This window comes from Pithys albifrons, chromosome 1 (genome assembly GCF_047495875.1).
Source record: "Pithys albifrons albifrons isolate INPA30051 chromosome 1, PitAlb_v1, whole genome shotgun sequence".
Classification (NCBI taxonomy): Eukaryota; Metazoa; Chordata; class Aves; order Passeriformes; family Thamnophilidae; genus Pithys; species Pithys albifrons.
This window is the reverse complement of record NC_092458.1, coordinates 67,955,503-68,061,157: the sequence shown is the minus strand read 5'-3', so window position 1 is coordinate 68,061,157 and position 105,655 is coordinate 67,955,503. Positions and strand designations below refer to the sequence as shown.

Below are 105,655 nucleotides of genomic sequence, written 5' to 3'. Positions count from 1 at the left end.
GCTTTATCAGGCACGGAGTGAGCTGAGGCTGGGCACTGCAGAGCAAAGCCACACAATGCACACTTTGTGCTGGCAGGGTGCAATTTAATCCATATTTAGTTTTGGCATGAGTGATGGTAAAACCCACTTGCTCTTCACGTTACACATGAGCCATTTTGATTCTGTCCGATAAGGTAGTGCTTTCAATAGGATAAAAATAAGAGTGGGTGGATTTGCTAGGGAGCCTGCTGGTTTCCACATCAGCAGTGAATGATGGGATTAGAGGAAATGTTTTCTAATAGCATACTGATGAAGAGAATGGCAGATGGGGGCACACTGAGGCTTATAGCAACAATCACAGCTTCAGCAGCAGGGTCAGCTGAGTAAGACTGAGAGGTTTTTCCAATAATTTGATTTTCTAAATCCTTATCATAGTTGAAATTTTTTTCTTTTTTCTTTTTTCTTTTTTTTTTTTTGGCTGACCTGAAAAAGAGGGATTTGGCTTGTTCAAAAGGTTATAAATGACATTTTTCTAAAGCATTGGTGGAAAAGCAGACGAAAAAAAGAAGGCAGTTTTTAGAAAGTGCTTCCCCTGAGCCTCAAGTGTCTTTGTGGAGTTTTCTATTTCTTCTGCCCAGGTCCCAGTCTCAGTTTGGGGGTGGATAATTCACATGCTCTTTAGTATGCAAAAAATTCCCCTAAGCATAGAAACTAATATACTGAAATCTAGTTTGTAACCAGGAGCTTAAGCGGGGAGCACTGATTTAAAGCTTGGAAAAAAGTAAACCATTGGAATTCAAGAAATCATCTTGATTTGCCCCAGATCTATATCAGGCAGTTCATTGGAACAAGATGATAAACATATATAACTACAGAATCTATATGTGTGCATGAAAATATGTTCTACATTAGAATTAAATAATAAACCTTGCACATGACTTGAGGCAGGGCATTATCCAGGTCAGTCAGTATTTTTGTTCCTAAATCCTTAAACATGAGGAAATTACAGAACACTGAACCAGTTCAGATGACACCTGTACACTGTACAAGCATTTATTCTGCATGTGGCAGAATTTACAAAATGAATGGAGAACTTTAAAAAAAAATACCAAAGGCGCTGTTTCAATGTTTTTTAAATGCCTTTCAGCCCAAGAATCCAAGTGCCCATGACATTTCACAGGTCAATATGGAAGCCTTAGGAAAAAAAATACTCTGAAGACCTACAGCCAGTACTCTAGGGCTCCCTTCCAGGATTTTTAGAACTGCAGTTTCTTGCTCTTCAATAGCGCCATCATGGAATATTCACTGAGGGAATGCAACTTTTCCATCGGGGTTAGTAGCACCTGAAGGCCCTGCCTGGCCCCTCTGGAGAAGCTGAGTGTGCAGCAGCTGCCCGAACCCTTCTCAGCTGCTGGGGAGCTCAGCAGGATGTTTTGTGATGGGGACATTCTGTGCATGCACTTCCGTAAAAGGGATGTTCAAGAGAACAATATTGAATAAAACAGGAACAGTTGAGGTTATTATAAAAATAAGAATAATGAGAAAAGGATATCTCGCTTTTGCTGCACAAAATAAAAAGAAGAGCACAAAGGGCCACTACATTGCAAATCTTGTTTTAAAAGCCAAAGTAAAGGTCTAGTCTACAGCCATCTTACTTCTCTAACTTCATGTCCACTTAAACACACATAAACTCTGTACCTGTCCAATGCAAAATGAGGAAGATCTGGAACCAGCTGAACAGTGTTTACTGCACCAAATTTGTCCATGCGTTGCAGATGTGCTTTCCTGTATATTTATGTTGACTCCCGCAACATATGGTAGCTGAGTTTAACCTGAGGAAATTCAACAGCAAGTATCAGTTTGGCCATTTATTGTCCCTCTCTGTAAGAGAAAAGAGAAAGTTTTTGATCAGCCTGGTACTGTTGGATGTTGTTAGATATAATAATTGTTGTGTTCCTTTATCATAGCTTCAGCTTTATTAAACCTTATTCCTAAGGATGTTCAATAATTAAAGTTTAGGGGATACTGCACTTGTACAAGAATGAAAATTTCTTTCTGACTGAGATACTAAGACAGACCCATAATACTCCAGCAAATAACACTTGCAGTACATTTTGTCAAAATTCATCACAGTTTTTTTGATATTTTAAGACTACAAACAGTCGAAAATCCTTGATGGAAAAAATGTACATGCCATGACAAAATGCTGTGATAACTCACACAGGAGTGTTTTCTCCAGGAAGATTTGTGCAGCTAGTTTTCCTGTTAAACCCTCAATCAACTGAAATCCCCAATTTAAGTTCTATCTTTAAAAATACTTTAAACTTTGGAGGATTTATTGGTTACTCAAGGAGAACGAATCAATTTTTTATGGGCAAGAACTACCTCAAAGTTATTTTCATACACTGGTTTTTAACTGACAGAACAGATGGACTCTGGCAGAAGAAACTCTAAATCCTTTAGATTAAAAAATGCCTATTGTATTGATGGGTTGAAAAAAGCAAGCTCTGTGGTTTCAGCCCTCTCATTAGTCCAATGAGAGAGGCTATGAGTAGGGTTAGGTCTGCAGGGAAAAGCTCAAGAATGCTATAAATTACATCTTCTGTGGCTTTCAATAACAAATAGATAGCACTGGAGTTTACTCAAGGTGTTGGCAAGTGCTGTAGTAGGGATTCCTGAAAAATATCTGACTGCCAGACGATGTTTCTTCATACATGGAATGTCATTGAGGAGGTCTTGTTGCATTTACAGCCCAGATGCTTTCTTTTTCTAGAAAATAAATCTTTTTATTGCCTTTCTGCAGTAAGAGGACTGGGGGTAGCGAGGGAAGCAGCAACAGTTGCAGAAGCCAAGGCAGAACAGGGTGCAACACTGACTCGTCCAGCACTACAGCCTCTTACAGCTGCCTCCCCTCTGCACATCCCCCAGCTGTGCAGAGATTAGCTGTAAAAGTGCTTGGAAGCCTAGAAATCCCCACAGATGCAATATGGCACCTTCTGCAGATGTATCAGTGTTGGAACTGCAGTAGCTGAAAGAGGTAAAAAGACATTAGTATCATCTGTTAGCTGAGGGGGAGAACCAAAAATAACTGAAAGTTTTGGGCTCAAGGCCCCCTTGAATCTGCTTTCTAATGTTTGCTTGCATACTCTACATCCAGTTAAAGGTCTGTGGCTGCTGTGACTCCTCTGAAGACACTCCTGCAGTTATTACCTGATCTTAGGGAGCAGAAGTTGCCTTTCAGTTTGGCCTTGTTATACTCCATGCTGCAAGAGCTGGAAGGTTTAAATGCCTGACAATCTGTGTTCTTTTCCTAATTGCCTCATTTTTTGGACAAAAAAAAAGTGTATTCAGATTTTGGTTAACTTGTATTACTCACAAGCTACCCATAATAAGACTGATCTTATTTTCTTATGGAAAAGAAATACAGATATTCTAATGCCACCCAGAAGATGGCCCCTGGAACCAGCTGCTGATTTGTTCTGCTACCTGTGTCCCTTTCTGCTGTTCTGTCCCCTCACCTAGTAAGCAGGCCAGAAATAAAAAACCACAACCCTCTTTGACCAGAGCAACCCCAATCCATACCAGCAAGCCAGTCTTTGAAAATACGCTATGGATACTATCCATACTGCCTATGGATAGTACAAACAAAACAAAACACCCAACACACAAACAAAAAAAAAAAAAACAAAAACCAAAAAAAGACATAGGAGAAAAAAACTGCATGAAAAATTACAAATTATACTGGAAAATTGTTCAGCAAAATAGTGAAATTCCCATTTGTGTATTAAAAGCATAACCTTGGGCTGCATGGGAAGACAAATAGGAAAGAAAACTCTTCTGATCTTTAAAATTGCTCTGCCCCTCAAGCATACCAGGCATTTTATCTTCTTAGCCTTCATAAAAAATCCATTTTGTGAAGAAAACATCCTGCATTTACCCTTTATTCTTTACACAGGAGGATTTGCCCTCCCCAGTGTCAGAAATGGTAACATACAACCCTCACACTGAGGGCTCTTTCCACTCAGGAAAGGAATGTCTCTATCTCCTATTCCCTCTCCTCCTGTTTTATGGCTCTTTCCTCCTGTCTGCCTTATTTATCACTGCTACAATTTTCAAGTATGTTTGCCTTCTTTCCTCCAGGCCCATGATTCCCATTCTCCTGCCTCATCTACGTGGTCTGCTCCCCCATCCCCACTGGAAAACAGAATTGTGGGTTTAATTTCATGAACTTAGAAGATGTAACACAAGCCAATGGACTGAAAGTGAGAGAAGCAAAGGTAAACACCCACAGTGTGTGAATGCTGGCCCGCGCAGCACTGGGTAAAGCTTGCTCTGAGAAAGGCAGACAGTGTTACAAATTCAGAGCCAATCAACCCCAGACTTCAGTGGGTTGGATTCCTATCTCTGGACAGCTGCTTCCAAAATGGAAAATAATGGTTAACTGCTAATGGTGATTTTAAAGCACATGCCTTGATCAGAACTTTTGTGCAAGAATCCTCCATGAAAACTAAAGACAAGGAACTGGTCACAGCAGGAAGTGAGACAGAGCTATCCATGACAGAATGTAAAAATGGCTGATAACAGAACTTGCCCTAAAGGGCTGCAAATAAAATGTGTCCATTGCAAAGATTACAGGCAGGACAGCTGGGAAGTATGATGGTTTCAGCTGACTGGAAACACAAAGCTGCCCTCTTTTTTGTCCTGGAAAAGTCACATTCTTTTCCCTGAGATAATCTTACCACAAAATATTACAGCAAGCTAAATAATCCTTCACATCAGATCTACTTTGCACACCTGCTGTTCAACTCAATTTCCAAAATGGGTGAGTCAAAGCAGGTTGGGCTGACCCATAAGCAGAGGCGCAGGAGGTTGGTGGAATCAGCATCAACAGACAAAAGGAGTTACTGCAGGAAGGATGACACAGAATTAGTCTCCTGATTAGAACTGCTAATTATAAATCAGCTCAAATCACATCCAAGTTATTTGTTTATATTTGGTTCAACAGAAATTATTTTAACATTAGAGTTTTAAAACACTTGAAAAACTTAAGAACAGCGAGATGGAAGAGATGGAACAAAGAATCCGACCTAATTTGTGCTGAAATGGGCAAGAGTCCCCAGAGGCACAGGAAGGAGGCACCTCGGCAGGGAAACACCTACCCACTCCCTGCAGGCTTAATGACAACACCCCACTCCCATCTCAGATCCTCACCTCTTCAACCTCATCAGCTAATGCTGGTAAATGGATCAGAGGTAAATGACAGAATTTTTATATTATGCTGTTAAAATCTTTTCTTCATGGAAGAAAACTACAGGGCCCTAAAATGGGGGGTTTCAAGAGACCCTTCAGCTGCTAATCAGGGCTAGGTTCTGGCTGATCTGGTCCCTCTGCAGCTCCTCACCTGCCTCCAGCAAACACAGAAGCAATGCCCTGGCCATCCCGCACAGCAGCTCCTCTGTCTGTCCCTGCAGCAGGAGCAATTCTGCATTATATTGACATCTGTCCATCCCTTTGCCTTTGCAAAATGTTTTGTTGGTGTTTGCTCAGAGTCTTACAGTGGGTGAATGGCTTCTACACAAGAAACTCACACTGCAGTGAAATGTCCTGCCATACTGTGAAATGTGACCACAAAGGAACATTTGCACTTGGTCTGCTTGCTCTGGCTCCTTATTAGGTGATGGAGTGGGAAACTGGAAACTAGTTTGAATGAGTGAACCCTTTTCCTAGAACTGCTTGTGGACCTCCAGCAGCTGAAGAATATCTTCCAGTCTGCAATTAATTCATCAGTTTGTGGTATATGAAAACCCAGATTCAGAGCCAGCTGAAAAGGTTGCCACCACCATGCTGCAATTCTTCCAGTGCTGTTCTGGATGGATATTTTTTTCTAACAGCTTTTTTGGGGGAATCCCAGCTGAGGACCTATCATCTTTTTGAAACATCTGCAAAGTGGACACTGACATGCTCCTTCTGGCTGAGATGGCTCTATGCAAAGCCCTGAGTTCAAGTCAGGCTAAAGAAGTCCCTGCAATTACACTGCCCAGTGGAAAAGATGAAGAGTGCACCTGGAGGAGACCCAAGAAGAGAAGGTGAAGAATCTGTGATTGGCCTTGTAAAGTCCACTTTCTCCTTTAGATTGAGTGAGCAAAATTCAGAGTTGATGAGTAAAGGATGGCAAAGCTGCAGATAGAGCAGATGTAGATGTAAAAATTGGTGCAACAGGAATGATTTTGAAGTTAAGGGGCCCAGAATGATGTGTAAATCACATGAGCCTAGCCTCACCCCTGAATCTGGTGCAGTATCTGGAAGACTAATTCTCCATCTGTTTGCTTTCAACAGAGCTACAAGAACAAGAAGGCTTGGAACATTGCTGCAATGAGCAGTCTGTGGGGGCAGCACCTAAACGGCCTGGGCTGGAGCAAGGGCAGGTCACAATCTAGTTCTGACTTCTGCTAGAACAGGCCATGGGACTTTATGCTAGAGATCTGTCATCTTCTCTTTCTGAATTAGTGTCTGTGAGCACAGGGAGTACTAATTGGCAGAAGAGAAGTCACTTTTCTAATGAATCACAAAATCACACAGAGAATCACAGAATCACAGACTATTCTGAGTTGGAAGGGACCCACAAGGATCATTGAGTGCAACTCTTAAGTCAATGGCCCATACAGGGGATTGAACCCATGACCTTGGCATTATTACAACCAAGTTTTAACCAACTGAGCTAATCTCAGGGTCTAAGGCAGCATCGAAGGCTAAGGAAGGGCACATGTGCCAATCAAAATATGTTGAACCATGAAATGGAACTGTACAATGCTCCTGTTAACCGTCCTTGCATAGAAAAAACCCTCTGCAGCCCAGGTGACTGCAGTACCTATCCTGGGTGCAACCTGTAGATCCATGTGCCTCAGTCCTTTCTCCATTCTTTTCCTACCTACAGGTGTGGCTGCAAAATTGGGCCTCACCTCCTGCCCACGTGGGCCCAGCAGGGTCTGTGAATGGGACCCCCCAGTAGGGCTAAGCTGCTGCTTTCTGCTGTCACAAAACCAATCCCTTTATTCCCCACACAGCTCTATGGCATTTCTTCGCAGGCTGAATTAGCCTACTGGGAGTTGCACAATGGCTCAGCACAGCAGCTCCAGGCACCCTGAGGCAACCTGTGGCTGGAGATGGTGCTCTGCACTTGGGAGGATACAAGCATAGATCCTCCACAGACCGCAGTGAGGCAGAAAAGCAGTACCGGGGATGGTGCATGGTCCCTAGACAGCAGTGTGTCACACCAATTCTTCTCTTCCACTTTAATGAAACAAAAGTGAAGTCTCCGGTAGATCTGGACAAGGAGGGAGGCGTTCCAAACAGTGCAGAGAGCTGGTGTAGCCAGCGGCCAACTCAGTGCAGCACTGAGGGGTGGAAGCTGAGAGAAAGTGAAACAGGTTCGTCAGCAAAGCCAAAGGGGAAGAAAGAACAAGATGCAATGCAGGATATACAAAACCACTCAGAGATCAGCTAAAGAACGTAAACAGATCCTAGAAAAGAGTAAAATGTGTTTCATGCTAGCTAGGAACATATGCAGACAGTGACTGGGCTTTCTCTGTACAAACATTTCTGAAACCAGTTTTTAAGTAAGTCTCACTCAGGCATGCAGGTGATTTACATGTTTCCAGTCAAAATAAAAGATCTCAAGGTTTTCTTGGCTGGCTTCAGCAAGTTTTGATTCCCTTTTCAGAGCTTTCTGAATTCCTTTTTTAATGGACACAGCTGTGCCATACACATTTCAGTTCAAACTGACTTGTAAGAGCACATTCCCCTTCCCTGAATTCAGAAAGACAGCTGAGGGAGTGCACTTTAGTGCCTGCCTACAGTGAGCATCTTCATCATGACCACTATGGCTCCACTAGCACCCACTTGTTCTAATGGACCTTTAATTAGCTATTCCTTTGCTGGCTGATCCATCTAACTGGTCTATAGTGAACAGCTCAGACCTGTAACTGTAACTTAAATACTGTAAATTTCCAGCTGAGCCAGCCAACAAACTATTGTCATTTGGTATGTCATTGTTACAGTGAAGAGGGATGCTCACTTCAGCATCCTCTTCTAGGAGTCAGAGAAAAGGCAAACTAGACTCAGGCCAATGAGAAAAGCCATGGAAGACATAAACATGCTTGAGGCATTAATACTATGGCTGTGCTGCTGAGCAGCAAGAGAAGGCCTAGTTCCCACTGCACAGGAACTGAGTCAACCCCCCAGGTACAATCCTCTCACAGAAAATCCACCAATTATCAACAGCTTCATCCCTTCTGTGTCACCAATGCCTAGTTTCTTATGGACATCCTGAAGTCCCTCCAGAAGGGATGGCAATTCAGCAGCCCCACTGATAATGATCCTGAAAATGGAGCAAGATGTGAAGGCCACAGCTGATGCCAAGAACCCCCTGAAGAGTAAGAAAATACCACTTTGGCTGCCACAGGCTCTGCCAAGAGATGTTACGGGACAACTAATAGTCCCAAATGAGCTCAGGGCGTATTAACACCTACTCTTTTCCAAACAGTGGTCATGCTGGATCCAGCACTTCCTTCCACTGTGAGCTGGTTTATTCACATTTGAATAGCTTAGAGATTCATCTGTGGACAGTCATTTGTTGGCTGCCTCCACAGCTGAAACCGTATCTTCTCGATCTTGCTGGCAGGTGCCAGCAGCCTGTTGGCAGCGTGCTGGCTAACAGCCCTTGGACAAGCAATGTAGGCCTGCAGGAAAGTGATGCCTTCTTCAGGATTCAGGAAAGAGAAACTTGGATTAGTGACCTCATTTCATCACTTGAGTACATTGCCACTGTAGAAGTACTCCTAGACACATTGGTACTCATCTGCTGTGTGCCTTTTCTAACAGATGGGACTTGTCCTCTCCCTGTCTGTTCAGGGCTGGTCCCATGTGAACCACAGCATTCCTGCAGCCAACTGCAGCGAGCCAGGGTGCTCACCCAGGGTGCATCCGCAAAGCATGTCTGTAACCCTCCTTATTCCTTGCATTCTTCGTGTACTCAACAGCCTGGAAAAGGGAAGGGAAATAGGTAAGTAAAAGAAGGGAAGGGCAAGCAAATATTAAGACAAGGTTTGGGTTCATGAATCCTTTGGGACTGTCAACAAGTCACAGGGAGGTGCTATGGAAGCAGCTAAAACAATGAGGATGAGATGGCAGCTCTATCAACAGAGGAGCAAATGGTTACATACTTTGACTTCTAAAGATATAGTAGAGCTTATCACCTCGGGTAGTGTTTTCAAAATCCCACCTGCAGAACTGACTCAGGCATTGGCAGCTCTTTGAGCTCCCAAGTCACTCAAGCATGCCCAAGCATTTAACAAAAGGTAACAAGGGTCTCCTCTCAAGGTTCGTGGTCTAATTAATGACTCTCCTTGAACAAGAAACCTTCAGTGAGTTAATATCCTCTGCCTCAGTTGTCCCCATTCCCCAGCAGCTACTTAAGGGTGCTGGGAGCTCCCAAGGCTGGGAATGAGCACTAGGGAGACACTGCAGCAGCCTTGTTGCTGGCCAAGGTTAAACCAAGACAGTGATGTAGCAGATGAGCCACAGCAGCTCCAGGAGGGTGAAAGCACTGCTCAGGGCAGCCCACTCTCGGCTGGGGCAAGTCCCCAGCATTTCTGGAAATCAAATTACCAGTTAAAATGTCTTTATATTCTGTATGCTGTTTGTTTAAACATTTTAATAGCATTTACAGAGCAGTAATACTGAAGACAGAGGTTACAAACAGATGCACATCAGCTCTGCCAGAGACCTGCTTGCCCTTCTGTTGGTGTTTGTACAAATAGCAGTGTATAGGAGGGTGCAGTATTTATGGTAGAAAAAAGCAAATAAAATGTGGGAGAAGGAGTTGCCTGCAGAGACAGGGTTTGTCTCTCCCAGCATTAGCCTCACCAACAGAATGGCAGGGCTGGAGAGCAGCACCTCCAGTCCAGGTGCAAATCATCCTTAGGTTAAGTTAGTATAAATGGGGGTTATTTATCTGGAGAATTTCCTGCAACTGGGGTATGCCAAAGAACACACGTTCAAATCTAACAAAAAAAAACTAATCAAATACAGGTTTCAGGTCAGTGTAGGGTGGTGAGAACCAGCAGCTATATAAAAAAGATGGCTCAGATGATTTCTCATAGCAAGGACTTTTCTTCACTGTGCAGAAACCAACTTTTCCCCTACCCCATCATTTGCCCCAACATTTAGAGATAAAATAGAGTTATAGGATGTCAGCCAAACCACCCACTTCCACGTACATACTGTGACTGTTATTTCAGGTTTTGATAAATAAACTCTCCAACTGTGCTCACTTTTGACAAAACCTCTCAATCACAGAAGCCCCACACTCACTTTGGCCCTTAAACACTGTTTCAGAGGACCACAGCTAATGCATCATGCCCATGTGTGTCCCTTAGTTGACTGAGAGCACTGACGGATCTTCTGTCCACAGCTGAAGCACCAGATGGGCCTCTGGCCAAGGACACTGTGAGCTTAGATGGCCACCTTCCCAAGTCCAGAAGTTGATTAAAGGCACACAGCCTCACTTCTCCAGCCTAAAACCTCAGGTGAATAATAAAAGAGTAAGAGAAAAGCTCAAGGGTTCTGTTTGCTTAAAAGAGTCCTGCACTTCTGAATAGGTTACACTGCAGTGACCTGTTAGATTGGGTGCAGCAACCAGGGTGTGAAGTGTTTTCAGCGGCACAAAGGGTCCCAGCACAGAGAGAATGAGTTATAAAAAGAGTTCAGCTTTTTCTGACAACTTTAATTTGCAAAAGGTCTTTTTTTTTCCAATCAAACAGGTAAAGGCAGAGAATGCAACATGTGATGATAAACAAGCATGGATCAGGGAAGAATAAAAAAAACCAGAGTACAGCCAGCAAGGCACAGGTGTCAGACCAGCTAAACAGATACTTCTGACAGACCAAGGGAAAGGCATGGAAAACAGAATAGCTCACAAAGTAAGAAAATGAATGTCAAATTAGCTATTTTCCTGTAATCAGCCAGCCTACATCAGTTTTTCATGCACATTTGAGTGTCTGAAACCAAAGAAATAAGAAAATAAAAACTGATTTTCTCGGAAAACAGAGATTACAAACTGAATAAACTATTAAAACCACTTTGTCTTGGGAATTTGGCTAGAACACCAGATTGAATCAAAGATAACTAATTTGATTAAGTAGAACAAGTTATCTAAATCCCTATTTAGTGAAAACGACACCAGCAATTCAGCACTGTTATGCAAAAGACCTTCAATGTCAAATAGTTTCACTGAGAGCAATACTTGCAGACACATGGCACTTCTCCATGCATGAAGGCCACATTTATTGGGCAGACATCACAGCAAGACAACAAATTAAACTTACAGGAAAATAAGAAGAAAATTTGCCACAATGGTGAGGAATCGATCTGATGAGAACTTACCTGGTTGCTGTCTGCCAAGCTGGGTTCCGGACCCTAATGGCACTGCCTCTTTCTTGCAGAATGCAACATCTCCTCTTCGTGGGGTATTTCTTTCTCAATCTTCCTGTGACAGTACAGGGAGCACACACTGTGCAAATGTTAAGAGACAGTGAAGTTTCATTTCAACTCTCACTTGTAATGAGTGGGATTTACTCTGGCTAGCATGAATCATTTTGATAACACAGATAATTAGTTTTATAGAAGTTTTAGTGTGTTATAAAAGTTGCTCTATCACTTGTGTTCCCCCAGGGCTCTCCTATAAAATGATTCTTACAACTGTATTCTTCTTGGAAATGAACTGTAGACAACTGAGCACATCTGTATGTCAAGAGACGGATTGTAAGCCAAGACATTCAAGGCAATTTTGCTGCCCTTTTCATTTCTAAAATCCATGTGAAGAAGTGCAATCACTTCTGGACTCCAGCATTATCAGCTGTTCAAAGCTGAAGACACCCATTTTGTCCCAGGCTGCCACTAAGATGCCTCTGCACAGCTCATGCCCACAGATGTTGCAGCTCAGCTACCAGGAGCTGCAATACTGTCAAATTACCTGGGGGGAAAGTACTCAACAGGTATAAATAACATAGGTCTCTAATAACTTCATTTGAGCTACGGAAATTTATGCTGGATGACGATTTGTCTCTGTACAGAGACATGCAAGGTGAGTTAACTGAGGAAGAAAAGTAAGGCCGGTAGGAGCGTACAACCAGTGAACCCTTTTGATTTTATATGCATTTTTTTCTTTATTTTTTGAACACTGAAAGTAGGCTATAATTGAGCCTTGTGGCTACTTGTGAAGAGCACATTAATTAACAGAAACAACTGCCCCGTTAATCTGCTGTATGCTAGAGGATCTTGATGAGCCTGCCCAGCCCTTGGATTAAGGGCTGCTGCAAATATCAGCCAAATATTGACTTCTGACCATGCTCAAGGGACAAGCCAATATTCAAACACCTACTTGATAAATGTGCTGGTTTAAAGGTGAACCAGCAGGGGAAATGAACTCACCACGAGAGAGATTATAAGTCAGAGCTAAAATTTAATAATAATATTACAATAACAACACTGACACACAAGGGAAATTGCTTTCAACTCACGAAACCCCAACAGTATAACCCAGTGTCCTGGGGCACAAACCCAAGGGGGTTTGTTTGCCCTTGTGCTGAGACCCCTGTGGTTCCCCCAAGTCCAGAGCAAAAGGAAAAGAAAAACCTGTTGGTGCAGGCGAGGGCTGTGGTCTGGGCAAGAGCGGTGATCTCCTCCTGTCAAGGTCCTGCTGCTGCTCTGGATCCGACGAGAAGTTCCCAAGGTCTTCTTACCCACCACTTATGTACCCTCAGGGAGCACTCAGTCCCTCCCCCTAGGCGGGGACTCACACAATGGGTGATTAACTCTGGGAGCCAGGGGGTGTTGAGCTGTTGATGGCCCATTAGCAGCTCCGCCCCCTCAGGCTGGGTGTGAAGTGATAATGGCTCCCTGGGCAGCTGCTGCTAATGGCCCATTGACCTTGGGGAATGAATAGAGGGGGTAGAATACACAGCTTTGATCACCCCCACACAGGGTTAGCTGGTCCCTCCTGCTGAACTAGGACAATAAATTACTATTATTCATGAGGTGCAGCTGCCTGTAGTGTATACAAAGCTGCCGTCCCTTGGCCTGCAATGTAAAGCAGCTTGTCCATCCCGCCTTGGCCCAGCTTGGCAATGCATCCTTCACCTTCTCAGTGCGTCAGGCTCAGGGCATTTCCCTAGGGCCCAGCTCTCCCAACACTCGTGTCCCGCAGCACTGGGAATGCAGGTGAGAAATGCTGCTCGAGCACAATACAGGCTTCAAGCTGAGTGGACACATGCCAGTACCAGCTGTGGGCCAGGTGGGAAGAACCTGCCATACTGCCATTTTATTTTCCTCTGACGTGATCACAGCCCAAATCACCCCTCACCTCCACCTGCCCCCTTGGGTAATGCCCCACTGCAGCTGTAAAAGCAGGTGGAGGAGGGGGCATTTGGAGGTGTCTAAGGAGTGAAGTGAGAGGGCTGTAAGGAGTTAAGAGGGATAATGGGCAAAAGGCACTTCCTAAAATCCATGATGTCCTGAAGGTTAATTAAGAGCATCTTCTGCAACTGTTTTAAGACTGTACAACATGATGCTGTCAATGACACATGAACTCGGTCATACATGACAGGCAGCAAAAGCAAATGATGGTGGCATTTGACAATTGAAAAATGGTAAATTAAAAAATAAGTGTAGGGCTTCGAGGTGTTCTGAATTTAAACCAGGATTCCTGACACTCCTATTTCAGACATCTCTGTTCTCTCTCTCTAGTTACTGGAGCAACAATTGGCATGTGCAAGAGCTGGTTCATTCTCAGCCCATTTTGAAGATGTCTATCTCTTCTCACCAAGAGGGAAGCCAGCTGGAATGGCAAGCTTCAGCAACACACAAGTTTCCTTAGAGGCAACAGGCTCACTGGCAAGTGCTGGCAAGAGGAATCCCACTCCTTTTCCTCTGTGGTTTTAAATCTACACACCAGCAGAGCACCGACTGTCAGATCTGCACTGCCACTTTGCTTCTGGTTTAAGTAATTCCTCTTTAACAGATTTTTTGGATACTTTCTCCAAACAAGAAGCTGTAATGATTTCCTACAAGCGTGCAGCCCCAGAGAGCTGTGCCGCACCGTTTGAAGAGCAGCTGCTGAGGAGCAGCCACAGCAGACTTAAAAGTAAACAAATCTCAGCCCAGGGAAGATCAGAAGGGCCGACAGACAGTCCTACCGGTGCTGATTTATACTTCCTTATCTTTTATCTCCTTCCCTCTCTCCTCCCCAAGCACACTAGCTGTTCTCCCACGGTCCTTCTCCCAGGGAAATCCATGTGCTTGCTTTCTGCTGTCATGCATTTTCAATTCTCAAGTTCTTTAAGTCTTCTAATGTTAATGTAATACTCCCCTCTTGGTATACTGCAAACCTGCTGGGGTAAAGCACCAACTTGAACTTGTTCCCAACAGCACATAAATAAATCCCTGGCTCTGGGAGCAGAAAATCTCCAATACTTTGCCCACAAGCAATCTGATACAATATGTGCACAACGCCTGCCGCTGCACAACAAGCAGAGGAGATGCTTTGGCTAACACTGCTTTTCCAGGTGTCACAAACTCCCTAGAAATGAAGCCATGAGCAGGACAGTTACCCAATGAGTGCAGACATGCTACCCTCATGACAAAACCTTTTTCCAAGGACACTCTCTTCTCTCACAGCTTGTAAGACCAGAAAAATGGCTGTGCCCTGGTGTAACTATGGCTGCAGAGTTTCTCTGAATTTATACAAATTCAGGCATATTTTTCAGAAAACAGTCCAGTTTTGATGTACATTCCGAGCACTGATCAGTCAATCTCAGCACTGCCCTTCACGCGCATTCCAGTGTTGTCCCTGCTGTCAAAACATAAACTAAAAATTAAGGGCAACATTGTCTTATTTCAGCTACCAGCTCTTGTTAAAACACTTGTTTTCAGACCAGTGTTCAAACTTTAAAATTTGTGCTTCTGTATCATTATTAATTATTCTGTATCATTATTAATCTTCTGAAAATATATTTCCAGGTCATAAATATTGTTGTAATACAATAATCTATTCTCATTTTCGCCTTAGTGACATCTATAATACTAAGCTGTTACTTTAATAGATATTTTTTATTTTTGCATACTGATTGAAGTCTGACTCCTTGTACAAGCAGCTATTTAACATCTGTAGAAAAGATTTTATTAACATATCATATGAATTCTTCCATCTGGTGTTCCACTGAAGACAAAGCAGAAATACTTTTGAACGCCTCTGCCTTTTCTGTCACTGACAGTGCTGTAGCTTCCCTTCTAGACTTAGTACTGTAATTTCCATTTTAGACTCAGTGCTGTGGAAAGAAAACCCTCTTTTACTCTGCCTGAGGTTATTTTGCTTCTGTATCAACCCATTGTCACGACTGGTTTCTAACCTATATTCAATTCTTCCTTGCCTGATTTCCCTTCTCTTCCTGCCTTCTTAACTCCTGCCCTCTGCTCCTGTTATCTCCGTTGGTGTTTGGAGAACTCCATGGAGCACCAGCTGCATTTATGTCACCAGAAAGTAATTGTTACACAACATTTCAGTCTATCTTAAGTCAACCAGAAAAATAATCACACAGAACATGAAAAAAAGTGAATTCACACCTCAGACTACCCAATGTAATCCACATGTGCTTTTCTGATGCGTCATAATTATATGTTATTATTTCACGATTGCATAAGGGTATAATTTCTTCTGAAGTTGTCCACTACTTATTTTCTATAGCAGCTAAAATCCAAAACATAATAAAATTTCAGATTAAAAGCATGATGCTGAGTTACAATATTATAAACCAAACCTTTGGATAGCTGGTTCAGCAGCCCCAGTGGGAAAGTGTGGAATGCTGGAAAAGGATTACAGTGGCTTTTACATTTACAAAGAGTTACGCTGCTGGTCACAAGGGAGGTCTCACATTACTGAGAGTACACATATTTGCTGGAAAATAAGAGTCTCTCAAAAAGAAAAAAAAGAAAAAAAGAAAGGAAAAAGCATCAGACATTTGAACAGCTGGAAGCATTTTTAGAAACTACCAAAAAAAAAGGAGAAAAAAATTAGAATAATATTTCCCTTTCTGTAGTAAGCATCATAGTGGTGATATAATATGTTCTCAAGAGGCTTAATCATGTCTACTGTTCAATCCTCAAAGGTTATTTCATAAAACAAAAATTAGTGGCGTCAACAGAGTTTCTTCACAAAAAAACTGAAGCTGTCGTTCTACTTATTTTTCTACCAGTTCCCATCTTTGTCAGACGTCCCAAAAGCTATGAATCTCTGACAATAACCTACAATCCACCATGCTCTGGCAAAAGACAAGATTTGCTTTCTTTCTTTGTCTATATCTGATTTTGTATTAGGAAAATGTTGTTTGATGCTACTCTGACAAAACTTTAAAAAGACTGTTATTTACAAAAGGATCAAATGAGATGGTGAATTAAGGGAGCAATAGCAGCCATGGGCATAAAACAATGTGACTACTACATGTATTTTGATAAAGTATCTGCCCATGAGAACTAACATCACTTGAATTTCTTTCAAATTAAAATGAAGGGGCAATCTCTTAATTTTAAATGCTCTGCTTCTTCTGCAAATTATGATGCTTTATTTTTTTTACTGTAGTACTCTCAGTGCTGTGTCAGCACTAGGATTTCCTTTTGCTAAGTTCTTTTTGTCTCAACAAATCTTTCAACATGTGCCAACTCCAGAAAAACACAATTGTTAGTTTGTTCCAGGACAAAATCCAGGTGACAAACAACACAAGCCTCCCTTAGCAACACCCCTGAATTCCCTTTAAAATATACTTTCATTAAATACTCTACTAGGGATTGTTAAATTTACATTCATAAGCTATTGCATCCTTTACAGAACTTCTCATCTTAACAATGTGTTTTCACTGACACATAAATTTACATTTCGTTTTTGTGGGTTTTTTTAATCACTTAACTTACAGCAAAATACCCACCTAGTTTGTTAAGCAAAGCCATTCATTCCTTCCTCTTGGAGACCAGCTGCAGATACAGAAAGTAGTCAGTCAGCTGTACAAGCCAGAATCCTTGTTATGGTACATGTCTGAAAATATGCCCACTACTATTTAATCGAAATATTTCTTACCTAAAAATGTCTAAACCCAGTTCTAATAGAAAGACAGTGCTATTCATACAAGACAGTTTTCACTTTGCAAAAACAGGCAGTGAAAAAAACAGGGTAAAATATCAAACAATACCAAATAGCACAGATTCTGCTAAAAAAGAAAGGTAAATCATCCAATAAGCTCTCACTCTTATTTATTGCTTACCAAACATCCACTTTTTCTGCCTGAGTTTTTTTATCTTTATTCGTTACTTGCTTCTCTCCCAGTTATTTGCCCTCATCTCTCAACCTTTGTTTTCTTCCTCTCGCTTTTTTCACTGCATTTCTGCTAAGCAGGACATTTATGATACCATTTGTAACAACCTACAGAAGAACTCTAAATGACAAGGCCATTTCTAGAGAAAAATTCATCACTTCCCTTTTTTTTCAAAACACATTCAAATACCAGTTTATAATTTACTTAAAGGGAAAAAGAAAACCCTAGTTGATAACATTCCCTTTGTTCGTCACCAACTATATAATGTGCAACCCTAAACTGCTCCAGCCTTCTTTTTGAATTGTTTTGTACCCCTGCCCTCCTATGCTTTAAACAATTCCCCACACTTGTCCACTCGTCATTAAAAGGAAACTCCATGTGAACAAACATGCAGGAACCAGATTCAGGCCATATCTATGCAGCAACGTTGCCAACGTATTTTCAATAGCAATTGTTCTCTGCAACAGAATCATCACAATGCCTGCAGATCCATATTCACCAAATTGATATAACTTCATCCAGTCAAGCACTTAAAGTAAGATGGTAAAAACTACCCCACCACTACACCATGAAACAAACACATCCAGGTAACAGACAAAAGGACACAGGTAACAGGAGACTGCTCTTCAGAAAACAACTGCAGATGCCCAACACCAAAGCTCAGACGAAAATCTGCAGGAGATAAGCATAGGAAGCAAAAATCCAACTCTGATGGCTATTTTAAAACTACTAATTCAATAGCAAGATCAGTTTTATGGCACATTGTTAATTCCATTCCTCCCCTAACCATACTATTTTTACTTAAAAAAATGGCCAGATATGCACCCAATGGATCAACACAACCATAAAAGCATGGCTACCTTACATGTTATCCTTCACTAGGAAACATCTGTGGCTCAACCCAAGACAGGTACCTGTTTTACACCTTTGTCTCTCTTATGTGTGGCAATATATCTCCTTTCTCCTCACCCTAACATTTTCCACTGCAGAGCTGTATGGCTACAGGTTTTTCTCTCCCATCTTTTTGTTTCCTATCTCAAGTACAGTTTATAGTTTTCCACTTCATCTTTCTCTCCAGTTTCACCTCTGAGACAAACACAGTTTGCTTTTCTGCAATGCAAACTCCTTCAAGGAACACAGTTAAGCGAGGTTAAAGAAAATCCATGAGCAGGTGAGAAAGAACCATGTGACTAGTTCTGGGTCATGACACTCAACAGGTAAGCCCTAATACTGGATCAGTGTGTGTAGTAAAAGACCATTCATACAACTCCACTTCACCCTGAAGATGAGTTCAATTCCGAATACTCACATGTTCCAACAAGATCAAATTTTCTAACAGTACATGCTAGAGGATTTGTTCTCTCAAATTCCATGCTTACGCTCCTATGCAATGGAAAACCATCATCATCATAAATGAAACCAGGTGATTCAATGAAAATATTTATTACTGTTCCAACAACACGAACAATCAAACTTTTACAAGTGTTCACCAAAACGCAAAACCAGTCACAACAATATTTTATCCACAATTATGAAGACTTAACAGTCTTCTGCAAAAGAATTCAGTTCTGCTGAACATTTTTATGAGTCCATGATAAACGTTTCGAAGTCATGGTCTAAGTCTGAAACAAGGGCATCCACAAAATCTTCCACTGAAGGTGATTTCTGAAGCATACCTGCAAAAAAGCAAGACAGCAGACTCTTCACAAAAATACTATGACCCAGATAGCTTTGTCAATAATAACACTTACTGCTAACTAACTTTTAATGTGACTATATGACAGAAACGGGTATCATGTTTCTTTGTCAAGAAATAAGTGCAATTATAGTGCATAGGGATTATTTAATTTCTTCAAGCTACCTATTACACATTATCACAGAATTGACAGGTTTCAAGATTGTTAACTGATTTATATCATTACAATCTTGCTTAAGCAGGAAATTATATCCATTTTAAAGCTATGTAACCACAGACTCAGTCATTTCCAAATGACTGGAATAAATTAGTGATTGAGTAGCTATATAAATCCTTATCTGATAAGTCTCAACTCTGACTGAGCTAGAAAAAGGAATTATTTCCTCAGTGTTACACATCTAAGGAGCATTTAATTTAGTATTCCAAGTACAAATACCTCTGAAATTTTTGACAAGGCATGAAACATACTCTAACAAAAGCATTTTCAGTACACCGCAAATTTTAGTTTTGCTTTCTTACAGTACCAGGACTTACCTTTTAATAAGAATTTTAAATATTGTCTCTGTTAGCTGTAGCATTTGGATACAGGATAACAGACAGGGAAATCAGTAGTGAAGAATCATGCTCAAGTACTTTTTCAGGTAATTCTGTAATTGGAGCAGCTAAAAGTCTCACACCGCCCTCCCCAGAATCCCAGTTTTTGGAAAGTATGAGAATATATCCTTTAAATTATTTTCAGATGTTTCTTTGTACTTAACATTACATAATGTTGGTCTTTTCACTGTTATTAACATTTTCAAGATTATATATGGAAATCTACTGCCTAACTTGTACCAGAAAAAAAAAACAACCGTACAGCTGCCAAATAATGTAAAATTTAATCTTTGTGTTTCTTTGAAGCGATCTGTTCTGACAACTGCCAATGTAAATATAACCTTTCTGATCAGTGCACCTACTGAACATAATTTTATATTCTTTCACATCCTCAACAATATTTGCTTTTGGTGAAAATTATAATTGCGTGCTGCTGAAAGACCGTAATCTTTTACTAAAACACAATGACTCAAAACCCATCAGGAAACAGATCAGCTCAAAGTACATTTGTGTGAGGAACCAAAAACAGTTTTCTTGCTAAGACCTTACAGAATTCCATTTCAATCTGATTTAAACACGTGTTACAAGTGTCAACACTAACTGCCATGACCCACTAGATTAATGCTGAGCACTAAAATGAAAATAAATCTCATACTATATATAGGTTGACTGAAATGCTGTTAAATGAAGTTTGCATCAAGCTATTTTCGAAATGAAAGAGAACAGAGTATTTCCAAATACTTGCTAAACTTGTCATCTACTCTAATGTTAGAAAAATTGCTGTGGAATTACTTGTAGTTCACAATGAAAAATGACTTGCTATGTGCTGGGCTGAGAAACAGATGTGTACAGATACCCAGCCACTAATCTGATCTCCCCAGAGAGCCACAGCCTCTTGCAGACTCCCTCTCTCAGGTTCCAGTGGGCTGGCTGGGGGACATGCATATTTGCTCTCTTAACAGCCTTGGAAAAATTCCAGTTCAAACTCACATTTTCCTGCAGTTTTCACAGAAGTGGAGAGAATGCCATAGTAAGATGACATGGATGGCAGCCCACCTGAACAAGTACTGTCATGCATGACTACTGAAGCTTTGTCTTAGACTCAGCTGGAGCAGTCCAGTCCCTGCAGTGCAACTTGTTCTGCCTTTTCTGCCCTCATTTTGCCTCAGACATTTACATCCAAACTAACCAGCTCTGTTTCTTGAGACTGAAGAGTAGTAAGACCTTCATGGGTGCCACTCATCTGATCTTTTTCAGACGTCTACTTTATGATGGGTTGTGCCTATGAAGAACTTTTCCCTCTAGCTTAGAAAGGAAACCTGGATGACTAGCTCAGGTATAAAATCTCAAGTTGGTGAAATTATTCCTTCCATCAGACTTTTAAGATGTGGCTTTATAAAAGAACAATTATTCTATAAACAATATGCCTTTTTTCATCAGATATCAAAATGGAGAGATGACTATAATGCTGCATAGACAGTATATAAAGATGGCCACAAATAGACATAACCACCACTCCCCAAGCCCCACAATACACATATTCCCTTCCAATACCGACTTTATAAAAAAACACAGGCTGGATGATGTTTAGCCAATTCTTTGACATACTAAAAATTATTCTGCTAATTATCAATACATTGCAGAAGAAGAGCTAACAGTAAATGGTTAAGTGGAAGAGCAGAAACTGAAACTGGGATTATCTTCAAGTAGACTTAATTTCGCTCTTACATAAAAATGGAAAATCATAACAAAAGCATTCCAAGACTGGATATTACAAAAAAATAAATGAAATATCATTAACTACACTACAGTACACTTGCATGAATTTTAGTGCAGCTGAACACAGTCTTACCAAATCTCCCTCTAAACTTGTCACAAACTGTATTTATTTAGACTTCACATGGTCTGTTTTAAATATGTAGGACATTTCAAAATCATTCTGGCAATAGTTATGTTAAATGATCTCCTACCCAGTAGTTCCAATTTTTGATAACAAAACCAGATTTCAGATTTTTTGCATTAGTGGTCTGCTGCATTCCTGTTTTCCCATCACTGATATCAAAAGCAGACAACAGCAAACTTTGCTTTTGAAAGAATAGGATGAAGAGTAATTGAGGTCATTGCTGAAGAACTCCTACTGTAGTGAAATGATGATGCCCTTATGAAATAAATAACTACAGATTTTAGAGTAGACAACTCCAAAAGACACAGACACTGTGTTTTAACCTCTTAGTCTACCCAGATGTGTTAAAGAATGTCCATGTCTCCCTTTAAACTCCATTAAAATATATCAAAGCAAAATCAGCTTTGATATGTTGTAAGTACTCAGCACTTCAGTCTACATGATTTAGTAAGATGTCCACAAGGTCTGATGGTTGCAGTTTTAAAATTTAGGAGTGTATTTTAATACGTTCAGCCCCACTCCTATTTCAGCTCTGTCTCTCCCAAGCCTAAGGCAACTGCATAGCTTATCTTCTCTGCTTTGAAGTTTTCTTTCACATTACAGCACTGTGGTTAACCACACCCTTTTGAGAGATGGTTACTATAACCTACAATCACTGCAAATTGAGAGAAGAATAAAGCCTGTGGCAGAATTTGGCCTCTGCCCCTTTGGAACACTAATTATTTTGGGTCCGTGTAGTTTGACTTAATATATGTTGCCATTCACATCACCTTTTAGGATTTATGCATATTTCTTACACTTTCAAAGAGAGGTAGAATCATCATCTGAATATTTTTTCAGCCTCTTCAAACCATAATTATTCCATGAAATACAATTTGAGGCATGGAAAAACAAATTTTCAAACTGCATTGCAGCAAACGTGTGTTTATTTACACAGTCAGTTGGTTTGGTTACCATGTAGGCACACAGCTGGGTATGACTGTCTGCAATATAATAGGGCATTAACAAATCAAGAACACAATTTCACATGTAGTTTGCATGAGGACTTCTTCAGAAACCCAAAGGGCAATGTGACTGTGTCAAAACTGAGAAGAAGTGCACTCCAGGATATGGTTCATGCTCTCGCTTCCCAAACATCCAACCCAGTCTTTTCACACTACAATTCCCTTTCTCCTGTGCACCTGGGTTTCTTTCCAGTCAGGGAGTGCCAAGGGAGAGAGGGAGGGATGATGCACACCTGAATCTTGTTCAGACCTGAAACCAGCACACAACTGGACCTGGAAGGGACACCTGAGATACATAACTTTAAAGGAATTTGGAATCACTAGTGCCATGTCCTCGTAGGAAGGAGAAAATCTACAAAAGTCACATGGTCAACACAAAATGACAGAGGAATCATCAGAGGAGTCTTCTCAAACTGTATTTCCTCTCTAAGGCAAATTTTTTTAATCGCTCCTGCTATCCATATTTATGACTACTTCTGTATTTTAGTGATTATCAAAAGCGTAAGATAAATGGGGTCACTTTATGTTTAAAAAGGTTTCATAAAACCTTTATGGCTTTTTGTTATTTTTAAATGAAAACAAATGCCAAGAGAATCAAATCCAAACAACAACAAAAAAGTATATTGTGTTTCCTAATTAAAGACTAGTCCAAACAGGAACCTTTCCAGTAACTCCACTGGATGGCAGGTCAGATCCTTTATCTTTCCTAATCAGTACATCTATGGAATCATGTCAGAGAAAGATGAAAAGCTAGGGTCATATCCAAACACAAAAGAAAGACAATAGACAGCTTCTGAGATGAAAATCATAACAAAGAAACTGTACAAATGAAATGTGCTCATGAAGTTACCTGTTATCAAACACTCAATGAACATGGGTAACTTCAACAATGAGATACGGAAGCACTTCGAGGGTGAGGCTGCATATGTGCATTCAAGTCAGACATGTGCAAGCACATTTCTATATATAAAAAAATGCCTGAAATAACAACTCATAGAACTTTAGGGCTTTGAAATGTGGCACTAGTGAGCACAGAATCTGGACTGCTTCCCTGAGAAACTTTACAGTTTGATGGAATCTGTCTTTAATCAGGTATCTGTTTTGTCATTTCCTATGGGAGCACAGTTTTGCAACTGATGGAAACCAACAGGAGATGGAAAGCAAGTATTCTGGAACATCTGTAATGAAAACAACAAAAAAAGAAGCAAGAGAAGCTGATTGAACCTAAACAAATTAAGGAACAACTAATTATTCTTACTTTTCTCCTTAAATTCTTAATGTTTGTAATAAATACAGAGCAATTAAGTATAAATATATAGTAAGTTTTCCATCAGGTGCATTCTATGATTTAGCCTCAAATAATCCCAAACCAGCAATGAAATTATCTTGCCAAAACACCTGAGTCATCCTGATTCCATTCTTCAGGGAGCCATTGGTTGTTAAGTTTTGCACTGTGTACAAATGAACATCACAATATGCATGGACAAGTAACCTGCTGATGAATTCTGATTATTTTTATGATCTTGAATATCTTTTAAGATTCCTGTTTAAAGAAACACGGACTAGCAAAGTGAAATTCAGAATACAAAAGTGGCCAGGGAGATAATCTGAAGCACAGAAGATGTAGCCTTGATGGAAGAGGATCAGATCATGGAACACCTACGAAAACTGGACACCAGCAAGCCCACAGTCCCTGATGGGATATACCCATGAGTGCTAAGGGAGCTGGCACATGGCATTGCAAGGTGACTCTCAGTAACCTGCTATAACAGAAGTACAAAAAGACTGGAAAAAAAGCAAATGTCCCTCCTGTCTTCAGGAAGGGCAAGAAGGAGAACCCAGGGAACTACAGGCCAGTCAGTCCCTAGGAAGGTGGTGAACCGGCTAATTCTGGAAACAATTTTCAGGCTCATGAACAACAAAAAAAGTCATTAGGAACAGTCACCACGGATTCATCAAGGGCAAGTCATGCTTAACTAACTTTATAACCTACATAATGAAACAACTAGCCTGGTAGCCAGTTGAGGGGAGAGCAGTGCATATCATCATCTGCTTGGACTTCAGTGAGGCTTTTGACACTGTGTCCCATAAGATCCTCACTGAGAAGCTGTCAATGTATGGGCTGGAGGAGCAGACAGGGAGCTGGACTAAAAACCTGGCTGAATGGCAGGGCTCAGAGGGAGGTGATCAGTGGTACAAAGACTGGTTGGAGGCCAGTGACCAGTAGTGTACTCCAGGGATCAGTACTGGGTCCAGTCCTGTTTAACATCATTAATGGTTTGGATGATGGGGTCCTGCACCTGGGGAGGAACAAGCCCAGGCACCAGATTATGCTGGAGGATACCCAGCAAGAAAGCAGCGTTGCAGAAAGGTCCTGGGGTTCCTGGTGGACACCAAGCTGAACACAAGCCAGCAATGGGCCCTTGTCACAATGGCATCCTGGATGCACTACGAAGAGCACTGCCAGCAGGCTGAGGGAGGTGATCCTTCCACTCAGCACTGGTGAGGCTGTGACTGGAGTGCTGTGCCCAGTGCTGGGCTCCCCAGTACAAGAGACACCCACAGATGGGAGAGAATCAACAAAGTCTCACTGAGATGACTGTGGGCCTGGAGCATCTCTCCTATGAGAAAAGGCTGAAAGAGATGAGACTGTGTAGCCTGGAGATGAGACAGCTCAGAGATATCAATTCCTAAAGGGAGGATGCAAAGATCACAGAGCCAGGCTCTTCTCAGTGGTGCCCACTGACAGGACAGAGGCAAGGAGCATAAAGTGAAATACAAGGATTACCTCTTAGCATCAGGAAACACCGTTTTCCCCTGTGAGGATGAGCAAGCAGTAGCAAAGTTGCCCAGAGAGGCTGTCTCACTCCTTGGAGATCTTCAGAAGCCATCTGGACATGGTCCCGGACACACAGCTCTTAAGGACCCTACTTTAGCAGGTGGATTGGCCCAGGGGTCATTTCCAATCTCAATTATTCTGATTTTTTAATTCTGTTAAAACATCTTGAAAACTTCTGCCATTTTTTTTTACTCCCAGTCTGTGCTCTTACCATCAGTATTACTTGTGCTAATGCTGATACAGAGGAGTCTCTGCTCTCTGGTTCTCCTATTACATGTCAGCAAACACCCCAGCAGGCGCACCGGGTTTTTAAACATAAAATGTTTAAAATGTTTAAAAATGTTTAAACATTTTATGTTTAAACATAAAATGTTTAAAAACATTTTCTCTTTCTCTACCATGTGACTTACAATATAAGAATTAGATATACATGTAAAGGTGTACATTCCTGTCTTGAAACTACTTAATCCACAGTTTTGGGCTACACTTTTTCAAGGTTACAAACACAGACTCTTCAAGAACCGGAAAGAAAAGCAAGTTTGTAAAGTCATGCTGAATGAAAAGCAATCCTGTAGATTAGACATATAAACAGACAAATCTAAAGAATATATCATTTTGTAATATATAAGTCGAAAGAGAGCAGAGATTATCGCCTCAAATATAAGCAGATGGGTCAGAGAACTGGAATGTTCTAGTTATTAAACTGTGCCAATTTCATGATGAAGTACAGACACATTACTACTGTTTTCCTTATCTGCAGAAAAAAAGTCCCACAAGCTCCGGTCTACTGGAGTGGAGTGAATAGAGGCAAATGAACTCATGTTCATCTTTAATATTAAGAATTTCAGAAAAAAATTGAAAGATGTGTCATTAGATGAAGCACTTAGCAAGTGCTCATGTTAGAACAGTGACAGTAATGCAAAAATGGTTGAATTCTGCAACATTACAGAGGAAAGTCTTTATCTTGATCACACTGGTAGATCTGACATAAAGTCAGCATTTTCTCAAACTTGCCTCATTCTCCTGGCATTAATTTTTAATGTATGAAATACAGGTTTCTTGCTATTGGTAGGAGTGATTTTTAAAAGTTATTTTCCAGATTCAAAAGGTAAATGTGGTAGTGAGAGGAATAAGGAACTATGTTTTTTTATTAGTCTTGAGACCTCCGTTTCATGAGAATGTCTACTCGAAGTACTAATACAACCAAAGATATTTTGATGATCCTAAAATGATGTGGCCAAAACAAGTTCAGTTTTGTCTATACAAAATAACCAGAGATATTATGACTTCCACATATGGAAAAGTTACTAATTTATTGTATCCAAAAATGGTGTAATTTATCTTCCTTCAAGTATGTGACACTCATATTCTGAATTCTTTATATAACCTGGCAATACAAATCTTCACGTCACCTTGACTACCTGTGTGTATTTCATGTACCACAAGGAGTTCTACTGACCATGATATAAAGTTGATGACCAGTCCACTTTACTAAATAAAATAACAATTTTTCTTTCACAAACCCAATAAAAATCATAATTAAACTGAAAAGACTAAGTTGGGAAATGTAGTTAAATTATTTCTTCCTCAGGCAAGGGTTCTAATTTATTTCCTACCTTGAACCATCAGTATGGGCTCTTTTCCACCGCCGTGTGCCAGCATCTCTCTACGGTAACGCTCACCCATTGCCCTGGAGAAACACAGATGTTAGAGCCACCTGCAAACACAACTGGCCCAGCTTTCAGTCAGATTTGCTTCTAGGATCTCTACAGAGCTCAGAGACAGAGACCAAATGAAATTTTCGACCCTGAAACAATGACAGATTCCATGTTGACTCCTCAAATTCAAATTATATTTAAAATCATACTTTGAGTAACTGAACTAGACAAATTTTATACATATGAGCATGTGCTGGTGTCTGTAAAGGTTAATTTATGAACAACATTTCAGCCTTCATTGCTCCAAGGGGAAAGGTTGCTCTGTTACAATGTTCTGAGCATTCACCAAAGGTATAAGAACCCTTAAGATTTGTGATCTCGCAATTTTCTTTTTTAATTTCACAAAACAAAATTAGTAGGACAGCTATACTTAGCTCTGAAGTTGGTGACATGAAGCTTGTTTAATACCCACAGTTGCTTTGATTTCAATAGAAAATTACAAGTAATTAGGCATCTATGAAATTCCACCTCTCTCATTACACCTTAATAGGGATTTCAGTGCCTCCAAACGGACACACCTGTATTTTAAAACATCAATGTGAATTTTTGTGCACCAAAGAACATGTCCCAAAGTGTAAACATTTTATTTACATATATATATGTGTATATATATACACACACACACACACATATGCACGCCCATGCTTATTTTCTGTTTTCTAATCCTCTTAAAATAAATGCTAAAAAGTAATTTTCATCAAAAAAGCCCATCAATGTATATGACCCCATTTGTTTCACGTTTAGCAGAAGTTCCAACCAGTGTGACATTTCATTCTACTTGACGTTTTCTCTGTTTTTACCTATCAAATGGGTTCTGAGCAAAACACTGTTTCCACACCATGGACGCAACAGCCCTAGACATGAGGTAGGAGTAATATTTGGCACCGTAGCCCACGAGATGACTGAATCGCAGCTGCCAAGCCTGTAAGAAGAAACAAAAAACCAAAACCCAGAAGTTATCTTTTAAATTCTTTAAATTGTTCAGCATTTTCTTATGTATGATGGAAGACAGCTGATATTATCTGTGATTATAAATTACAAACAATTACAGAAAAAAAAGAAAAAAAAACAATGACCAGAAATTTTAGAATGAACAATCCTTTATCATAAGAAGCATTTTTCAGCTTAAATAATGTATATCCAATACACTGATCATCATGATTGAAATTATACATAAACAGGCAGAAGGGGAGAAAACCAAGCAGTAAAAAAAATTATTGGTATTTGATAATAGCTGTGTTGTTCTACTAGTCTTGAAAGAAAACCACAATTATCTTACTATAAGTAACATCATATTTTATAATTTCCCATCTGGGTAAGTACAGTGTCAAACTTGGTATAAATTTCTGTCACCAACAAAATGGTAATAGGGACTTGCATTTAATACTGCAAAAAGTACAGCGTTCCATGTGCCAAAAATCTCAGAGGTAGACAAATTACATCCACACACAATACCACCATTCACAGATTTGTTTGCACATTTTTAAATGCATATATATATATATATGTGTACAAGATTATAATCTGCAATTACACTGTTTTGATTTATGTATTGTTACTTGGCTTTATGACTCATTCCAGTGACAGCAGACTTCTTTTTTTAATGTTACTTGCTGTTGACTGTTTACTTATGTTTTCTTAGCAAAAAAAACCCCAGAAGTATGAGCCTTACTTTCACAGAAATGAAAATACCTTTTATTTCTTTATTTCCCTGACTTTAACAGAATAATTTAAATTGTGACAGACCTACAAAAGTCTTCTGGTCCAACCCTCGCTCAAAGCAAATCTTTGATGAGATTTCTCAGGGCTCTGTCTAAAGTCTCAGCATCTCCAGATGCTCACCTCCAGATTTCATCACTTCTCTGGTGTGATGTGAAAAGGCTGAAAAGATGTTGTTTCCTGACAGATTAGGACATATTTTTCAAAAGGAGAATGGATGATTGTGTAAATGAAGAAGTATGAAACTTACTCTGCCCTGTCAGCTGTGAGGAAACCAAAGAGGAGACAAAGTCAAAGCTTTTAACATTCTTGTGATATGATGGTTGTTAAGATTTTTGTAGATATTATAAAAAACAAAGTTTCAAGGAGGAACCAAAAGATAAACAATAAAGTAGCGTAACAGATGTTTTACATTTAAATCCATGGGCTGTGAGATGCTTGTGCTTATCCTACAGTCAACAGCTGAAATTCTGATGAAGCCAAACAAAAAAGTGAAAGGGCATTAGCAATTTTCCAGAGCCATTTATCTTTGACTGTGATTTTTTTATCACACTGTAATTAACAAACTCTTGATTTTTAACAGCTGAAATAAACTATGCTTCTTTATTCAAGAAAGTGCTGGTCATCATCTTATCCTCCCTTAGGCAAAAAGATCTATGTGTATGCTAAAAAAGGGACCAACTGAGAGGGTGGAAAAAGAAAGTATTTGGCTTTTAATCAGTCTTTTTTTCCTTAAAAGGTATTAAACAGCACTTTATAATTACTATAGATTACTGTGAACAGATGATGAGAAACAAGTTGCTGGCTCCCTTTTCTGAGCGACACCTACAAATAAAGTTCCCAAAGTCAGCTACAATTCAACCATCCAAAAACTACTTTTAACAAGATGGTTATCTCCACCCTAAGATGGGTGTCCGAAATGGATGGAATTTGCCATGGGTGAGCAATCAAGCCTGTACTGATGATTTACACAACTAGTTTAAAACAGGAGTGACAAGGTTAAATGAAATGAATAAAGGTCCTTCAATTTTCCTGTGGGTCTTGATGCATAGTGCAAAGACTTCAAAATTATTACCTTTTTTTCTTTGCTTTGAGTTAAGCATCAACTGTGCCATATCTCATTGCAATGCAGTATGTAAAAACATTCAGTTTGGATAGAGATTCTCCGGTTTGCTCTGAAAGGTTGCTGTGTTTGTACTTCATAGCTATGGATTTTCTAACTAGTCCCTTAATTATAACCATAATCACTACACTAAAAGCACATTATGAAACAGATCAGAGAGTCTATATTTTTAGAAGACTGAGCAGGAAAACAAGTTAGTTTATTTTACTGTATAGTTAAGTTTGCAAAGTTATGACTAGAAGTTTCAACTCTCTCTCAAGAATGCGGAAAGCTTTACTGATCAATTAGTTTCACATATTCAGAAATGTTTTTACGCTACAAAAATAATTTCTATGAGTTTGACATAGGGAAGACTATTTCTACCTCTCCCATCAGAAGAGAATTCTTTTGACACATCGCACAAGCTGTAACTGGGACAGTATGTCTTCCTCAGCAGCTTAGATCACATTGTATGTAATCTAATGCTCTTGTTCACATCAAATGCTCTTGCATTTCAAGGTTTGCACCTAAACCAGCTCATCTGCTCTTCCAGGTTGATCAACTATTCCATTCATTGGGTTTCTTGAAACTCTGTACCACAAGTAAGCAAGGAGAAAAGAAGAACTTTGCAGCAACCGGTCCAGGACCAAAAGCTTGATTTCAGAGTCTGCACCTAAACCAGGTCTCCATACCCTCTGTTCAAATTTGTTTAACCCTGTCTTTGCTACTAAGCTTTACTAACAAACTTCACGTTGTTTTCTTTCAAAAGAGAAAAGGAAAGTATATAGAAAGACCAAAGGAAGATACTGTTCACCTCACTCCCTGCATTTGGGGAGGCTTTCAAACATGATGAAGTTGAGATCTTGAAAATTGATTCAGAACAGGACAATATGCAAAAAAAGAAACAAAAATGGAGGATGACTCAATCCACCTTAAGATAGGTAAGCTATAGATGGCTCAATTTCTTCATTGGAATGATGCCTTAAAATCTAGGTTATATAGATTTTAAGTATAACTCTTTTAGCACTTTTAGTAGCACTTTAGCTAAGTACCTTTGTATTAGATTCCTGAATAGTTGTTTACTGTCCCTTATCAAGGATTCCAACTGACAAAGATTGTAGCAAGGTAAAGAACATTTTATCTGTATAAAATGTTCTCAGAATAAGACATAACAGGCACAAGACTCTCTTGATATAAGAAAGTCTAAACTACCAAAGAAGGCCCAGAATCGTTGAAAATGGTCCAAGCAGGACACACAGAGTTGAAGACTTATGTGGGAGGAAGATATGGGGTCTTGATTCCACCAGCTCAAATCTGGGAGGCATGGCTGTGGAAGGACCTGGGGGACAGACAATTTTCAGGCTGGGTGTATCTCCATGAGGTGATAATATTTAGATATTATAATTAGATGATACTGTAAGTTCGTAAAACGGGGGGGGGGGGGGGGTGTGCGTATGCGTGCATATGCCATCTTCATGCACCTAAGATGTCTTACTGGTTTTTCACCTTTATATACTAACATTGTCCAGATAATTATTTCTTTGATTTTAGGCAACAGATTATTAAGGAACATACTTTTAGATAGCTCAAGTTATAAAAGATGACAAGCATTCTTCAAGACATACAGCAACTATGACTGCTTTCCTACTGCAAACCACAGTGAAGGAAATCTGGTAACAAACACTGCTATTCCCTACTAAAGTTTGAAGCCCATATCTGATTTCACTTTTTTTAACCAGTACAGACTTTCCCCAGTCTAGAGCATGAATAACTCTAGCATGTCATCATTTCCTGTCATTACTTTTGTCCCACTCCTCACACAAAGTTTTGATCAGGGACTCCCAATCTTCAGTATTTCACTATTACCCAGTATCTATTACATTACTCACGTACATTTTCTGATCTCATGCTGTCCTAACAACTAACTTTTCAAGATTGGACTTAGCTACCTATAAAAAAATATTTCAACATTGAAACACCCATCCTCTACCCTAATTCACAAGGAGCTATCTGCCCACCTTAAAACACCTCTTCCTCTCTTTGTACTTCATACAGGTAAGATTACAACCTAGGCAATAAAATGTTCAAAAAACTTAAGAATATATAACTACTGTTCCTTTAATAAGTTCTACAATTACTAAAAAGAGCAAACATCACTGTAAATGTACTTAAAACTAAATGGTTGACCTTTTAGCATAAAATCTATTTCTCCATTTTAATAAATTCAGCTATAGATGAAAAGTTACTTGATTTCTTGTGTTATTTACAATGAGGAGCAACTTCTCCATTAAAAATAAAGAATAAAAAAGACATATCAAATCCCTGTTGGCCAGGGTAAAGGCTAGACATGTAGAACTAGGGCACTGTCCTTATTAAATGTTATAATTTTGGTAAGCAACTAGAAAGTTAATGAAGACTCTGAGTAATATCTTACTTCTAAAAGTTCCATGAACCCATTCCAGCAGTTTATAAAACGGTGCATTTTACAGCATAGCCCATGGGTTATGATAATATGCCATGCACAGGTCATGTTCATGCCTGCTTTTTATCCAGCACAATAGAATGAAATGAAGGTGTGTGAGTGAGTGATCCACTGAAGTTATTAAGAAGGAGTGCTTTCCACCACCATTACCAGTCTTTTCTCATAACCATGTCTGAAATATTCTCAAAATCACAAGTGCAATGGCTTTCCATCCCAACATGTAACAAACAAAAATACCTCACTGATCCTTTTGTATTTTTAGATCTTACCAAGATTTTTTTTAAAGTCCTTGTAGGATACATTCTTAGGGTAAGATTCAGTTCATTTTACTTTAGCTACCTTAAACTATGTGTCTTGCCCAAACTAGGCACATAGGCCTCCTTTATAGTAGAGGTCAGAAGTATTTATCCTGTTATCTTTTCAGAGGATATGACTACTGCTCTGGGAGAAATCTGAATAATTTACTACAACTTCTGTTAAGTCACTTCATTCATTTTATCAAAATGGTAGGATCACTTAAACTAAACTATTTGGAAGACTACATTAATTTAGGATTCAGCTATTTGAATTCTAAATTTAGAGCTGTTGAAGTTATCATAAAAATAATCTGATAGAAAAATTTAGATGTGATGGTAAAGAGACAAAATTGAAAGAAAATCCATAGGTAGCTCAATATATACTAGACTAACTTTTGCTTGAGTGCTGGTAAACATTGTTCCATGGGGCTTCCCTAATTACATCAGGAATCAGTGCTACCCTGCTATCCTACTACATCTTCTGGAATGGAAAAAAAAAAACCTCTTCAAAAATTCTTGACTAGTGCTTGGACTTTTCAAAATGCTCTTCCAACAGTTTTTGCCATGACTTTAGGTATTCAAAGTGTATTTATGTCCATTTTGCTTTGCATCTGAAGACAAAAAATACAAGTGAGAACCTGAAAAGAACCAACACTAAATTAAGGAAAGTATTTTTGTCATTTAAGTCTTCTAATTACAAAACATGTGCTACAGTAATTACATCAGTGAGCAAGTTGTTGAATTATTTCCATGAAGAACAATATTTGATGGAGATGGTATCTGGTGCCCTCCCCCTTCTTAATTAAATTATTATTCTGGCAGGAAACCCTACGGAGGAGCAGCCAATTTATCTCCTTCAGGGGCTACTGGGTGGAGAACTCCTGTGTCTGGCACTAATTTGATATTATTGCTCCTAATGCCCCTGAATTTAGCTATCAGCACGGGTGGAAAGCTCCTGAGAGTCATGAGAAGCTCCAGGCTCTGGTTACTTGGAGCCAAAAGAGTACAGCGATTAGTATGGAAATCAGTCAAGGCTATTTCCCTCTGCTGAGGCCAAGGTTTATCAGGGTTGTGGAAATCCAGGACAACGCCACTCTGGCAGGCAAACAAGCAGACTCGAAGTTAGCACAGGCAATGTTTCCTTGGCACTGTGTCAGCCACTCATACAGCAGGAGCTGGAGGTGGAACATAAAGAACTGCAAGAACCAGCACAGAAAACTGGTGAATTTACTGTGGGGCACAGACCTGAGGGATGAGCCACATTTAGCTTAGAAAGTTTTCTGTTCTGATGTACTAGCTGCACAGGCATCATTTTAAATTATCAGAGGGGAAAGGTGCTTTTATCAAATGAACAAAAAAGTGTTATTTGACAACCAGGAGATCTGGTCTTACTTTTTTTCTTTGACTCCACTATGAATTATCAAGCTCTTCATGCTCATATTCTTTCCCAGATCACTCTTCTCAAATTTAAGGAAGATATTTGAGCTATTTCCAGTCCTCCCACACAGAAAATTCCAGTTCTCATTCATTCATTACAGTGACACCAGAATTAGTGTGCTAATCTAATTAAATGCCCTTCTCTGAATCTCTCCTATGCTCCCTTTCCCAAAATAACAGCCTGCAGTGAGACAAGTTGCAAAGCTTTTTGGTAAGGCTCCTCTCTCCTTGCCCCCACACAATAACAGCAGTGAGCAGCACAGCACTGCTAAGCAGAAACCCAGGGCTGCCAGGCTCCAAAGGCCAAGCTCTGCTGCTGGATGCACTTATTTTGGGAAAGCCAAATTGTCACACAGCAGAATTTGTACTCCTGCGTATCTGTTTAAACTACTCACTTTATGAAACAAATCAAGGATTTTCATACTTTTTGCAGCTTAAAGAATTTGTTCTTTTGTTACGAAACAAATAATAGAATCTTCTTCCTTGTTGTATTAGTTTGTTGCATAACTTTACAGAGTGCTTTGAAGATGTCCTCAACTCATTCTCACTTGGAAGAAACGGCTTAATGACCTGTAGAATGCAGAGTTTGCAGAACTTTTGTGCCAGTAGCTACCTCTGGGGAAAAGTGAGAGCCCTCACTGCTTGCAAAAACAGCGGTCTCCATAGGTATGCAGCAGCTTGCTTGGTCAGCTTACATTGTGTATTTCTGACCTGAATTCCTCTAAGTTTTATAGAATTACATCATCATCCTTCTGGAGTTTCACAATAATAATGAAATGCAATGAAGAGCCACTTTCTTTCCTGCAGTTTCTAATCTTGTTTAGAATAACAGAAAATTAATTTCAAGAAACCACATCTTGCGCTGCACCTCTGACTTGCTTAACGTCAATACTCTCCAGTTTCCCAGTGTCGTGCATTTCTGTGTTAGGAGTGGGAAAGAACATAAAGTAAACCAAACCAGAGACTGCGCTGACATTTTAGAAAGCGAGTCAAGCAAGAGATTAAGATTTCAATTTATAACACTTCTGTGTTTTTATTATAAAATGATAAATAAATCTAGCAAGGCAGGGAATGTAAATATTTTCCCAGTTGTTTACACTAAGAAAGAGGAAAGGAATTTAACATGCAATTAACCACTTAGGTGATTCTAGATATGTACCATATGGTGTTTGAATTGCTTAAATAAAAATATTTCATTTTCATTTATATACTATTCATGAATTTGAGCTGCTTATAGCAAAATCAGTTAAAACTATTTACTCTCTACTCACTTCTCCTCACAAAGGGACTAGGGAAGGGGGACTTGAGAGATAACAAAGAATATTGACATCAAAAATCTATATGTATGATTTGCTTTCCTTCACTATCATGAAAACCAGGATTAAAAGACACAGAAATATGAAAATTGATTCTTCATTGTGTCTTTTTACTGACCGTATTTGGACAAGTTAAGAGATGGTGTTACTTGTAAATTTTACAACTAGTCTTTAAAGTAAAGTATGGGAAATACGGAAACAAACAATTTTCAAACAAATCCTGCATGTTGTAACATATAATTCCACACATATACACATGCAACACTCCCCTCTTCAATTACAAATTCATGATTTCTATTACTGCCTAAACTTTAAAAATTCATAAGCCTGAGATAAGTAGAATCAGATCACCATTGTTTACTTTGGGCACACACGCACACTAAAGCCTAAAGTTTTTATTCTACTTTTTGAGTTAAATCTAATTTTAAGTATAGACCTATTCTTTTAAAATAAACATCATGAATACTGCTTAAGATAAGCTCTTACAAAACCCAAGAAATATCTTAGGCAACGTTGTAACTGCAAAATGTATTTACCAGTACAACTTAATCATGTAAATTATTTGTACCAACACTGGAAGATGAAATCACTACCCTTCTACAGTAATGTTCATTTACTATTTTTGCTAGAGCCATTCCAGACAGGTATTTAAGGGATCATGATTCCAATCCTGAATCTGCCACAAGCTGACTGTGAACTTAAAGAAACTACCTTTTTTCCCCTCTCAGTTTGACTTCCACTTCCTGTGAAACAAGGGTGGTAATAGTTCCTCTCTCCTGTTCTTTTGTGTTTTGATTGCAAGTTTCTTGTAGAAAGGACAAACTCCCACTGCACTTAAAGCCTGCATTTAATTCCAGGCTCTCTAACCTGTACTTATGGCAATGATCTGTTCTGTTCTATCTATCACTATCAATATAGCTCCAGTACTGCAAACCCAGGGGGGAAAAAAAGGATATATCTAATGTATCTAAGTATGTCCAAAATGTTACCAGGAGATGTATGTAACTACTTCCTGCACTGTGCCTTGCAACACTCTACTACAGGGTAAATATGATAAATACTATCACTAATGTATGTTTGAGTTTCATGGGGCTAACACTTGCAAAAAGAATTTCCTTAAAAGTGCTTCATATCTTATGATATCTGTAAACACTTCACTGCTGTAGATAGCTGCCCAGTGAATAGTGTCATGTTACCACTAGAAAACAAATCTTCACAGTATTTGCTATCAGCATTTTCTTTATCATAAAATGAACTCAATCCCACAAAGACAGAAACCTAAACAAACCCTGAAAGGTGACTTTAAGAGCTTTTGAAATCCCAGCCTCTACTTTAATACTGACTTCAGCAGGGCACCAACCTTTTTGAAATGGCTTTTAGCTATTAATTATTTATAGAACTATCACTTCCACAGCGTTCACTGTGCACTCCTTTATTAATCTTTTCCTCAGACCCAGGCTCTTCAACTTGATTTTATAGTAAAACATTTAGAAGGCTCATATGAAAACTAATTCAGGGATTTGCACTCCATGTAAACAACTTCAGTTTCTACATGGCAAGGTAGAAAATTACCTTGAAGGGGTTACACAAACTTCAAGAGGTTGACAAATAACATATGACTTCATCTCTCTTCAAAACACTCAAAAAAGTGGAATATGAGCTACATCAGTACCTCTACAAGTAACTGAAGATAGAGAAAAAGTGGAATAGCAATCTTTGATGAAGGCTCTTTGCCTTTACTATGAAACTTAAGTCTTTGTGATCTACAACAGTGGTATCTTTAAAGCTGCCTATAAGAGAGATCCAAGACCTACTGGATGTCTGCTTCCCTCTGCAACAAATGAGGGGGAAAAATTGGAAAGAGTTTAAAAGATTAGGTACTAATCATAATTGCATTTGCTATAAATTATACTATTTCCCCCCTGCTATCTGTTCATTAATAAGAAACAAATAATCACAGTCTCAATTCCAATTATTTTTTTCACAAAAGTTTGCACCACAACATTCTCATACATGCCCACAACATTTTCTCTTTGCTAGCCATATAAACTCAATTTCCTTAACTTTACTCATAGTTCATGTTTCCAAACCTATTATCTTTCCACAACTTCTTCCATTTTACTACATCTTTTTAAGAGGTAGACACAGGATACAACACTTACCACTGCTAAGTCCCCAAGATCAAGTACTAAAATATGTCAAAAAACACCCCATGAATACAAGCATGTTGTTTTGTCATTTATGGTTCTTTAAATACTTATTACTTACATTGCTTTGCTAATGCAAAGTATCCTTTGGTAAGTGATTGAGGAGTCCTGCCATAGCATCCACCAGCTTCTTTCAAACTCTGTGATGAATCACATCAGGCCCCATGGACTTGTGAACATTCAGTGAACACAAATGGAAGGTCCCTGTTCCTGCACTCGTGGTCCTCACTCTGGGAATCTGAACATCTGAGGTCTATTAGTATTATTAAAGACTGAGGCAAAAAAATGCATTGAATGCCTCTGCTTTTTCTTCATCCTGTTGGTCAGGTGACCATCTTCAACATGTATTGTTCTCTTTAGACCTTCTCTTGCTACTAACATAGTTACATACATAAGTCCTTCTGTTACCTGAAACAACACTGGCCAGTTTCAAATCTAATTGAGCTTTGGCCTTTTGTGTCTTCTCCCTGCATAAAGGCTGAGAGAACTGGTGTTTGGCCTGGAGAAGAGACCATATAGCAGCCCTCCAGTATCTAGAGGGGCAAACAACTGCTGGAGAGGACTTTTTTCCAAGGATATGGAGGGATAGAAAGAGGGGAAATGACTTTAAATTGAAAGAGCGGAGGTTTACATTAGATATTAGAAAGAAATTCTTTACTGTAAGGATGGTAAGGCACTGGAAAAGGTTGCCCAAAGACATTGTGGATGCCCCACCCCGGAGGTGCTCGAGGCCTAGTTACAGCGGCTTTGAGAAACCTGGTGAGCTGGAAGGTGTCCTTACCCATGGCAGGGAGCTTGGAACTGGATGATCTTTAAGGTTCCTTCCAACCCAAACCATCCTATGATCCTAGGATAAACAAATTACACCTCTGTATTCTTCCTGCAAAGCCTGACCTTGCTTCCAGAGATCACACTGTTTCTTTTTCCTCCTGAGCTTTACCAGAACTTCTCTGTTCAGCTAAGCTGGTCTTCTGCACTGTTTGGCTGGTTTACAACACAGTGCTCCTAATTCGTCGGATCATTTAAATTCTACCTTTCAAAATTTCTGCAACATCTGTCAACTGAAGGAACTTCTATAAATTCTATAAATTGTCATGTAAATCATTAAAAAAACACAGAACTGCAGTAATTCCCAGACATTCCTGGTGACTTCCAATTAAAGTGACCCTGTCTGAAACTAAGCTTTCACCTTCTTTGTCAGCATGTTTTCTATCTATTGATGCAACCATAAATCCACAGTTTGCTAGTTCAATATATGATGTGCAAGTGTCAGAAAGCCAGCTAAGTCTAGAGTTACAATATCAGCCACTTCCTTCCCGTTTGCAAGGTCAATCAATGTCTGAAGAATCAGATTTTTTTCACCTCAGATGGTTCTCAACAAAACTGAGAATACTTTGCTGAGTTCATTGTTCTCAATGTACTTTTGAGCTCTCATTGAACTTATGAGCTGCTTAATAATTGGTTCTATTACTTCTTGAATGACAAAATCCTAAGTTTTTCTCCCTTTGTAAGACTAGCTATCATGATAGCACTAGCAATTTTTCATGAGTTTGTGAGTGGCAATGCTTCCAGGTCACTGACTACTTTGAGAAACCAAAATATTCTGAAACCCTGACTACACTTAATCTACCCTCTCTCTTCCAATTTCTTAATCTCAGTTCTTTTTCTATCCACTTAAAAAATTGTATGTATTACCTACCCAATCAAAATTCACTTATTTTTCACAAAACACTGAGGCACAGGCATAGAATATTACCGCTTTCTCTGACATTTATTGTTAATCTTTCTCCCACTCTCTTCTCACTTCTTCAGTAATTAGGGAACTTCATTACCTTCTCTACTTGCACTTTGCAACTCAGCATTTCCAGTCTTTTTTGTTCTCAATTCTTGCATTCTTAAAGTAATTATATCAAGTCATAAAATTATTTCCATTTTTTATTATCTTAATAAAGTTTTAAAGGGTTGGTTGGTCCTTTATTGCCAAATCTTTTTTTACATCAGGCTTTTTTGCATCTTTGGTTCAGTTTCTTGGATAACTACATAATGTCTTTTGAATCATCATACTCAGCTGTGTTCCAGTTCCAGCAAATATCTGGCAGCCTTCATCATTTGGGTGCATTGTTTTTAATCATTATGACTGGTTTTGGTTTCTAAGCTGCTTGAAACTTCCATAGTTTTACTCTGGGCTCATTAGCACTTATCGTGTATTCTGTTTTTCACCCTTTTATATGGCCTCTTTTCTAATAAACTCCTTTTCTCAGATATTCAAACATGAAGACTTTTTCTCCCACTCAGTCCTTTTTAGCATCTTATTGATTAGCACCATAAATTTTGTCCCCTCATCTGCCATCCACTATTGTTTTTTTAAAAGCTTTTTGCCAACAGCACCCATTCCATCCTTTGGCAGTTCTTTTTACATTTTCTTTAACCTAGCTTTCTGTTTTGTTTAGGTTCTAAGGTTACATTACTTTAGCTTAGTAAGTCTAAAACAAATTTGGGAAAGTTTCTGATAAAATAAATATGAAGTGAAATTACAGTTTAAAATTTAACAGGCTGCCACTATTTAGCCTTCCTTACCAATAATTTTAAGATTTATGTTCACCACTTGAGTAAAGTTTTCAGAATTCAAAACCACTTTTACTGTCAGAGGTTAAGGGTTATCACTTATTTATTTTAAGACAGCTGCCTCATGGCTTTTCCAGCCTATATACTCTTCTTATATATGTTACTGATATTCACACAAAATTTTAAACAGAACAGAGTTATAACTGCAAATTAGTAATCACTCCAAAAACCTAACAAGAAATTCTAAGATAATAGATGACACAAGGACACAGATGGCAGATTCTGTAACAAGACACTTCATTTAAAGTGCCTGCCAGCCAGCCCTCAGTAGGCCAAGGACTAAGCCTATTGAAACTATACTCTCCTGTTCACTGCAGCCCCACTACTGGCAGCGATCATGATTAGCACAAACCTGAGCTTCAGAAATCACACTGTCTTCATTTTTGGTCTCTGGCTCACCTAACACAACTAAGCATGGAGTCAGGTCACCTTCAAACTCCCGAGGAAAGGCTGCTAAGAAGGACAAAGCATACAGCTATTCTTTTGCACTCAAGTGTTCTTCAGTAACAACAAAAAAAGGAGGTTTTGACTCATGGCAACCATGTGTGATGCAAAACCTACTTTCTGTCTGCAGAGAAGTTAGTTCTTTCTATTGACATCAACTCCTCTTCAGTTGACCAACCACCTCTGCACATGCCCTGTTAATGAAATCCATGTGTTGTCAGCACCCATGGCAAGCCTGACAGCCTTCCTAGGCAAGTACTCCAAATGTTAGGTTGCATCTCATCCACTGAATCCCTTTGTCAGGAACATGACAGATACAACCACAGCAAGTTAAAACAAGGGCCTGGGTGGAGCCTTCCAAGGTCAGGATCCCTGTCTGGGCAGAGCTCCCCCAGCTGCAGGAAGAAGACGACTAACAACTACATTGGTGATACACCACCTTCCATATGCTTCTTCCCCCTAGGGTATCTTTTACAATACCTGCCTTGTCTTCTGTTGGCAAACTTGGCTGGCTAACACATTTGGTCTCACAGGTGTTTTGGTCTCCTCAAAGACTAGCAACCATAGGCCATTAAGAAGTTCTCATGCTGCCAAAGAAAGCTGCACTCTGGACAAAAGTATATAACCATAATTAAACCTGTAACCTGATGCACATTTTATGACACCAGTAAAGCTGGTCCTTCTGAACTAATATGTATTTTTATATGCTAAAGCAAAAAGGTACATAGTGAATTATTCAGTGTTCCATAAAATATAAAAGACTCCCTACATACCAACATGTTGACTTCGATCAAATATCATTATAATGTGTGTGGGTTAATTCTAACATCTCACTTTGTATTCAAGTACCACACAAGAAATTTGTCTATTTCTGGAAGAAAAGCCTTCTAGAAGACCACGTCATTTTAAAAAATGCAAAAATCCTAAAAGAGAACCCAGATTCACTCTGCCTCACTCTTCAAGATTATTTTCCTCACTGTCACAAGTCAAACCAGCATCTCTCACCAAACTTCCACATTACTGGACACACTATTAATATGTAAGTCTATAATAATTCTCTGAAAATAAGACTCAATAATTCAAACTAATTCACAAAGAAACACAGGTATGATGATCTGGGCAGCTGGTGTTCATTGTAAAAGCACTTCACTACTGAGAGCCCTTTCCTATAACTGCAGGAAGGCTGCAAACTCCACTATCATTGAGAGCCTGTTTATCCTGTGTGTCATTTTTTGTTACAATATTGAACCAAAACCCACAGCAGGAGATAGGAATTATTATGCTTGGCACAGTAGTAACAATGGCATATCATTAAGTTTTGATTACTGTCTCAAAAGAAAGTAGTTTTCATGTCTGAACTCGGGGGACGGAAGGGGACTAAGCAACAGCTCATGGGGAGAAACTTAGATAAAGTCTCAGGTTGATCAAAGGGTCACCCAATACATTTTTAAAAGCCTCTCTGGGTATCCCGGAGACAAAGGTAGAAAAGCAGACAGTGTTATCAACTGCAAGGCAGGCCATACTAAATGAAAACTGACTTCACAAGAAATGAGAAATAAGCTACGATTTGAAAAAAAGTTTGGAGCAAAAGCAGAGTACTGAATTCCTCATAGTACATAAATTTTGACACCAAGTACATTCAAGAAGAAATGGCTGGAAAAAGTGTGGTCATTATTATTCAGTTTGTCTTGCTTTCTTAGAAGAGTAAGAGTGGTTGCTTTTTAAAGGTATCACAAAGACTCAAGAATCCAGTCTGCGCAAAATTTCTACTCATTTTCCAAACCCAGTAACGCAAATCTCCTCTGGTAAAAAAACTGTCAGACACTACAAAAACAGGCAGATACATTTCCTTGCCCCCTGCCTGGCAGTCATCAGCTTCCGGATTCAGTAACAGAGCAATGAAATCCCAGTGGAATTTCATCCTCCATGAGCCAGGAGTAAACTCTGTGTACTTTTGAACAGATAAGCAATGGCCAGCCAGAAACTGAGATTTGCATTATTTAGATAAATAAAGTCTTGTGGAGTTCTGTTTCCCTGTGCTTCCATCTGACTTCCTTTCTGCCTCGCACGTGGCACCAGATCCTGTGACCACCATATCAATGCAGCCAATGCAAATACTCCTGCTGCAATGCCAACTCCAATGTCAGTAAAGCCTCTTTGAATATAGACTTCAACAGGACTTTTTACACTGTCCCTCCTACTGCTGGCCCAAAACACATGATATTTGCTGAGGATGATGCTGAGGTTTACCTTAAATAGGTATTCCCATGTAGGTGCAGCAGCGTTTACTTGTTAGGTGAAGTTTATATGACTCATTTTGAAAGTACTGTAATAAGAAAATGCATTGAAATTGTCCTATTACCTGAACTGTGCTGAGGTATTTCTGAGAATGACAGAAATCATCTGCTGAAGATATATGCTGTGGCTTTACTTCAGAAAATGAGTCTGCACAGTAAGACTGAAGTCCAACCAAGCACATTCAGAGGGTATTTACTAAGTTTACTTGCTTGTCAAGAGTAGTAAGAGGGAATAAGGGTTCATGGGAAAGACATAATAATGGTGCTTGCAGCACTGAGGGACAGTGCTACTACACAAAAATCACATTAATGCAGTTAAGATCTTCACTAAGGAAGAATTACTTTTACCCAACACAACTAACTTAACATACACAAGCCTGACTTAGCAATTCATAACTGAATCTAAATGTATAGAGAACAGATGGAAGTCAATGATCAAAATACTTTGTTTTCTCTGCCAGCCATAAATGTGCCTAGACAAATGACAGATGAAAATAAAAACTGCTCTTTCTTACTGTATTTCAATGTCTACCTCTAAAATCAAACAAAAAGAAGAAATATATTCTCTTCACTTAAAAATTCGAACTTTTACTTTCAAGGCTTTTATTTATCTGGACTACAAATTTAACTGCACACACATCTTAAGTTTGGAAGAAATAAGAGCAAAGAACAGCATGACAAATTACAGACATTAATTACTCAGTGGAGCACTCAATGCAATTTTTCACTATGTTTTACTGCAATTTAAACTGTATTACAGTTCTTGACTGGTTCTTGACACTAATTCTATATTCAATAAATGTCAACATAGACTTCCTCACAATTCAAAAGCTCACAATGCATTTGGCTGGGATAAAGTTCCAGGCCAAAACTTGCACTCCTACTTCATAATAATCATCGTATCACTACAAGATCTTACAATCTTTTGAAGGGAACCGCTAAATCAAAACAATTCTAAATGGAACAAAAAACACAGGCTAACTTTCAAAGCTGAACTGTTTCACTCACTGGATAACTAACACCTGTGGAGGAACAGGGTGAAACAACACTTATAAAAATGCTAAGTCAGACACGGTACTCTGAAGATACCTCACTTCCGCTTCTGTGGCTCTGTCAGGTCAGCAGTGGCAGCACAGTTTTGATGAGGAAATGGATCTCCTAACACCCTTCTCAGAGAATGAAAGGCATGTTTTACTAAAGAGAAAAGTACATTTTCTGAGACGCAGAAAGTAGGAAAAGGATTGGAGTATTCTGATCAAAGTGTCAAACAGTGACTGGAGGGACCATGCTCCAGATGGGAATTCAGCGTCAGACAGACCAGGAAATTTCATAATTATCATCTATGCAAACTGCACCTTTGACTGCCATATGAAGGACAGAACAAATGCATGATTAGTCATGATGAAGATCAAAATTACACAGCTCAGAAGAACTCAAGGTTTTTACACTTTCAGATACCATATGAAAAGATAAATGACATGACAAAGGTTAGACCAATAAGAGTGGGAAAAACTCACTTCCAAGTCCTATTTCACATTTACTCTCATGCTGGCACTGGCAGTGTACAAACAATATGCAGCACACTGTTTTTTTGCTTTTTATAAACAGTCCTTTGAAAAGCTAGAATAAACCCTCTTTCCAAGATATTGTTTCCAGTCCCTTAGTAAGAAAATAAAAGGCGAAGTAATGAATTTCATCACATGACTACACGTGTACAAAACCAAGTACATTAATTAAATTGTGATTTTTAGTTGAAAATTTCCAATACCCTACTCTCTGGATAAAGTAACTAAAAGAAAGAAAATTCTTTCAATATAACAATACAACAGTAAGCATGTGAGTGTGTGGGGCAAGGGTCAGGGAGAGGTACGAGTATTAATACACCATCAAAGAAAAGGTGCAGTTTATACAGTTATTTTGTTTCTACTCACTGTATTGGGTACATATGGCAATCCATAAACCTTCTCCTGTGTCTCCTTTAAAATTTCTGTCGTTGACTTCTTTAGAGGGTGTTTACCATGGTAGATTTGGTCCAAGACAGCATAAAACACCTGATGAGATAAAATACGTATTTGTCTTTGGCACATGGCATTGGCAATGGAAAAACAAACAAACAAAAAAAAGACAAATAGGAAAGAGCATGAGAGATGGACTAGAGAGAGGGAAGAGTTTAAATTTATAAGGTTTTGTCAGTCTTCTATTTTTAGTATAACACACAAGGCGAGAAACAGGTACACCAACTATCCCCATCATGACCTATCATAAATCCATGTTTAGGTCACTTAGAACACTGGCAGTACTAAACTGTCTGCATTTTTAAATAAATTAGGACCTGACCCTAAAGGCCTCCAGCAACTTCCCTTTTCAAAAAGAGTAAAAGAGTACTTTAAAATAGATCTAATTTTTAAAAACCCTATTTTTAAGTTATTTATTTTCAAGTTGAGTTAAAGTTTTTTGAGTGAACACAGCAAAATAAATGACTTTTAAGATGTGAGTATGCAACTACAAGAACACTTTACACCTGCAGGGGCAAGTTACAGCCTAGGCAGTGAATGTAAGAATTAAAGAATAATAGAATCATTGGGGCTGGAAAAGACCTCTAAGACCACCAAGTCCAACCTTTGACCTAAAAGCACCACACCCCTCCATGTGAAGCTGCTGATGCTACAGAGTTTCTGCCAGAGCCTTTGAACAGCACAGTACTAAGGCAGATTTTTCCTTTATTTTAGCTCTCACCATCAGAAGTAATAAACTGCTAGAGTGTGAGCTTAGCCTGAGATCACAATGCACCAGGAGAGTATTGTGCCAGAAGTAAGAGCTGCTTCATAGGCAATTTTTATGTAGAAGCATGTGAATTACATGCAGAACAGAGATTCATGACTAAATTCCTGAGGTGTTTGGAGATCAGGAAAGCAGCACCAATAAAAAGACTTTTCAAGCAAAGACAGCAGAGTACCTGGCACTTTGACAGCAAATATAAAACAGGCATGGACAGAACACAGTGCCCAGGCACTGTGTGTGCCATCACTGAAATTAATTGCAGAAGGTTTTTTTATTTTAATATGAAGATTTCCTATTCTGCGGAAGTGCAGGAAAGACAGAAAAAGAGGACACCCACATCAGATATATTTGAGAACTTTGATGGATCCAGATATTTAAGGGAAGAGTTCAGTTCAGGCCATTCTGCAGTAGGCACACTTTATAGGAAAATTGACAGTAGGGAGCCTCAAAAAGCTTTTGTGCAAGGAATGAAGCAAATAATTTGGCGAGAGACTCAGGCCCAGTGACACTCCCGAGGCCACTGCAATGCAATCCCCAATGACATAAATCCACTGTTCCAGGAATTATAACCATGAAATATTAGGGAGAAAAAGTTGTTTGGATGTTTTATGCAATCTGAGTAACGCAAGCCCCTCATCCGCTGAAAAGATTATTTATTATGAAATTTGGGTACAAACCATTCTGAACTCTGATATTTATCTGAATTCAGCATTTATTTTATTCACTCTGGATACAAAACATATTTCCACCAAAATTGTGACTGCTTCTAAAGAACCATATTTCTTCTGTTTGCATAGGGTGTCTTCTAACATGCAGAATCTTGATGAATCCTTTGACAGTGTCTCTTGACAAATGATAAATGTGAAAATTGATTTTTTTTTTACAAAAAAACCTGAGGGTTATAGGGAGAGGGGTGAATAAGCTGTGACTTGCAAGAGCTACTCCTCGATTTTCTGCTTGCTATCTACATGGCTAATGAGGAGAGGTCAGTAAGACCAAACTTGCATAATCACCCACTAGTGGCATTGCAAGTTTTGTGTCCCAGACAGCAGCACTGAACAAGACATGTAAGCCCTCAACATCTCTCAGCTACAAACACAGAGTAGGCAGGAAGTGCCTGCTCAGAGGATAACTCCATGAAGACACTACACCAAAAGGCAAACAATAAGGAGTACTTTACTTTTTGAAGCTAAAACTTTGCAGGGGTCTTTTTTAATTTTCCATCATTATATTAATAATGTGAAAAACAAAACATATAAGACAAACCTACCCTAGACTGTAAAAACTACAATGTTTTTTACTCATAAGAGAAAGCAGCTTTACAATGCCTTTCCTAGTACTTTTCATTCTCAGACTTGGTCTCTAGAATCCCATTCATTTTATTGCATGGTTTAACAAAAGCTACAGCATTTATGGTAGCAAGGGTGACTGAGAATATAAGAAACAGTAAGTACCATGAATAGACCTGAAAATTACCTGATGTGACAGACCTAGAAAGCTCACTTTCTCCTGTCACCACCTGACTCTGGAGGAGACATTTAACACCGAGTTCTCTCTCCTCTCTAAAAAACCCAAACCAAACATGAGGAACTTCAGCATCTGACAATAGATTTTAGCATCTAGCTTCAGAATAGTCTTGATTCTGTTTTTGCTGTCTCTCAGTTTGCAGTTGCTCCTGCATGTTCCTCACAATACACTGCACTGCAGTGGACCTTCTCTAAAGCAAAATTTGGGGTCAAGGAGTTTGCAGTCAAGAAGGTGGAACAAAAGCTCTCCTCACCGCTCGGAAGTGAGGAAACAGCAGCTGAAGGCCAGTGAAATGGAATGCCCGAAGAAAAATGTGGGGATAGGGAAAGGAGTCACTGAAGTCAGCTATAAGAAAGCAATGAGCCAGACCACCTGGACAGCACAGTTTAAAAAAAAATCCCCAGAAATAAACTTCGATGAACTTTATACCCATAAGTACTTTCATCTACAAACCACAGTTCTGTGTGTTTGCACAAGCCTTTGAAATGGTATGGGGAGACACATCCCAGGACCAGAGGATTTTAGGTGATACTGCTGAGGAGCAACCTAATACCTTATATTAAGCAATAGCTAGAAGATGATTTCTAATTTGAGTAAAACAAATTTCTCAAAAGACCTAAAAATATATAAAGGCCATCAAATAGCTTTCTATCTTCATACTCTCTATTTTGCACTTACACTGGTATTTATTAGTTTCACTTCATTCCAGTTTTTTCTAGCTCCTTGTCTGCTTAGTAACACTAATACATTTTCCAGTGAAGTTACTACTGATTCAAAGACTATGAGATTCAATCTGCCTGGCAAAAGCCTTAGAAGAAGATGCATGGACTCTCCTATCTTTCCTCCTGACTAACTGATCACACAACCTAAAAGAAAATTCAGAGGTATTATAGTTACAAAAAACCAGCAATATTTCTTATTTTCACATGCCAATAGACTTACTTTCTGAACAGACCACAAAAGAAGCTTCATATGTTTTCTGCACTGCTGGGATATTTTTTAGCATTTTTCCTTCTTTTAAAGGTCAAATATGGCTTACATAGCATCTAGCCATCAATATAGAATATAGTCTTTGCAAAGTCTGAAGGAAAGGTATTAGAATTATTATTCTCAGTTTTTTCAAGGATATACACTAGTAGCACATATATACTTTGGCAACTGCAGATCAAAATATATTTTTCTCTAATCAATTATTATACTTCTAAATCTGTATGAGTAACAATATCCACTTCTACAAAAGAATGTATCAGCTTTCTATTTTCCATGCAGTCAACTTCTCTGGGATATTTTTTCTGAATTATTACACAGAACAGCCCTGCTAGTCTGGCTCTTTGCAATGATCACATACTTCTGCAGGTTTTACATTTGGGATCTCCAAAAACATAGAGCTGAAAGTAGGAAGTGAACAATACTATTCAGTGTGGCATTGAGATCATTTGGCCGGGGTTGAAACAGGCTGAACATTAGTTACACAATAGTAATTTGAGGGCAAGCAGTCTGCTTAATCACTGCATAGTTGCCAGCACCAATCAATCAATAGGCACCCACAGGAATTTGAGCCCACCAGAAGTGGGTGTTTTCTCCCCAGTTCTTAAGCCATGGGTTGTGGAGTCACTCCTATACAAACCCTACAGAGGCCCCAGGAGCAGCTGAGGGCCAACAGCAGCAGAGGGATTGCACAGCCCAACACAAGCAACTGATGGCAATGAACTCTGCTTTTGGAATATGCTATCTCCTGCACCACAGGACAAGGGAGGCCATGTCACTTGTGAATATATATGTGACTTGAGTGTTCTTGGTGTTCAAGCCCATTTAGTCTCCACACTGTCAGTCTGGTCTCAAACCTCGACAAGATTATAGAAAATACATATTAAAAGTTGAAAGGAAATCTGTCACATCTGTATACAGCTGTTGTGGGTGGACGGACACACCAGGAAAGAATAGGTGCATGCAAAAGGATGTGATCAACACTTTGGTGGTTACTAATCTGTACATGGGTTGTGCACTCATGAATAGAGGTCCACAATTAAGCATTCACAGTATAAATTTTATTTCCATCCAGAATTTTTTCTTCCAAATACAAACCTCCTATATGAGTTATTTATATTCTGGCCCACATTCTTTTGATTATCAGATGTATGTATGGCCAAACTCCATGTACGAAGATTTGAGCAGGGCTCTCCCCACGTGGGTGTGCCCTTCCAGCCTGCGCAGTGGATTTTTTAGGTGAGGCACAGCATGCGCAGAACTGGCCCCACCGTTTCAGTCCTGAGGTCCATCTGCCACGGCCAAGCGAGCTTGGACAGTGACAGGGAAGTCCTTGGGACTGTCACAGCACCCGGTACTAACCGGGGCTGACCCTGCTGAGCATCTGAGATGTGACGGGATGGGATGGCAGGGAGGCATTGAACTGCCAGGTGATGGTCCCCACTGAGACTCAAACTCAGGTCCTTGGGTTTTGGAGTCCGGAGTGCTCTCCTTTACACCACGGGACCACCCTGGATTACCAGATATCTTTGCGAGAATTTTCAAAGCCAGGAGTGTGCATTTCAAAATCAGACCTGCAAAGAGGGTGTAGTTACGTTTTCATGTCACAGATAGCACCCTCCTTGTTGACACCTGCCCGGCCAACACTGGCTGCCGAGAGCCAGCACTGCACTGAAAGCATAGTGCAAATGTACATTGTTTAACCAATGAAAAACACATGTATACACTGAAAACAGAGTTAAGTCTGGCTTTGATTAGTGTAACTGACATGTGCACAATTTAAAGGTCCATGCTCCAGAGTTCTGATATAGTTTTAATTCCCTACAAATAACTGCACAGAGCAAACTGCCAATATTTAACTAAGTTTTTCTTTTAGATCAACTTCAGTTAACCAGTGCAACTCATGTTTGTAGAGAGGGTTGTGATCATTTGGGCACTTCTTCAAGTGAAAAATTACAAAGACCTAATCTTTAAATTTCTTTCTTTCCACATCTCAAAAATAATAACTAACCTTTACTAAGGTACTAGCAGAGTTATCTCAACAGCAGGTTAACTGTAAAAGGAAAACCTACATGCTCCTGGCTCAAGGCAAAACAAAGAAGAAAATAAAATCACAAAAGTCACACAGCAGAAACTTGTAGCACACTAAATGCATCCAAACTCTCACTGTAAAAAAACTTGTCTGGATGATAATGCTACTGTACACATCTGAGAATTGCTGTTCCAGGACTGAAAAAGACCAAATACCTGTTTTAGACAGACCCCTAGTTTCCCTTATTTTGTTTGAAGAACTGCAACACTGAGTGTTTGTGAATAACTGATCAATCACATCTACCCAGAGAAAAGAAAGGTTTATGAATTTAGTTACTTCTCCTAACACTGTATGAGAGAAGTCTTACATCCCTATAGCTCAGACAGCAATTTTGATGTGATAAATTGCCACTTCCATACTGGAGCTACAGAAGACATGGAGCTCAAGTCACATTCCAGTAAATAAACATGCTGGTTTGATTTTACTAAGGTGGCCTGTACCCCTCAGTCCTGCTACCTGTATACACCCCAGGTACACAATACTTCCTCTACTTCAGTTCTCCTTAAATGATTCCATTAATTCAAGAATTCAATCTGAAACCACATTAGTGAATTCTGATAATGCAACCATTTCCAAAAGCTGTGGTTTTCATTTTCCTACAGATTCAGACATTTAGCTTTAAGCAGACAGCACAGAACATGTTCAGAAAAACAAACAAGACAATTAAAAACAATACTTTCATTAATATACTTAGATAATGTGTCTACATTAAAATAAAAATTTGGTAAATTTTTAAGAACTAAAGTATGTTCTTTAAGATCTGAACAGAGAGTAGAAACTGGAATGCAAAGAACATACCTGGAGTTGCATATCAGCTGCAGCACACACCTTTTTGGACTCACATAGTCTTGACACCATGTTTTTTGGTAGTGGCTTGAACAAAACAAAATTCAGATCACAGTTACAACTGTTATATATCTGTAAATAATGTTGTCTTAAGAGACTGCAGAAAAAAGGATTCTGAGCTAACTTAGTGTGTAAGGTAAGATAAAGAGGGTAGGTCTCAATTTCATGACTGAGGCTTACAGGAATACATATTGATGCATCTCCGGTGTCCACGGGGTTCCACAATTTAAGGTTTTATCTTAACTAATCGCAGATATATCTGCATCTCAGCACCACCTCCCAGCACACTCTTCTGGAAATTGAGGCAGGGGGCTCTGGGACTCTCTCTTTCTCATCAACTTCTTTGTCACAGCATGTCCAGTCCTTGGACCTTCCCTAAAGTCCTGGGTTTGAAGATCATTTTGCTTGTGTGATATCTTGTTGTTCAAGACAGGGTACAGGTGTTCTTAAACAGACTGAAGGTCTACCTTGAGGGAAGTCCAAACAAGCTAATGGAATTTTGAGAGAGTGATATGGAATGGGGTAACAGTGTTGCGTAAATGTGTAAACTACTGTGCTAAGGGTAAGGAATATAATACAACTACTTCTAAAATCTACAAAAAGCTAAAAATCAAAAAAATCCATAGGCATCAATAGGATGCTAATTACTAGAAGAGGCTGAAGATACAAAATAAACATGATGGTAATAAAAACATATTTGAAGTGCTTTGCATTGAGGAAGGAAATCTCATTTGTGGACCAAAGCATTAAATGGCCAATTAAGGTATTAGGAGTAATTTACATAGCAATAGAGAAATCACTGTGCCTCTGTTTTTCTATAAATCAATGCCATATTCCTTTATATGCCTGTTAAAATGTAATTACTATCCTCAGAGATAAAGAACAGATTGGGGCAGTTAAAGCCCTCCCAGATCACCCCATTTGATCCTCAAAAACAGATAATACAACAAATTCTCATGTTGATTTTTCAGCAGAGTTCACCTACATTTACACAGAGGCCAACGTAACTCATAACACTGAGCTGGCCAGGTTTTCAGAACTTCAACTGAGACAGTATCAGACCTACTTTAACACACACAAAAAATATTTAGTCATCCTGAACAGTAAATATCTACCCTCTGAAATTTTTAATGAAGTTGAATTTATTCCACATCTGTGGCAATAAAATTATCCATGCCACCATATGCTGAAAGTCACAGATACTTTTCAAGTCATTAAGCAAAACACTTTTTGACTTTCCATCCAGATATTTACAAGTATATTCAAAGACATTTTCATGTCAGATTTTTAAGAATACCTGTATATGAATGCTTGATCTTATACTTCTTCCATAATTTCCTAAAGTTTTCAATAGATGTTTTTCCTAGTAAACATTTCCTTTTTTTCTTTTTTTTTGGCTAGCAGTTTCCTTAACCAAACAAATTAAATATGGTTAAAATAACTGGATTCTTGCTAAAATACAAGGAAAGGTACTACAATGTGCACAATGTAATACAGATGCTTGGTATTAAACTGGATAAAATCACACCTATGCTTTTACAATGTGTTGCAGTGTTTAGGAAATAATACAAGAAAGTCTAGAGTTATGGCAGAGCCGTAGGTTTGGGGTCTGTGCAAATGATATGGCTCCAAGACAAACAGTGCTCAAAGAATAAAAAAATCCAGCTCTAGAGAAGTTAAGAAAATGTTAGCAATTAACTGTGGAATCTAGAAGTTAAAGCAGGTAAGAAAAGCTCTCACGTGGCACAGCTGTTTTATGCAGCACTTATTAATGCTTTTAACATCTTCTCCAAGTTGAAAGCAGGGTCAAGAATGGTATATAACAACATCCACTATTTTGCCTGTCATATACGTGCACAGCTTTTAAATTTCAAGACATAAAAATGAACCAATGGCCATGAAGTCTGTCCTACTGTAGACCCTTGTTGGGCCAGTATTACCCTTCACAATGCAATTTTTCTATTTGTATTGTTTCAAATTACATATGATTTTGAACAATTAGAGTAAGAGTAAAAAGGCAGTAATACATAGTAATAAAGATGTTAGTGGCTAACTCTCTCAAGGTTCCACACTGGATTTATTGTTGTTCAAAATACTACTGAATTATGTAGAAAATGTAATAAAGCAAGAAGAAAAGTAGAAATAAAATTACAAATGGCAAAAAATATTTTGGTTGGACAATTTCTCTGCTTGTTTTGTGAACGTCTCTTGTCTCACCCTCTTACACAGAGTGAGGCATGCCCAACGTCTTTTCATCTTGGAACTAAAGTACATCTGGGTTTGCAATAACACGGTTTCAACTGTCATGCAAGAAACCCTTGTGTAAGGAAACCTACAGAATTTTGAATAGATTTTGTTAAGCACCAAACCTATCAGCAAGGTTTCTTTTAGGGACACCTGTATTTTGGATACAGTAAAGTATGAGAAAACTGGATGGGAATTCTTAAACTGTAATTTGTCAGTGTTAAAAAAATCTGAACAACCAAAAGCTTAGCAACAGCAAATATGTACATTTTACAAAGTTATAATTTAAGAGTGTTAAAGCTAAGAGCACTTCTACCAGTAAGGTACACCTACTCTTTCAACATAATGGATTTTCAATTTTATATTTCATCTATATTAAATGATAGCAAGAGACAGTTAAGCGCATAGACTTTCAACAGGTACACAAAATAAATATACTGAAAAGTGCAAAGACTTGTCTAATTGGCATTTCCATAAACCACAGTCCCACAGATCCCCAAATGAACTGGGAAATCCAAGTTTGCAGTTCACTGGGGCACAGAGCAGCAAGGTTCAGTGATGCAGCCAGACTTGGTACTCGCCTGGGGAGAGGTGGTCACACCCAGCCCTGCTCAAGAAACAACTGAGGCAGGTCTAATTCTTAGTTCAGAAATAACCATTTCTTAGACTCTCGACCCAAGTGTCTTGTCTTCTTTTGTCTGTGCTTCAAGCAACTGACCTCAAGCCACAGAAGACTGCTAAAAAGGCAGCCTCTGCATTCACTCATTTCTCGCTTATGTTCTGCTACAAGCATCTATCCTATTCTAAATTGAAATCCTGAAGGGAGACACAGAATGATCATTAATAATGTAATAAAATCCCTTTGCACAGGAGATGTCTTAGCACCATCTTCTAGAGACCAAGTAGAATATAAGTATTTTTATCAGAAAACTCCAAGAAAATTTTGTTACCTTTTTTGGTAGCCATATGAATGTCAAACAATGTCAATCTACTGTGCCTTCAAGAGCAAGCTCTGCTGTTTGAGCAGATTAAAATCAACAGGAAAGTACAAATCATTCTTATGACAACACCTAAGGCCAAAAAAGCACTGGAGAAAGACATAAATGTTCTTTCTTTAAATCTATCAGTACTACTAACCTGGCTGAAAGATTATATTGTGATCATAATTTACAAGCCAAGCAGAGTTTGGCACCAGAAAAACACTGCCAAAATTAGATTAAATTTAAAGAATGACAGAGATCACTTATGTTTCCCAAAACACCTTTGGGATCTTAAGATTTCAGGGAAGAAAAATTTGACTCCTGAGAGTTTTTCAAAGATCACCACTACTTTCTAAGGTAGGTTTCTGTGGATGTCATGCACACATATACTGAGGTCTTGAACTCAGGAAGATGTACTGTTTCAGGCAATAGAAACTATTCCTCCTTTGCTTTATTACAATCTCACACAGCCTCGTAATAAGCAGCTGAGTGAAGAAAAAAGAAACACCAGCATGATTATTTTACTTACCATGAAAGATGAGCTCTTGTATAAAACCTGAATGCAACTGTCATCCTCCTTCTAAAAGAAAGACTTCAAAGAGCTTTGGCTAAACCTGTATTAGTTGAATGACCATTCCATTTTTTAAATTAAAAGTCTACATGCTTTCCTTTGTGTTCCACTTTTCTATTCCTCTCTATTAAGTAACTTTAGGATCTTGGAATGAATTTTTCAGCATGTTTTCTACGGTGGCTAAAAGAACAGAATTCCCAAAGCACATTTAACTCCTTACTGTTGTGTAGTAACTGCAACACATTACAACTCTTTACTATCTGTGGGCTTATTCTTGCTATCATGTTAATACAATACTGCCTTTGTAATCCCATCTCTGTGAAAAATGAACTCTGTTCAAATCTGAACAGCTGAAACTGGCCTTTGTTCAAGACAGCCTCCAAAGACACACAAGCTTAAAGTGATTTAGCTCAGACCTACCACATATCTGTGCACTTAATAAATGAAATCAAACAAACAAACACAGTGATATAGAATGGCATCCATGTACCAGATTGTCTGCTTGAACACTGTAATGACCTCATTTCAGTATGGCTTGACTTTATGAGGTTACCTGACCAATTCAACTTTAGAAACTAATTAATAAAGTCCCCTCTGTTTTGAGCTGTCATTCAAATGAAAGGAAAACTAGACTTGCTACTTTCTTGAAACAAATATTTTCGTACTGGCCAGTTTTTTCAACGAAATACAAAAGACTTGCTCCTTTTGCCAGAAGAGCTTGAAAGCTTTGTCACTCCTCAGTACTCAACATCACAACCATCCAAAATGGATAGAAAGCAGAGACAAGCTTTCTATAAACTTCAAGGTATTTTGGACCAGATCCTCATGATCTACATCTAAATGCATAATGCATTCTCATCTTTGAAAGCCTGCCCACCAATTCTTTTCTGCAGTGCTACTAAAATAGTTTTCAACAGTTCACATGTTTTAATAATCAAAACACCTCTTTCGCCTCTTCTCTTCCCATAGACATAAGCATCAATCCTAAGTGTGGATTCTCAAGGATGAGCCCTTCTACAACTGGCTTTGAAAGCAATGGCAATCATAAGCTCAGTCTATGCTAACAAGTTTTTCTGATGCATTTATGTGCAGTAGGACTATTAAAAATGACACCACCTGAAGTCTACATGCAAAAATTATAGTGTAGATGCAGCAATCCCAAAAGGAGGATGCTTGTTCAAATTACACACATTGCCTCCACAACAATCTGGGTCAGTAGAAAGCCTTCCTTCGGTCAACAACCAGTTGAGCTATATTGGTGTAGTTGTTGCAGAAAAGATCTTTCTTACACAGAAAAGCTCAGTCTCTTAATCCACAAGAAGAAAGTTAGCGCAAGTTCTCATATGGAACAACACTTGGATTAAATGGTTTCACAAATTTCACGTTTTAACTTTTTCATCCACATTCCTTACTTCCCCTTGCAAAAGAGGTTAAAGGGGAGTAATTTTTCTTTCAAAGAACTAAAAAACGGAGAAAAAAAATTAGGCAGAGAACAAGAAGAGAGAATAAGCCCCCAAAAGATCTTTGTGAAGTAAGAGAGATGGGATTTTCTACTCAAAGTACTTTGTAACATATACACAACAGATAAAAGTAATTGCTATAGCAATCACTAAATTTCAGGAACAGACAACATTACTTTAATCTAGTTGTATTTAAATGACATACACAGAAATTCGATATTAGATTCTTAAAATCAGCTTAGAGGAATGAACATAAGCAAAAGCAGATTTATATATATTGGATAGTGGCTTAAAAATGCATTCTAAAATTTTTAAAATGCACTTAAAAGGAAGCCTTCTAAAGCCCTCAAAAGCCACAGAGCAGTTTCAGGCTCTTCTTCTCATCTTCCAGCATAATCTGTTCTTGCCCCCTTCAAGACTGAATTTCTACATCAAACTTCTCTCAATTGCTCTCTGAAAGGGGATGATTTCACCACCAATAAACAGAAGAAGTTTATGGAAATGCCAAATGGGACACACTGTCTGGTTCTTAGCTTTTGCACTGAAAACTGAACATGGGTTAGATTTGTTAAGTCATTTTGAAAATATAAATCCATAAATAATGTTCCACAAATCTCTTTCAGATGTTTTAGCAAAGCTCATTCTCTGAACTCATATGCAATCAGATTGACTCCACGCTGTTTAAACACTACATGAACTTTATAGAGAACAGTAGAAAGCAGTATTTCAGTATGTGGGCTCTAACATATACATGATGAACACTCCTGAACTGGGTACACTTAACTCCCAGGTTTCAACAAGATTAGTGCAATCAATCCTGGAAAAATGATTGTTCTGTTGAGAAAATAAAAAAAAATTTAAAAAATTACAGAGCAAATTTCTCAGAGAGTATCTATTAAAATAGAACATAAGCAATGTATTTTCCTAACTTTTCAATGAAGGCAAACCTAATTCTACTTCCACAATACTGAAACACACTGAAAGCTCAGTATTGGATAAAAAGTTTCAATGAAGTGTAACAACTTGAGGCATTTTTGAAATGTCTGTACAAATATAAATCATTTTCTGCTGCCACATCTTGAAGCCACCACCAAAAATCCCTCATTCCAAAGAGCACTGTTCTTTCAATATCCCACAGAAAGCAGATCCTTGTAGTTGACTGATACAGAACAGCTTCATGTAAAAAAAGGCATCAGAGTTCTAACGCAGAGATTCGTGACTGACAGAATGTAACTAATCCTAATATAATTTTAAATAGAGCAGTATGGTTTTCATCACAAAATATTTCAATCACTACCCTATACTGTGTTAAAAATGGGAGTTTTTAAACACTACTGATTATTTCCATTTCTGTCCATGATTTGGTACCTGAACTTTATTTTAAGATAGACTTTAGACAGTTCAATGACAAATCCTACTTTTGTCATAACTTACCTGCAACTAAATTAAAATATTCCAAATAATGCAATTCACACAGAAGCTGTTCACCTACTACACTCTGTAGGGAAAAAAAAGGCTGAAAGTTTTAAATACCTAAGTGGAACCTTGGATATAAGAATCTAGTATTCTTTTGCAGATTATCTTTTCTGCAATGACAATACTAACATTTTTTTCTGGATAACTGAAATTATAATACAAAAATATTTCCTTTCCATTGTTTATTTCTACTTTAAACATTATTATTTAGTAACACATGAAAATATTATTGTTTGCCTAAATACATTTATTCCTATTTTCAATATTTTACATATTATTTTTCCTTACCTGTCCTGTCTTATAATGCCTTGCAAACTGGTTAACCACTCGATAGTCATTTGCAAAGTACTCCATCAGAATTGAGGGAACTTCAGCAAAATCAGTAGGACATCTGGTTCCTAGGGGTAGAATAAGTGTACATATTAGCATTTGCTATTTGCAATAACACAGAGTTTTAAACTCTTCCCAAAAAGTTCCGCAACTTTCATTTTGGACTTTTGGTGAACTTTAATGTTCTTTCATTTGTTAAGTCAATATTTTATTTCCATTATTGTACATATTGCCAGAAAAGCTTCATTATAACCCTACACATTTTGCTATAAATCACAAAGTAAAACAAAATATTTGAACAGCTGGGTGAGGCACCTTATAAAGCTCTGGATCACACCCTTTTTAAACTAAACCAGACTGTATCCAAACTGGCCCTACATGAAACACCAAAGCTATATAAGTGTCCTAAACCCAAATTAAACTACAATGTAAATAAAACTCTGCCTTAATCCCATTCACAGTTACAATTTTTAGCTTCCATCTGCTTGCTGAGGTTACTTATGATTTATATTACCCTTGCTTTATAATATCAAGTCATCCATCCAAGGAACACTCTTGTAGATTGAAGACATGTTGTATGTAAGTGCAGTGAGGTAATATCTTAGCTGTTAATATTTTCAAAAAGCACTTTCCCATAAACTTTATTTACTCTAATCTTTATCAGCACCTTACACAACAGAAGTTATTAAAAACTATAACCACCAAATCAAAGTTGAATTTTTAATTTCTATTATAAAGTAAGAAATGTAAAAGTTGTCGCTTTAATAGTGGATTCACTGGGTTTTGACCTTTATCCCTCTCTACTAGAGACAATGTCAATATTCAAAATTAATCTCAAATCTACATATGCTTTTACCAATTTTTAAGACTATTTTTGAAAATCAATCCTTCAATCTTTACAAATATTTCTCTAATTTTTAATCTTAATATATAATATCTTTATATTCAACATTTTCAGACCAATACTGCTCTGTAGTGCAAATAGCATTTGTCACACTGGTTTTTACCTCCTAAACTGGGAGAAATTGTATTCTCTAAGAGCCACCATTATGCAAAGGCAAGATAAAGTCTTAAAAAATTACCCATTGTGGTTCTTCTCTGTACCTGCTTCAGTTTGAACTCACCATCAGACTAAAGACACAAAACTATGCCCAAGACTGCATGTGGTTTCACCATTATCTTTCCCATTCTAATACTCACTGCTGTTACATACAGCTCTGAAGCAATTTCAAATCATATTTGACTCTTTCATAGGCACATTAGCTATATGCAGTTCTGCATTAACATATAAAACTGTTCTTTTGTTTTCCCACCACTGCTGAAAAATCCAAGCATAAATGCTCTTTGTACTCAGCAAAAGCATGATCTGCACTGTGTACTTCTGAATTACATTTTACCTCTAAGACTTCAGTATCCAGTCATTCAGTTCTTACACAATAACCCAATCCTTCTTTTGTGCCATCACATTTCACTAGTAGAGTCTTTTTTTATTGTTGTTTGAAAATAATTTTTAAAAAGCCTAAAACAAGATAAGTGCCAAGAGAAAAGCCTGCAGAACAACACTGGTGTAGGCATTTAAGCTTTCTCAGTGCTCCTTAATAAAGTGACATAATTCTTTGTTCATAAAGTGACCACTGAAGAGACTCACGAAAATGACTTTATCTGAAAATCAGAAAGGTAAAAGATTGGGCAGTTATCTGGGATAAGTCAGTCCTCCTGTAAAACAAATATATGAATTATATACTGCATAAATTCTGATAAACTAAAATGGAATACAGGGCTAACATTTGAAAAATCTTATACATATATATGAATTAAGCAATCAATAAATTCATACAGTAACATGAAAGATTAGCTTAAGAAGCAGCACATCTTAAGTCAAAAACAGAGTATTATCCAAGTTTTGGGACCGTTAGCAGCAGAATGGGTTCCTGAATACTTGGGAATGTAATCAGAAAAGGAAGGTAGGAGAGAGCAGGAAAAATGTCAAATAAGCTCATCTCAACTAGAATGTCAAATTCTTTGTTCTCGCAATAGCCTCTAGTCATCTTGTTTCCATACTTTGCCACCCTAGTGTTTCATGAGAGGAGATGGCCCCTAAGAGACATCCCTGGGACAAGCCCTTTGATTGTTACGCATTCCAAACTCAAAAAAAAAAAAGATTCTCTGCAGAAACAACACCACTGACCTCCAACCTCCAAAGCTGCTTTTGCAATGCTAGATCTGGAGTGAAATCCTCTGGGACGCAGGACTGCCTGGAGCTAAGCCAACACTGCAATCATGCACAGGGACTCCTAGAAAGGCTGAGGCCTCAAAAATGAGCCATTTCCTGTCCCTTTAAGACTTTGACATGCAGACATACAGGATTCAGCATAAGAGGAGAACTATCACCAAAGCAGTTACTTTGGGCATGTAAGTACTCCTGCAGGTCAAGGTGAGCAAGGCTGTATGAGTGGAAAATGCTGGGGAGAGCCCTTAACTGTCCCCCAGGGACTACACAGAGCTTATACTGAAAGGGTGTATGCCATGTCCAATTGTTGTAGCAATGTCCAGTAGAGACACACTCACAAACAGCTCAGTATATTTTATGTGGAAGACTTAAAAAAAAATATTGTGCCACTGGGTGTAAAGGTATGCACTGATAAAACATTAACTGTACCATGGACACCCTGTTGTATCATTAGTCTAATGTAAAAAGGGTAAAACATTTTAAAAAAAATTTCTTCAGACAAGAGAGTGACAATCTCATCTGTTCAGTTGTGGGCTTTTTAATAAGTAAATGTCCACTGCACTTGGGATTTCCAGCACACTATTACAGGAAAGATTGTAACGAGGTGCCCACAGCCAGAAAAAGTAGCATGCCAAGCAGCCTCAGGCAGCACATCTTTGACCCATTTGCCACAATTGCAGAAGGCTGTAGAAGCCAGTGATCTGTCAGTCACTGCCACCACTGGAGAAGAGGGACTAAATTAAAATAGGCAATATCCCTTTCCTGTGCATCCACTAAGCTGTGATTGCATATTCATTCACGTTCATTTATGTATGATTAAAAGGGTCACCAGTTAGCCATGTTTTCACACAAAGTATGTTTTCAATGTATCATTTTTGCTTTAATCAGAATCGATTAGAAATGTCCTGGCTTTACAGATTTTTCCATATTGCTCTTTGCAACATCTAACTCACCAATTTTCCTTCATTAAATTTCCTAAATCATTTCCAACCCAGGATTCACTGTGCTTTTACACTAGTACAACTTTAGCTCAATTTATTTTCAAACCTCCAACTATTCCAGTGATGACAAACTCCACATAAGGCAAACTTGTAAGAATGAATATCACCATCAGAACAAAGATCAACAGTACATAAAGAAGAGATACAAATTCACTTATTAGAAGAAGAAAAATATTCAAGAGTTGTTTGGTCAAGGTTTAGATATTATTTGAGGATTTGATACTGTATTTTCAAGTCTTCAAAGCTGTAGAACTATCAACATGACTCAACTATGGTTCATACTGGGGTTTTTCTTGTTTTGTTTTGTTGTGGATTTTTTTCTTATTTTTTTTAAATCTACTCCTTTCTTCTGGAAATTAAACATTTAACTAAAAGAAAAAAACCACTGTGACAACATTCTTACCAGTGACATGTTGGTACCTAGTTCTTCCCAGCATAGAATGCATAGCATGTCCCATTTCATGGAAGAGATTCTCCATCATACCAGGGCTTAGTAGCGTTGGTGCACCACTTGCTGAATGGGGAAGGCTAAGCATAAGAACAACTACAGGGAGTTGGTACTCTCCATTTTCCCTTAGCCTGCCTCCTCGGACTGTAAAGTGACAATCCTTTTCAAGATAAAAGCAAAAATATGGACAGCCAATGTCATTATATCAATGATATTAAAACAACTATTAAATTATTAAACTTAAATTGTTAAATCAAATCTAACCATATATTCAGTTACACAAGTAAAATTCAATGATCACTAATGATGTTGTTTAATAGCAGCACACTGTTTCTCCATCTTTATTATTTGCTTCAAAGTCATATGGAAATTACTTTATTCCACATAAAGAAGACAATGATGCTCTTAGAAAATAATTTTTTTGAATTATCAAAATCTCTCCATTTTTCTAAAAATTATCACTAGCTCAAAGAAATTTACTGATGTGTCAAATTCATAATTTACAGATTAAGTTTTCCCTTTACACTTCAGCAGTAACTTCTTTATGAAATATACCACAAGCACTCCCAGTATATTGTGAAATATTAGCAAAACAGAGTAATATATTAAGCTAATGTAGATTTAAAGTTTGCCCACTCACCACCTCACTAAAGGTGGTAATTTGCAGACGCTTCTATAGAGTGAAGTGTCTACTATACTGAATGATATAGTAAATATATTGGCACTAGGTAGTGAGCAAGCCATAGGTTAAGACCATTTACAATATTAAGTAGAATTTTGAATAAAAATTAGTTGTCTTTATGAGCTTTCATCTGTAGACAGTACAAATTTCAGATTGTTCCTACTTATAAACAGTAAGCCAGAAAACAGGGGTTTAAATAACTACCATTTCACTAAATGGAGTTCTGTGATATTTCATAGTGCTTGTTATTCTGTACCACAAAGAGTCTGAGTTCATCAGGATGATGTTTTTTAAATGAAAGATTACTCGCAAAAAATATTTTACCTAAAAGCACATTTGAAGTTACATGATTTCCCTGTTTAAATCTAATTTATTTTAAATCAAGATAACTTTTACTAAAAACTTACACTGAACACAAGTGGTGCTAACACTTACAGTCATTACTGCAATAAAACCCACACTGAAATCAAATCATAAATGTTACCTGATGTGGTTTATCAGGTCGCTGAAAGAAGTCACAATAGATGTATCCCAGCAAACCCTCAGTTTCATGAACAACAGCCTGAAGAAAAAAGCACAGTATCATTCCACAGTGAAAGCACTGATGTGTAAGTTGAAGACATAATATTCTAATCCAAAGGTTTATAATTAATAAATGCCAAATAAACTGGGAATAATTTAAAATCTCTTGGTAATTTTAATTGAAAAATTTATATACAAAATTCACAGCTTGTCTCTCAAACTGCAGACATTTCTGCATTTCACTCAAAACTAACAAGTCACAGATTAGTAAAAAGCTGCCTTCAAATGTCAAACAGAAGCCAATTTAACATGGATAAAAAATAGAGAGAGTAAGAGTAATTGTAAATTGACCCACAGGATATAAAGAACAGCAGCTCTTGCTGGAGGTGGAAAAGCAGGGGAGAAGATCTGGCAGGGAATAAATTTAGGGAACAGAGGAACCTGGGAACTTGATGAGTAAGTTATTGCCCAAGTTTTTACTTCCACCCTCCCCTAAAAGGATGGCAGAAAAATAAAAGACATAAAAATCAATCTCAAAGTAAAGAGGACATACAGAGTGAAAAAAAAATTAGGCAAAGACACAAGACTGCTAGGATACACACCTACAGCATTCTAGTCATCTAGTCATCTACAAATTGAAACTAAAAAAACTAGTGGGGCTCATTCAGAAGGACATATTGAAAGGTACAACAGTAACCTCCAAATAGAGAAACTGCCTCCAATTCAGGCACCTTACACAGAGACATACAAAGGCCATAAAATATCAAATATAAAAGGCACTTAGAGAGAGCATAAAGCCCTTGAGGTGTAACTTTAACTAAATTTAGACAACTAGTCTGTGCTTTTGATAGGTAACCAAGTAAATTTTGTAAGAAATCTGACTCATGGCTCACAGGAACATGCTGTTTTGTCATCTCTTTGGTTTCAGATAGCAGAAACAAGGATACTTACCAACTTTCGAACATCTTCAGACCAAATCTCTCCACTCTTTGTCTGTTCAGCATAAAGGGAGATTCCTAAGAGCCGACTGAACAAAGAGTTCAAACCTTCCATACATGCCCCAAGAGAGAAAAATGGACAGTACAAGCCAGGATCAATGTTGTATCTACAGAAATACAAGAATCCCAAATCAGTCAGTTAGTAGAGCTACATAAACTACAGTCTTCACCTTAAAGCCACAGGACATGACAAAATACACTAGTTCAGTCCCAAGCCTTTACTGAGCATGCTTTATTTTTCAAATAGTGAAACTGAGTCACAGGCTAGTTACGGCACAGTGCTTCACACTAACTCAGTTCTTCTTATATTCAAATTTGGATATCAAATTCAACAGATGCTGACTATCATTTTCAAAAATGTGGTGGACTTATAGCCCAAACAGACCATGGCAATACAATGGGTGGCTAAGCTGTGGCTTTTGATCCACAAGAGGCCACTGGCACTCAAGTGCCTTTCCCATGCCAAGGCTGCACTGTGTGACTGATCAGCAAAACGAGCTGGCTTTGGCTGTGATATAAGCCAAATCCTCAGCAAGGGCAGGAAACCAACTGGTAAGCACTGCTGACTCTGCAGTCTTGTCTTTGACTGCAGCAACAGAAACACCGAGGAGACACAATCACCTCCCACGCACGAATCACACCCCAGGCTCTGGGGACTCTCTTGAACCATGTAGAAATTATCTCACAGCTTTTAGCCACATGAAGATTTTAGTATGTGACATAAATTTCAAACATTGGCAAGCTTCCTGAGCCTAACCTCAATCAACTACGTTGAAGACACTGTAGCACAGAAGACATTTATAGGGAGAAAGATATCATACATCTGCATGCACACATATAAAATGAGAACGAACAAAAAGATCAAAAAGTAGTTCAAAGATGTATGCAGCCTATAAGTGGGCTCAAACTTCCTGAGACTCTGACCCTAAAAAGTAAACACTACAGGCATATCAAGCAGATAAATGCTTGGCAAACTTACACCTTTCACAAGCTGCTCAGAGCCACACAATTCTTTGGAGGCAATAGCAAAATCAGAACTGGAATTTGCTTGTAGTTATGTATGCACACCAAATGGCAAAAATGTTCTTGCCTTCTCATTTCACATACAAAGTCCAAGTGTTAAAGTTATTTACATCAGTTTCCAGAGTCTCAGAATAAAGACTGTTCAATTCCAGAGAATCACAGTCCCTCCCTTCTATCTTCTTTCATGCTCTTCTGCTTCTTAATGAAATGGCAAGCAGTCACTGCAAATTAGGCCTGCATCAGCTAGACTATAATAGCTGGACACCAAAGATCAGAATCATGCTATTTCAAAGCTATGATCGAAAGATTTAGTTACAGACTAGCTGTGAAAGAGCCAGCTAGTCACTATCTACTCACTTACCCTTCCTTCCTTTCCACTCCTACACAGAGAAGACCTAAAAATGAAACCCACTGGGGATACTGCATTTGCCAGTATGCTGCCTACAACTGCAGCTACGATTCACTACCCAGCTTCACTGCACTGTGAGGCACAGCAGGGTGGGGTTACTACTCTAAGCCGCAGACATGCTAAGGTACAAGATTTTGCTCTTTTTCACAATACAAATGCAAGAAGCTAAAGCCAGTGTATTCCACTCTATTTTTAACTATACTAGAACATAGAAAATGAAGCAGATTTTGCCTCTACCATACTGACACACTTGTTCAAGATGCATAGCAACACTTAAATTCATACTCTGCATGCGTCCAAACACATGTTTTCCTTCTTAGTCAGAAAGTCATTACACCAAAAGAACAGAAACAAGCATGGTATCAAGTTAGATAAAAAGACTGGAAGTAAGGCTCTAAAAGAAAGCAGAAGACATGAATTCATTTCCATGTAAGCCACAGACATCTAAAGTACAAAGGACACTAATTTACAGAGCACCCCAAGAAGTACAGAATTACAGGGCACGTGTTGATTATCCAGAGAATTTTTAAGTCGGCAAGTCCTAAGAATTGCAGCTCCTTCAAGAGTGGTGCTTTTTGGAAAGTTTTAGCAGGTAAATCTCAGATGTCTCCAGAATCACCCCCGATTGCCTTCTGCCCAGATTGTTACCATGAAAACTTAAACCCACCACTGAGTACTTCAGCCCTCATGATTGTGGCTCTGAAGCTCTGACTGCATACAGACTATGAGACCTGTTAAAATGATCCTTTTTTAAGCAACAAAGTACAACAACCTCCATAATAGTTTAGGACTGTTTTTAGTCACATCACTTTCAAATCTGATATCATCATCCTACATATCATTATGGTGATCAGTGACAGAAAGACTGGTTGGAGGTCAGTGATCAGGAGTACACTCCAGGGGCCAGTTCTGGGTTCAGTCCTATCCAGTTGTCAGCAGATTACACCAAACTGGATGTCACTCAAACTGTCCATCAAATTGGCTAATATATCAGAGGGTCATGCTGCCATCCAGTGGGACCTTAGCAAGTTGGATAAATGGGCTGACAGGAACCTCCTGAAGTTCAAACAAGAGAAGTACAAAGTCCTGCACCTGGGGAGGAACAAGCCCAGGCACCAGATTATGCTGGGGGATACCCAGCAAGAAAGCAGTTTTGCAGAAAAGGATCTGGGGGTCCTGGTGGACACCAAGCTGAACACAAGTCAGCAATGGGCCCTTGCCACAAAGAAGGTGAATAGCATCTTGGGTGCATTAGGAAGAGCATTGTCAGCAGGCTGAGGGAGGTGATCCTTCCACTCAGCACTGGTGAGGCTGTGACTGGAGTGCTGTGACCAGAGCTCAGCTTCCCAGTACAAGAGACACGACACACCAGAGAGAATGCAACAAAGGCTCATCATACATGACTGAAGGCCTGGCATGTCCCTCCTATGAGGAAAGGCTGAAAGATCTGAGATTGTTCAGGCTGGAGATGATAAGGCTCAGACAGATCTTATAAAGGAGTGTAAATTTCTGAAGGGAGGATACAGAGAGTACAGAGTCAGGCTCTTCTCAGTGGCACCCAGTGACAGGATGAGAGACAATGGGCACAGACTGAAACGTGTGAAGTTTCATCTTAACATCAGGGAACTTTTTTTTCCCCAGTGAAGGTGACCAGTGGCCCAGGTTACCCCTGGAGACTGTGGAGTCTCACTACTTGAAGATACTGAAAAGCTGCTCGGACATGATTCTGGACACCCAGCTCTAGGAGACTCTGCTTTAGCTGGGGGTTGGGCCAGACAACCTCCAGAGCTCCCTTCAAACCTCAGCTATTCTGTAAAGATGTCATAAGGAGCGTAGGACTAAGAACACACAGCTACAGTATGAGATAGATTCCAGCTTTACAGAGAAGGACAATATTTCATGCTGACTGCAAAGGGTTACAACATGTTCAATTGAAATACTAGATTAATGTGTTATCTGGAGGGGTGAAGGAAGAAGACTCTGCAAGTACTTCCCATTTCATTTCTCTCAGAAAGAGAAATACATACTAGCAGGAGAAAGCAATGACATTTCTTCATGGACAGAAGAGCCGAATAATGTATCACAGGGAGAAGATCAGTGCCTACTTTTTCCTCATTCTTAGTACTTCTTGAACTTGTGCATTGTCCTCATGAACTTATCCTATGATGATGAGAATGGAAAGAGGGCTTTCTGATAGGTGTTTTGTAATACACTGTTGCTATCCCAAGTGGGGGGAGGGAAAATCAGTCTGTAATAGTTTTGTCTTTTGAAGAAAGCATGATACTTATCCACCCACACATAAAAATAGCACTTACAGACTACAATGCCTTAAGGCAGACTCCCCAGAGGAGCTAGTCCCCTACTCTGGCTAATGTTTGAAGATGTCACAATCTTGACATTTGAGTACAATGGGGTCCTAACTAAACAATCACTTTACTAGAAACTGCACAAAGTTAATGTAAGTCCCTTCTGGTAGAACACAGTCTGGATCAAACTTCTTCCACATTTAATGAAATATGTGTGTTCATGTTCCTCTTGCTAATGGAAAATGGAAACAAAGTTACAAAAACCAACCTTTTCATACAGAATGCCAAAATAAAATAATATTTCTAGTTCTGATCTCACATCATTGTCCATTTCTGTCTTCTTTACTACATCCTCACACAAAGATCAAAGCTTAAGATACGGAAAAATTCTCAAATACTACTACTGTCTTATGAGACAAAACTGATTTAAATTATTTTTGGACACATCTGACAGCAGTCAGCAGTAACTGTTATACTAATTATCTGGCATCCATTTTTGTTTGTTTGTTTGCTAGTCCGTGCAAGGTCACAGGAGTTATGGGAAAGGGGTTAAAAATGATACTATAAAGCAACTATCACAATCAGATGATAATAATCAGTAATACTTCAAAATGAATACTGGGTTCTGAAAAAAAAGCAAGCTACTCCTCCAGGAAGTGTGTAATACATCTTCAAAAACCTCTGTCTAATATCAGTCTATATCCACTAAGCAGTGATCATTCCAGACACCAAAAGAGAGATTCAATCTCCACATTTTGAATTTTGTCCTACCTCTTAGATCCATGAACTCTCTTTTCAAAATCAAGTAAGACCAACTATAATTGAAGAGAGCCTATAACCCCAAACTTGCACTGATTCCAGGAAAACTTTCTCTTTGGGCTTACTTAGGAATAGCAATTAGCCAAAACCTCAGCTGTCTGAAGCTGATGTACTGCAACCAAAAACTCAGTTTCCGGAATTATTATTAATAGATGATCTTGCCTTTCAGTGGCAAGAGCAAGCATATGAGTGACTCTTTCCTGAGCACCAACTTCAAGTTTAATGCTACTCACTGCAAAATGAAAGCTGCAACACTAGATAAGATTAGAGGACAATGGGGCAAAGGGAAGAAATTAATTTAAAAGACTTGAATCTTTCCCAAAAGTAAGAGTACTCAATGAACAGAACAGGAAATCCTGCAATCTGTACTAGATCTGCAAAACTTAAATCTGTCACATAGGTGTGGGTGGAAAAAGTATTTGAATGAGTTTAAAAACTAGATGTTCCCGTAATGAAGATTCTTGGTTGATTCCAAGCACTAAAACGGTAGCAGCCATTAGCAACTTCATTGTTTCCAGATGACAAGAAAGAAGCATCTGTTAGCTAGCAATTGACTACCCAACCTCCTTACTCAAAACTTCATCATCTTAGTGAAACTGCTGGAACACAACATTCCACAGGCACAGTATTTCACTGTTCAAATTCATATCAATATTAAAACATGGTAGCACAACTTCTTGGCAGCAATGGGGACTGTGATTGTGACAGCAATCCAAACTTCTCTTCCCTCAGCCCTTTGAATGCTGTTAAAGGCCCTTGGGTTGTATCTTCAAGACACATTGACCTGGGCCAGATTATCTAAAAGACCAAATAAAACTCCAAGATGAAGACTTCTATCAATACACTCCTTTAGCAGTTTAAATTGCCCTGTAACAAAGATAGAGCTTGTCTGTGTAGGATGCTAAGACATTTTGAGGGCTGATCCAAGACCATAAATGAATTTCTCCTGAAGCTAAAGGGAAACTCAAAGTTTGCCATCTTCTCTCCCAGGTGTATGGTGATCCTTTGATCATTTTTATTTTTTTTCAAATGTAAAACCAAGTGTAATTGTAAATGCAGGCAAAAGCCTTCCAACAACACCCTACCAAAACCAAGGCATTCCTGCCTTGGCAGGAGAGCTGGACTAGATGATCTCCAGAAGTCTCTTCCAACCCTAACAATTCCACTGCACATTACTTCTCCATTGACCGAATGAATGGAAAAAAACTTCAGTTCATTAATTAACTGATAATGACTGACCCTACATAAAAAGGAGCAGAGTTTCCAAAGTCCTATAGCTTAGTCAGCCCTTAAAATCTCACTAGTCACAGCAAAGCAATCTTCATAATCTACATGTTAATACCTGTTGATGACACCTAGCATGCATATAATTATTTTTATCATAACATATGTTAAACCAGCAACCATTCTAAGAGTCACTTTATGCATAATTTTCAATCTGTTATCAATTGTGAGTTGAAGAGTTGTACAGCTTTGTGCCTTCTATTTAAACCAAATAGTAAAAAATTGAAATAAAACTGCATGAAGCAGTTGCTTTCATATGAGCACACTCTTTGGCAAGCCACCTCCACATTTATTCAAGCAAGTTACAACTTTATCTCCAACAGGAAATGCATTCAAGTATTTTTGGGAAAAGAAATGAGAAAGGAAATCATCATGACCCATATTGAACCATGCTAACAGGCACTCTGCTACCAGGAAAATTTCTGCTAAGGGTTACTGATACTATCCAGGAAGGTTAATATTCTGGAGACAGATAGTTAAAACCTGCATTGGAAACCAACTGGAGCTCCATTTAGTAATGACAACTACTGCAAAGAAGTGCTGGAACACAGAGGTTTTTAATTTTGTATGCTGTAACTTGCAGCTTGCTTGCTGCTCCAGGACAGCAGACAGACAGAATTCAGTGGGGAGAATGATGCACATGGCGTAACAGTGTCACTAGGAAAACATTATACTACTGCCTCCAAAGCCAGAAAGCACAGGGAAATATGGTTACAGTATTTCCTAAGGAAGAAAAAGGATTCAGGTCAGCTAAGTAATTCAGGGCAAGAATGAAACCTCCTGTCTGGATACCCTTTCACTTAAATGAGAGTTCTGAGCCTCAGCAAAGTGATTCAGAGTCCTTCAAACAGGCATCTTAGGATGCCTATATCACCAGAGAAAGGCAGACACAAATATTACAACACTTTCAGGCATAATAAGGTACCAGCCAGAGGTAACTAGCAGAAGTTTTGAGCTCGACTATGAGCTCCTGCTTCTCTCTGGAACTTAGTCTTCCCTCACCAGACTGCATGTTGTATAGCTGAATCCCAAAAGGATGAACAGCACAGCATTTTCTATCCGAATATACCTTTGAAAATGCAGGCAAAAGAGATGGAAGAACGGGGGACTGATTAATCACAACAGAACTTTGCAGAGAACTATATACTTCAGTCAAAAGATTTCCTCTGTGCCCAATTGTCAGTTACCTACTTTGACTCAAGAAAATACAGATAAAAATCAAGATTTAAATAACCTCTTTAATTGTAATAATGAACCTCAAATTATTTTGTTTCTCCTGCAGAATTGCATAACCCTCATACTTAAATGTCCAAAACTGTGAAAAACTGAGACATATAAAAATGAACAAAAGCAGCTTGCTTGGCATTCATTTTGTCTTAAAACATATTCCAGTAACTTAATTCACTCTGAACATCTGATTTCAAACACCAAAGCATCTGTATTTAAAACAAAGCCCAGGAAAGAATGAACATTTTCTTATATACTTTATGTCAGAATGTGAGCTTAGAAACTTTACAAAGAGAAATCTCAGAAACCTCCTAAAGAAAGAAGAAATATCAAAGAAAACAGTAGTTTTCTTTGATGTAAAAAAATCCTGCTTAACATTAAAGGATTAACTATGTTTAAGAAATCCAGACACCTTACTTTTGCAGTGTGCAGCCCAGAACTATTTTTAAGAAAAGTAATATAGCCAGACCAATTTCAAAAACAATTTTAAAAACAAGTTAACTGACACAATGAGGTTTGGTTATTCTTCAAGAACAGCAGGCTTCAAACAAAAAGGCTGTGTCCCTGTGAAGAACAAAGATGTAGTATGTGATTATAAATAATTATTTCTAAGCTTGCATGACTTCACTGAGTCTAAATAAAATGCAGACTTCTAAAATCACTTTCATTTAAGCTGTATGTTTGGAAAGAAGCTAAGACCATTTTGCGCGGCATGACTTTATTCTACTAAGATTGCTTTTTATAAACTTGGACATTAGAGATATTTGAGTCAGGATCACTGTTCTTCAGAACATGAGCATTCAGACTCTTAACAATTGCAAGTGAGTTGCTTGGCAAGAATTCTTATTGGTGGCTATTAAATGTAGTCTCTGATATATCCTACCTTTTTTTTTTGTTTTTTTGAGAAAAATTATTATACTGTTGATATCCATGAAAATATAGAACACTAAGTTAACTAACTCTAATAAAACAGATCCTGTCAAAACTTTCAAAGAAACTTGAAAAAAAATCTTGTTAGTGGAAGATAAAAGTGAGATGAACCCCTCAGGTTAACTTAGAGAGATCAAGACAAGGAAAATCCCTTTCAATTTTCATTACATGCCAGACTATGAAATTTAATTCTTTACCTGAAGGGAGACTCTTAACCATGATTTATAGAAGACTCTGGATTTCTTAAAAATAATAAAAATAATAATAATAAAAAAACCTTTGTACTCTCATTAACCATAAACTAGCACCTGTATTTCACATTTCTTTTGTCTTTCTGTTAATTGCACTTCACAGAATATTTTGGAGGAGGTCAAGGGGTAATTCAGAATATTGGTATCAACACTGTACACAACTCTTAGATTTGACTTAAGTCACAGTGTTTTGACTAAACAAATAAATTCTTGAAACTTGAATTCTGCTTCACAACAATCCTGTTCAATAACTTCCAGGTCTTCCTCCAAAATGCTTAGTCCACTGGCTTTAGTGACTGGTACGTCAAGTGGACTTTCTGTATCTACATTAGGTGATTTAACAGTGGGCATATCTTCCCTTTCTTATAAACAGATTGTTATAGAAAGTCTTCATTCTCTTTGAGCACTTTGATTGAAAGATTTCCTGGCTATTTTTAGATTTTGTATTCATTTTCCTCTTCAGCTTTCAAATTGAACAGAGTGACAGTTTTCTCACATATTCCACAATGGCCATTTTCCCATGTGGTGTTCCCAACAGAGAACACTTTTTCATAGATCTAAAAATAATTTAACAAAAATCATCCACAAACAAGTTTCTTTATTAGTAACTTGCAAACCTCAACATTAGCTGCAGCTTTTAGGAACTTGAGAAATATCCATTCATGTTTTCATACCTTGACATTAAACCTACTCATCTAAAAAAAATGAAAGTGGTGCCCACCCTCCTCTGAAGCCTATGTACAGTCCCAACAAGAAAGAAGGTGAGCTATTCCTAATTTCTGTTTAGTGTCAGTCCAAGATCCAAAATGCCCACAGTCGCCATGGTGGCTTCTCTTTCCAACACATTAGGAAACTGGCTTATTTTGGCATTGATCTCTCATCTCCAAAGCTGGTTTTAATTCTTTCTGCAGTCCCAAAGAAATGGACTAGCACAGAGTTCAATACCCTGCAAGCACATCCCAACTGCAAGTTGAATAAAATCTGGGACATTTTGGCAAAAATCCTAAGAGTAAATTACAGCCAGTGAAGTCAAGCCAGCCTGGTAAGAACCACAGGTTAGGGAAATAGGAGTCAACATGAAATACACTAAGCTCACCACTGACAGCTCTCAAGAACAGTTCTGTGCCTCCATCAGAGGTGGCTTAAGCAGCAGTCCATCACACCTCTGAGGCACATAGTTGACCTCAAAAAGTCTCTTCCAGCATTTGGGCGTGATTTCTTCTTATGTTTTTCCTCTGACCCAGAAGAATTCAGCAGAACTACCACATCTTTGCAAGATCAGGGCCTTGAGAATTACTTAAAACTGCAGCTGCACTTACTGAGAAGTAAGGTGATTTAATTAATACTTTGCTACTTGTCTGCCCTAAAACTCAACATTATTATTTTTATAATATACATATTAGACATCTTCTTACTTGTTAGATGCTGAAGCATGTTCTAGCATTCACAGTTTTATTACCTGTAGCCTGCCAAAATTCTTGAGGTTCTCCTAATTACTTTATCTTCTTTTAAGATATTACTACCATGAATTTCAGACTTTTGTCTCTGTTTCTCTTAAATGCACATTTATACTGACATGTATTTTCCCTGCCATTTAAACTATAGCTACATGAAGCCCACACTCACAACAGTGTAAAGCCAGAGAAGGTATTTAACAAAGTCCTGCGGGGGTGGGGGGGGGGGGGGGCGATAAGGAAAAAAAAAAGGAGTAAAATATTCTGTTACCATCAATGGGAGGCTTACACTTTTGAAGTAGGATCACGTTTCCAGGGAAAAGTCTTGATGAAAGATCACAGCAACAAAATAGATGTGGGCGAGTTTAAAGACAAATCGAACTCTGTGACTTGAGCCTGGAGCGCCACCTGCTGTTCAATTGCAGAACAGCAGGAATGGTCGGTGACACTGGAAGGAGTGACAATAAAGGCAACACGATGTGGCTGCAAACGTCAGTCAGCTGTCCAAACGCACGGAAACAAACTGCATTCCTCAGAAGTAAATATCCAGCTCTTAAAACGAGTTATTAGAAACCTAACGAAGGATTTGTTTCCTTAATCCTGTTCCACTAAAGAATAAATGTGTATTTAAAATATAAAATATATAAATATTTAAAGTATACAACAAGGAAATATAGAACAGACACATTAAAACATGTCATTTGAGTTTCAGTGTCATTTGAGATGTTGCTGGTCAAAATCTGGTGAATTAAAGAGGAAGTAAAAGATCTCATCAGGGACCACATTATCTAATGTTCTTCCCAGCATTTCTGTTTACAAATACAGTTCTATAGACCAAACTAAGAAACTGTAAATCTTTTCCAGCAGGTACAGACACTGTCACATCTGATATCTCTTGCACCCCTTAGTGCTACATGGATGACATACAAGGAATTGCTGAGTTACTTTATCAAGAACCAAACCCCTGTAGTCTCTTTATACCTACATTTGTAAAGATATTTGCATCTTATGTACCCGACAATGTCTAGGACACTATAGGTCTGTACATCAGCTAGAGCCACAGCAGCAACAGCAGTAGAAAAGAAATACCTCAAACATAGATTTGCTTCTCTTCCAACAAGAACATTTTACTAAACAGAAGAGAAAACCCTAATACAGAATCCACCACACCAGCTACTACTGAGTCCCAAAATATGACACACAAAACCATTAGCCATGCTCTGCATACAGCACAATTACAAATACAACTGTAGCATTTCTGTAAAAGATATAAAGCTAAAAGTAATTTTTTTCCAAAACAGGGAAACCCTTCAGGAACCAAAAAATGAATCTACTAAACAAAGAATCCTAATAATGGGAGAACTGCATGACAGATAAAAATATCTTGTTTGAAAATATCTTTTGTCATTGTATGATGCAAACATGCAAAATAAAATAGGATACAAGTAAAAAATAAATTGTTTATTGATGTTATAAATAAATAAAATGAAACATAATACATTTTTCTTTAAAAGCATTAAATCATTTTCCCATGGAAAATACGAACAAACAAGGAAAACATCATCACTTTTCCTTAGATACATAATTTACTAACACAAGATAATTGGCTCAATTAGAAAGACAGTACCAACAAATAGCCAAAAGTCAAATTCCAGCCACTATGAAGCTTTGTGTGATACAGTTCTCACCTTCCAGTTACACAAGCGCTGAACTGAATACCATAGCAGCCAAGGGGCATTCAAGAAAGGATGTGGTCAAACAGAGATTAAGTACAAATACAAGATAAAGGATAGTGGATTCATATTTGCATAGCTAATAAGTGGAAAATAGAACACATACAGGGCACAGAGATGACAAGGCATATTTTCCTGTCCTCTGGTTGTTGTATGAATACTCTGACTGCTGCCTAGTTTCAATCACAAAGCACAGCCCCTGCTACTATGCAGTGGAGAAGCGAGTTTTACTTTTCAGGGCTAATTACCCAGTATCCAGTACCCTATTAAATACCTACAATATGGGCAGAATGAATGTGTGACATTGTTCAGTCAGTCAAATCAACAACACTTCCCAAAGACAGACCACTATCCAGAAAACAGAACAGTGAAAGACCTAAGCTTTGCTTTTTCGCAAAGCAGTTCTGCATACAATGGAGAGGAAAACCACTTTTCCTTCCCTGTCTTGTAGATGCTTGTATATCTGCTATAAAAACATACTCCTGCCCAACCTGGAGGCAGAGAAATATCGGGCCCCAATCATGCACTGTAATCAGGGAGGCCCTACATAGGTTCAGGAGACTCTTTACACTGATCCAACTTCCAGACTTGGTGCCTGAACAAATAAAAGATAGCAAAGATACATTGCCAGTGTCTGGGTCTGTTTTACCTGCAGGTCTCCCTTCACAAAGCTAGTATGCAATTCTTAAAGTAACTTAATTGGGTCTCTTACAAAGCCCCAGAAGGAAAGGAATTTTTTTTTATTTTATCTTTCTGCCAAAATGTGCAGAATAATATATTTGTGATCAGCAGCAACTTAATTATGAGACTGCTAGCTTTATGAGATGATCTAAGAAGAACAGTAAGACCAATAAGAGTAAGAAGGACAATAAGCATCCAAAGACATTTCTCCAGGAGGATAAAGAAACAAATACAAAGCCTTCTACACCTACAACTCTAACCTTTATGGCACACACCATTTCTGAAAACAGGGAATGTAGATACTACATGAAAAGCAGAAAATAAATACAATACACAGACAACAAATTTCATGAGGATTTGACAGCATTATGAATCAGAATGTAATTTTTTCTGTTTTGAAAACACTATGCGGGCAAAGTAAAGTAGATCTTTCAGCAACAAAATAGCATCTTGAGTGAGTATGGCAATGCTCTTCCACTGACTGCTCCTGAAAACTGCTAAGCACATGCTATAGAGCACCGCGTGCTCTGGCGCCAGCTATTGGAAGCAGATCCAGCTCATGGATATTCCTCTACCACTCCTGCATGTCAAGTTCTGCTCACCCAGGCCATGAATGTTGCTGCACACACATAGTTCAGGTCCCATCTTAACATGCAATAGTTTAAGACAAGGCCAATATTAGAGCTGCTGCTGGCAATCTTTCCTCGTCAGATCCAGATTTCTGATCCACAGTAAACTACAATTTTAATCAGTTACATCCAGTCTATGTTTGCTCAAAAAACAAAAACCTGCAAATCTGCAGTGAAGGAAGATTTTTTCCCTCCCCCTCTTGTGAGAGAAGCACAGCTTTCAATTAGCTCTTTCAACAGAAACCTAAAAGGTAACCGTTGCTGATCTAATAAAGGCAACACGCAGCACTCAAGTCTTTCAGAGCCGGCATCTCATTATGGGCAATGGTCTTGTGCACTATTTAAGTCTGTGTAAAGGATTTACTTCCCATCTTTATAAGAGAGATAAGAATGAATTCTATTCATAAACAGTGAAGATCTACTCAAGAAGTGGCTATTTCACGTCTAGAGAAGAGGATGAAGTTGTTTGTTCATTAAGTTAAAATATGAAGAGAACTTGGATTGTATTCCATGATCAAAATTTATTTGTAAACATTACTACAGCTCAGCTAAGGATTTTAGTATATATTTTGCAGATTTTTGGGATTAATAGTTTACATGGATTTTCCTGGGTTGCTCACATATTAGGTGGTATTAGAAGTTACTAAAACATTTTCTCATACATTCTTAAGCTCTCTCACGGACACACTGCTTTGAAGAAGCCACCAGCAAGACAGTTTGAAGACAAACCACAAGAAGAAGGCCTAGAGGTCCTGAGCTTCTCCAAGGGGCAGTTCTGAGGACCTCTGTGGGTGGGGCACCAGAGGAAATTAGAATTATGGTTGGTCATAGATATATCATATGTTAATTTCTGGAGAAGTTATGAAAACTGAGACATCCCTGGTGATGTGTGTGCATGTGTGTGTGTAGACCTCGGGTGTGCACCTTGAAAGCTTTCAATAAAGGTATATCATCTATCTTTCTCCATTAATATTGTTTCTGAGTGTTTATTTTCACAGAAACTTAGGGAACAGGCAACATAAGAACTAAAAGCAAAACAAGAATAAAGATTTTCTATCTGTTCTGAAACTGCTTCAAAGAGAGCCAATACTTCCCTGCAAAACAACAAAGGAAAAAAACTTCTACAGGCATTCCAGTAGTAAGAAATGTTACAAACAACTGTCCCACCAGATGCCATTTATTTTTTCATACTGAAGTACATCTTCAAAGAAAGAAATCCTGTTTATATTGAGGACTTCCTTTATCCTTATTGCAAAGACACTCATTTACACTACAATAAGGAACATAAGGAGCTTACCTCTCAACACGAAGGACACCACTATAGTAAGGGTGATCCCATGGCATCAGTGTCTGAAAGAGAATTCCAGTTTATAATTACAATAATGGACAACAAGTGAACCCAAAGTAAAACTTTTGTTTCCTTTGAATATTTTTGTGATTTCAACAGGGCACAGAACTTTAATACATAACGGGAAACTATCAGTGCTAAAACCAGCTCCGGTAATAGCATCATATAACATAGCCTGAAACCTTTATTTTTTAACATTTCTTAGATTGTTCTTGTTACTCAACTATATAATAGGACTTCATACGAGATTTCAAGACTCAATTCAAATAAAAAGATAAACCTAGATATGTACAGAATTAAGATAAGTACAATATAGTATACAAACTAGACATGCATCTAACCTAAAGTACAGTCTTTATTTTTCAAATGAGTCAAATAATTCAAAACAAAGTGATACTTCCTCTCACCACTTTATGTTTTGGTTATCTCAGTATCACTTTGTATAAACCATCTGCTCTCTCACACTCAATGCTTGATGTCAATACAGCAGCTAAGCAGGCAAAAAGCATTTGAAGCCAAAAGCCAGAATGTTTCTCCTTCTAATTCTACTACATCTTGTACACTTAAACAGAATTAACTGTAAAACAGGGTTAGGTTATACTTTTAAAAGAAACAAAACAGACCACCACATATGGAAATGTAACTTACTGAATTGTGGGGGTTGAGCTTCATTTTCATCCTTGTCATCATTTCAAAGTCTTTTTGAGTTCTGAAAAATATTTTTATTATGAAAGATTTTTGAGCAATGTAATACAGTACATGATAATATTCTATCCTAAGAAAATGTCCATCATATGAGATGTATACTACTATATAAAATGGCAGGCTCACATACCATGGTAAAAAAACTTTTCAATTCTGCTTCTGACATTCAGGGGCCTTCAAATTAAGTCCCTCTTACTCTGGTTGCACACTCCCAAAGCATTTTCTTTCTCACAATATACCCCATTTATACCCAGTGATGAAACCGTTCTGTGGTGTGTCGAACTAAGGGAGGTAAGGTGGACAAACAAGGGAATCTGTTTAAAGATGAAAAACATATAGAGTTGTGCATATGGCAAGAAGACTAGAAGAGGTGTCATCTGCACTTAAACTTGGTCTTCTCGTTTGCTGTTAACTGCATTTCTTGGCACATCATTTTTTTGCATTTAGTCCTGGGTGTTCTCTGATCACAGTCACAGAATTTATTCTAAGCAAATAGCTCCTCTCAAAACTCTGGGAAAATCTTTTTGCTTCATCAGAGCATATAATAAGCAGCATTTGTTGGGTGCACAAGTCCCTCTATTCTTGAAACAAAGAGTATGGTTAAAAAAATAACTTAATTAAAAAGACATACCTTTTAGACAACCGGTCAGAAAGCTTCTCCAGAAATTGTCTTACTGTCTCTAGAAGGGGGGAAAAAATATGAAAATTATTTTTCCCTTAAAGGGTGCTAAGTTTCTGTCAAAATATTCCAAACAAAAAAATTCCTTAGACTTTTTAAACAACTACTCCACTGACATTATTTCACAGGAATTTAGTACCACATTTACTTTGTTATATGCCAAGATAATGACAACTTCATAATCTGAAGATTATGAACAAACTCTGAACAAAAACACCATCTCATACTCAGTGAGTATTGTCATTTACAGAGAGCATGAGTATGGCACAGAGCAAAATGTGACTGCAATAAAATACTTCACTGGAACAAACACGTGTAAACTTAGCTGAAGAAACTAACAACCTTTGACTTAAGACAGTGCAATTGATTTCTCAACATGTCCTTCCACACATGCCTTATACCTGGATTTTTGGCCATTGTACCCTGAAGAGCCCTGTGGGCAAAGGTGTCATAGCCAACCAGCTGTGCCAGACTGTTTCGGCTAGCAAGCAATTCCTCCAATCGTTTCAACTGCTGAGTATTTGAGTGAAGAAAAATCTTGTAAGCAGCTTCTCGCACCTAATCCAAAAAAAAAAAAAGGAAAAAGAAACGAAAAAAAAATTACTACACTGCAATTTTTAAGGGAGACAAGTGATACAACTGAAGATCTGGCATAACAGCTGTATTTCACCGATATTGTTGGGAAAAGGCCTAAAGCCTTTTAACAATAATAATTACAACTGCATGACAATTACAGCTCTCTTACCCATCAAAGGTGGAATAAGGAAATGCAATGAGACAATCTAACAGATCAAGACTGCCAAAAAGGCTCCTGTTCTCTACTCCTGTCAACAGTCCCTCTCTGCTCATCGTCTCCCTCTTTCTGCCAACATCTGTGCTTCTCAGACCACTCTGTGGGCTGTGTTAACTCACTAAAACTTCAGCAAATAAACCCAAATTGTTCTCTGCATGTCAGTTAAGCTGGCTTATGGAATGATCTGATAGGAAACAGAGACAGGGTCAGGGGAAAGAAAAGAGATGAAGAGAAAAGCCATATTTTTTTGTAGTAGAAAGCTATTAGTCTGCCCATCTGCACATTAACTTTCTCATTTTCTCCTATTTCTAGTTTCTTTGGGTTTTCTCATAACTCTGAAAAAAAAGTTACTTGAAGACTCAGAAAGTTTGGCAAGTAATTTTGTACCTTTTCTGTTCCATCGGGCTTTCATTTTGAAAAAAGGAGATAAAGAGAGATGACTTCCCTTCCTTAAACATGGTTCAGCAGTGTGTCTTTGCAACAAAGATCAACAGCATACTGAGCTCTACTACAAAGTGCACAGGCATCTGGTCCACAGATGCGACAGCTTTACTTGGCACTGCCCAGACACCATTTGAACTATAATGTCCAGATTTGACTTCCAATGGGACAATAGCACCACTGACTTCTTAGAGTGGGTCCAGCACAGGGCCACCAGGGTGTCTTGGGGGCTGGAGCACATGACACAGAATGGAGGCTGAGAGAGCTGAGTTTGTCCAGCCTAAAGCAGAAAAAGCTTAAGGGAGTTCCTTATCTCCTTAGCAGCTGGGCATAGAGAACATGCAGTCAGACTGTTCTTGGTGGTACAGAGCAAGAGGAGGAGACGTAATGGACACAAGCTAGAAGACGATATCAGGAAGCAATGAGTGTGGTCAGACAGGCTGCCCAGAGAAGTAATGGAATCTCTATCCTCAGAAAGTGTTCAAAACTCAACCGGATGTGTCACTGAGAAAACTGATCTACTTGATCCTGCTCTGAACAGAATCAGACTCAAACTGACAATCTCCAAAATTCCCTTCCAACCTAAATTACATGATTTTCAAAGAGCTTTTCCAAAGATCTGACTCAGAAAACTGCATTATTTAATTGATATATTACTCACAGCTTCAGTAGCAATTCCACAGATCACACTATTTTCAGAACAAGACTTTATAGACGACATACCCAGCCAGGCAGTCCCAGCCCCTTCTTCTACCAGGAATTCTCCCTTTCCAGGTGTAGGATTAGAACACTCTTGAATGTCAGCCTTGCCCTTCAAGTGTATCGATTCTTCCTCCAAATTTGCTATCACCTGCAAATCTGGTAGGCAAACACTCTGTCACTTCCCCTATATCACTGACCAAGATATTAAATAGGAGACCCAGGACAGACCCCTGCAATAGTTTTCACTACCAGTCTTCCTGTAGGGTACATTTCAACCACTGCTCTCTGAGTCTGATTACAAAATTAGTTTTTTTACCTATCTGTTTGTCCACCAATCCAGACTGTAAACTCCTAATTTGGACTGAAGTCACGGATGAATACTGAGGCAAAAGAAAGCGATGAGTCTCTCAGCCTTATCTGTGCCTGCTGCCAGTAAGTCACCCACTTAACTCAGCACTGAGTCCATGTTTTCCTTGTTCAGGCTTTTAGTACTAATGCAGGAGTAGTTGTTGCCTTTGATGTCCCTTTCAAGTCACAACTGCAGTTGAGCTTTGACCTTGCTGACACCATCTCTACACATACAGGCAATATTTCTAAATTCCTCCCTTGGATCTTGTACCTGCTTCCACTTTATGTGTGCTACCTTTTGGACATGAAGTTTTGTTATGAGTCCCCTGCTTGTCAAGCTGGGTTCCTGGTACATCTACCTGAATATTCCCTTTAGAGAACTACCTGATTTTTCAAGCTCCTTTACCTTGCAGAGCTGCATTCCATGACATCCCACGAAATTAACTGAAGTATGCTTGCCTAAAATCCAGAGTCTGTATCTGCCCCTCTTCTTCCTCCAGTCGTTCAAGATCTGCACAGCCATTATTTCACAGCTGCCAGTCAAGTATTCTATCGATTATTACTTTCTGAAACAGCTTTTCTGTGTTAGTAATAACATCGAAATCATAAACCATATGCATTTGCCTCACTAAAAAGTAAAATAACTAATATACATTTCTATTATAGAGCATACCAGAGCAAACTCAGGGAATACAAACCAGATCATCAGGACAATCAGCATGCAGACCAGCGACTTGTAAGTAATTGCCTTCAGCTGTAAAATTATACCGAATATGCTCTGGCAAAACATGTTTGTCAATCTTGTTGGGAAGATGAGTTCCTATCAGAAATTCATTGCATAAATCCAATATTCTGACGTTGAGGTCGACTGCCTTTTTACGCTGTAAGAAAAATAAAGTACAAAATAGTAATTTCAGACATACTACATGCAAAACTCAAAGTTTCTAAAACCTTAGAGGACTTTTACAAAAATGAAGCATAAAATACAACATTTAAGATGAGACCTACAGCATCGACAGAACTGTAATGCAGGGCTGAAGTCAACATGATCAGATGCTCACACAAATCTGTAATTTCATACAGCATTGAAATCGGAAAGAAAATGCCTAAGTTTCTGTAGTAAGAAAATGTACACTGGAGTTTAAGTAAAATTTACATAACCTTAGCCAGCTGCTTGGAAAGCATTCATAAAACTACACCTAATTGCTATGTAAAATACAGAAGAAGAAATAAAAAAGCATCATTGAGACAGATATCCTGAAACAATTACAGAACTACAGTTCTCTTGTGAAAGGTTGTATTGCACTGTTTTTTGGAAAATGTAAAGTCCTTATGGTATTTCAACCTTTCTCTGAAGAGTTTGTGATTTAGAGTTTTACAGTATTTCACACATTAAACCTTATTGTAAGACTTGCTTCAGTGAACTTGGTCACATTAGTAGAGTATGGTCTCTGCTCTCCATAGGTTCGTAGCTCAAAAAAAAAAAAAAGGCTGAGGGTACAGATACAATATAATTCTGAAGTACAAAGAATGACATAACCTACAGATCTCTGTCTTCCCATTCCACCCCAATGTGGAATATATCTTTGAGTTTTATTTTAAAAAGCAGAAACTATTTGTAACAGAAGTAAATTTCAACTTACAACAAGGAAGGATTTCTAAAGTCTGAAATAAGAATTGAAAAAAAAACACTGAGCATCAAAACAGAAGACAAGTGGATAGGCAGAGGAGGAAAACGTGCAAAAATAAGTGAAATTGTAACTGAAAGGAGATGAAGCACCATAGAACCAATAGTCAAATCAGACATAAAACCCAGAGTTCAAGTTTCAGGTTGTTCTGTGTACAAAGTAGTTGCAAAAATATATTTTAGAAGCATTTTCTAGGTCACAAAACACCATCACAATCATGACCTTCAGAATAACTACCACATAAACCTAGAAGAGCCTTTGTACTATCTTTTTAGAGGGGGTGACTCATGATAAACAAGTATTAATTTTATACAGGGACATGAACTATGAACAGACAGAGCATCCCTACCACAAATCACGGTGTAAACTTCTGGTTTTGGCAAATCCATCACTAACTCCTGCAAAAGTATGTAAAAGCTCCAAGACAGGTAATCAGACTGTGCCCAGACATTCAATTTTGAACAAGATTTACAGCTTCTGGTTATGTGAACACCAAAGGAGAGCCTGGAAAAACACCTGATCTCTTCTAAAACTCTAGTTGATTAACCTGTCATCACAGTGCATGGTGTGTTGCTTTTCCCCCTCTGTAAATATGTTGTTCAGACAGCTAAGTAGCTAATTTAAATATCTGATGCAGACAGCAAACAAAGAAAACAGGATCCCAGGTCTTGCTTATAACTTCTCAGAATAGAAAGGAATGATGAGGGCCAAACTGGGAAGAACAGACAATTATCTAAAACAACATTAAAAAGAACCCTTTAGATTTAGAACACACAAAATTAATCACTGTTGAAAAGATAAAATTCCACAGAGGACAATGAGAATCTTGGAGGTCAAACTGACCCAGAATCACATGATTTCATGTCCCTCATGTTTCATTATCTGGTCTGTGATAAACAGGCAAATTTCTGTTCATATATTGTAGCCAAAAATTACCTTTTCTTCATCCAAATGAATGCCACTGATCTCAAAATCAAACATAAAAAGTTCTGCCACTCGCCTAAAAATACAGTAAATCCCTGTTAAAATAGCCTTATTTGATAGTAAGCACAATTTCTTAAACAGATTTTGTCTTCAGTAGTTATTTAGGTTTCCTGTCTTTCACAGAGACTAACACCACAGATATACAAGTTGTGTTATTATGGACAAAGACTTCTTACGTTTTATGTCTTTAACACTTTACTCTGTGAAAAAGGATTTTTCCTTTGTTCTTAGTCATCTGCATTAAAAATAACCTTCAAAATAATTCCACTACATTAATCTGATGTTTAACAAATTTGTGCAAATAACCATTTTAATGTCATTTCACACTTCATATATTCTAACATCAGAAAAACACTTCTTCAAATCTAATGTCCTTGATCATGAAGAAAGAAGAAGGAAGTAACTTAAACATTGAGCTTGTCTAACCATTTCAGTAAATAAATAATTCAAAACTATAACTGAATAAACAGCTAATAAAACCTACTACAGCAATCATAAAGCAAGCTTTACATAAATGCACTGCTAATCTGATTTTGAAAGATACAAATAAGCTTCTACAAAATGAAATCAAGTTGTATAGTCTGTTCCCTAATTTTACGGCACAAAACACTTTTATATACACCACAGTACAGTATATGATTTTAATCGAAAGAGTGTAATAGACAAAAATCTTCAGTTCTCATTTGTTTTTGCAGATCTCAGTCATTCAGTGTAAATATATCTTGTGCTCTACAGTCACATAGACATTTTCCAAGACTACACAACTACAAACACCTTGTGCAGGTAATTTAGTAGTCACTAATAAATTAATAATGGAGATGTGGTTTGTTTTCCAGTTGCATTTATTAATTTAACAGAATAAGGAATAATATATACTATATAAAAATCTAAACCTATTAGATTCTATCTATAATTGTAAGCGTTAATAATTACCTGGTTTCTGGATCTAGGGAACTCATAACAACTTCATCAGCTAGCAGACGTCTTAAACTCTGACACAGTTCAACATCTGTATTTAATCTGAAAAGATACAGAGTAGAAAAATCACACATTAGCAACAGATACTAATATTTCAGTTTCTTGGTATCACTTATTCAAAGACAAATCTTACTATTTACTGAAACAACATTACAAGCCAAGGCCTGTATTTACAAAATGGTTTCTGGTTCACAATCACACATTAAAACTAGAAAACTTTTATACAACGCATGTGTGGACAAACTGGCATGGAAACAGTTCTTGTGCATCCAATAGGAAAATACTGTTGAACAGTATTTTGTGGCAAATATGAGCAAGTCTAAGACTGACTGCTTATGATTTATGAACAAGGACCATCATGTAGAGATCATAAAGCTGGGAGAACTGTTTTCTAATCCTTATTTTGAAAGGATTCTATTAAAGGAAAATCTGTGCTTAGAGTTTACTAACCCCAGGACATTTCCAGATGTTAACCACTGTCCCTGTACAGATCACACTATGTCCATTGGATTTGCTGGCATGTTATCTACAAGCATGCATGTCAACCTACATTACTGGATGGAAATTGTGGTGGAAAATGAAACATTCACACCCAATAGTTTATGAGCCTCTCAAGATAATTTGTGAATACTTTCTTCTTTCTACAAATTTTCTATCTGAAGTGGTATTCAGGTATTAAAGTCATATTGTTACAGAAGGTGTGCTTAATCCAAGTCTCAAGAAAACCAGTTTCAAGTGAAAGGCTTCCCAAATATGCTGACAAGAACAAAGCAACAGTTTCTACTGAACTTATTCTTACAATTCTCTTTCTAGCCAGCTTATTAAACAAACTGATGTACTGCTGTCCTTCTCAGAGTATAAAAGGCCTCTGCAACTTAGCGTAGGACACCAGGTCAACCAGTCACTGCATCCACTGTTACTGAGAGTCCTGAGGAAAGCAGCAAATTCTGGGTGACCTTCACAACACTGCTTGGTAAAGCATTCACTTAAGAAAGCTACTCCTGAATCCAACAGGAAGGGAAGGTACTGAAAGGACATGGTATTTGGAGACTAAAGATCACTTCTTTCCACATTCTCAGCAGCAAGAGCAGAAAAGAAGCAAATAAATTCACTGTGGTCAAGAATGACAGAGGTAACTTTCAGAATATAAGTTATAAAATATTAAGAAAAAGACAACCCAAAGAAAAGCCAAACTTCAGATACAGAAGTGTTTAAGAACACATTCTATGAAATGGGGGTTTTAAATAAAGCACAAGGACACCAAGGTATATTAGGCATATATCACAACCCTAGACAGACACAACTTCAAACACTCATTTTAACAGGAAACTGTCCTTTCCTCTTTCACATATCCCACTCAACTGTCTGGAATTCAAAAGGTCAGCAAACCAGAGGGGAAAGTGTTGTGAAATGTAACATCTTAAACCTTAAAAACAAATTAGCATTTTGTACACACCCTTTACAACCACTAGTGAATTGTCACAAGTCCTAGAAAAACGTGGCTTTGAGCCTTTGATGGGTTTCAGTGACATGGAGTCAGAAAGTGAAACTAAAACATAATAATCTTTCATGAGATACTGTAACAAATCTAAACCCTCAAATATCTGTAATGGCAGACTGACACGCTGTTCTCATGTGCAAATCCTTCCAACTCATTTTTTTCTTTTCATAAACTGCTGTTTTTATAGACGACCATACAGTAATTTTTAAAAATTAATATGGAAATAGCAAAAATTAAAAAAAAAAAGAAAACATACTTCTCTACCACAGTACCAATGTTCCTGCAAGCTTCTTCAGCAGCCTCTCTGAATGCAAAGTCAGGGTGGGCAACTTTCACAAAATCAGCCTGACAACAGCAGAAGAAGAAAACAGTAAGTGAAAAAAAAAATCTTGACCTACAAAGAAAGTTGCATTCAGCAGTTCCACTTACATTAACATTTATTTATACAATTCTTATGAAATCTTTTTGCAGAATTTGCCATTTTTCTTCTAAAACATAAAGCTGATTGGAAAACCTTTTCTGACAATTATTAAACCTGACAGTGCATTTGTCTTTCCAAAAAATATAATTAATCCATACACTTCTTAGAAACATTTTAAGTATAGTGTACATTTTACACAGAGCTAATCTAACATTTTAAATATGTTATTACAAAAGACTTTTAAAACTAAATTTTCTAGTTAAGAAAGCATGCCACCAAATGTGTGTAAAGCGTTTTTTAAACCCTTTTTACTCTTGTGTATAGACCACCAAGTTATGCTTTGACATAATTTCCTAGTAGAAATAAATATGTTTAAAGAGAAAATATAGAAGTACTTTTGGATTCAGAACAAGGTTTTAATTTTACTTGATTCTGAGTAAGACTCCAAACACTTTAAAGGGGTCTGTTAGGCTAGAAGGATGCTAAAAGGGGGCTGGGGTGCTAGGGGCTTCCATGAGTGCCTACATGAAATCAGGGAGGTTCTGGCATTGAAATGATAAAGAATTAAAGACTAGGAATATATTTAATTATAGTCTAGGAATACATTCTAGGCATTCAGCATGATTTTACAGGAAGTACATGAAACAAGCTTGACAGTCTAAAAATATGAATGCAGTTTGATTGAAAAGGCAGCCTTACAAATGCTACACATTTAAGATTTTACTTCTTAGAATCCCTGTTTAAAATTCTGTGTAATATTGACAGATATCAAAATTCCTGCCAACAGGTAACTATCATGAAATTGCTTCTAGACAGAGCTCTGCAAGCTGTGCATTTTTGATCACATAAACCTGAAAATACTACATAGAGGGCAATTTTATCTCAGGAAACTGACACAAAACTACGGCCATTTCATTTTGACATTAGTGTTTTACTTAGATATTGATTGATTAAACAGAATGAGGCATTGTCTATACAAAACATAAGAACAAATGACCTGACAGAGCATGTAACAAAAAATGTCTTAATTCTAGAAAAGAATAAGAAACAGAGACATTCAAATGTGAAAATCAAAGTCAAAAAACTCACTGACCTCTTTACTAATAGGTGATTTCAGTATGAAGGTTGGGTCTACTTTGAAGTGTGATGCTTTGATAAAAGATACACTTTGTGCAAACAGTTTCCAGAAATGCTCTGTTAAACTTAATATTCTTTGATATATCAGACCAAATACTCTAAATCTGTGGACCATAGAAACTGTAATCTGGGAAATACCTGCATTTTTATTCTGTTAATAAAAAAGTGATACTGTGGAGTTTCACCTGCTGCTTTTCATCTGCAAGTTCTCTATGGACTTTCACCTATAAATTTCCTAACTCAAAAACAAGTGCACTGCAACTCCAACTTTAACTTTGAAATCAATCTCCTCTTTTCCCCAATGCAATTGACTTGGAAAGCTCATGTATTAATATTTCAGCAGAAATAAAATTCCAATGTCACCATTGTTTATCTTGTTGTTACTTCCTATACTGTTTTTACATCTGTCTTAAAAAATAACTGGAGCTTGACAGGACTTGTAGTTACCTATCAGTTGGTAAAAACATGTAATTAATTTTCAATCAATTTAATTTTATATCTTAACACAAAACTTTATGGTGCTACCTACTATTTACTGCAGTGTAGAAAATCATAAAATGGAACACCATGGTGTAAGTTCAGTCAGTTTAAAAGAGCTTACTTTATGAAATAATAAAAAAAAGTAAATTACCAAGTCTGCTACTCTGCACAAGCTATCTGAAAGCTGATCAAAGATCATCACAGTCTCTGGCCCAGGTGGTGTTGAACATGCCTTCTGGACTAGCCGTTCTGATTCTTGCAATGCTTTGTCCTGTGCTTCTTGAAATCCTTCTGGACAGCTCAGTTCTGGAACACCAAAAAGACCCTGCAGTACAGAACACAACAAAAACACATCACTATTGGCCTTCTTGAATTCTCCACCTTCGTTTCAAGATTGAATTATCACTGCAGTTTTATTAAAATGACCCTAGCTAGTATGTTGAGCTAGCATATTGTAGCACTTCACTAAAACATTCCCACACCAGTGTCTTTGTAAACAGAATAGTCACAAAACCAGTCACAGACAATGGTATCAAATGAAAACACGTTCATTTACCAAAACAAAAGCTCACTGAGGTATTTTTAACCAGGATTGTTCCCAGCAAACTTTTAGTTTGACATCAAATCCTCAAAACCTCTTTCTTTTCCACACCATAAATTCCTACATCATCCTTTTCTCAAAGCATTTATCTTGCTTTCAAAGCATGGATGCCAAACAAATCACAGGAAGTCCACTCACACTTGGATATCAGGGAAAATCATTCCTTTGAAGCAAAAGAGACCTATCAAAGCATATGACAAGTAACTAGGAGTGTCAAAACAGTGAACGAGTCAGCCAATAGCACTAGATATCAACACACTAAAGGCAATAGGACAGTTGTTTTGGGCTCATTAAACAAGCCCCAAATACCAGAACCAGATCTCAAAGGAATAATCAGCAACCACTGAAAATTTTTATAGTATGAACAGTTTTATTCCTGAAGTTCCTACTGAGCCTGTGGGCCCCGTCCCACAGGACAGGGTAAACACACTCATTTGTGCAGGGTGGACACAAGCAGAAGTTATGTTCTGCATTTGTGGAAGAGCCCTACTGCTGATCAAACAAAATTACTAACACACATTCTGCATGAAAAATCTTTCCCTAATAATTCCTTCATTTCATATAAGGTAAAAAAGCATCTCTTCAACTAATAAACTCCCTTTGCAACTGCCCAACTGCAACATGAGCATCTTGTTACCTCCCAGCTGCAGCATCTAACAGTGAAAGGCACATGACTTCACATGTCTATCCCTTTCCAAATTTACCCTTAGCATCTAAAATCCCAATTTGGTCTGCAAATCTGCAAGCCAGTCACTTTATAATCCACCTTCTGTAAACATTTTGTGTAAGAGCAGTCAGCTGCAAGTTTGCATATAGCTTGCAAGTATTTATCCAACCAAAATGATAAAAATTGACAGCTTGTCTGTACAAGTATACACTCTGAAGCAAAAGCATCCCTTAAAGTAAGCATCCAGGACATTCTGAGTTGCTTTTTCCTATTTTCTCGCTGTCAGTGTTGTCAAAACTGCATTTCCTAAGGACAGAAACCCTTTCCTCACACTTCTTGTGTTTTAATTTATTATTTGGAAACAGGTACTGAACTGAAATGAACACCAAAAAAGATACTTTTGTATATATACACATGCACAAAAACATAAACATGCTTGTATCACAGCACTTTTCAATAGTGCTTGTTGTATAAGAGGCTCAAGACTGTCCATTCACTCAGATCCCCAGACAGAGGACACAGTACCCTGCAACATCCCAGAGAGTTCCTGGCCTTCCTGCTGCCCTACATCATCATCCACTGTCTGGAGTGAGCCCTTCCTACACATGTAGTCCTCTGTGAACAGGAAGTATCTCCTCTTGGGAATAAATTAGCCATGGAGCACCTCTTTTATATGATACCAAGTTTGACAGAAATATTTAAAAATTATCAAAAATGAAGCCTGGTGCAGTTCTCTGCATTCTTTAATGGCATTGGCTACACAGCTGCAGCATTATTCTCTTGGCTTGGCCTCAACATTTACATCCTACTTGTTACAGTCTCTTTGTGAGCCTGAAATATGTATCTCTATTCCCAAAGAACAGTGGGCCAAGTGAATCATCCAGAAATCACTACCTGGGCCAGCCAAATGGACAATATTTAACTGGATTATTTCCTGAAGCAAGACATACACCAGCATGCTTACACAGGCAGAACTGGTAGAAAAGTTTCCCAAACAAGTGCTGGATTATAAACAAAGGTCAGATTGGTCCTGACTGTATCCCAGAGTTCAATAGCTTCACCAGACTGGGCACCACGGGAGGAACAGCTGAGTCAGCAGGAAAACACCTGGATTTCACAGCTGTAACTATTCTGCATGCACTGTGCCATCCTACTCTGTCTGGGAGCCAGCCTGTTGATTCCCAGGGCACTCATTAACAAATGTACCTGACTCGCCCTAAAAAGAAACATATCAGAAAACCGAAGTGTCAAACCAACCCAGCAAACAATGTTTGGTTGTTTTTTGTTTTGTTTTAGGTTTGTTGTTTTGGGTTTTTTTTGCCACAGGGAAAACGTCAAGAATAATGTCCAGCAAGAGGCTGTCAGCAGCGTGACAGATCCTGCAGCACTGACGGAGTGCAGGGGCACGACACTGACAGATGGACGACGGCACATCCTGGGATGAGCTGGGAGGGGAAGGGGCAATGGAAGGGGCAGTATCTCTGTATGCACATACTGGTGCTACTGAGGCTCGGAGCAAGTCTTTCCATGCACACAAGACCATGACTGTCAAACTCTTCTGTGTCCAAAAGTCAGAACGTTTTGGCTCAGTAGAACTAAAATAAATCGAAACAAATATAAAATAAAACAAAATTACATATAAGGAAAAAAATTACCCTTAAAATATAAAAAACTTTTAAAAAAACCTTAAAAAGTTGCGAGAAGCAGAGCAAAGAAAGCACCGTGCTCTCTCAAGCAACCAACAGTACGACAAGAGGGCATTGGCTTAAGCTCTGCTAGGGGAGGTTTAGGTTGGATATCACGAAGACGTTCTTAACAGAGAGTAATCAGGCATTGGAATGGCCTGCCTCCGACCCTGGAGGTTTTTAAGGTGAGACTGAACGTGGCACTTAGTGCCATGATCTAGTAATTAAAGTGGGGTTGGATTAAGGGTTGGACTTGATGATCTCGGAGGTCTCTTCCAACCCAAATGATTCTATGATTCTATGCTGTCAGCAGCCAGGGCGGCCTCCTGCCCGCCGCAGGCCCGGCCCTTCCCTCCCCGCTCACCGTCTCCCTGCCCGCGGTGCTGCCGCGCAGCTGCTGCTGCTTCTTCGCATCGAAGGCGCTGCCCACGGGGCACCAGCTAGTGCTGACGGCGCGGCGGCCCGACCCCGCCGCCCGGCCCCGCAGCGCCGGACCCAGCGCCGCGGGCAGCGCCCGCCGGCAGCCGCCCAGCATGGCCGAGGCCAGAGGAGCGCAGCGGAGCACCTACTGCCGACCCAGCACTGCTGCTCGCAGCGACGCCGCGACCTCCGCACGTCCGGGCCCAGGGGCGGAGCGGGGGCAGGAGGCGGAGCGGGGGCTGGAGGTGGGGCGGGGCCGGGCACAGGCAGGGCGGGGCCGGGCACAGGCGGAGCGTCCGCGGGAACCGGCGGGGTGGGGCTGGGCACTGGCGGCGCGGGGCGGAGCGGGCGCGGGCACAGGCGGAGCAGGGAGCAGCTATCCGCAGCTCCTCTGTCGCACCGGCCCAGCCCGCCCGCCCGGGCCTGTCCTCCTCCCGGCCCCGTCCCCGTCCCGGCCTCGTCCGGGCCCCTGCGCTCCGCTGCTCCCCCGCCTTCACCGGCCTCTCTGCCCCGGCTCCGCCTCTCCCTGCCCTTGTTCCGGTTCCCCGCGCCTCTGCCGGCTGATCACTGAATCACAGAGTCTGCCGAGTTGGAAGAGACCCGCAAGAATCACGGAGTCGAACACTTGGCCCTGCACAGGGCCATCCGCAAGAGACATGTGCCTGAGAGTATCATCCAAATGCTTCTTGAACTCTGGTATCTTTCCTACACGCTCTACAGTTGAACCTAAGTCCATTTTAAAGCGGTTTTTGACCTAGATGTTTCTATGACACAAACTTTGGGCGTGTGGCTTACAGGAGGGGAAAGAAAAGCTTCCTCCCTGTCAAAGATCCACATAACCCTTTCCTCCGCCTCAGTGCCCTGAATCATGTATGCATGTATGTATGTATGTATAGCTGGGCTTCGCGAACAAAGATTTGGGCAGGGCTCTCCCCGCGTGGGTGTGTCCTTCAAGCCTGTGCAGTGGATTTTTAGGTGAGGCACAGCGTGTGCAGAACTGGCCTCACCGTTTAAGTCCTGAGGTCCATCTGCCACGGCCGAGCGAGCTCGGACGGTGACAATGAAGTCTGGGACTAGAACCTACAGCCCCCAGTATTCCCAGGAGGTCTCCCATCCAAGTACTAACCGAGCCTGACCCTGCTTAGCTTCTGAGATTTGACAGGGATTGGGAGTCAGGGTGGTATTTAACCTGAGTCATTCAGCTGACATGAGAAATGCAGCTGTTCTTCCTGAAGAAACCCACTGCACCGTGTTTCTTTGGGCTCTGTGATCCATACTGGGGGTTCAACAACTGTGGAGATGTGCCCACATTCCCCTGCTTCCCTGACAAAATGACTGCGACCCACAAGTCTAATTCCAGACTTCTTGTCTTTTATTTTGTCCTGCTTTGTTTTAAAACATTTGTCCTTCAGACAAACGTGTATCCACCTCTGTGCAGGAATTCACCAAACCACTCATGTTAAGCCCAGCACTGTAGATTCAGAGGTGTCTTCTCTTGTGCAGAAGCTGCTTCTGAAACCATTTGGTTTGTGTTGAATCCAATAGAAATTGTCAGCAGATAACCACATTATTAGGGAGCACTGAAAGGACACAGCCATACAGCATTCATGGATAATGTGGAGTTACATGGAACGCAATGGCAGTGACTCCAGTGAGTCAGAGGTGCTGAACAGGAGAAACCCAGAGAAAGTGGTATCATCATCAGTGTCTGCAAACAGCCCATTGAAACTTTCCCCTTGGTGAGCCTGCAGCCACACCTCATCTCCTTGCTGCAGCTCAAGGATGGTGGCTCCTGAGGCCTGGTCCTCTCCACTCTGGTACCTGTCCATTGTGTGCAGCATCTTGATGCCGTTCTTCACTAGAGCTACTCGGACGTTCCTTGAGTAGACGGTGATGTGGTAGGTGAAATAGTAAACACCAGGGTATCTGCAGATGAATTTGCCAGTAATTGAGTTGTAGTCGTTCAGACCATTGTACAGCACCTTGTCAAACTTGATTGGGCGGTTCGAAGGGGGAAATTTGGTGGTGTCTGTAAGGCCAACACTGAAAGCACTCCTTGGCAGGACTCCTGGGGCACCTGTGTTCCCTTTATCTCCTCTGTCTCCTTTCAAGCCTCTCTCCCCCTGAACTCCTGGATTACCCTGTGGCCCTATACCTCCAATGTTACCTTTAGGACCTGGATTACCAGTTGGGCCAATTGGCCCTGGGAAACCAACTCTTCCAGGATGGCCAATATCACCCTTTGTCCCTTTTGGACCTATGGGTCCAATGTCTCCTTTTAACCCCTTTTGTCCTTGCAGTCCCAGCTCTCCCTTCTGACCTTTGTAACCCACTGACCCTATAACTCCTTTTGGCCCCAGTTTCCCAGGTCGTCCTCTTTCTCCTTTATCTCCTTTGTTCCCCTTCTCTTCAACAGTTCCATTGGCTCCTAAAGAAAAGACAAAAAAAATATTCTTGTGATCCTCCACCAGATTAACCGGGTAGAATTTCAGTTTCAGCATGAGGAAATACATGTGCATGTGCGTGTCACCACTGTATATACTGTGCTCACTGTACACACAATTTCTCGTACATTTAAGTGCAGGAAAGACATAATATCTGAAGAACCCGTTATTGTGTTAGAAAACAGGTGCTCTTGCTGACAGCAGCAAGAATAAGCTCAGAGAAAGGAAGGTTGTCTGTAGGCTCACATCATCTCAGGCCCAAGCAGCATCTATCCAGACACTTGTTTTCAGCCTTTGGTATACAAAATGGGTGAGATGGTTCACAATTTAATCAGAGGAAGGGGTTTTTTTTACAACACTCAGAATTTGCTTGCCATGTGTTTCTGTAATTTCTGTGTGATAGAACTTTGCTTGGGTTACCTAGACTGCTACTGCAGCACAACTAAAGGCTTTTTGTCCTAGTTACCTGCCACCATATGCTTCATTTATACTACATCCATTCTTGGTCTGAAGATCAAAGCCTTTGAAAATCCTGTGGTTGCTGCACGAGGTTTTGAAGGTGAAAATCTCATGATGTGAAGGGCATGTTAGCAGTTGATAGGCAAAGATACCAGAAAGAACATGTGCTCAGTCAATCAGAAAAAGAACTTGGTAATTTCTGCAAAATGGCCTCTGGCTTCTCATGTTAGGAATAATGCTGTTTGTACAATTTACTGTTCTCAATTTACAAGTAAGAGTATTTAACAGCAGCAATGAATGGAGAACAGATGACATTGCATGGTGAGTCTCTGGGAAAAGCAGCACTGGCACATCAGGAGAAGGACAGAAGAGAAGAAGGTAGCTTTATTACTTTAAACAATATTTCTGGCCTAATGTCTTATAGTTCTTCAAGAGTTGCTTCTAATACACTGGAGAAATGTCTGAGGGATGTAGGGCAGCTTGTAATTACTTTCATGCAACTTCGTTATTTCTCAGGGTCACCTTCAGGATTTTGGAGAACCTGGACACTGTCTTTGGCAGCCTTCCATGATGTTGGATATATACATTGTCTGTGCACAATTACGCGAAGGACAACAAGGCCAGCATCTCAGAGTTACTGAATTTGTGCCAGAATGCTGTGCTGTCACTTGCACAGTGGCTGACTCGCTGCTTTTATGCACCAGTTATTCTGCACATGTACATCCATCTGCATAGGCTGGCTAAATAGGTGAAGTATACAGGATCTAGGGTATTTTTAGGTGCATTAGTTGTGTCTTATACAATTTGTTTTAAAAGTCCCATTCCCTGAAGTTGCATAGATAGCTACAGGATCCTCACATTCATGAGGCAACTGCTGGCAAAAGGATCAGAGATGGGAAAGGTAGGATAAGAGGCTGAGTGAACAAGTTGTAGAGCATCAGAGGCAGTGGGATAATTTGAGATGGCAAATTCCTCTTGTATTGTCAGCATATTTGTGTGGCCTCTACTGCTTCAGGAAAAAGGGTTTTTAACCTTTATGATACTTTTGCTACAGCTAGAATGTATAGCACGTCCAGTGTTCACAAACACAAGGACAGCAGTTGACAGACAAATAACAAATTGAAACACTTCTCTGACCTTGTTCTCCTTTCTCTCCATTGGTGCCATCTTTTCCTGGACTGCCAGGAACTCCTGGTTCACCTAGTATAGAATAAAAAAACCAGATTTTCATTTAGAAAATTACCAGAAAATTTGAGATGAGTCCTTTAATCTTTCCTCTCCAAGCCTGGCCAAACAGTAGTGTAAAGTGTACTCTTATTCCTGACTTTTAGTGGGTGCCACTGCTGGTACTTTTATCTTATGGAGAGATTGAGAAAGGACACAGAAACTCTGCTTGAGGATAGTGCTTTTTAAACACAGAAGGAATCCTTGGCATAATAAGGTGAGTTATTAAGACATGTGGAGGGGCTATATCCTGGTGAAGACCACCAATGTGAAAACTTCTTGTCCTGTTGTTGCCTCCATCCACGGGAATGGAGCAAGGAGGCCACATTCAGCAAGAAGCATTTGCCAGGGCTGGAAGCCTAGTAGTGAAACAAGGACATGGTTTATTGGTGGACCTGGTGGTGCTGAGTTAATGGTTGGACTCGATAATCTTAGAGGTCTTTTCCAACTGTTATGATTCTATGAATGGCAAACCCCTGCCTTAAGAAGAGACATGCAGGAGGAGTTTGACTGATGATAATGAAACATTACAGTGGAATAATATTGCCTGTAGATCTGAGGAAGGTATTCACACTTTTGATCCCTGTCTCTAGCATGACATGGACTTTCCACTGCTCCAAAGAGAGCAATTATAGAAGTCATTTTTGTAGTAACATCAAAGATGACCAGGAGGTGATTGAATAATTAGATTTGCATCCAGAGTGCAACAACAGAAGAAAAGAGTTGGCAGTTTGGATGTAACCATATTCTCAAGAGTAGCTCTCCAACCATACTAACCTGAGAACATTTCTTTAGCAGTTTTCTGCACAATGGATACAGCCCAGCTTGTGCTGAATTTTCATTGACTTGATAAGGAACAAAATTAAGTCTCAGGTATTTAATTGCACTGCAAAGGTGTATGTACATACAGTATAAAGAATGATACAGTTAGCCTAATTTGTTTGAACAGAGAATAGTTGGTGCAGTCATCAAAACAGATTAATTTAGAAAAAAACTTAAGGGACTTTATCAGAAATCCGTGGTATCTTGTGATAACTCACTGGAGTAAAGAGAGGACCTTTTAAAGATAAATGAAAATAAGTAAGCTTTAGATTTTCCATTTTCAGACCTTCCCAGAACCACGGATATGGAAAAAGAGAGCAGTTAAATGTATGTGCCCCTTAAGATGCTAATGGATTTTTTGTTTGTTTGTGGATTTTAAAAAGCTTTGGTTTTAGCCAAGCTAGGGCATGGAAAGCAGAGGGAACATGTAAGTGGTTGTTTGATAGAGAACTCTAAATTGTTTTATAAAAAAGAGAGTTCAAAATAACTCCTTAGTAACCACTGGGGTAAATATGTAAGTAGGTAAACTTGTCTTTTGGTGGTCCAGAGAAGGCCATAAGCAGTGAAAACTCTTCAATGCCTAAATTAAAAGTGCTGGTTATTTTTCAGCTGTTTTAGTTTACTGTAGAGCCACACAAACAGTTGTGATGTATAAGAGAGACTCAATTGGTAGAAAAAGGATCTGGTAGATCTTGCCCATACCAGCATAGCCAGGAAATAATTGCACATCAAACTACACCTTCAACACTGATCCTGCAGCACACACTGTCTGAAGATGCATATACTTTTCTGGTGGAGCAAGTGATTCATTAGCTTAGCAACCCAGTCTGTTAAATACAGACATTTCTACTAGCTTGAAAAACATAGTAAGACACTTTAGGACATTTTAAGTTAATTCCTCTGAGACCGCTGACCTCCGTGTGGTTTATGTACAAGATTATATATTCCACTGAAAAGAGCTGTGATTCACAATCGTTAAGATCAGGACTTTGTAGAAGGTTCTATCTGGTAAATTTAATCCCAGTTGATCTGTGCAGCCAGGCCCAAAATAACAGTGTCTGTGACAGGTTTATGCCTTAAGCCATAATGCCACCTGCATGGTGGCATAGCTGACCTAACATAAAACTTGTTGGTGAAGAGTTCTCCCCCAAAATTTTATGAACAGGTTTGAAGCAGCAGACTTGCACTTGTTCTGTGCTTTGCATTCTGAAATTGTAACACTTGAGATGAAGTGTTGTATGTCTGCATGCCCACAGATTTATCACCTTGTGCAACCCTGGCCTCAATATTCCAGCACGGATGCAAGGGCCATCATTAACCAAAGGCTTAAAGTATTATGGGGGTGATTAGATTTAGGATACTGAGATTATCTCTGTCTTCAGTATCACACACAAATCTCTGTTATAGCTTGTTAGAGCAGACATGATCCTACATTGTTTTTCAGTAGTCACTACTCCTGGACATACTCTAATTGAGTTACAACAGCAAGCAGACACACTCAGAAACAAGTCCTACAAATGTAAAATTTCAATAAGAAAGAGAAATCTTCTTACCACTGCATACTTCCTACCACACCAAACAAGGTATCAGTTGTTGTTTTTTTGTTTACTGGGCTTGAAGGTTTTTACACAAATATAGTTGCTATCTTAGAGAAGAAGGAGAAGATACACAAGCTTTAAATTTTTCAGACTTGAAAATATTCCCCTGATAGGAGGTAAAGCCTTTTTTTTATCCCATGGACCTGACATCTCCATAGTATTAGCTGCCTTGCTTTCATTGTTAAACCTTTCTTTATATTTCCTCCTTCAAACAAGTAAATGACAAATGTCTGAAATGTTTTCTGAAGGCTAGGCAGAATAATCCCATTCATGCAGAGTGAATACAGACAAATTTGAGAATGAATGGCATTGCATTTGATACATTAAATCATTTATTCTGAACATAGTACCTGTATCTCCCTTGTCACCTTTGGCACCCTCACGTCCATCACGACCAGGTGTGCCATTGTGCCCAGGATTGCCAGGGATGCCAGGATACCCTTGGGTACAGACGTCCCGGTTTTCTGTTTCTGCTGTGCTGACTAGAATAGCCAGCAGGACAATCCAGCTTCTCATGCTTCAGATAGGTTATATGATTTTGGCTGAAAGATTTAAGAAATCAGAAGTACATCAGCCTAAGTCTGCCTTGGAAGGGGGTGCAGGCTGGTGGAGGAAGGAAAATAAGGAAAAGGATTTTCACCATGTGCATTCTTCTCTTTTGTTTTATTTATAGATCTCTATATAGCATTAATTACAGTCCTGGAGACTACCGAGTGATTTTTTAATTATTAATTTAATGGGAATATTAGCTATAGCATCATATACATTTAAAACATTAGCTTTATACAATACAAAATATTCCTTAATTCCTCATTATTTGAAGCATCAGATTCTGTTTTTTATTTCCCTGGGCAGCATGACTTGTGAAAATAAGTGCCTCTACAAAGGGGAATTCTGATGTGGGTAAGTGGTGAGCAGCTGAAAGTCACAAAAGCTCTGGGGAGGTTTAGAGAGAGCTATCATTGATGTCCTCAGAATCTATCCAGCAAACAAGAGAACAAGAGCTCAGTGCATCTTATAAAGATTTACTTTGTTCTATTTAAACCATAAGTGCATTGACAAAGCGTGAATATTATGGATTTGTCTGAACTTAAACCAAATTTCAAGGTCACAGTAAAAAGGCAATTTAGGCAAAAGTGTTAATTTTTTCTTTGTGATTATTTTTTTCCTCGCCAGTTGCAGCAACGAATATACAGTTGCATCAGCTATAGACCAAAGAACTTCCAGTGACCAGCCTTACTTCAACCAAACCCAGGAAAACCCAGTGTCTGGCAAGTCTATAAGGTCTGTGTACAATCATAACATTATAACATTATTGCTGTTGGTCTCAAAATTTCAAGTCCTGTGGGGTTATTCAGATAGGACTTGTGATTCCACATACATGCACAATTTTGCTTACTTAACATATACACATTCCTCTTGTTGAGAAATCACTTTGTAAACTCCACTAGACAGAACAGTGCCCAAAGAGGAGCTATTTCATGGCCATTGTTGCCTTTCAGAGCTATTCAGAAGACTGCTTACATCCTCCAGCTTCCTCTTTCCTACTTCAAAGACTCCTTAACAAATGGTTTGTTATTTGGAGTTTGTAAGAAAACCTGATCTCTGACCTTTTATCGGTATTGGCCATTAAAAACCCTGTATCTATATAACAGCTTCTTAAGGGAAAAATAATATAACTGAGCCAGTCAAACAGCTCATAACCAAGAAGAAGCAGAGCTTTTAGTCCTCACTTCTCATGACTGCACAGTTGTACCTGTCATCTCACTGGAGATGGTGCCGCAGGACGGGAGCTAAGGCAATTCAATTCCCTGATTCAGCATAAAGCAATCATGTTTTTCTCTTTTTCTTTATTCATCGGAGTGAGTTATCTACTGGTTTAATAAGTTGAATGACCTCAGAGTGGGGTCAGAGCTGCAGCAGAGTGAGATGAGGCGAAAATGCGAGGGATCAAGTAAGAGAGTTTTTTTGCAAAAACAAGTCGTTAGCCTGGTTCTCCCAATTTTTGTAACTGTGCTACTTAAAAGTCCATTTTGTATTCATCCTTTCATTAGTGAGTCCCTCCTTTTAATGTGGATCCACTGAAATAAATTAAGGCTTAATTCTGGACACAGCTGGTTTAAGTGAGTGTAACTATTCCCTATTAATGGGAAGAGATTAGACTGAGGAACAAAAATCAAATAGCAACAAAATTAACGCACATTTTATTTGGAATTAATATTCACAAATGTCTAATGCACAGAACCTTGAGATACAGGTTAAGTACTTAAGTGAGTAAAAGTGATAGAATGAGTAAGTTTTATGTAATTAGCTTTTGAATTGGTTCTTTCATTAATGAGAAATAAGATCAGCATTGACTAAAAAAATTGTCTTCTCTTTTATCTCTTCACCACCACTTCTCAGTCCCACGAAACAATGAACACAAGTACCATGTAGAGAGATCCCAGTATGTTCTCAATAATTACATCCTGCTAGTAATAGTAAATTTAAACATTCTTTTAATGTAATTTATAGAGAAATACCTTAGTTTTGGAATATGTTCCTTAATCTTTTTATTCAGTGCTCTGAAAAGTTCCTTATTTTGCAACAATTATTGGAAGTGTGATTTAAGGTGATTTTGGCAATCGTCTGTAGAGATCACCAACTAGCAAAACCTCACTTTGTCTGCTGCTGCTTGGCACTAAAGAAAGTTGAAAATAGATAAAACATTTGCTACTTCTGAGATACATAAATATTTGCTGCCTTATTGAAAGGACTCCAGAAGAGTGCAAAAGGAAGAAGTGCTTTGTATGAGGCTGTTAGGATGTGATGCACCCCATGGACAACTATCACAGTTGTTGTCCACTTACAGAAAACTCCATTCCCAACTGTCTAAGGGAGCATTTCTTGCCTAGAGAATATAGTTTGTTCCTCATACATGCACTCCACTCCACAAGCTGACATCAATATCATCATCACATATATAGATAGGATCCTTGTCCTTACCTCAGTCACTTGGTACTTGCAGTGTTCTTGGGCATCTTTTGCCAGAGTGGAAAAGCTTCGTGTAAAGGAATGTGCACTCAGATATGTGCCTTGAGGACAAGCACTTGTTTGGTCACTAAATTTTCAAAGGTCAGTGATTTAATTTTGAGAGCTGTTCAATAATTAAAACACAGTTTTAAACTTCAGTCTTCCTATTTATTCCAATATTAAGATGAAGTGCTCTGTACTTTGGCTTTTACCACAGTTACATGAAAGAAAATTGTTAAAATGGATTAATAAGGCTTCGATTTGCCTGTTCCATTGTACAAATACATCCCACAAATGTTTACGTTCGACAGATTGGTTGGTTCATAGGATGGAAGGCATGTCTCACACCGTTACTGTGCTGCAAAACATGTAAGAAAGTTAATTTTTGTATCAAGTAATTTACAGTGGAATTAGGGCAAAAGACTGTAGAATTTAAAAATGCTGAGAACATAGCATTACAAATATTATGTGGTTATGGAAAAGAAGTAACAAGGCTGAATTAAGGTAAATAAAATTAATGACAAAGAGAGCTTTTAAAGTGTAATTCGCAGGCTCCCCGTTTAGCCATTCAAGCAGCAGTCGAAGCTACTGCTCTACTAAATTATATATTATTGGTTAGTAAATTTTTAAAAGCCATAACTCGATACTTAACTGTGTCTTCTCAAAACTACTGCAACTGCTTCTGTCTAAGAACTAGTGGAAGTAAAGCAACTGAGCTTATCATCAACTCCTTAAATGCTGGTCATGAACACTGAAGGATAAAACCAGAAGTCACAGGAGTTAATGTATTATAGGAAGTGGCCTTAAATCACCCTTATTGGTGCAAGTGACTGAAAACACTGTGTCTGAGGGTGTTCCCACGCTGCAAAGACGCGTTACGGGTGGTCTTGCACGCTCCAAAGAACGTAACCCTCAGCACCGCGGAGCAACAAAGTTTTCGGCAAGGTCTTCACCACCCCCCTGTGGCCATACGGAAATATTGCAAGCGTCGTGGTGCCCTGGTTTGCATCTGGGACATGGTGTCTACCATACTCTGAGCAGAAGGAAGGACCCTGTGCAGCAATTAGGTGCTCTACTTGAATGAACTTCTGTAGCCAAGTTAACGTTGCTGCTGCGCTAATTGAGAAAAAGAAACGAGTGCCGCAACAAACAATCCTTTTCATTTTACCCATTAAGCACTGTCTGAAATTTTCGAAGGTTGCTTAAGTCTCAGCCACCTCTCTCTTGAAAGTTTGAGTCGTTCAAAAACAGCCAACCCTGCCAGTTTAGTACTGTGCCCTCAGCGGTCTGTCCTGCCATGCAGGAACCCAGGATTTATTGATGAACCCTCCTGACTGCAGGGTGCTGGGAGAGCCAGTGGCTCTGGTGGGACAGCACTGTGGGCTCCTGGGGACGTGGTAGCAGCAGTGGCAGGGCAGCACAGTCCTTAAAATAACCCAAATGAAGCTCTGAATTTTACAGTGACAACAGTCACGGTTTGTCTGTCCCATTCTGAACTGACAATGATGTCATTCTTTAGTTACCTGTACCTTGACAGACTCTGCAATTAGTCTGATTTGATGCATTGTTAGCAGAGAACTAAGAAAACTGCTGAAAGAATGGCCTTAAAGGCACGTTACCCCCAGCTGCTTTCTAGCATGTCTTTATCTTATCATAGAACAATGACTCGAAAATAATTACACAGTAGCAAAACTTGATTACTTGCTCTTAAAAAACGTTGCATCTGAATGGCAGGAGATGCAGAGGGGGTTTTTAGATTGATTGCTGTGCTCATTATCCTCTTTAGGAGATGAATATGGCTGTAATGACTATGAGATGGATGGTTAGTAAGATATACCTGGCCTTATTAGCAGAGCACCTTCTAGACACTTTTTCAGTGAATCAGTATCTCTGAAATCTGGGGTATGCTTATAGGAAGTGGCCATGGTTAACTGTGAAACTGCCTCCTGACAGGTCATTTCAGTGTATATATTGGGCCTTCTGCCTTATTTCCTATGTGCCAGAAATAAGGAGGAATTTTGCATGTTTCTACTTCTGACACCAAAGTCCCTCAGGTGCACCTGGGGCTCCTCCTTTCCTCTTACACAGCTTCAGCTTTACAAAATTCACTAGGAGAAACAGTTGAGTAAATCCTACATCATCTTGTGTTTCTCTTTTTGAGAGAAACTCAGCCCTTGAAGGGCAGGGATACTCCTTCCTCTACTGATCTCTGCCCTCTTCAGGTTTGCCCTTCTGAATTTGCTAACACAACTCCAGTGATACCTTCCAGCCTTCACTTGCCTGCAGAGTGGTTTGTCTGTCATTGCAGGTGGCCCACTCTGAATGCTTAAAAAATTATTACTCAGGTAAAACCCTGCCCATGTGTCATTCAGTCACCAGCCTCCCCCTCCCGCTTTGATGCACAACATAAAGATGTATAACATAAAGAGAGGGAGGGTCCATATGGGGATGCCACATGGAGTCTGTAAGGGGAGGGGGGTGGGGGTGGGATGTGTGTGTGTAAATACGTATGTATACAAATGCATGCACTTGCACAGCTGTTTTTTTAAACCAGAGCCTAAATGCTTAATAGTGGTAGTATGTGAGTTCTCAGCCCTAGGCACTCATCTGAGTAACCAGAAGTCAGTTCTGACTGCAGTGAACTAAACCTAACACAGACTTAAGATTAACAAAAACCATGTTGTGCTGACAGCTTATGCAGTTTTGACATGTTCTCACAATTACATGTCCTCTAGATAGACTAACTGAATTTTGAAAAGCACTTAGAAACACTGAATTGTGTAAAGAGTATTTGTGTACTTTCCTTAAAAGCTACATGCTGTGCAGTTCTCCATTGCTGACTTTTTAATTTCTCCTGTGGCACTGGACCATAAAAAGACTCAAGTCCTTCTCTCTTGTTATCAAGCACAGATCATCATGCAGCCTTTAAAAAGAAAATGAAAAAAAATCAAGACAAGCAGTGCTATTTCTGTGCAAACTAAAAGCTCAGCCTGATCAGCTCTCCAAGAACTTAAAAGTAACCGATAGTACAGAAAAACCTACAGGATTTAGCCTGACTGCCAAAGCATGAAATAAAATGTACAAATGAGCTCACCATGGCCAGATGAACCACAGGGTCCTTACAAAGCCTATTGGTTGCAACATCCTACTACAGTGTTTGCTCAAGGTACGTTTTTCAGTCATCCGATCTACCTCAGTAAGTGCCGATCTACCTCAGTAAGTGCTCAGACTGGGCCTTTCACTTTGATGTTGGAGCACTCAGCACACATCCCGCTACAACAGCAGCATTTGGGAGGCCTGAGAAATTCTCACCTTTGAGGTGAATCAAGAAATGTAATAGCCTGGGCATTGAAAAGTGGAGTAACGAACTGGAAACCCTGATTATTCTGCCAGCATTTGAACTTGCTGAAACACTTCTGATGATGTCAGTAAAGTCTGTTATTTTGTTAAAGCTAGTGTGCCTCAGTGAAAAGTAATTTTTGACACAGCCTGAAGCAGAAAGGACACAGTCATGCCTTTCAG

General features: G+C 38.9%; 2 protein-coding genes across 6 annotated transcripts; both read right to left on the bottom strand.

The window, feature by feature from the left end:
* Positions 1 to 18,820: 18,820 nt before the first annotated feature.
* MIPEP (mitochondrial intermediate peptidase) lies at positions 18,821 to 92,807 on the bottom strand. 2 transcript variants are annotated; one of them, XM_071553830.1, is made up of 20 exons: positions 92,519 to 92,668; positions 91,965 to 92,064; positions 89,353 to 89,526; positions 87,420 to 87,508; positions 85,618 to 85,704; positions 84,637 to 84,700; positions 82,711 to 82,893; positions 80,130 to 80,286; positions 79,681 to 79,729; positions 78,993 to 79,053; positions 78,294 to 78,346; positions 64,204 to 64,357; positions 63,215 to 63,292; positions 62,004 to 62,208; positions 58,328 to 58,437; positions 51,261 to 51,335; positions 45,007 to 45,126; positions 27,951 to 28,072; positions 27,049 to 27,122; positions 18,821 to 19,072 (listed from the first exon to the last, which is right to left on the bottom strand). In XM_071553830.1, exons 1-20 carry the CDS (start codon positions 92,566 to 92,568, stop codon positions 18,978 to 18,980), a joined length of 2,100 nt encoding a protein of 699 aa, XP_071409931.1. In that variant the 5' UTR covers positions 92,569 to 92,668; the 3' UTR covers positions 18,821 to 18,977. The 2 variants fall into 2 exon arrangements, with proteins under 2 accessions (XP_071409931.1, XP_071409922.1); XM_071553821.1 differs by lacking the exon at positions 91,965 to 92,064 and having other exon boundaries at positions 92,519 to 92,807.
* Positions 92,808 to 93,923: 1,116 nt separating this feature from the next.
* On the bottom strand, positions 93,924 to 102,868 carry LOC139671264 (complement C1q and tumor necrosis factor-related protein 9A-like). Of its 4 annotated transcripts, none has more exons than XM_071553857.1 (5): positions 102,786 to 102,868; positions 102,107 to 102,491; positions 99,472 to 99,724; positions 96,615 to 96,677; positions 93,924 to 95,002 (listed from the first exon to the last, which is right to left on the bottom strand). In XM_071553857.1, exons 3-5 carry the CDS (start codon positions 99,635 to 99,637, stop codon positions 94,197 to 94,199), a joined length of 1,035 nt encoding a protein of 344 aa, XP_071409958.1. In that variant the 5' UTR covers positions 99,638 to 99,724; positions 102,107 to 102,491; positions 102,786 to 102,868; the 3' UTR covers positions 93,924 to 94,196. The 4 variants fall into 4 exon arrangements, with proteins under 4 accessions (XP_071409958.1, XP_071409941.1, XP_071409969.1 ...); XM_071553840.1 differs by having other exon boundaries at positions 99,472 to 99,663; XM_071553868.1 differs by lacking the exon at positions 96,615 to 96,677 and having other exon boundaries at positions 99,472 to 99,663.
* Positions 102,869 to 105,655: the final 2,787 nt, after the last annotated feature.

Coding starts and splice junctions, on each gene's coding strand:
- MIPEP (XM_071553821.1), bottom strand. CDS start 92,689: ATGCTGGGCGGCTGCCGGCGGGCGCTGCCCGCGGCGCTGGGTCCGGCG. Junction 84,701..85,617: donor TCCCTAGATCCAGAAACCAG/GTAATTATTAAC, acceptor CTGTATTTTTAG/GCGAGTGGCAGAACTTTTTA. Junction 45,127..51,260: donor CAGCTGATATGCAACTCCAG/GTATGTTCTTTG, acceptor TTATCTCATCAG/GTGTTTTATGCTGTCTTGGA.
- LOC139671264 (XM_071553857.1), bottom strand. CDS start 99,637: ATGAGAAGCTGGATTGTCCTGCTGGCTATTCTAGTCAGCACAGCAGAA. Junction 96,678..99,471: donor AGGTGACAAGGGAGATACAG/GTACTATGTTCA, acceptor ATTCTATACTAG/GTGAACCAGGAGTTCCTGGC. Junction 95,003..96,614: donor TGGAGAGAAAGGAGAACAAG/GTCAGAGAAGTG, acceptor TCTTTTCTTTAG/GAGCCAATGGAACTGTTGAA.